The 144,179-nt window shown below is 38.9% G+C and overlaps 2 protein-coding genes, 1 non-coding gene and 2 pseudogenes across 4 annotated transcripts; 3 read left to right on the plus strand and 2 right to left on the minus strand.

The window, feature by feature from the left end:
* Window positions 1-37,685: 37,685 nt before the first annotated feature.
* On the minus strand, window positions 37,686-37,757 carry Trnaa-agc (transfer RNA alanine (anticodon AGC)). The gene has a single exon. It is a non-coding gene; the product is annotated as a tRNA-Ala (tRNA).
* Window positions 37,758-59,763: 22,006 nt separating this feature from the next.
* LOC144251540 (zinc finger protein 385B pseudogene) lies at window positions 59,764-62,151 on the minus strand (annotated as a pseudogene).
* A 19,008-nt stretch (window positions 62,152-81,159) lies between these two features.
* On the plus strand, window positions 81,160-94,771 carry LOC144251545 (sulfotransferase 1C1). The gene is made up of 7 exons (XM_077794399.1): window positions 81,160-81,331; window positions 83,474-83,602; window positions 88,041-88,138; window positions 92,018-92,144; window positions 93,074-93,168; window positions 94,292-94,472; window positions 94,659-94,771. Exons 1-7 carry the CDS (start codon window positions 81,160-81,162, stop codon window positions 94,769-94,771), a joined length of 915 nt encoding a protein of 304 aa, XP_077650525.1.
* A 7,080-nt stretch (window positions 94,772-101,851) lies between these two features.
* LOC144251549 (sorting nexin-5 pseudogene) lies at window positions 101,852-102,734 on the plus strand (annotated as a pseudogene).
* Window positions 102,735-126,897: 24,163 nt separating this feature from the next.
* On the plus strand, window positions 126,898-139,085 carry LOC144251546 (sulfotransferase 1C2). Of its 2 annotated transcripts, XM_077794401.1 has the most exons (8): window positions 126,898-127,048; window positions 127,463-127,588; window positions 130,021-130,035; window positions 131,688-131,773; window positions 135,992-136,118; window positions 136,612-136,706; window positions 136,830-137,010; window positions 138,973-139,085. In XM_077794401.1, exons 1-8 carry the CDS (start codon window positions 126,898-126,900, stop codon window positions 139,083-139,085), a joined length of 894 nt encoding a protein of 297 aa, XP_077650527.1. The 2 variants fall into 2 exon arrangements, with proteins under 2 accessions (XP_077650527.1, XP_077650526.1); XM_077794400.1 differs by lacking the exon at window positions 130,021-130,035 and having other exon boundaries at window positions 131,676-131,773.
* The last annotated feature ends 5,094 nt before the right edge of the window (window positions 139,086-144,179 follow it).

Genomic DNA, 144,179 nt, shown 5'->3' on the forward strand with positions numbered 1-144,179 from the left:
ACAAAGCTAACTAAAGTGTGAGTCAAGGAATTATTTTCTTATTTCCTGCTCCAATAACCAAATTCCAAGTCTGCCAAGTCTCAAGCTGCCCAATATTAAGTTTTAGAGTGTTTACTGTGTCACCCACTTCTCTTATCAGCTGTTCTTCCACTACTTCAGATCTGAGCTATGAAGGAGTTCATGGTCCCAGCCTAGGTCCATTCCACCAGTTTTCCTCATTGTAGCTAATTATTTTACTTACATTTCCTTTATTATTCAGCTTCTCTAATACACTGTTTTTTTTTTTTCTGTTTTTTTCCTCATCTTGAAATAATCCTATATTATTCTGAAGTTTCATCTTCTTCCAATTTCCTTTAAATACTGATGTTTGGGTCAGTTTTCTAATTTTTACTTTTCTATGCTCTATTTACCCATCTCGATAGTTCTTACTATAACCTAAATGCTGATAACACAAATGTGTGAGTGTATGTGCATGTGTATGTTTACACAAGTGTGGATTTATTGTTAGTGCTTCTCATAATTTAATTTTCATTTGAGTCATATAGAATATTGTCTAAGGAAGATTGTATGTCTTTATTTCTGGGATGGGACCTCAGATTCTAAATTTCTAATAAACTCTCATATTATACAGATGTTATTACCCTAAAGATAATATTTTGATTAACAAAAGTTTTGATAAATCTTTTGCATTCTATTCCCACCCGGTCAATTTTTTATAGAATATCCCTACTTGATGGTTCCAATGGGACTCATTCCACCTTTTTAAACAAATTTACAAACATGTCTACTCAAACTTTCTCCTCCTTCTTGTTCTCTAATTGCATAAAACTTTCAGACAAAAAACTGCCTTAAGGAGAAACAAAAAATATTGGTCATAATTTCTCCCCATTCTTCAACACACCACTTCCAATCAACTCTCACATTTCAGTAATCCCTCATTAGACATGTCCCTTATTACTCAACCCCCTCAGCTTTGACTTTATATCAGAATCATCAAATTTTGCACTGATTACTTGAACTCCAAAAATAATTTTCCTACCTGAGATCTTCCATACTTCAATTATGCTCTAAATCATCTCTTACAGTGACTTCTCCAAACCACAAAGTTGATGCTGTCATTTTCACAGATAAAGGCTTCTTCTATATTTTAGTACATAATTGGAACATTTTAGCACACTTTAATATCTTACTTATCTATACACTCTATTAACTCCCCTCCTTGTACAATATATTATACTTATCATATAGGAGATATGGATTTCCTTATCCTTATGCCTTTGTAAGTAGGCTCTTATTTTCCCCAGAATGACCTAATTGCATTTTTCTGCAGTTGAAGAGATTTCCACTTTTCACAAGTTATGTTATGTTATCTAACCACCAACAACTAGCCCTGTTTTGAGAAAAAAATACCTATTTTATCACACACACACACACACACAGACACACACACACACATGCATTGGAGCTTTTTTCAAAACAATAATACCCTGTAATCATCTGCTTGACTCTTTCTCCTGTTACCCTAAAAATTCCTTAAAGAGAGAAGATGGGTCTTAGGGTCTTATAAATTTTTGTATACCCAGAGTCTAGAACACTGTCTAGGATATGATAGTTTTCCCAAATTATCTTTTAATATGTTTCTTAAGTCTCTTAAAAAATAGAGAATCCTATCCTAAATATTTTTTGAACATGCAAAACATAAACTGTCAACTATGAAATTTTAACATTTAATATCTTACTGTACTTTGTTTTTAAATGATTTAATATATTAGATATTATTAATGTCAAGTCAAAGGCTCACATATACTGTGTACATCAGATCAGCCACCCATTATGTGTAATCTGTCTTCCTGTGATAGTCTTATAATTTACTTCCATTTTTCATCTTCTACTTCAATCCACCCTGTACATCTTTATCTTATTATTCTTGAGATTTTCAAAATACTACTTCCTTCTTCAGGAATATTTTTACTTTTTACATCATGTTAAATACAATTATTCTATTTATATCAACTAGTCTGTTCAGACTGCTTTAACAAAATACATGGATTGGGTAGCTTATTAACATGAGAAAGTGTTTCTTACATTTTTAGAGGCTAAATATTTCAAGATTAAGAATCTGTTAGATTTAATGTCTGCTAAAGACCTACTTCCTGGCTCATGTGCTGTCATATTCTCACCATAATCATACAAGGAGAAAGGATGAGTGATCTCTCTGGGGCCTCTTTTTTGTAAGGGCATTAAACCCATTTTTATGCTCCCCACCTTCATGATCTAATCACTTCCCAGAGGCAAACCACCTAATACTATGACTGTATGGGATTGTGAATAAATTAATTTGAAGAAGATATAAATATCCAGTCCATTCCAACAAACAAGATCTTCTATCATGTGGTCTGACAATAACTTTGGAATTTCCCCATAAAATTTTCTTGTATGTAACCTCTACACGTCTGCTTAGTTTTCAGTAAATATTTTTTTTTTATTTCTGTGACTTAACACATATGTTCCCTTCGTGAGAACATATGTTATATCTTCCCAATTTCTATTTAAATTCTAGTTCTCTTTTAAAGCCCCTTTCTCTAAATTTAAGCAAATTCTCCATCTGTCAACTTCTACAGCATTCTATCTGTAAGATTTTAAGTCACTTATTCATTTTTTGTATCGTTAGTAGTATTTAAAGATGGGTCTTATTTTCTCTTCTGAATGGAAAGCTACTGGTGTATAGAATTTGTACCAAAATTATTTTAGCATTTAATCCTTTCTCTAGCCCTAGGGCAATAGGAGAAAGAAAAGAAGAAGAACAAAGGCCTCTGAGGCAGAAAGAGACCAAGCTACTGCACAGTATATTTATGCCTAGATACTTAAGGCAAAAGAGGTGGCTATTGATGTGCAGAATCACAGAAGAAAAGCAAAGTGTCTTTAGTAATAAAATTATAAACTGAAAAACTTTCTGCATAGTGATCAAGTCTTTTTTTTAGTAAAGTAGGAAAACCATGGGATGCACTTCAGTTTAAAAGTTAAGATTATACTTTAAGATGACTACTATTTAAGAATTATATAATATAAACTAGAAAAATAATCTAGTCTTAAACTTATCCAGGTACATTTTTTAAATAATTATTTAGTAATCAATTTAAAGGATGTAGGAGATAATAGGGGCATATTAGGTATAAATGTCATATACAAGTTTATTTGAAAAGAATTTATCCTTTCTACTACAGCAAGATTTTAGTTTACAAAGGAGTATATATAATCAGATGAGCCAAGAATGTTACTATAAAATGCATTTCTGCCTGTGTTTTATTATCTATATACTCAGGCATACATAACAAATCATACACAAAATCATAATTACACATAATTATGAAGTATCTATTATAAATATAAAACATTTATACTTATAATATATAATGTATCATATAAAATAATATATTGTATATAATTATGGCATATAATTATAGGTATTTATAAATAAATATATACAAATTATATGACATAAATGTATACAAGTATGTATTACATATAATATTAAACATAAATATTTAATCCAATGAATAATTTAAAATTTTTTGACTCTTTGATTTTGAAGATACTACAAATAACTAAATAAAGGATACCTGCTACATCATAAATTACCAGTGGTACTCTAAAGGACTCACTACATTTTTATGCTTAAATAGCATAATATAGATAAAATGTATATATTTTGTTCTTGATTTTTCTTTTTTTTTTCTTTCCTTCTTTTTTAATGGCACTGAGGTTCGAACCCAGGGCTTCGCATGTGCTAAACAAGGGTTCTACCGCTGAGCTGATACCCCAGCCCCATTGTGCTTGCTTTTTCTTAAAAGGGAAAGTTATCATTCTACCTCTATGGTTTGGTTTATCTGATTGACAAGGAATTCAGCTACTCTAATGAATAATACAAGATCTAACTTTAAGGCATTTTTAATAAATCAGAGTTGTTCTTTCCAATATGATAATATCAAATAATATCAAATGCTTTTGATAATAACATTCCTCAAGTATAATATCTAAACCTTTTTATGTGTATTTAATAACATTCTAATGTCCTTATAACATTCCAACTTCTGTTAAGTATTAGGCAAAATTCTACTTCTTTCCAAAAGCTTCTGCAGATATTTAATAAATATCTTTGCATTCTCTAAGCTTTCGATAAATTCCAAAATCATCCTTAGTCTTTTCTCAACATATAAATTTCCATTGTTTTCAACTTAATCTGGAAGTATGTTCATTTTAAACAAAGAATTCTTGAACATCATGTTTTCTTCAATATTAATGCCATAAAATATTTCAAAAGATATTCTTTATAATTACCTGGTGTTTACTTTAAGAGTCATACATTATTTATATATGTATAATTTATATATGTATATATATATATATTACATATCTAACATTATATATAATAATATATATTATCATACAAAATTTATATATGTATAAATAATATATATTACATATCTAACATTATATATAATAATGTTATATATTTTGTCTGTTCTAAGCATTTTATGCAAGGAAGACAACACAAATAAAACACTCAGAAATCTTATCCTGAAATTGCTTCATCATAACTTGGGACACATTGAATTCTCTTCTTCAAAAGCATATTCTGGTCATTTCTGCCATCTCCATCTTTCTACTTTAAATACAGCTGAGGATTCCAATTGGGTGGGAATTGTCTTATGTAAATACCATCTGGTTCCTTAGTTAAATGTAGCTTAATAATTCAGAGCTTTCCCATAGCCGTCGTCATTTCTACCAATCTCACTGACTTGTTTCAGAATTTCACTTGGAGATAAAGAACATGCTTTTGAAGTACTACCCTAAATTATGAGATCAAACTATCTTCCATTTTAGATTTTTTTTAAAATAAAAATAAATTGTCAAATGGTGTGAAGTTCCTCAAACAGAAGGATCTTGTGCTCCAGAAATATGTCACCACATGGCATCTTTTATTCTAAGCAGGAGTATCTCAGACAAGTGGTTTCCAACTGTCCTTAGAAATGGGTTTCCTCTGCTCCTAAGATTCTTATTTCATGGATATTAGAACCTGCTGTGTTCTTTCAAACTATGTAACCCAAAGAGAAATAGTAAGCTTGAACATTTGTAGATGAATTTTTCTTCATTTATTTTTACTAAAGTTTAACAAATTATCATTGTTATGCTTTTTAGGTAACTCCTAAGGATGACTCACATTTATCACCTAGCAGAGAGAAAATAAAGTAAAAGAAATCTTAAGATCTTTTGCTCTTGCTTGTACACTCCATGAGGTAAGAAAAAGACAACCAACTGCCTAAAATAAGGTGTTTTTTTGATGCTGCTAACCTGCAGCTAAATGCCAGTGGGAAAGAGGGAAAAATGAATTTAATTCACTGAAGCTAGTTATTGTTCCAAATAATTGCTACAGTAGAATAATACCTTTTGGAGATTCATGTCTGTGGAGGGGAAGATAGCTGTTGGTTTCTCACCAGGAACACAATTTATTTTCTTATCTGTTTCAATGGAAGAAGAAAAGCAGCCTACATCAGAGATCCAGATCGGGAAAAACTGCACTAAAAAATAAGTAATTCCAAAACAAATATCCAAATGCCAGAAAGAGAAATCTAAGCAAAATATCACATCAAAATATTCTGTGGAGAGCCCTTGTTTCTTTTAAACACAAAGATGCTTTTTTATTACATATATCTATATATTCTAAAAATTACAAGAATTCTATTTTGTACATGGTAAAAAAATCCATTAGCCATATCCATATACAAATATATTTATAATGTTCCATGTTACATATTACATTTATCTATAACTCCAAGATACTCTTTTCATTTATTTTAATAACAGTTTTTCCTATTTGAACATGCTTAACCAGACCCAGGTATTATCCTAACATGAATCTCCTTCTTTATATAAAACACACACTGTTCACCCACATTTCTAGGCAGAATGCAAAGCAGGTCCACCACCTTGTGCCTGTCTCCACAAGCTTGAGTTCCAACCACATCTAGTGCTATAGGTCAGCCTGAGAAAGATTATGAGCAAACTGAAACTAATTGCTGTGGAAATACTGGACAGTTAATTTGAGAATGACTTACAATACTAAATGGTAACTATACTGAAGTGATTAATAATACCTCAATCCTAGAATGGTTTGTGGTCATTTACCAACATGTCATCAGCAGTAGAAGCTTTAAATCAGAGGCAATTGGCAAAGAAAAGCAGGAGAAAAGGACCATTTCTAACAAACCTCTGAAGGTCGCTCAGTGACAAGTAGTCAAGACTTAAAGTAACATGTTTAAATTCATTCCTGTGGATCAGTAGAGACTCAGTAATAGATGTCACTGGGTAGTCTTCCAGTAAGTTTCTCTGCTTGCTATCCTTACATGGACTGTTTCTCCAAATAATGGAGATGGATTTAGGTTTTCTGTCCTGAAGATCCAGAAAATATTTGAATGTGAATTCAGATTGTAAAGTCTATTTAATGTCATGCTTTTACAGATTATAGATTTCATTGGATTTGTTAATAATAAAATAATTTGTGAATCAGTTCTAAATCACCTGTAGAAACTCATATTTTTAACTGTTTACATTTTTTGAAATATTCAAAATGTTTTATTTCATGGGGTTGAATCAACACTATCTTCTAAGATCCAATTTGATGTCAAATTTTACTTTTTTCCTTTATGAAGTAATCTACTAATAAACTAAACTATTAATAGTAGTACCTAGTGTATGGGAATGCTTGTCATTTGTTAGGCAGTATTTTAAGTATTTTTTTGCTATGTGGAACTCATTTATATCATTTAACTACTAACAGAAATCAATGAGATCAGTAATATTATTACCTCCATTTTAAAAGAGAAATGGATTCACAGAGAGATATAATAATTGATCCAAGATGATCTAAGTGGTAAGGAATGGAGCCAATATTCAAACCCTGGACAGTCTGGCTCCGATGCCCACAATCTATCCCTCTCCCAGAATGCATCTTTACCTTAATGTTTTTCCAAATTCACTTTCTCAAGCTAAAAGATTAGGAATCACAAGTGTAGAAATCTACCCAATTTAATGTCATCTCTGCACCAGAACAATGGGGCTAGGTGACTTGACATGCATACACCCCAAAATGTTTTCCACTAAAATCTGAAATTTAATTAGATGCATCCAGTCATCTTTGCCCTGCTGATTTCTCTTCATTTATACTAATTGAAGGCTATTTGGACAAATTTGCCCTTTTGAAATGGGAATCTGTCCTAGTGCCTGGAACTGCAGCCAGGAGCACATGAAGGTGAAAGGTGAGTTGATAGTTCTTGGACAGTATCCTGGAAATCTTTCATCACTTATATGTCTGGTGATTGATGCTATTGTTGTGTGAGATCTCAGAGAAGGCTGTTGATTATCAGGGCTTGCTCTATGGGTGAGTGATTTTGTGCAGTTGCACAGGGCCCCACCTTCAAAAGTGCCTCATGTGTGGCTTAATATTCTTCTATCACCGTGTTGAATTAATTAACACTTTTTTAAAAAAATTATGTTTCCTAAGAAAGGTGGGTGAATAGAGTATGCAAGTGAGCAAAGTGGATATATATATATGTATATATATATATATATATATATATATACATATATATATATATATATATATATATATATATATATATATATATTACACATATCTACTATTCCTTTCTCCCCAATTGCATATAGTTTGTGTTGCTCCTTGAGCACAGAATGCCAGTGGACCATGATGTATAGGAATTCAGATGCACTCAAAGCCAATACAGGTTGTGTGTCCCTAGACCAAAATGCTGAGGACCAGATGTATGTATATGGCATTTAAGATTTTTTTTTTTTAATTTTGGAATAGTTGCATATACCTACTGAGATATCTTAGGAATAGGACCCAAGTCAAAACCTAAAATTCATTTATGCTTCATATGCATTCTATACATACAGCCTGAAGGTAATTTTATACACTGTTTTTATTGTAGTTGCCTCTTGACAGCAACCCACTACTTGAAGTCAGTTGTGGAATTTTTCTCCTGTGGCATCATGTTGGTTCTCAAAAGCTTTTATGTTTTGGAAAATTCCAGATTTCATATTTTCAAATTAGAAGTGTTCAACCTGTAGATGATAAGCCTTTCACACCTACAACTAAGTCAATGAATGGGAAAGGATACCTCTCTGTAAGTTCCAAAATACCATCTTCTCTTTTTGAGCTACAATTTACCTCAAAAGCAAAAGGATGGCAATGACATTCTAAGAATTACAAATAATCAAGGAGTCTCTCCATATCCTTTCTTACTTATATGACTTCTGAGCTAGACAATTATTATCACTGAAAATGGCAACATAGAAGGGAAAGAAAAGGTAGAAAAACCCAGATTTTCTTCTTCTTTGAGTTTTTCCTTACTCATCAGTAATATTAAAGGTGGATAATGTTGGAAAACTATGTGTTAACAAGTGAAATAAAAGCTACCAAGACAGTTTTGTGCCAGTACTTTCATTCTTTTGATAAGAATTTTGAAGTATTTATGCATTTATGAGCTATGAAATCTGAACTGTGTCATTTTGTTGATTCCACTTGAGCTAAGTTCTCTTATATTTACTCTTAAAAATGGCATTTCATAATATAACGTTGATCAGTAAAAATCAAAGTAATAAATTTACATTTTAATTTTTCCTCACTTAGAACAAAGAAATTGAAAAGCCAAAGAAATTGAAAAGCTCTAGAATTTAGTATTTGTATTACATTGTTTGTTCTGCTGTTTGGACAAGAGGTCCCACAAGTGGTCCCACATTTTCATTTTTGTATTGTGTTACAAATTATGTAGCCAGCTTTCACACCCATATATGGTCTCTCCGTAATACTGAATTTTACGAATTTTTTTTTTTAGTTCATGTGATTTGTTCTCTTATTTTGATAATATAATAAACTATATTAAAGAATGGTGTTATATAGTGTGGAAAAGTATTGATTGCTTCCTCTTGTTCACTCTTTCCATTTTCTCTAGCCCTAGAATTTTTTCTCTGGTCTGTTCTAAGAAGAGCAGGTAGGAGATGGCAGCAGAATAAATTTGGACTAGCAGAATGAATTTTCTGATGACCTGCTCTCAAACATTTTGTGTATTTCAAACTCTCCCTCCCACTGTCTCTGTGATATTCATATTTCTAGAACCAAACTCATAAATCAATTATGTTGTATATCTTTGCAATTTTGAGACCACCACACCCTCCCCCGAGGCAAGATGACAGACAGATTCCAGTGCTTGGGTGGAAGAAGGAGCAGTGGACAATAGAAAATATGAGTTGAATGTCAATGAATATTTCAAAAATGCCATCTTTCCACCTTGCTCTGTTATAATAAATTAATGTGTCATGTGTTAAGTTAATATATTATTTTAAACTACAAACATCTCCATTCTCTAAGGTAAGCCATTATGTAAGCATACAACTATTTTAAAACCTTCTATCTTTTCGTGACATATCTGTGCTTTGACCTTGCAACAGGCTATGACTACCTGATGAATTTCAGTATGTTTTTGTACCACTTTTTCTGTGTGGGATTTCTTATTCCTCTGCTATTCTTTCTCATCATTAGCATAGAGGGTGTTAACTTATTGTTACCAAATTGTTTCACAGAATATTAAAACTTCTCTAAAATCTTTTAAAATTCTACTTCTTTGTACATGTAATAGATTGCAAAGTCAATTTCCTTGTTACTTTTAGGGAGTTTATAGGGCTCAAACCAGATGGAAGAAAACTAAGACATCTATATTTTATAGAGTCGTCAACAATGAAGGATAAACAGTGTCCTCTGGCCTTAAGGACAGAAGACCAAACAAGTTCTGCAACCACCATCCCTGCAAATGGTGTCTATAGGCCATAGTCATCCCCAAGAATCTGTGTGGGATGAGCTAGAGGAGCCTCCGTGCACACCCAAATGCACAGTTGCTGAAGTCCCTTATATAAGATGGTGAGGTATTTGTATATTATCTATAATATCCTCCTGAAACTTCAAATTATGTCCAGATTCTTATAATACATAATACAGTACAATAACTGCACAAATAGTTATCCTACTGCCTTGTTTAGGGAATAATGACAAGAAAAAAGTCTGTACATATTCAGTACAGATGCAAATTTTTTAAAATATGTTTAATCCATGGTTGATTGAATCTAAGTATACAGAATCCAGATAGGGAAGACCCATTTTATATTATATTGATTTTAAGATACACAGTTATCATATTTTAAATGTCTGAGATAACTGCCTTTATGATCAATACCATCTCACAGATACGTAGGCCCAGCAGTTCAGATGTGTTTCCACTGATATTCATGTTACACAATGTATCCAATGTATTCAAAAAAGCCAGCCTCAAAGCTATCAGAATGAGCACCAGGGGCATGGCAGGAGATTCTGGAGACAACAGTGAAGGAAAGATTTGACACCACTCTTCCCTACCCCAGTCCAATCAGATATTTCTACAAGGGAAATGCCAGCAGAAAGCAATCACAGAAACAGCTCCAAGGCAGAGTTTCTAGTTCTCCAAATTTGTGTAATTGCAAAGCCTACCTAAAAGCTGAGGACACTGTTCATCATGTCATTTATGTGTTCTGTTAATAAATGCCTCATCTCCACAACTCTTTCCTCAATATTCAGGGGAAGGCAAAGGTGTCAATGACTCTAATCCCAAGTGATTTTGAAGAATCGGACTCTGAATACGAGGTAAAAATAGAAATATTTTGAACAATTTATTTGTATTTTTGGTTTTACATATAAAATAATAATATATCATAACACCCATCAGATTCTAAAATTTTTAAGAATAAAATCTGTGAACAAGAGTATATTGTGGTATAGTTTACTTGACATTGTTTACATGGATTAATGCTGCACCGCCTGGTTGACAGTATTTTTGAAACCAGAGATAGGGGAAGGAAATTGTGTTTCTTACAAAGAGTATTATCAATGGAGAAGAAATCTGTGCTCAAGTCCTACAAAGTTAAATAAAGAGCATTTCAAGAAAATAACCACACAGATTAGGAGTGACTGGATGGGAAGTGAACAACTCCTGAGAAGGATGGAGTAGATGCTTGCACAGTTTATTTGTTTATCTATTGTGAAACTATGTGAATAGAAACAAAGAGAATTGGGAAGAGACCACAGAACAACAATAGAAAAGCTGACCTCTTCATCCTTTGATTTCGCAAACATTGGTTTGTTTCAAACAGGTTAAGTTACATCTTAGTAAACATGTTTGTTCCTTTTAGCTCACAATCCACACAAGAGATTGATTCCCCAGGTTAGGGGTTCAAAGCTCAAAAAGTTGAAAAACTATACCATTGATAGAGAGCAGGGATGGATGAATGGAAGAGACTGCATCAGAGTTGGAGCGCCCAAGTCAGGAAAGAGGACCTTGGAGAAGCCCCAAAGCTCTTCATTAAAAAGTCATCTTCCAGATGCCTCACAGAAAGCACCTCTGCTCACCATGTGAGCCAAGGAAACAGCAAGAACATAGGCACATAATCACATACACCCTTATTTAAGAAGACCTGCCCACCCACTCTCGGCCCGCCCATCTCCACAGTGGCTAAAATTCAATGAAGGGGGAAGAAAGGAGAATAAAAAGCAGCTCCTTCTAGCAAAGAGTTAAGCCACTGCTTAAGAACAGAGGAAGAGATAAAATTGGAGTTTTCAACTGGATTGAACTTATAATAACTGGAAGTTAAAGGAAGGCTTTGGGGTCTGCCTGGAATGCTGTTAAGAGACTTTGAATTAGGTATTTGACAGAGCACAGTTGAAGGATGTGATTGGAAGAGATAAAAGTTCAGACTGCTCCATTATCCAGTTACATTTATGTGACAAGCATTTTAAAATATAATAAATCTTCCTCATATTCTTCTGCCTGAGCAAACCATACAAAAACAAACACAAAGGAGAGATTTACAGAATCTATATTCCCATCCAGTTGAACTCTAAAGATTTCACATAATCTCAACCTCCAAACTAATTCATCAAGTGCTTCAAATATAATGCTAGACTTATTTTCTGGGCTGTATTTTCAGACATTGCTTCTAATTGTACTTTTTTTTTTTGGTAACAGCCCACTAATCTACAATTCTACTTGCAACATCAATAGCATAGTTCTTAATAATCTTTTTTCCAATAGTTTCTGGTTCACTGTTAGCCTACTTTGAATGATGCCAAAGTACATTTTCATTGTTGGATTTTAATTTTGTTTGCACAGAATGTTTTATATCATTTTAAGCAACTCAGTTATGCTAAAAGAAGTTGAGAACTATATCTGTGTGTTCAATCTGATTGACTTCAAAATGATGTAGTAACTCCTCAGAGGACATAGAATTATTTTATAAAATTATACTTTGTGAAAACCAGTGAGCAATTGGAACAGAATTTATTGCACTACAAGGTGGACCTAATGATTTTAATATATAATCAGGGTGGTCTTGTTGTCCAAAGCTTACATTAATTATTATAGCCTAGAAATGGGAAACTGTCAACAGGAAGAAGGACTTCCAGTTTCTACTCTTAATATATGGTCCAGTTGACTGGTCAGTGGAAATTCATGGCTGACCTTTCTCAGAAGAAGACACAGGACTACAGAAACCAAAGATTACACCAGGGATTCTAGCCAACCATTGCCAGTTCCCACCAAAGACAGTGCAGCCAGTTTCAACCAGACTCATCATCCAGTCTCAGGATTTCACTGCACACTCATCATTTACTCTATTTTTAGGAACCGCGTGTCCTCTCTATAAATCACAAAGTACCTATACAGGAGAAAAAAATCAGGTTCACTGAACATAAGTGAGGAAGCCTAGAAGTGGATACCCACTCTGGCAGACTTCACACCAGATGGTCAAAACTTGCTTTTCTTTATTGAACATGTGTAGATTGGACAATGCTTATATGAGGGGTCCTGACTGGACACAACTTTTGTCTTCATATGCTCAATCTAAACCTCAGTGAGTTTTTTTGAGAGTCAGGAGATAACCTCAAATCCAAAAATAAATGATGTCTGTTTATTTATTTATTTATTTATTTATTTATTTATTTAATTTTGAGGATTTGGGAATTGAAATCCAGATCCTCAGGCTACAGCGAATTTAAGGCAAGGTATCCTTGGAGAAGTAAAATCCAGCCAACCCAGAAAAACATTTGCATTTAAACTTGCATATGAGGCCTTTTGAATTTGTAGATTATATATGTAAATATATTATTTATGGATGAAAATAATACAGTGACAATCCTGTAAAATTTCAATTAAATTCTCTTGTATTGAAACAGATTGAACATTAAAATTATAAGAGGTGGAAAGATAATTATTTTTTTAGAATTCATATAAAAATAGTAAAATTGAATTATATAGTATAACCCATAATTTCCACTATGTGAAAATTACCATTATGTATTTAAAATATTACTAATAAAGTACATGTATTTTTGGAATAGCACTGCCAAAACTATGTCAAGACTCCAGAAAATCTAAGTTTACAGAACCATACTTTAGAGTTATGCTTGCATACTTTAGAGTTATGCTTGTCCTGAGTTCAGGAAGATGAAGTACATGATCACTTTTTTTTTATGCTACAGGTGAAAGATACATTTACTTTTTTAACAATATTTCTCCTGAGATATAAAAAACTAGAGAGAAACTGCCCTGAGAACAGCAAAATGCATTCCAGCTTTCCCAGGGCTGAAGGGAACCTGTTTCTATCCTCTGTCATCTACACCCAACTGATCGTTCATGCCTAGTTCAAATATCACCTCCTCTGGGAGGCCTTCCCTGATGCCAAGCCCTGACATCTCATCAGCTCCCATGACTTCTTGGACTCCAAGTGTCACCACACAGACATGGTTTCTCTCAGTTTCTCTGACACCTCTACATAACTAAGAGCCTCTGAGCATGGCTCTTGAGGAGCAGGCAACGGATTGGGTGGATGAGAGAAGCCAAGTGGACACATGCTCACACCTGGGTCTCAGAAGGACAGTCAACTTGACAACTGGGTCAAGGAGTAAAGGTTCACGGATATTCTCTCAGCCAGGCCCCAGGCCATGATTGGCACCAGGGTGAGGGCTTGTGGGTCGGGTCAGGGAGGCAGGCTGGGAGGACTGGCTGTGGAGGGGGATTTCTGCCCTCCTCCTGCCTGTTCCCCTTCCCCCTAAGTCTGGTGTTGAGCTCTGGATAAGCTGCAGGAAGCCAAGGCAGAGGATATCCAAGTGACATCTGACCTGTTCCTCTGATGGGCATCGTGCCCATGTTCTGTCTTGCTCCACATGCCAGAGCATTCCCAGCTGCCCCTTCTCTGGTCACCCTGGAGGGCTCTGCCTGACCCTCTAGGGATCCCAGGCCCTGTTCTGTATGTCCACCATGCCATTCCTCCCACCAACTCGGCCTGGACACAGCATGGCCAAGCCGGGAGAAGGGAAGCCAGGGAGCCTGACTTCTGGGATTCTGGCCTCAGCTTTGCCCTTAACCTGTGGGTTCCTGTCGTGATGTGTGTGATCCTGGGTGACCCTCCGATTGTCCTCACTGAGGACTGAAAGGCAAGGTGAGAGGCTCCAGAGAAGAACAGAAGAGGACTGACTTGGGTTCGGAAGCCTGGCCCTCACTGAAGCCTGGCCCTCACCACCCTGGACAAGCCACGTCCGGTGCCCACCTGTCTTCCCACCCGCCTGAGCCTGCACCGGCTCGGCCCCAGGCTGAGAAAGCATCATCCTGCTTTGCTATTGCAGACCCATCATCTCAGCTCAGCTCCGGCTTCCTGCGCAGGCCCCCTTAGCCTGATGCTTTGTTCTCAAGTGCAATGGTCAGATCGCTTGGCCTGGACCTTGGGGAGGAGGGAGAGGAGGGACGAGAGAAGGGAAGGCAGGGGGGAGGGCAGGAGGGAGGGATGGAGGGAGAGGGAGGGTAGGGGCGGGGAGGGGCGGGGAGGGGGAGGGCAGGGCCGGGGAGGGAGCCAGAGGACAAACTCTACGCTAATTAAGTCTCATTAAAAAATGAAGACGACAATAAGGAATAAGGACAAGAAGAAAGAAAACCCCAGTGGAGGGGGAGGGAGAGGCTTGCCGAGGAAGCAGAACAGCAGCAAGAGAGAGGGAGAGGGAGAGGGAGAGAGGGAGAGGGGAGAGAGAGAGAGAGAGAGAGAGAGAGAGAGAGAGAGAGAGAGAGAGAGAGAGTGCGCAGGCACACGCACGCCCCAAAAAGACACGCGCACACCCCGCTCTCGCTCCTGGCAGGCTGGCCCCGCGCTTCCCCGCTCGGCCCTGCCCTGCCCCAGCCTGACACCCTCCTACTTAGGCCCAGAGCCTGGGCTGCCCTCTGGAGCCCAGGGCGGTGGCCCTCAGGACCCAGCACACTCAGACTCCAGTCCTGGCTCAGCTCCTCCCGAGCTCTGGGCTTCGGGCTCATCTCCTCCTGGGACCTCAAATATAGAACCCTCATGGATATAAACTCATAGATATGTATCTGCCCAGCCATTGTCTTAGAACTTCCTTTTGCCCTTCTCCGTTCTTAGAACTCCTGTTTCCTGCATCCCATGTTTTCTTTTTGGGATTATCCCTTAATTTAAAATATATATATATATATATATATATATATATATATATATATATATATATTTTTTTTTTTTTTTTGTTATACATGGACAAAATATCTTTACTTTGTTTATTTTTTCTGTGGTGCTGACAATCGAAGCCACTGACTCCCATGTGCAAGGCAAGTGCTATGCCTCTGAACCAGCCCCATCCCTTCATTTTAGTAATATTGTTAGTCTCTTGAGAAAAGATATTTGGGGACATAAGATTTGGAAATATATATGAAAATGATTAGTTGATGGAATTTCAGGTTGAATATAACCTGAATACATTGCTTGATATTTTTTTGGCAGTTTCAGTATTATTCTGATTCTTGACTTTATATTTGTCTTATTTTTCCTCTTTTAAAAGCTTTTTATCTCTGATCTTACGTTTCACAATAATACATATTTAAAATTTTTCACTTATTGTGTTATATAGTGGTATATTGGTTTCTTTCAGTACTTTTTTTTAAAAAATATTTTCTTTTTAGTTATATATGACAATAAAATGTATTTTGACTTAGTATACATATATGAAATATAACTTTCCATTCTTATGGTTGTATAGAGTATGTCCAATTCATTTTATTCTATTCCCCTCCCTTCCTTTCATTCCCCTTTGCCTAATCCAGTGAGCTTCTGTTGTTTCCCCCACCCCTATTGTGTGTTAGCACCCCCAGAGCAGAGAATATTCAGTCTTTGGTTTTTATGGATTGGCTCATTTCACTTAGCATGATAGTCTTCAGTTCCATCCACGTACCGACAAATGCCATAATTTTATACTTCTTTATGGTTGAGTAATTGCATATTTATACCACAATTTATTTATCCATTCAACTGGCACTTAGGTAAGTTCCAGAGCATGGCTATTGTGAATTGAGCTGCTATAACCATCACTATAGCATGATGGTTTTAAGTTCTTTGGGTATATGACAAGGAGTGGGATTACTGGGTCAAATGGTGGTTCTCTTCCAAGTTTTCTGGAATTAATAATATTGCAGTCCCACCAGCAATATATTAGTATACCTTTCTCCCCACATCCCTGCCAATATTTGTTATTACTTGTATTCTTGATAATTGCCATCCTGGCTGTCCTTCAGTTCTATGAATTCTTTTAAACATTATTTCTTTAATATTCTCCTCTTTGATTTTCCCTGGTCTCCCCTTCTGGAATGATTATAATTGGATATGAGCCTTAAAATTTATTTATTTTAATATTTGTCATCTGTTTTCCATTTTCTTTGGCTTTTGTTCTATTTTTCAGGAGAATCCTTCATTTTATCTTGATTTGTTTTTTCCTCCTGTTTTGCTTGTCATCATTTCAATTTCAGTGTTTTGATCTTTAAACATTTCTTAACATCCTTTTGCTTTGTGTATGTGATATTATCTCTAATTTCAGCAACGAAGATAACAATAGACTTTTTGTAAGAGCTGTATGAAAATTAAGAGCAATAATACCAGTACATCACTTAGAAAAGTCCCTGGTACATAGAAAGCACTCAGTCATGTTAGCTATTTTTCCTTTAAGGATATCAGAGATCTTTTGAAGTTTTGTTCTGTGTCTGTATTTTCTGTTGTGGGTTTTGTCATCTTTGTTTTTGTCTCTTTTATGGGATGGAACTTTTTCTCAAGTGTCTAAGGGGTTCAGTAAGTGAACAGTTTTTTTTTAAAGCATGACACTAAGAATGTTACCCAAAGCTCTCTAGTTGTAGTTTTGGTGTATTGCCATGGACTCTTCCCTAAAGGATGTTGAAGCCTTCACTCTTGGACAGTGTGATTGAGGTGAATCACCTTTTCTTCGGGGAGAGCCCTTGATATCATTTAAGTGCACCCTCTTTGGATTTATTCACTTTTAAAAAATTATTTTCTAATTCCTTTCCTTGGGAGAAGGAGTTTAGATAATAGGTATTATTGGAACCTATGTGGATAGTAGGTGATAGGCCTCGCCCTCAAAAACCTTTTATTTATTTATTTCTTGGTGAGGTGCCTCATTCTTGTCCTATACTATACCTGACTCTGTTAAGTTGGAGCTTGTTCCTTTCAGTTTCTTCAGAGACCAAAGTCTGATGTCTTGTAGAGGAAGAATTCATAGTCCTTTAATTGCAATAAGTAGATAGGTAGGTTCCTTGGAGATCAGACAACTTTGCATACTTTCATATAAAAGTTTTAAGTCTTGTAAATACATGATTCATCTATGCATTTTATATTTCTAACTTCTAAGCTTTTAAGGCACTTTGGAGAAAATATACTAGCTTCTTTTAGGAAGTCCCTTGGATTTCTGAGCTGCTGAGTTAGTGACTTTTAAAATTTTTTTCTGGGGCTGGGGATGGGGCTCAATTGGTAGCACACTTGCCTAGAGTGTGTGAGGCACTGGGTTCGGTTCTCAATACCACATAAATATTTTGAGACATGTCTCACAACGCTTAAACTTGCAACTCTATTTTAGCCTTTCTGATAAACTGAGCCTCTAAGCCCAGTTAAATGACTTTTTCTGAATCTGTTTTCTACCTTCCAAAAATAGGTATTTATCACTTGACATTTGTCTTTTTTAATATTCTCTCTTCATGTTGTGGGGTTTTTTTAAATTAATGTTTGTTTTTGGGAAGTTTTTGGGAAGGGGCTGTTCTGGCATGTTTTAAAATCTAATATGTATTTGCTTTCATCACTGTTAATTTTCCTTTTATTTTTTACTTCCTACTTCCTAGGATTCTTTGGATTTCATATTTTTGTAACAGTTTTGTCATAAATCTATCAAGTTCTGTGAGTTATCCCAAAGGACTTTTAAAAAATACATAAAAATAAACAAATAAATAAATATATTGTGTCTATCTACAACTAAAAAAAAAAAGATTCCATCTTACCCCAGTCAGAATGGCTAGCATCAAGAATATTTAAAAAATAGCTGGACACTGTGGCATTTGCCTGTAATCTCAGTGACTTGAGAGGCTGAGGCAGAAGGATCACAAATTTGAGGCCAGCCTCAGCAACTTACTGAGTCCTTGTCTCAAAATAAATAAAAAGGATAGGGGCTGTAGCTCAATGGTAAAGTGCCCCTGTGTTCAATCCCCAGGACAAACACAAAAACAAACAAAAAATAAATGCTGGTACGGACCTGTTAGAACACTTATACACTGTTGATGGGAGTGTAAACTAGTACAGCCACTGTGGTAATCAGTGGGGAGGTTCCTCAAAACCTAAAAATAGAAATATCATATGATCTAACTCTACTACTCCTGGGTGTATACCTGAAGGATACCTGCATGCCTATGTTTATTGCAGCACATATCACATTAACTGTTATGTGCTATTAGCCAAGGTGCCTGTTAATGGGTGAATGAATAAATAAAATGGAGACTACATATACCATGGAGTATTATTCAACTATAGAGAAAAATGAAATCGTGATCTGTAGGCAAATGGATAGAACTGGAGAAAAACATGGTATAAGAAATAAGCTAGACTCAAACAAATATCACATGTACTGTCATGTGTGATCTAGAGGGAAAAAAAGATTAAGTAGAAGGGAGACTATTAAGAAAAAGGGCATCATGGGGGGGAAGGATTGAAGGGACAGTGGGTGAGAATATATGAATATACATGTGTGAATATACCACAATGAAACTTTTTATTTTGTATAATTAATATGCACTGATAAAAATTTGGTTTTGGATTGGGCCAAAGGAATATGGAAAATCCTGATGAACTATTCTTGTGATAATATATACCTGTGCAGTAACCCAAAACCTCATGTCTTCCAGTTTAATTGTATCTCCTTTGATTGAATTGTATTAAATACATATGGAAAATTTTTGTAATTTGTGTCCATATTTATATTCTCCATGAAGACTCTCACCCTTGTATTCTACATCACTGCTTTGAAAAATAGGTTGTTATACAATTTAGGCCTCAAAACACGTGGCTGTCATACCTGAACTTGAGTTTTCCAAGGTTCGGTTAGTGAGGTACTTAACAGACTGCATTTCGCATAGAGAACTATAATCACTATTGAGCTACCTTATGTTGCTTTCATTGTTATTCTTGGAAGGTGACCATCTAAACTGTAGAAAAAGAGGAATGGTGCTGGTTTTATGAAGTGGTTTTATGTCCTCCTGTTTTGCTAAATTATTGTATTTAAATTTTTCTAATTTCCTGAGTATTCTAAGTGTACATTCTATTTCTAAAAATTAATACACTCCCCTTTTGTTAAATTATTATTTTCCTATTCAATAGTTCAAACATACTGTTGTATAAGCATTTTTATTAGTATGTTAATGGAGTTTGGTTTATCTTTAGGTCTCCTCCCTTAAGTTAAGTGATACCAGTTCTGAACATCTAAAGTCCTCCAAATGGCAATCCCCAAAGGTTACGTTTCTGAATTTCGAAATACTGAAAGTTGAAATTCCCAGAACCACAGTTTCCATTGTGGATACACGGGGGTAGGGGGGTATTATATGATAAGAGTACAAATTTGATGCTAAGTAGAAAAGGGGTTGGTGCTTTTACAGTTATATATGAGATAGCTGCATAATGATATATGGAATGAATGTTGGAAACCCAGTAAAACATTATTTTGGGTGTGTCTGTGAGAGTATTTCCAGTGTAGATTGGTGAGAGATTCTCGAGTGGACTAGAATCAGAAGATCCAGAAGCATAGCACACTGGATGGGACAATTTAATAGGGACTTCCTTTCATGTATAAATGAATTGTAGAAGAATTTTTAAACAGAGCAGTACTAGTTAGAAAATGAGCATGAATGGATTTTTTGAGGAACACCATGTGCCCTAAAAGAAAAAAGAAGCTATATATTATGATGTAAGGCTTCAAAATATAACTAAAGATTGTGAGGTCTTATAGACTCTTCTTGCAGTTGCCAATTTCTATTCTTGTGATATGTTTTTTGATATGTCAGATTTTCCTTTTAGTTTTTTTTTTTAAATTAAATGCATTTTAAAATAATTTACTATGGTGGGTATTTCATTAGTATCATTTCTAATACTGGAGGTATAAATTGTGTAAAGAATTTTCTGAGTTCTGATTTGTTGTATGCATTATTTGCAGATTTAACTGTGCAAGTGCATTTTCACAACATTGACTGTATGGGAGCGTGGAATATGTAAAAATGTAAAAAATTCCTCAGTAAATGAAGAGGTGTTCTTTTTTGTACATCTATGTTTATGAAAGATTAAATCTATCTTTAGTATCTCCATTGTTTAGGTCATGACCCCTTGTGGGTCTTGATTGATTTCATCAAGAAACTTAGATTATTCATCTTTGTATTTCATAGAACCATTGTTCTAACACTGGGTACACAGAATTACCAGTTATAGTGATATGCATTTGTATGTTTAGCTTGTTAACCTATTTGAGTAGTTTGTATGCTCATAACTCATTATCTGTGCAGTTGTTGGTAGTATATTTGAGTGTGCTTGCAAAAAATATATATTATTGGCTATTATAATTTGTAAAATTAAGTAATCTGATATGTTTTGTGTTTCTTGAATCCCATTATGAAAATGTAATTGCCCTTTTAAGAAAATTTTAAACTGTTTTTTTTCCAGAATTATATTTTTGGAGTTTGGGTCTTTCGGGATCTCAGCATTTAGGATTATGTCATTCCAGATTGTGTTTTCAGGATTATGACCCAAACCCATAGGTAGAATATAAACAGATGTTTTGAATAACAAACAAACTGTACTAGATCCTTTTGTATACATTATAGTAATTAGTTTAATCTTTGCATTAACATTGTGAGTTTGGGAGCATTATTTCATTTTTACTAATAAGGAAATGAAATGTGTAACAAGGTTAAAGAATTTACCATTATTAAATGGCAAAATAAGCTTTAAAGTGACTAGATGTTGAGTTGACTTTTTTGGAATTTGATTTCTAATTTGTATCACTATTGTGAAGATTCATAATCATAATATAGTTATATGAAAGTGCTTTGTGAAAGTGCAGAAGATAGATGTTATCATTGCCTCTTGTTAATATATTTTCAGTATGATTTATGTTAGGTATTCGGTCTGAGAAAATGGCAAAAGTGGCTTTGGAAAAAAATTACAGTAGAATGTGTTATTTGTATTTTAAAAAAGTAAACTCACATACTTAAAATAATAAAATTTATAGTTTTGGTTTTATTTTAGGAAATTAAAGCTTTATTCAAATGTTTCTTGCAAAAACAAATACAGTTTACAGCTAATAGATAGGCAAAGATATCTGGAATTATATTTGAGTTGGCAGACGTTTATCTAGTTTAGTGAAATTGATAAGGAAGAGAGAGGCCTGGGTATGTGGCTCAGTAGTAGAGAACTTGCCTAGCATGTTAAGGTTGTGGGTTCATTCCCTGAAATCTTCTCTTCAAACCTATCAGAAGTACTTTATGAAAAGATAAGAGATAAAGGATGATTACATGAAAAATCATAAAAAGTTTCAATCAGAATCCATAAAACAGTGACAGGATGGACAATAATTAAAAAATCAAGTAATTGTATGTTCTAAAATATTAAAAACAGTATCAATGTAGTAGTTTTAATAACTTTTAAGTTTGACAGCACTGGGAAAAATATTATAGGCCACTTTATGAAAATAAATACAAATAGCAAATAACACGTGAGCTCAAGGCTTCTTATCCATTCAGTACATGGCAAGGATTTAAACTAGGTTGAACTGGCTATACCTGCATTGCCTCTCAAAAGGTTTCTTGGGGCTAAGAGAGCAGCTCAGTTGCAAATGATTCCCAGATTCTTTTTTTTATTAAAGAGAGAGAGAGAAAGAGAGAGTGAATTTTTTAATATTTCTTTTTCAGTTTTTCGGTGGACACAACCTCTTTAATTTATTTTTATGTGATACTGAATATCAAACCCAGTGTCCCGTGCATGCCAGGTGAGCATGTTATTGCTTGAGCCACATCCCCAGCCCAATTCCGAGATTCTTACAATCAGCTTTCCTTAATTACTTAAACTTTTGATTATACTAGATATGTTCTTTTGAGAGAAAAATTAATCTTCACAATTCAAAATAACTTCAGGTTTGGTGAAATACTCATGGCCTTGCTCATGGCATTCAGATACATGATCATAGCCTCTTTGCTTTTCGTTGACCTGTTATTTCCATTTTTTTTTCTTCTTACTTTTCTTTGAGAACTATTTATTGGTAATGAGATTGTTTTAAAGAATGCTGATTTTATTCCTCTTGTTACTGTCAAGAATGAATATTTCATAACCATTTCTCTCTCTCTCTTTGGTCAGTCTGTAAATTTCTCTCTCTCTCTCTCTCTCTCTCTCTCTCTCTCTTTCTCTCTCTCTCTCTCTCTTATACACACACACACATACACACACACACACTAATTTGTTTTTTGTTTTTTTTTTTAATTTTTATCTTCTCCAACTTTTTCTGAGTCCTAATGTCTTTTTTTTAATGTGGGGCTGATTTTCAAAATCAGTGTCTCATACATGCTAGGCAAGCACTCTACCACATAGATAAAACCCCAGCCCAGTCCAACTGTCTTGATCTGAGAATTTTAGTATGTTGGCCTGGAAAATTCTGCCATCATAAGTCATATTCTAAGCCTTGTATACAACAACATAGATTATTTCAGAAGGAGAATTTTAAGACATTCTTTTTTCGGGTTGGGGGCAGGTATGGTGAATACCAGGGATTGAACCCAGGGCCACTGGGCCACTGAGCCACATCCCTAGCCTTATTTTGAATTTTGATTTAGAGACAGGGTCTCACTGAGTTGCTTAGTGCCTCACTGTTGCTGAGGCTAGCTTTGAACTCAGGATCTTCCTGAATGTTAAGACATTCTTTTACAAAATTTGCTTAAAAATGTGATAGGTAATGTATTACAAAAAGAAAGAAAAAAGCCTGTGATCAGAATCAGAAGGCTAATTATACATTTAATAACTTTGCATACATCAGAGCAATCATCATGAGGCGCGGGAAAATCAAATAACAATTCTCAAACATGATTAGTACATTCATTGGTGGGAACAAATCGGGCAGGAGTGATAGGTCAGTCCTAAGAAGGGGGGAGTACATTCAAATTTATTGGTTTGGGCCCTGTATGCCTACGTGCCAAACTGCACAGGGTCCAGGTTATTTATCTACTAAGTGGTCAGGGGGAATATCTACTGGGCAGTCCCGGGAATTGTCTTAACAGCTACAGGAATTCCAGGTTTTGTAGTGTAGCATAGGAACTTAACAATACCTGGTCCTTTACATTTTAACTCAGGCTTTGCAGCTTAGAAAGTTTACAATATCTGGTCTTTTACACTTTAACTTCAATTTCAATTTCTTTTACTCTTACAGTATAAATGAAGATTTATGCCCATAGGGAATTTATAATCTGGTTGGAGATGAGATGAACCATAAACACTTGAAAAATTAAATGAAAGCAAGAAAATAATTACATAATAATCCTGGCTTAATGAGATTAATTATATAAAGTGTTTAACAGAGTGCCTAATACATGGTAAATACTTTGAAGTGCTTATTTTCTTCCATTTTGACTAAACACTAAAAGTTCCATAAAATAATATGTACATGTAGAGATTTGTTTTGTTTTTAAATGATAATAAATGTGCTTGAGTTTCAGAGAGATTTCTATGAAATGGGCTCAAATTTGAATATTGGTAGAATATGAAAAGAAAAAGTGTTTGGGGAGGTTAGCAGGAAAAGGGAAAGGCAAACAGCAAGGCATGGACCTGGAAAAGTTCAGTTCTATCTGAAGATTCATTGCTTCAGTTGAAGCTCAGAGTGTGTGAGCAGGGATTATGAAAGGTGAAGCTAGGAAGAGTAGTCTGGGACAGATTGTGGATATCCTTATTCTTCTTGGAAGAGGCTGGTGCTGAAGTCTGGCTGGGCACAAATAACCGAGCCATCACAAAGCTTTGTAGATTCAAACAGCCACTCTTTATTTCCCAACTCTCACCGGCACTGCACACACCACACGGGAACACACTCCCTCCACCGGGCTCTGTCCAATCCCGCCCCCCCCCAAGAACTCACAGGAACTCCAAAGTAGCAGGCACCAGAGGCAACAAGAGCTGCCCCATTGCCCAACAGTAAAGGTCAAATATGCAATTCAATCAATCCAGCCTCACAGCAATTATATACAGCTTAACTCAAATCATCATCTCAATGGTTCGCTAGCATCACCTTTCAACCATTCCCTCTGGCAAATGCCAGGAGTCATTCTGACTGGGCTGTGGCTCTCAACAGGCTGGACTTTATATGCCACCTGAGATTTATAGGTTTACACCTTATACATAGAGAATGAATGCTTTAAATATAGAAAAGTAGGCCCCCTGAAGAATGCTACTTTAAGGATGAATGTACATATCAAAAGAATTTTATTGGTTTAAAATGTGTTTAGAACCCCTTTGGAGCCATAAACATCATACAGTATAGAAGATTTGCCATTTGCATCGCGTGCTTTCTGAGACCATTTCAAATCCTCAGATTTTAACATTGTAAGATTTTTGTACAAATCTTTACTTGCCCTGAATGTGTTTCTATTGAGTCTTATGTTTCTTGTATATACTACTATTCTACATGTTAACATTCTTTTCAACTTTAGTGAATGTTTTATTTTACTTTATGAATTATTTTTGATCAGGTTGGAGTATTTGGCGAATCAGTTCAATGATTTTTTTTTTTAATCTCAAACATTTGGTGGACTTGTTCACATTCATAGCTACAAGTTATTACCAAATTTGATAATCTGTTCCTTTTCAGGTTAAGAGCTATCATTTTCTTAGTCTTAACACTTTCCCTTCTTCCAATATTTTTATTAACAGTTTGGCTTTCTTTGGTGGCGATGAGGAAGACATTCTTTACGAAGAAACTTTGTGAGCTGGGGTTGTGGCCCACTGGTAGAGTGCTTGCCTAGCATGTGCAAGCACTGGGTTTGGTCCTCAGCACCACATAAAGATAAATAAATAAAATAAAGATAATGTGTCTAACTACAACTAAAAAAATATTTAACAAAAGAAACTCAGGGTTTTAAATTAACATTTTTTATTAGTTGCTCAAGACAATACAATGATCTCGACATATCATACATTTGATTCAAATAGGGTATGGATTCTCATTTTTCCACGTGTACAAACTGCAGGAGCACATTGGTTATACATCCATGTGTATACATACAGCAATCCTAGTGTCAGTTGTATTTTGCTGCCCTTCCTATCCACCCCCTCCCTGCTCCTCCCCTCCCATCACCTCTCTCTACCCATTCTACTGTGACACTTATTTCTCTCTTTTTTCTTCCCTTCCCCCTCACACCTTCGTATATGTATTTTGTGTAACCATGAGGGTCTCCTTCCATCTTCCTTGAAATTCCCCTTCTCCCTCCCATTCCCTCCCACCTCTTTACCTCTTTTCCTTGTTTCATGGTAATCTTCTTCTCATGCTCTTCCTCCCTACACTGTTTTGAGTCACCTCCCTTAAATCAGAGAAGACATTCAGCATTTGTTTTTTAGGGATTGTCTAACTTTGCTTAGCATAATCTGCTCTAATGCCATCCATTTTCCTGCAAATGCCATGATTTTGTTATTTTTTAGTGCTGAGTAATATTCCATTGTGTATAAATGCCACATTTTTTTTATCCATTCATCTGTTGAAGGGCATCAAGGTTGGTTCCACAATCTACCTATTGTGAATTGTGCCGCTATGAACATTGATATAGCTGTGTCCCTGTAGTATGCTCTTAGGTACACTTGTACATTGCTGGTGGGACTGCAAATTGGTGCAGTCAATTTGGAGGGCAGTATGGAGATTCCTTGGAAAGCTGAGAATGGAACCACCTTTTGACCCAGCTATCCCCCTTCTCGAACTATACCAAAAAAATAACACTTTTTAGTAATTGCCTTTGAACTTTGAGATGTAAATTTAAAACATTAGGCTAAACTCAAGCATTTTTAGTCTTTGAATTAGGCCTTAGCCTCTCCATTGCCTTCACAAAGTATCTTCTGCATGGGTAACCATGAGTGTCATAGTCTGATATACTGAATATGTTTGTAGAATACTTCCCTTGATCGATATCTTCTTTTCTCATACTTCTTTGTGTGCCTGTATCTGTGTGTGTGTAGATATGCATATCATATGCATCTGGTTTCATGTTTTTTTCAGTGAACCTTCTAGCCCCTTGAGCAAACATCAGGAACATTTGTAAAGATTTAATATTTAAGAGAGTAAAATGTGCTGTGGTAACTGATTGGTTGGGAACCCAAGTGAACCTTTATGAGATTGTAGAAACCTACTGCTGGGTGGTTACTTATATACTGAAATAAGGCAATGATATGGATATAATTAATTTAGTGGTTTGTGTAGTTGAGGGTTTTCTGTATGGAAAAACCAGTATTTGTTATCAGACATTTGGAGATGGCTTTGTGAAAGAATGCACCACTCTTTCCTATAGCATTTCAGAGGTAATATGTCATCTAAAAACTTCCTAATCTTTTTTGAAAAAGAATGATAGACAAATAAATGTAAATAGTACAGGAATTTTTTTTATGCTAGTTACAGAATAAATACCAGGTCAAAAATTTTTGAAAAGAGCAACAATTCTATATTTGTCTCCAAAATTAAATAGATGTCCCATTGTATTTTATTTGTGTTTGTTTTTATATTCACTGCTTTTGCCTGTAACTGTTTCAATTGTAAGTACATCTATCATATGTTATTTGTACTCATGGTGTATATGACATGTTACATCTACTGGACTGTGAATACTGTTTTATTTCTATTGTTAGTCTTTTAATCCAGTAACTGTGCCTAGTACAGAGTAGGTGCTCGATTAATATTGTGAGTTGAATGAATATGAATATTTGACTGTATCATTTGAATTATCATTTATTAGAAGACTGAACTATCTTAGCTTTTCTTGTGGACTGGTCATGTACCCTAACTAGATTGGAATGTGTTATGAGTAGGAACTTGATTTTGTCTTTCTTAAATTCTTCTTTATAACACTTTGGACTGTAGTGGGTAATAGGTATTCTCAAACATGTGATTGAACTGAAATATGTTGGTAGTTTTTATTTACGTATCAGGAGATTCCTAAAAACACAGCCATTAATAAGAAATTTGGAAGAGATTCAAAATTCCAGTATATATACTTGTCTGTCAGCTTGTGGGCTTATGTAAGAATCCATACTTTCATGGAGTAAAGAGTTGTGGTTCTGGGTCCTTGCTTTTGAGTGGCCTACTTGCTGTATTTTGGCCTTCTACCTGTATCACAGATGATGTAAGTCAGTGGCTCTTCAAATGTGGTCTCAGATTAGAACATCACATAGGTACTTGCTAAAAATGCAGATTCTCCTGCCCCCTCCAGATCTACTAAATCAGAAACTCTGAGGGTGGAGCCAAATCTGTGTTTTAATTAGTCCTCTAGGTAATTTTGAAGGTGAATTTTGATGTCACCATGTGATGTAACTATCTTTAAGACAGAGGGCTAAAGTCAATGCTTATGTGCTAGAGAAAACCCAACTAGCAGCCTAGATTAATGTGAATAAAAAGAGTTTCTCAGCAAATTATAGGGGTGAGTTAGCACGTGTGAACCCTTAGAACAGTGCCCAACCTGTGGCAAATACTTACTTCAAAACTACAATTTTATTTCTTATGAGGTCGATTGCAGTTGCCCATCATGCATTTGGTGTATAAGCCCATGACAATGATATGACTTTAATTCTTCATGTGGTTTCCTGCCAGGCTATGAATTCCTCAAAGGCATTGGTTGAATAAATACCTTTTCCCAAAGCAATTGATATCATGCTTTCAGTTGTATTTCCTGTTTACTATATTTATATACTGTAATCTAAGGGGAGCTCTTCTTTTAGTATTTTGACTAGAAAACATTGTTCTTTGGAAATTCTTCCTTGAGGTTAAAACATCCTTGGACACAAGAAGATTTCTTTAAACCTACACAGGCCTTTGAGGCGGCTGCCGGGAAAGTTATCTCATGAAGGTGCTGTTCAAAGGAATTAAAAAGCCCAAGAAAACAAGAAATATATGGACCTTGTCATTTTGGCCATAAATTTTTAGCAGAGCCTTATTGCAAAACTTTGACACTTGTAGGCATGGTGGCAAACACCTACCTGTAATCCCAGTGACTCGGGAGGCTGAGGAAGGAGGATCACCAAGTTCCAGGACAGCTTTGGCAACTAAGTGATTTAAGCTAAGTGATTTAAACTTTGGAAACTAAGTGATTTAAAAATAAAAAGGGCTAGTGATGTGACTTATTGGTAAAAGATCCCTGGGTTCAGTCTCCAATACCCCAAGCAAACATTGAACCTTAGCAAAAAACAAACAAATAAAAAAAAAGTTTTTTTCCCCCAAAGGCCCTAATTCCTGAGAAAAATCAAGTCTAGTGGAGTTTTAGACATCACATATACCCAGACACTGAGTGAGCCCTTTTTAGGATTCTTTTGAATGTCTCCCCATTATACATGTATCTCACATCTTGACAGATATGTTCTTGGCAGAACATGGAAGTAAAAAGGAAAGTTGAACCAGATTTCTCCCAGCTTATTGTAATGCAAAAACATCAATAATAACATCTAGCTCTCAGCCTTCTTTGGTGGCACATGCCTATAATAACCAGCAGCTCCAGAGGCTGAGGCAGGAGGATCTTGAGTTCAAAGCCAGCCTCAGCAAAATTGAGGCACTAAGCAATTCAGTGACTCTGTCTGTAAATAAAATACAAAATAGGGCTGGGGATATTGCTCAATGGTTGAGTGCCCCTGGGTTTAATCCCTGGTACAAATAAATAATTAATTAAATAAATAAGAAACCTAGCTATCATTGAAAAATCCAGGACAAATGCTAAACTAGATGGATCCCTTAGGACAAGAGGCATGGAAACTTGTAGGAAATGATTGTAACACTGATCCCTCTGAGGTAGTGCAGTGGTTCTCAATCCTAGCAACCTCTAAGCATCACTGGGGAGCTCTTAAAACATGCCAATACTTGTTTTGGATTCCAGTTCTTCCTAGAGACTCAGATTTCACTGGTATTAAGATGGAACCTGAGAATCAGGATTTGGGTAGCACCACTTTCAAGCAAGATCTACCTGTTCCTTAAGGACCAGTGTTCCAAAAGCAGCGTGATGCAGGCATTCAGTGATTCAGACAATATGAACAACAGGGACTGATGTTGGCCATAAACTGCAGGACTGTGCAGAAGTTGCCTGTCCCCACACTGCTGGAGCCGTCAATGACAAAGCCAATGTCAGCTGAATTTAAGCAGGTCTTTCTGCAGGCCAGGCGGTCAGTGTCACAGACCCGCTTTACCAGGGGCTGCATGGTCTTGGAGCAGCCCAACCAACTCTGCACGTTGAACCATTGGTTCTGCACACAGCCTGGAGGACAGAGGGGAGGGACACTCACCAGGTCAGCAGTCAAGTCCCCCAACCTGGCACCCTTACCTTGGGCCTCCAGGTGGGTGAAGAAGCAAACAGACTCCTGTTTACTGTGCTAGTCCTTGTTGATGGCTCTTTCCCTTTCTGTTCCCCTATGTAGGCACTTGCTGAGACAAAGACCTCTCCAGTAATCTCTGAAATCACTCCTGTCTCCACAGATAACAATGCCTCAGTGGGAAGCCCTTGTGCTAGGCAAACTCACAGGGAGATGTAAATCACTGATTTCTCCTTCAGATTTATGCCTCTTCAGCTCAATTCATTTGTACTGGCAGCCAGCCATGACTGGCATTGGTGGGCACCAATGCATGAGAAAATTAAAGAAAGCTTTTTTTTTTTTTTTTTTTATCCTGGGAAAAACAGAGCACACCCAAGAAGTGACTGAGAATGTTTCCAGAGCAGGCTGCACCCACTGGGAAGGGGCCCCAGAGTTGCTGAGTAGTCACATGGGTCAGGGTCGTACTAGGTGCTCTTGGAGAGATTCTCTCATTCAATCCTCACCTCACCCTACAAGGGGAACAATGCCCCCCCCATTGTTAGAGAACAAACTGAAGGCCACTACAAGGGGACATGCCTGAGTTCCCCAAACTAGATTGCCTAGCTGTCTGCCTTCAAAACCCAAGCTCTGCCTTCCAGACAACCTTGCCAATAGGCAAACAAATATTTATTTACTTGTGCCTAAGCTTGTTCCAGAAAAAATTCAAGTCAGCTACAAATAAACATTGAGCAAACTTGCTGGTGTGTTCCTGGAAGTGACAGGGCTAGTGTTCCTAAGGTGGAACATTTGAACATTTTTTTTTAGAGTGAGAGAGTGAGAGAGAGTGAGAGAGAGTGAGAGAGAGAGAATTTTTAATATTTATTTTCTAGTTCTCGGCGGACACAACATCTTTGTTGGTATGTGGTGCTGAGGATCGAACCCGGGCCGCACGCATGCCAGGCGAGCGCGCTACCGCTTGAGCTACATCCCCAGCCCTAGGTGGAACATTTCTTCCCGTCCCTTCCTTTGCGGGTCACAGAGCATGTCTGACCTCATGACTACGGATGAATCTGTATAATTAAAAAATTATTTTGAAACTAGTAATGGCTTAAACATTCCAGGAAAAATACATGTTTTCTTTGATTTGTAAAAACCTAAAGCAGGTTACAAAACTTTCTATGGACGAGGCGGCACAAGAGGTTGAGTGCTGGTAGGAAGCTGATCTTCTGGATGGAGAGGCAGTATCCCTATCAGACAGCCTGTGTGAGATTCCAGCAGCAGAGAGTGGTGGCCAGGGACAGGTGGCCATTGGCCTGAGCACAGGGCCTTTGTGGTGTCACAGCAGCAGGGCCAGAAGCAGGGTTGGGACCATGCTTTTGAAGGCCTCAAGAACAAACAGAAACAGTGAAGGGTTTGGAGCAAGAGCCCCAAAGTTGGAAGAACTCTTTATAAGCATGAGTAGGGCTTCCCTGTTAAATCTCTACACAGGAGACCCAGGAGAAAGGCAGGTAAGATGTTAAATACTGACTTGAAGTGGGGAGATGTCACTGGGCAAGAGAAAGAACAAAGAGAAAAGGGATGCAGTTTGGGAGCTGATGTGGAATTCTGGGATGGATGGGGCTGTTCATGCAAAGCCCGAGAAGGAGACATTTTAGGTGGGAAAGATGATGATGAACTTGGCTTGCTGCATGTAGGACTTCAGGTTCTGACAGGGCTTCCAAAAAGGGAAAGGTCACCAGGTGTGATGGCACATGCCTACAATCACAATGACTTTGGAGTCTGAGGCAGGAGCAACAGCAAGAGACTGTCTAAAAATAAAAAGGGCTGGGATATATAGCTCAGTGGTAGAGCACCCTAGGGCCCAATCTATAGTATGGAGGTACTGGGAGAGAGTCTTTCATCTGGACAGAGAAGACTGTACAGCTCAGGAGATGAGAACTGAAGCTGTGGCCTTGGGAAGACTGGAGGAAGAGAAGATTGTGAGAGAAGATGGATGAACAGGATCTAAGTCCTGAAAAGGTCCATGTTCAGGGTATATAATGGAAGAAAAGAAAAGAACAAGTGAAATAACAGATGCATAGGGCCAGGAAGCCAATGAAGAGGATTTCATGGAGCAAGAATAAGTCAGCAGCCTGCTATGCTGCAGGAGGTCTGGCCTTATTAGCTCCAAAAACATATAATAATAAAGTTGGAGGAGCATCACGGACAAGATTTTGCCAGGCGTGATGGCACAGGCCTGAGATCCCAGCAACTCAGGAGACAGAGGCAGGGATCCCAAGTTCAAGGCCAGCTTCTGCAACTTAGCAAGATTCTGTCTCAAATATAAATAAATAAATAAATAGACCTGAGGATGTAGCTCACTGGTAGAGCACTCCTAGAATCAAACCCCAGTATGAAAAAAATAAATAAATGAAAGACAAGCTGTCCAAGCTTGCTGGCTCTGTTCCTCCCTCCCTCCATTCTTTCTTCTCTCTTTCTCTGTCCTTCAGTTGAAGCTTTGCATTTGAAGGAAGGTTTACGTGGACAGCCACTGGAAAACACCAAAGGTGGTTTAGTAGACTGGAACTGGAGGCCACCTATCCCATCTGTCCTGCCTCAGGTCTAGCCAGACATCTCAGCAGAACCCAGAAGTAGCATTGGAAACATGACCTGCCTGAAATGTTGCAACACCTCCCTTCTCTTGTTTATCAGATTGATTAATTTGTAGCATGTTTGTGTGAAAGTACATGTGTGTGTGTGTGTGTGTGTGTACATACATGTGCATGCTCATGTGTATATATGAAGCTTTCCTGGACTGCCTGGTCAAGGTCCCTCATGCTGTGGGAGGAGCAAGGAAGAGCCTCCACATGAGACCTTTGGAACACTGCTCCTGCCTTCTGTTCCCAAGCTGCTGGCCTTGGGTGGGTGTGAGACTTTTCTTTGAGAGAGTAATTTGAGATTCCTTCATTGGAGACACCACTACCTAGATGTGAGATTCATACACTTTTGAAAGCCCAAGAAAACAATCTTCCTGGAATTTCAGCTTTTCAGAGTACAGGGGAGCTTCACTGTGGGTGAGTCTCTGGCAATTACAAACCTTGTTGGCAAAGTTAGGCTCTATCACATAGTGCTTCTCATTTTACACAGCAGCTTCTACAGTGATGAAGAAAATGTTGATTCCTGGTTCTCTTGCAAGCCTTGAAGCCTCCTCCACTTTGTCTGTGGGCCAACCATCCACCATCACTACAGCCACATTAGGAGCACCACCTCTGTTTCCATTGGCTTTGGAAAAGACGGTCTTGGTCACAAAGAAGATGGCCCAGCCTAGAAGAAAAAGACTCATGCTTTAAGGGATTATGCCAGTGGTAAATTCAGAAACAGATCACAGCAGCACAAAAAGGTCCAGAAAAACACACTCATTCCCTCCCAGTTTGACTGTTCTATTTTTTGTACCACTTTAGTTTTAAGTGTACAATTCAGTGGCATTTGTGAGTGTACAGTTTAGTGGCACTGGGGCACATTCACAATGCAGCTGTCACATCACTCCTTTAGTTTCATTTTAAGCCTTTAATTTCTAATTGCCTTGAAAAAAGTTATAGAGACCAGCAAGTAGCAGGGAAAGACTCTCATAGAAATAAAGGGACTCTTATTTGCTTGGGTCAGACTCACTCTAAATCTCTAAGCTGCCTCAAGTTGTGTCCTAGAGCACAGGATCAGGGGAGTTGAACTGGGGTGACAGTAGCCTTCTCTGGGCTTCCTAAATCCTGGGAGCTGCTGGCCCTGCAGGGCTGTATTCTGTGGTCAGTGGTCTTTCCGCCAGTTCCAAGCCAGGGGCCCAAGTTTGGCTGTCCAGGGAAGAGCTATACCAGGAACTGAGAGACTGTGTTCTAGCCCTGTCTGTGCCAACCACTGGCTGTGTGGCCCTGGGTGGTCCCTAATGGTCTCTGGGTCTAGACTTCCAGCCAATGATCTGCTTCATCTGAGTGCAACAATCATGAGGCTTTGTGAAACCTTGAGATGCCTTTCTCCCATGTGCAGGGTCTCAGGACATTTTCAGAGTCAACTAGATGACAAACTATCCTACTTTCCCAGCAATTTCCCAGTATCAGTGCTAAAATCCCAAGTTCCCTTGGGCAAATTGGGATGACAAGGCTCCCTTGCTGGGTTGTGTGGAACCAGTGTGTGTGTGTATGTGTGTGTGAGAGAGATGTGTATGTATACCCATGCATCCTCTGAAATTATACACAGGATCTTGTGTATGAGTACTATCTGGGTAGCAAGGCCATACATATTCTTTTTGGAGATTCTCAAATGAATCCCTAATAACAGCTAACAACCACCTTCTTTAAGTAAATATTATTACACTCAATGCTTCTCTGGTTTGGGCAGTATAATATTTACCTGTCAAATGAAAGTATCAAATGGTTACATCTAAAGTCCTGGAGAAGTGTCTTAGTGAACCCCTGTGAACTGTCTGCACTGAACCTGGTTGCTAAGGGAAAACATTGGCTGCTGAAAACTGCTTCCATGGCAAAGGGATAATTTCCATCAAGTCCCAAAACTTCCAGTAGTCCTTTCTGGCTCAATATTAGGCACCATAAGGGAGCCAAAAGATCACTTTGACCCCACCTAATCTTGAGTCTAGTTGAGCCCACAGTGAACCAGTGCTTGATGCACATTCCACCCACCTTGCAGTGGATTTTTATTGTTGTTGTTGATTCCTTCCTTCCTTCCTTCCTTCCTTCCTTCCTTCCTTCCTTCCTTCCTTCCTTCCTTCCTTCCCTCCCTCCCTCCCTCCCTCCCTCCCTCCCTCCCTCTCCTCCTCCTCCTCCTCCTCCTCCTCCTCCTCCTCCTCCTCCTCCTCCTCCTCTTCTTCTTCTTCTTCTTCTTCTTCTTCTTCTTCTTCTTCTTCTGGTACTAGGGATTGAACTCAGGGGCACTTAACCAATGAGTCATATCGTGAGCCATTTTTTAAAAAATATTTTATTCAGAGACAGGTTCTCACTGAATTGCTTAGGGCTTTGCTAAATTGCTGAGGCTGGCTTTGAACTTGCAATCCTCCTGCCTCAGCCTCCAGAGCTGATGGATTACAGGCATACACCATTGTGCAGGGCTTGTAGTGGGTCTTGAAACCAGATGCTGGATGTCTGAAAACTACAATGTCCATACTCTCTTGCATCTAGATTTTCAGCTTTCTTTTACTTTCACAAATTGATGTATTTACATGAGATTTAGAAGATGACAGCAGGCAGGGGCTGTACTTTTCTTTCAGCAGTTTATGCTGATGAAAATCTGTAGAGTATTTGACTTATCTTGGAGCACCATTGACAGACATGTTTGTGTTGGTTGCTAGCTTTGATGGTGTTAGGAGAGAGGGTGCAGATTAGCCCTTTTGTGGGTAAGAATGGGTCAGGGAGGACTTGGTTCTGGAGTGGCAGCTGTAGAAAAAGCTTCCTAATTGTAGTCTTCCTGCTGAAGCAGTTTCCTGAAGAGGTTATGGTGGCAGAATTCAGAAAGTTGTTTCTAGATCTTGGAAGAGGTAGCAGCTCCTTTGGAAGCCCCGTTTCCAAAAGAAGCTCCCAAATTCTGCTTCTTCAGTCCTTTCTATAATTCTCATAATGTTTAATGCTCTGAAATAAATCACTTTATACCTGAACCAGCTGGTTGTGTTCTGTCCTCTGAACCCAAACCCTGAACCAGAGGCAGAATTCAAACCTGTGCTACACTGAAAATGGTATACTGATTAGGTTGAAACACCTTTCTGATCTCCTCAGGGAAGTTAGTTGTCTTCTGAAGTTTTTCTCCAGTAAAATTTTGCTCATGGAAGGATTAAGTGGAGAACAAGTCAGAAATCAACTTTATCATGTTTGTAATGAAGATGCTTTGGAATTTGGGGCATGGAGAACAGCAGCTTAGTCAGTGTTTATTTAACATTGTTCAAAAGTGACAGGCTCTGCATTTACTTGATTCTTATGTTTGATGGCTACAAAATGTTCTCTCAGGGTTGGGGGAGGAAAATAATTAATCGGATTTATTGTAACTCCCTCAAGGATAAGATAGTTCTACACACTGCACATAGATTCTCCATGCCAAGCAAATGTGGCCCACATCTCCAGTCCTTTGGACTTTGATGGTATGAACAGGTTCCCTGAGAAGCATATAATCATCCCCCCTTGTGTCCCCCCAAATAAGGCTAACATTTATACATTAATTACACATTGGTATGGGTTCTTTGACAGCCTGAGCATGGTTAGTGTGAAAATGTGAAACTGATGTTTCCTAATGCCCCGTCACCTCTGGGTGAAATGATAAAATGGAGTTTCTGAACCTGCTCCAGTGAGGATTACATCTTGAACATCTGTTACCCCCTCCAAAGGCTCAAACATCACAAAAGATTCATTTTGAAATAGAGGACAAGACTCTGTTTGCAAAGTCATTGCTGCAACAGTAGCTGATTGGAACAAGACTCCCAAGGAGCACTGAACTGCTTTCTGATGGAATTGGTGGTGGGATTTAATGTTCAATCTTGGCAACTTGGAGTCCAACCAGGAAATAGTCACAACAGCAGTCCTGCTTGTCCTGAAGAATGTTGGCATCCCGAGGAACCAAGCAAGCTGGAACTAGATGACACACATGTTTTGACAATTCTTGCCACCTGAACTCATTATAATACTTTAGAAAAGACACAGATGTTACATGAGTCATTTCTTGATGGATTCATTTTTTTCCTACTTTAATATAGAATGTTAGAAGACAACCACATAGAAAGAGAACCATGGCAACAAGATAGAATTATCTGAAGTGGGGTCACACACCTACATTAGAAAGCCCTCCTCTCTGGGTAATTTTCTCAATAGCTGTCTTCAGGTCTCGAGAATTCATGTGAGTTTTGAGGTTAAACTGGTTAGCAGGGTTGTCATTGAAGAGGTAGAACAAAAAAAAATTAAAAAATTAGCTCAAAAGTTATTACTGTCAAGAAAGGTAAAAATAATACTTAATTCTTTTATATACAAAGAGAAGCTGCTTCAACGCCTTAAACTGTGTTCATAAAATGTTCCACTGTGGGCAGAGTGATAGGAAGACAGAGACCGGGATCCTTCACAGGGGAAAGGTTAATAAAATAGGTACTTGTCACTCCGTTTCTCTATATGCTTAACAAAACACTTTTGAAATCTTAAGAACTGTTTGCTAATCTTGTTCCCAGAATGTGCTGTCTCTAACTGTGGACTGTCTGCTAATCTTGTTCCCAGAATGAGCTGTCCCCAACTGCCAAACTACAAAATGTAACTTCTCTCGCTGCCCTCTCCAGGGAAAGTATATAAGCTCTACTCAAGCTGTTCTCAGGGCTCTATCTCTCTTTGCTATAGAGAGCTCGGGCCCCAGCATGCTGGTCTCCAAATAAACCCACCCTTCTGCTGTTGCATAAGACAGTCTCTTGTGGTCTCTTACTCCAACGTTTCGCCGGACCCTTACAACAGGGGATGGAGAGAGGTTTTTTCAGAACTGTGACCCACTGTATGAGTGTGCAATCCATGTAGTCAGATGGGGGTTGGTTTACTGCTTTGCTACCACCATTTGGGATTCTTAACAATTTTTGAAAGAGGACCTGCATATTATGACGCTATTTTGGGCTATATGTTACTAAGTCCTCAAGTGTGGGCATGGAGACCTTTTATTTAAAAATTTGATGGTACTGGGGATTGAACTCAGGGCCTCCTGCATGCTAGGCAAGAGCTTTACCACTGAGCTACACTCCCAACCAGGGAGGAGACTTTCAAAGCATCTTTTCCAAGATCCCCAGAAGTAGATCAATGAGAAGTTGCTTTGGGCAGCAAAGGTGCCTGACAGTAGATCCCTACTGAGTTCTTGGGGGTAGACAACGCAGTCACCAGGGAACCAGTCACCAGGATCTAAGAGACAGGAGACATTCTCTGCTTCTTTTCCCACCCTTTCTTCTTCCCTCTTTTCTAATCTTCTTAGGTATCTCAAGGTGATCTGAGTTATTTCCATAAGCTGTGCTAATCAAAATGGCAGGTGATGTAAAGCTGGGGTGGGGAGATAGAAAGCCACTTTCAGGGAAGACAGGAAATTTAAAATAAGTTCAACCAAGGTAAGGCCTTGGGGCAACTCCCCACCAGATGAAAACTAAGTCCCATGGTGAGGATTAAATGAAAACAAGTAAAAACAGTGAAGCAATCAGGAAATGGGGAATTTTGGACCTCTTAGCTGAGCATCAAATGTCCTTATCTGAGGAGGTAGTCACACACTTACACTCTTACAAAGCAATCCAGTGATGGATGGGGGCTCAAACCTTTCTTTTTTTAATATTTATTTTTTTAGTTATAGTTGGACACAGTACCTTTATTCTACTTAATTATTTTTATGTGGTGATGAAGATCGAACCCAAGGTCTTACACATGCTAGGCAAACGCTCTACGGCTGAGCCTCAACCCCAGTCCTCAAACAATTTCTTTATAGTAACAAAACCCAGACTCATGTACTCCCATTGTTTGGCTTCATATTTTGGCTTTCAAAGCCTCCATGACTTGGTTCTAACTTATGGTGATACTCCTCTCTCTTTTTCTCTCTCTCCCCTCTTCTTCTTTTCCAAGATATCCTATATTCTAGTCAAAATGCCAAAATGAACTGCTCACTCTTTCCTGTGTTCTATACCATCTTGTTACTTTGTTTTTGTTTTGTTTCGTGGTACTGGGGATGGCATCCATGGGCGCTTTTTGCCATTGAGGCTGGCTTTGAACTTGCGATCCTCCTGCTTCAGCCTTCTGAGTGGCTGAGATTACAGGCATGCATCATTACACCCCGCAAGTCTTGTTATTCCTTGTGGTCATGTTTTTCAGCCACCACAAGCACTGGCTTGTAGGGGACACTGACGTGTTACCTAAAAGAAACACAGGGATCCGTTCCTGTGTACCTCTGGTCATAGTAGTATCATCAACAGATCAACACATTACCTATTTTACATGTGTTTGTCTTTGAAGATACTGAAAGTTAATATTTCTTAAAAATTAATGATATTTATTTTTTTAATAATACAACATTAGGTGAGAAGGGTTTAATACTTTTCTTGACCTTGGATAATGTGTAAATGTCTTTGGCTTTCAGTCTCATAACAGTGCTGTCCATTAGGATTTGTTTGGTGATTTGCTTTTTAGTCAGTTGTCACCTCATGAATTCCTGAGTTTGGTCTCTTTTCCATCTTTTCCACAGCTTTGCCACACATGGTAGATGTTACTTAAGCACTTTCTGAAGCACACTCACATACCAATCAGCAAATCTCTTCTCCTATTGCTGAATGTACCAAATTATCAATTAACATTGAGCTCACAACCAATGGCGCTATATCTCATGCCTGAGAGAAGCCCATCTAACTTTTGTGACTTTCTCTGGAAGCCATAGCACAGCCTTCTTGTTACATCACTATTATCTATCAGAAGCAAAGAGGTTATTACAGGAAAAACATAGCTTTCCAAAAATTGAAGGAGCCAAATGGGGACCATAGACAACTTATAAATAGGTGGAGGATAGGTATCCCAAAAAAGCTCTCAAAACTACAAGGAAGATGTTGTTAAGAATACATCAGAGGCACCAGGCACAGTGGTGCATGCCTGTAATCCCACTGACTGAGGCGGCTCAGGCAAAAAGATGGCAAGTTTGGGGCCAGCCTCAGCAACTTAGTGAGACCGTGTCTCAGAATGAAAAATAAAAAGGGCTGGGGATGAACCCCAGTGATAAAGCATCCTGGGTTTAATCTCTAGCATGCCAGAAAAAGGAAAAAGAGGTACAATTTTGATTAAATAATAAATAGGAGCCACTCATATTAGGAGCTAAAGGTAAACTCAGCAGAGGAAAGGAAATGGTGGATTTCTTCCTTATGTTATTTTTTAAAAGTTGAAAAGATCACTACTCCCAAGTGCTTCCTGCAACCAATGAGCCAGAAAACACTGTATCAAGTATTGGACAGCACCCACAACATTCTAGGCCAATCTGACAAAAAATAAATGCAGAGAAGTCACTGTGATTTAAATAGCATAAAAGGGATTAAGACCTAAAGGAGGATATGGAGAACTGGAGGCCATCCTGCAGATTGTAGCATTCCCGAGGGCTGCTGAGCTGGCAGGGTATGAAAATACAAAAGCACCTTGTACAAAACCAGGGTTCAAAATGGTAGGCAGGAGATTATAGGCCTTATATCTCCCTATTATGCCAAGTAAGCACATGGAGACTAAAATAAAAGATTGATTCACAGAACACTGATCAGCTGGGCTCTGCTGATCTAAGCTGGGCTGGGCCAGACAACTCTGCTTCTTGCTCTGGTCCTGTGGGTTGGCAGGGGAATCTCTCTTCTACAAGGGTGTATTCTGGTGTTGGTGCTACTGGGACAGCAACTTTATAAGAGAAGTGCTCATGGCAAAGGCAAAGCAGCAAGAGGACAATGGAAAACACGTGGGGATGCTCAGAACTGGCACACTGTCTTTTCTAGCCAAAGGAAGTCCCATGATTAAGTCCAAAGCCAAGAAGCAAGAATCTACACTAGTCTGGAAGAGGCTATGGCAAGAGTATGAATCAGAGGGGAATGAAAAATTGGGACCAATAGTAATCCAGTCTAACACACAGGGCCTTAACAGTCAGCCTTTTCTTTGTCCTTATGTTTATTGTGAATCTTGAAATAACATTCAACTGAATTTTTTAAAAAAATTCTAACTCACAAATCTCTCCATTTTATTAATTTATTTATATTTATTAGGATTACGAACATTGCTGGTTTTATTTAAGTTCATTACTTGTTTTTATGTACTATTCTTAACTTTATTTATTGATTTTTTTAAAAAAAAATTATTAGTTGCTCAAAACATTACAATGATCTTGACCTATCATACATTTTATTCAAATGGGGTATGAATTCTTATTTTTCCACATGTACAGATTGCAGTATCACATTGGTTATTTAGTTTTCTATCTTCTGATAGAATAACCACCTGTTCTATGTTCCCTCCTCCCTCTCTGTTATTTTCAGAATTTACATATTATGCTTCTGAACTTTTAGTGTTGTCCTTTCGTGCGCAGCTATAAGAAATTTAAGTTATTTTTTACTTGTACGCTCCTCTTAACCTGATGAGAATCCTAGGCCTCTTTAACTCTGACCTCATGTCCCATAGTTTTTGTTAATAATTTTAATATTACCCTTTTGCAATACAAACTAAAGTGTTATAATTCTTATTCAAAAAGATTCTTAGATTTAATACACAAGCATATTTTATTAGGTCCAGGTTTGTCATTGTGTCCTTTTTTCCCTGTACCTTCTTTCTGAATTTACATTTCTTCTTGTTGATAAAAAACATTAAAAAAAATAAGAATTGATAGATACTTAACATAATAACCTCTATATCTTTAGATCTGAAACCTATTATCCTTGCTAGCTACTCTTCTGACAAAGGATTAATAGCCAGAATATTAATGAACACAAAAAATTAACACCAAAAAAACCCCAATCAATAAATGGACAAATGACCTAAGTAAATATTTCTCAAAAGAAGAAAGGCAAATGGCCAACATATATAAAAAAAAGTTCAATCTCTTTAGCAATCAGGGAAATGTACATCAAAACTACACTGAGAGTTCATCTCACTCCAAATAGAATGCCAGTAATCAAGAATACAAATAATGGGATGGGGACATAGCTCAGTGGGTAGAGTGCTTGCCTGGAATGTACAAGGCCCTGAATTCAATCCCCAGCACATTTGTGGGATATATTAATGTATAAAATGTTTAATTAACATAAGATATTAATTACAAAGCACTTGAACTAAATGAATCCTAATTCTGATGAAAGCTGAACATAAACACTTCATTAGCAAAATGAAATGGCACTTGGAGTAAAATGAAGTTGCCAGCCATGGGGCAGGTGAGCCGGAGTCCTCTGCATTGCTTGAAAGCCCCCAAACCAGGGCTCGGTGTCCAGCTAGAGGGTCCTGTCATTGTGCACAGTCCAGGATTGGCCCACTTGAACACCAAATTCCCTGATTTAGCAAAATTGTATTCTCAGTGACTTCAAATCAGTCCCGTGACCTGGATAGACTGGGTGGGTTTATGCTCTCTATTGATCTCTGCTTCCTGCCAGCAGCTTCCTTCACCCTCCTCAGGTGGCTCTTCTGTCTGCTGCTGAGGCTCTGGCCTTCCTAGTGGTCTAGCCCCAACTGTTGCTTCTCCTCCCTCTTCCTCCTCAGTTTGTTTTATTCACATTCATAGTTTTAATACTAAGTATATGATGAACTCTTTCAAATTCTTATCTCTAGACCCTCTTATAAGTTCCCTTAGCTATTATTTATCATCATCGTGATACTGCTGTTAAGGACTGAATATTTTTGTTACTCCACAATCAATATGTTGAAATCCTAGTCCCCAGTGGAGACTAGGCATGCAAAGATGGGCCTTTGGGAGGCAAATAGGTTAAGATGAGGTTACAAGGGTGGGGTCTTCAAGATGGGATTAGTGTCCTTATATAGAGGAAGAAAGACCAGAAATCTCTGTGTTTACCATGTGAGAACAGAGAGAAGGCAACCATCTATAAGCCATGAAGAAGACCCTCCCCAGGAACCAAATCTGCAGGTACCTTGACATTAAACTTTAGAGTCTCCAGAATCATAAGAAAAAAATATTGTAGTTTAAGTCACCTAATTGATGACCTTTTGTTATGGCAGTCTGAGGCGACTAATACAGCTTTGTAGACGTCTCAAACCAAACATGCAGAAAGAAGCTTGTAATCCTTCTGACTCCCTGTCCTGATTTGTGGTAGACCCATCCACACAAATGGCCAGGTTGTAATCAGAGCATTGGTGCATCTCTTGATCTGGCTTCATCATTCTCCTTTTTCTTAAAAAAATACTCCTTATTGAGGTATAATTCACATATTATAAAATCTACCTCTTTTAAGTGTGCAACTCAATGGCTTTTACTATGTTCACAGAGTTGTGTATCTACCCTCCCCCCCCCGAATCAACATGTTTATCACTCCAGAAAGAAACCCCACAACTTTTGCCATTCCACTTTTTCTGTTCCTTCTGGTTACAATCAACTCTATAGATTTACTAATTCTGTAAGTTTCATACAAATGGAATCATACAATATGTGACCCTTGTGACTTTCATTTAGCATAACGTTTTTGAGGTTTATCCCTGTTGTAGCATGGACCAGTTCTTTATTTCTTTTCAATGGATAGATAATCCTACCATCATTTCTTCTGTGGTAAACTGTACAAATTCCTGATTTGTTCCTTGCTTTAGTATTATTTCCTTTAGTGCTTTCTCCCCACTCTTCCCAGAGGAATCTGTAAGCATTACGCTGCTTAAATCCCACTTAAGATCTTCTAGTGCTTCCCACTGTTTGCAGGACATCCAAACTTCTGGGTGTGTCATAGCAGTCCTAAGGTGCTTCCCTTCACTACCCAGACTTTTCCCACCCCATCCTGCTGTGCCCTTGGCGCAGTCATGGGGAGCATCTGTTCTGCCTGTGTCCTACAGGTGCATCCCCTCTCACAGAATGTCCTTCTTCCAAAATTCAGCCCGGAACACTCCGGCTCATCCTTCTTTATCTACTTGTCATCTCCTCTTTGAGTTTCCACAAGACCTTGAAGACAATTCTATTAGGCATGTGCCACTTGCTCTAAGGATTTCTGAGTACCTGTGAATTCCTTGAGTCCCTGTCTATCCTCAGGGCCTGGATTGTAATACAGGCAGAACTTGGTAAATGTTGAATAAATAAATGATTAGAGATAGAAAGAAATATACTATGTTGAATTATCCTGTTAGTGGCTCACAAAATAATAGCAATTGGAAGATTTTTATTTGAGCACATGTGTTGAAAACCTTCAGTTACTAAACATCATCCTATTCTTGGATAAACCTCAAGAATGGCAAATCAAATCTACCTTTAAAAGGGACACAAATTTTACTGCCTGGAAATAGCTTAATTTACTTATCAAAAATTCACTAGATATACTGGTGACCACTCTATTTCACCTTGACACTAATAGCTCAAGGATCTCAGTAAATAACTGTTTCATAGGAAGTACTTGCTTTTGAATTTCACTGAGCAAAACGCCCTTTGCACACATACAATAAATTTCGATCATGTGATTCTTGTGACTGAAGGTATTATTAATAGATGTAGGTATCAAAGGGCTCTGTTGCCACATACTAAATCTAAGCAGCTCAAACAGAATTCATTTTTAGGAAGTGGGTGGCTGATCCTCACTGAATGGTCAGTGTCCTTACCTTATTATGAAACTGAAATTAATTCCATGAATTTTGTTTAATACCATTTTTAAAAAATATTTAAGTTTGGTAGGGTTTCTACTCTTTCATTCATAGTGGCAGTATTAGGATACCTTCTGAAAAGTTAATGGTTTTGGGCAACAGGTGATATTCAGAGACAGAGTGTGGCCTCTATATTTAGAAGCACATAATAAGTAAGAACTGAGGTTTGGGCTGAGTGGTAGAGCATTTGCCTATCATGGGTGAGGCACTGGGTTCGATCCTCAGCACCACATAAAATAAAGGCATTGTGTTCATCTACAACTAAAAGAAAAAGAAAAGGAAGAAGAAGCCTAAGTAAAATGATAGCCCCAAACATCAAGAGTTAGGGTAAATCAACATATCTACCCAAATACCTCTCCTTTCCATGTACATTCCTCTTCTACCTGGAAAATTACTTCAAGTTGCTAGAATTCAAGTCCTGGACAGTAAAGCACTAGGAGTTTCCCTCCATCCCATACCCTAGGGCACTTCTCAGTTGTTTTCTTGGGTGAACCTGTGGCTGTTGAAGGCTCATAGGCAATAAGAAAAGCAATGAACCTCTATAAAGAACCTCACTTTCCATGTCCAAACTAGGGAACAAAACTTCATGTATGTTATCAAGATGATTATTACCTGACAATATTATTAGGCCATCTCAAAATCCTTCTCTTCTGGCACATGAAAAAGAGCAATGGCACTCAACTTCTGGAAAGGCTAGTCTTCCATATGCTCTATCCAAGGCAAAGAATTTTCAAAGAAAGAGTTTGGGTGATAGCATAGAACCTATGTTTGATTAAGAGAGTCATAGTAGGGGAAACCCCAAATCTATAGACTCCCTTCAAATTTTTGGCACATGTTCAAACTTGATTGTATGGAATGAGATTCTGAGAATCCTCAGGGGGAAAAAAAACATCAACAGGAAGACTTAAAAAGTCAAGGAGAGATTTCTGCAGATATCCACTGTTGGTGAGACAGAATTTGAATCCCATGTCCTGCTGAATTAGATAGGCTTGGCAAATATCTCAGATTTTTCACTGAGTCTACAGAAAGGGTATGACTTAGAATAAAAAACACTTTCCAGGATTAAGAAAACCACCATAGGGCTGTGGTTGTGGCTCAGTGGTAGAGTGCTTGCCTAGCACATATGAGGCATTGGGTTTGATCCTTAGCACCACATATAAATAAATAAAGGTATTGTGTCCATCTACAACTAAAAATATTTTTTTTAAAAAAAGAAAGAAGAAAACCACCATAAGATTGTTAGCAAAACCTATATAGATGACCCTGACAAAACTTAAAAATAAAACATAACAAAACCTTTTCAAGTGATATTTGATCCATCAATAACTTAATTGTTTGAAAAAATACAAGCGATATTTTCACAGGAAGATAACAGAATCGAGAGTTTCTAAAATGTATTATCCATAATGTTCAAAATACAATTTTTAACAATGCTATACAAATGAATAACATAGGGAAATGTCATTCAGAGACAGGAGTAGGGTAACAGGTGGGGGTTGGGGAGGCAGTCAATAACAACAATATGAAAGGGGTGAGAGACAATCAGATCTTGGAGTTAGCAGACAAGGACTGTAAAAAAATATTCTGATAAATATGTTAAATAAGCATGTAAATATAATGGTAGACAAGGTGAAAATGTGAAATTGAAAGAATTACATGGGAATTCTAGATCTGAAAAGTACATTTGAAATTACAAATTTATTGAGTAGGATCAACACAGATTGGACACAAGTGAATATATTTCAAGGTATGTCAGTAAAATTATTGAAAGAGTTTCAGAAGCACAGAAAATGGGGGAGGGGGAATGAACAAATTTCAGTGGCCTGTAGGATAGCATCAAATGGTGTAGCATATATATAACTGGAGTCTAAAAGAAAAAAGAGAGAGAAAAAGAGGTATAAAAAATCACTTAAAGAAGTATTGGTCAAAATATTCCAACTTTTAGTGAATAAATGACAAAACAAAAATTATCAGAATACATATAAAAGAAAAACACATTTACGGACATAATGATATACTGCTCAAAATTCATCCAGAGGGAGGGAAAAAGACACATTATATACAGGAAAACAATGAAAAAATTATTATTGAATTGTCATGAGAATTATTGGAATCTAGGAAACAATGGGATGATGACACATTTTTAAGTGGCAAAAGCAAAGTCTACAAGTCTACTTGGAATTTAAATCCATTGGGAAAAAAAGAACTGTTTGCCATCAGTGGTATTGTTCCTAAGATAATTACTAGAGTCATTCTTATTTGTTAGATTTGGAAAGTAACATAAAAAATTCAGTTTCCAGTAATGGTGCCCTACAGCAACTCTCCTATTGAAAACAGCTATAAATTCTGTACAAAATATTTTTACAATCTTCTTAAAAGTAACACAAAGCTGACAAGATAACAAAGAATGACATGGTCAAAATTTGACAAGACTTGGGAATCCAGTTAAGTACATGGAATAAAAGCCATTTTTTCCCCTTTTGGGTATTGAACAATCAGAAAAAACTTGAACTTTAGTTTGGACAGCCATGTAAGACCCAAGGGAAAAAAATCAAAGACCCAGACAATCCAAAATAGAAGAGTCTGAGAGGTAACATACTTCACACTAAGCTAAGACACTAAAGAACAAACTCAAAGCAAAAATGGCATAAGTGTAGTGACACTCAGATGTATTTATAATCATAATTTATATCAGCTGGATGTTCAAAAAAATCTTAGCAATTAATTCACTTTAAAGTAGCTTTGAATTTTGATAATGCCTCCAGACATCCACAAGAAGCAAAAACAAAACCCTCCTGAAGAAGACACCTCTATCTCAGAGCTCATATTAGTCTTATACTTTCTAAAGGACAGTGAGTAGAACACAAAAATAAACCAGGAATATAAAAGAATAAGTCAAGTCATCATGAGCAAGAACTAGAAAACAAGAGTCCATTCAAAGGCTCCTCTAATATCTCAAGTGTAAGAACTACAGAGACAGTAATTATGAAATAACTACTAAGTTTAAAGAATAAAAGATCATTCTGAAAATATCTACTACAAACAGAATGTTATTTGGAGGGGGAGAAAAAATACCCAGGAGATTTGATTGAAAAAAGAACCAAGGTGAACGTCAACAAAACCCAAACTTCACTGGATAAAAGGATTAGAATTAAGACATGAGAAAATGAACTAGAAGATAAATGAGAATAAATTACCCAGAATAAAACAGAGATGACATGCATGGTGGCACACACAAGTAATCCCAGCTACTTGGGAAATGAGGAGAAGATTGCAAGTTTGAGGCCATCGTTAGCAACTCAGTGAAATCCAGGCTCAAAAAAAAATAGGAAAGAAGGAAATTCAGAGATAAAAAGATGGAAAATATAGACTAGAGAAAGGAGAGGACCTACGTTATACATATAATTAAAGCTTTTTTAAAAAAGAGAAGAAAGTGCAATGGGTGACATATTTAAAGAAATTATGAGAATTAGGCAAAATTAAAGAAATGCCAACCTAAAGATTTAAGACACCTAATAAAGTCCCAAACAAAATAAAAAGGAATCCATACTCTGACAAATCAATAAAACTACAAAACACTAAAGACAAAGAAAATATGAAATGTAAAATAAGAAAGTGGCAAAACACAATAAAATATTTGTGTCTGATATATTAAATAAAATAAGTAAAATGCATTCTGTCACATACAACTAAGGAGAACAAATAAAAATCATAATAATAAAAAGTAGCGCTAGTGTGGCTCTGATTACTTCTGAAAGTTTTAGGAATGAAGGAGATATTAGGGCTAGGGTGTGCCTTAGTGGTAAGTGTGTGTTTAGCATGTCTAATGGCCTGAGTTTGAACCCCAGAACCAAAATATAAATAAAATAAAATCAACAATAAAAAGAAAGATAGTGGGACTGGGGTTGTCTCACTGGTAGAGCGCTCACCTAGCATGCATGAGGCACTGGGTTCAATACTCAGCACCACATTAAAAAATAAACAAAATAAAGATTGTGTCCATCTACAACTAAAGAAGAAATTCTTAAAAAAAAAAGAAGTAGTATCTGAAAAGACATTTTAAAAGAGTAGCTGGATCTGGGCATTATGGTACACACCTGTAATTTCAACAGCTCTGGAGGCTGAAGCAGGAGGATCTGGAGTCAAAACCAGCCTCAGCAACTTAGCAAGGTCATAAGCAACTCAATGAGGCCCTGTCTCTAAATAAAACATTAAAAAGGGGGTGGTGGGGCTAGGGATGTGGCTCAGTGGTTAAGCGCCCGTAGGTTCAATCCCCAATACCAAAAAGAAAAAAAGACATCTGGAAACTTAAGTGACAGAGCTTATAGAAAACTATTTCATTCTTGATCATTTAATCTCTCTCTCTGGCCTCACTTTACCTATACCTAAAGTAAGGGTTATTTTCAAAGTTAGTTCCAGCTCAAAGATTACATTGTCATTATATACTTCAGTCAGTGGGAGGTGATTCAAATTATAATATTCTACTGCCTAAAAATAAAATGCTAGCTATCATCAGAAAGAACAATGGAAATAAAAAAGAAATCATATCCCAAATTCTATAAAGCTATCCATATATGGAAAACTAACACAAGTGTTGAAACTGACAAACTTTTTAAAATATATACTGTGTGTTTTGTATATGTAAAAACAAAAAACAATAACTAAAGCACTTGTTCTTTTTTTTTTTTAATATTTATTTCTTAGTTCTCGGCGGACACAACATCTTTGTTGGTATGTGGTGCTGAGGATCGAACCCGGGTCGCACGCATGCCAGGTGAGCGCGCTACCGCCTGAGCCACATTCCCAGCCCAAAGCACTTGTTCTTAAACCTTGCATATTATAACTATAAGGGAGCTTTAAAACATGAACAAACAAACAACAACAACAAAACCCAGTAATGCCAGGGACCATATTTCCAAAGATTCTGATAAATATTATTGATTGGTCTGGGGTGAAGCCCAGGGAATAGGTAACTTTTAAAGTTCCACACATTATTCTAAGACTTCAGCAAGGTTTGAGAAATGTTAAAACTTAAATAACAAATAACAAGATATGTTTTAAAAGAGTAAAACCTCATAATTAAAGCTTGTGAAATTATCAAGTCTATGAATAGAATGAAAAATGAACCTGCTCACAAAATTATACCATACCATCATGGGGTTTACCTGTTCCAAAAATAAAGGAGTAAGTTAAAGGACCAATTGAAATTGAGGATTAGTTGCATAGAGTAGTAAGTGTGTACAATGTTACCCAAGGTATAATGAAAACTTTAGATAATTATATTCAGAAGAGCTCATATGAATTCCAAGATAGCAGATGCCTGGGGGTTATCAAAGAGAGCAATTACTTTCAAAGTATATAACTATTTTGAAGCAGATACTCAAGATCATCATTCCTATTAAAATGTCCTTAGTGCAAGGGTCAGAACCAGAACACTAGACTGCATGGACCCAGGACGGCACATACATACTCTAGCTTTGAAAGAATTCATGACTGAAGATCATACTTTTCTCTGGGGATAAAAGAAATAGAGTAAAACTTAACACAGTGAATTTGCTGCTATTTATTTATTCAGCACTTATTTGTGTTATGTACCACACCTGTACCAGATACTTTAAAATAACTCATTTAAGTCTCACAAGGCAACTAATTATCCTCACTTTACACACAAGAAATCAAGGCTCTGGAAGGTCATTTGGGCAAATATGTATTAAAGGCATGATATACAACAGTAAATTGTAGAGCATGGAATTAAACAAAGATCTATACCACTGTGCCTTTCACAATATTTTATATATTATCATAATAACAAAAATAAACATCATTTTAAGTGCTTACTTTTTTCCACTTAAATGCTTAGAAAGTCTTCTCCACAGTTTTATGAAGCCACTTCATCAAAAGATGTTTCAATCATTTTTGACTCCCCTTTTTCTCAAATTTTACATCCAACGCCTAGTTCATCTTGCTGGTTCTATCTTCAAAGCTGTTCAGAATCCATTATACTTTGATGACATAACAAAAAATACATTCATATATCCCTGCCACCCTCACTCATTTCTAGCCTGAATTAACTCAGCCTCCTAACTAGTCTTCCTGCTTCTTCTACCCTTCCACATCTATTCTCATTTTGGCAAAGGGATCTTTTTAAAGACAGCCATTACCTCTGCTCTCTGATTAAAACATTACAATGGCTGCCCATCTTGCTGAGGTATAATAGGCAAGACTCAGTACTTCTATGACATTATTTTTTCCATCAGCTTTCTCTACTCTTGCCACATCTGCCTCTTTGTTATTCCCCAAACATTCCAAGCATTCCCCCTTCTCCTGGCTGCTTCCCCTGCTTACACAGCTTCAATTCAGGTTATTACATTTTCAGGTTTTAACTCAAATGGCATCTTATCAGTAAAAGCTTTCTTCCCCTCTCAGTATTACACATCCCCCTTATCCCAACAGGGCATTTATCACCTTCCAATGTGTTATGTATGTATTTATCACTGTCTGCTCCCAATTTAAACTTGATTAGAGCAAGATCTCTTCATTCTCTTCATTGTTGTATGTTTTCTGGTACCTCAAATGGGATACAGCATGAGGTAGGTACTTACGAAATACATGCTGAATGAAAATATAAATTATTACTGACAAAACCCAGATTCATGAATACTCCAGCATACAACCTCCACACCACATGCCCTGCACAATCTTATAACCAACTACATACAATTCTAGCACTTTCTGGTAAATATCCAAGCCTCTTCCAATTCTACCACATATAATCATCAAAATCTAGGGCCAAGCCAGGAACAGTGAGTGGTGCACACTTATAATTCCAGTGACTTGGGAGGCTGAGGCAGGAGAATCATAAGTTCGAGGTCAGCCTCAGCAATTTAAAGAAACCCTGTTTCAATTTAAAAATTAACAACAAAAAAAGGAGGGATGCTGAGGATGCAGCTCAGTGGTAAATCACCTCTGGGTTCAAACCCTAGTAATCCCCAAAAATCTAGGGCATGGGTTATGGGGAAGGACCAGGAATTAAACCCAGGGGCACTTAATCACTGGGCCACATCCCCAGACTCCTTTTTACATTTTATTTTGAGACTGGATCCAAGTTGCTGAGGCTGTTTTTGAACCTGTGATCCTTGTGCCTCAACCTCCCAATCTGCTGGGGTGGTGAGCACTGTGCCACTGCTCCCAGCTAGGGCCACTAATTTTTGTGTTTCATATATTTGCTTTCCTAATAGTTAGAAAATTTCAAATACTGACCTTTGGGTTCTCTTTAACTCAAAGCATTTTCCTCCAGCTCTCGTTTCCTTCACTTTCAATTCTTCCCTCTTATGCTATTCTAAGAAAATTAACTTTCCTAGCAAATTAGAAACTCTGATTCTTCTACATATTGTTTATTTTATATTATACTAACTAGACTACATGTTTCTTTGGGGTCTTTAGCACAATGTATCACATACAGAAAATATTCTCAAATCTTATTAGTATTCCTTCTCCAATTCCTTTCACACATGTAAAGCTCAGTAATACCTTGATTATTCTTTTTTTCTCCCATGAATAGCCTATTCTCTTAGTGTGGGAGAACATTGCCAAAAGTTAATAGACAGTCTATTAAAATGTGCCTGGGTAAATAAATGACAAAAGTTTTCGGTACAATATAGCTGTTTTCTTACTCTCAAATTCAGAATGTGGCAGAGGCAGGCCAGGTAGTTGGGACCTTGGATTGCCTTTGAAAACTCTGCCTTGTCAACTTGAAAGAGCAGAACTGACAGGTTCCTGAAGGGACAAATTAGACAGAATCTTAAATCTTTGTTGGTGTTAATAACATGAGAAGAAATTTTAAAATGATCCATATTTCATCAAAATTCATTTAACTATTTTATTTCCTATTGTTTTACTAGGAATATTTCTAATGGTGAAGAAGAAAAAGGAAGTGAAATGTTTGAATTTAATGATGATCTGATGCAAAAAAAATGTTTTTTTTAAATTTCCAATTTCACTAATAAGGGAGACAAAGATCACAGAGTATTGCAAACCCTCTTCCCCTTTAATACTTAGGTTCAGAAAATATGACAGTTTTTAAGTTTCTCTATGGGAACTTAATTTAGCACGAATCAAGACACTGTAAAAATGTATTGTTCTTAATATGATGAGCATGAATGAGAAACCTACCTTAAGTTTAAAGTGTTCATGTGTGTGTCTGTGTCAAAAAGTAAAGATTGACAACACAGGAAAATCAAAAAGTTTAAACCTGAGGGAGAGGGTGAACAGGACAGGATGGATTAGAAATTCCCAAACTCCTACTTATAGTATTGAGTTCTTGTTTGTTTTTGACCAAATTAGCATGACTTATTTTACAATTCCTAAATCAGAAATTAAAATATAAGCAGCTATATAAAAAATCATATCCTGCAAATGCACACATTAATGTTAAGCCCTGCCTTTAACTCTTTCTTGAAGCCTGAAATCCACAAGCTCATTTACACAATGCATTACTAATAAAAGTAAAAATGTATAAGCATTCAAACTTGTTGGGTACTATATAGACATGATCAGACTCATTCTAAGAAAACTTACAAATTTCAAATAGACTATATTAGAGCACCATAACAGTAGAAATGAAAGTCACCAAAGAATATAAACATACAACTGTAGAAATACAGACTTAGAAGAAATCATAGACACCATGGACCACTTTCACATTCATTCAACCTGTTCATCCATCATCTCCATGAGAGATCTTCCCTAATGACCCCATCTAAAACAGCTGCCCCATCACACTTTATTCCTCTACCCTGACTTGTTTTTCCCCACAGCTGTTACCACTGTAAACCATTATTCAACACAGCTGCACTTGCTGATTATTTTCCTTCAGACTAAAACATAAACTCCACAAGGGCAGAAGCTCTGTCATTTTTGTTAATCCCATAACCTAGACACACATGGTGGGTATTCAGTAAACATGTCATGAATATAAATGATGAAAGTGAAGCCCAGAGAGGTTAAAGGATTTCCTCAAGGTCACAGAGCTAGCAGCAAGCACGGTCCTTATTGATAACCCTGTCTACTATAATCTTGCCTTGTTGGTCTTTCCAGAACCACTTCTCCACAAAAGCAGTCTGTTTTAGCACATGATTCTACTTAACAGATTTTGTCTTCTCTCTCTGCCAAAGAAAATACATATTACAAAAAGAGGTGGGGGGGGGGTAAACTGGATAGCATTTTAACTTCAAGTACTTTACAAACAAAAACTGTACTCAAATCTCCTAAGCATATAGGATTAGCCCCTAAAACAGGCACAACCAATAACAGTTCTTTAAGTTCCTTCTGAAATTAAGTGTGTGCTTTATAACTTTTAAGAACCAGCACTGAAAACCAACTTACCAACTCAGAATGGCCTGTAAAATATCAACTCACTTTCATTCTTCTCAGGGCCCACAATAGCTCACCTCTGGATATATTTTATCTGGCAGATTATGTAAGGCAAGTAATTAATACTGAAGCCTCTTTAGCTCCTTTAAAAATACATGCCAATCTCACAAAACATGGAACATAAAATTAACTCTTGGCAAGTTTTAGATTCTGAGAACCAGAACCATCTGCAAACCATGACTGGACCACAATTACCTAGGTCCTTCATTCAAAATCCATGAAACTAAACGAAACACAGGAGCGGTGAAAAAGAAGAAAAGGCCAGAAAAAAAGACATTCACATACAAAAAAAGGGAGTTGATATTTCTAACACTATTGCCCAACATCAGTCTCTCACTGAAAGCCAAGGCCCCACGGACACAACTTGGGCTGTCTTCTTAGATCACTTTCCTTGCAGAAAGAGAAATCAACTACCAATACGTTTGGCAGATAACGTGTCCAGACCTAGGATGGGACACGGTAGGACAGCATGTTTTGCTCAGTGTCTCTCAAAACTACTGTCAGCCCAATTAGTAAAGTAAAAGGGACGCCCTAAGATGTAGCATGGCAGGAGAGTGGAAATGAGACTGGGAGTTAAGAGTGGGAAGCAGCAGAGGAAAAGGCGCGGGGAGGGTCAACAACGCATCCAGAGCTGGAGTGAGAACCCGGGTGGAAGAAGTGGGGTTAGCGAAAGCCAAAGGTGAAGGGAAGAAGGGGATGAGGTTCTGGGTGGGATGGGCGCGAGCCAAGGGGGAAGGGACGCGAGAGGACTGTGGGAGGGACTCGTCGCCGGCTGCAGCAGCCTCCGCCAGAGGCCGGAACCCCTTAGCACCGCCGGCGCCCGCCTGGGTGGTTGTTACTGAAGAAGACGCAAGGACCTGCCTTGCTTGGCCATGGCGGCCACAGAAACCCAGGGAGCTGCCCAGGCGCCCAGGAGCTGAGGCAACGGAGGCAGCCAGCAGCACCTCCCACTCCCTCCGCAGCTCCCGACCCACACCCCAGTCAGCAGGGAGCAGTCGCTTGAGCGCAGGGCCAGCCGAGCCCGTGACTGGCCGAAAGTGGGTCAACTGCGGCTGCGCCGCAGCCCAGCGCCTGCTGGGAAATGTAGTCGCGGGGCGGGGCGCCGGAGGTCAGCAGGCTGCTCCTGGGCTGGGCGTGGCCGCGGTCCTGCTCCGCCCCATCTCCACCGAGGGGCCTTGGAAGCGCCCAGCGCGGGTTTCTTCTAGGTCTGGGCTAGGCGGCGCTGTGCCCCGCGCCCGCGGATGTCCATCGAGGGGCCTTGGAAGCGCCCAGCGCGGATTTCCTCCACGTATGGGCTAGGCGGAGCTGTGCCCCGCGCCCTCCCGGGGGACAGAAGCTGCGGAAGTTCATGGTCGGCGCTCCCAGTTGTACGCACACTCACACAGGGAAGTATCACGCTAACATATCAGCCCGAGTTGCACATCTTTTAGAGCTTCCTGATCATTTTGTTTTTAAAAATAAAAAAGCTGAAAGCAAGCTGTACTGTCCACCTGCAGGACGTTGGTCCTCCCACCGGTCGCACTCCGTCCTCTCGTTAGCCCTGATGTCGGGAGTTTCTCGGTACTCCAAGACCTTCCACTCGCCCACTCAGGGTCGCCGTGGCGCTTGCCTTTTTACCCGAGGGGCTCAAACCTGTTGCCTGATGAGTTTTCATTTACAGGAAACTCTGATCATCTCTTCCCTGAGACAACACAGCGGCTTCCTGGGGCTTGTTCCCATTTCTAGTTTGTTGAGGTCTCCAGAAAAACTCTTTCATCTGAAGTACATTTCCCTTTGTAGTAATCCTGCAGTGAATCCTGTAAATGTTTCAGATATCAAGTAACAGATGCTATGTCTCATTTTTCCTATCATCCCCCACTCCCCGAGATTTTTGCTCAATTCAGTAGAGCAGATATTTTGATTTGTCAGTTATATCCCGCGCCCTGGAGCTGTAAGATAGATGACACAGTTCAGAGTTCCGATCATCAGAGATTGAGATTTTATACACACACACACACACACACACACACACACACACACACACACAATGCCTTGAAACTACACTGACATTATTATTACCCTATATAAACGTATGATTACACTACTGGTGTGACTCAGCACCATATACAGCCAAAGGAATGAGAAGTTATCCTCCATATGTGTTCAATATGTCAAAATGCACCCTACTGTCATACATAGCTAATTAAAACAATTAATAAAAAAAAAAAAACTACACTATGTGAAAGAACAAAGTCCCTTTCTGCTCCAGACCAGATCTCCCTTGGGTATCTAGGGACCTCTCCTTTCTCACTTGTCAGGTTCCCAGTTTCTTCCACATTTCACTTGCATACTAGCAACACTATCAATCTACCAAAGGCAAACCCAAGTCCATTCCTTTTAAATGAACGTTTTGTAAATGTTTTTCTTTTCTGAATACCTTGATATTATTATATTACTAAAAAAAACTCACTACAACGAAGGGACAAAGGAAGGAAAAACACTTAAGAATTGAAAATGAAATTATTGGGCACTGATTTCTTCAACCTAAAAAGTTACTTGTAATCCTCTGTTACATAGGATGATCTTTTGGGATATCAGAACTGATGTCCACGGGGGGGGGGGGACGTAAAAATATAGGGTGATGAGTGATATGTAAGGGAAGGACATCCTCTCCTTCTCCTCTCTGGCCTCCCCCTCTTCCCATGGATACTTGTGCAAAGAACAGGAAACACATTGTATCTGGTCTAGTTGCAAATAAAGATGGCAAGCTCTAGCTTCTCTGTTATTGAATGTTTCCGTTTTGTGAATTCATCCTTTAGTACAATAAGAAGTTGATCAGGGCCTGGTGTATTCCCTGTGTCATAAATTATTTTGGATGCTAAGTGTCCTTTGAGATACAACCCAGTTTTCTCATTTACAACTCAAATAACAAAAGTCCAAAGAAATTGATTCTTGTCCACAATGAGATTCTGAGTGCCGAAGCCAAAAGTAGCACATAGATTTCCTGCCTGCTAATTCAGGGATTTTTTGTTAATTAACAGGTTGACTCTTCTCATTTGATCTACCAGAGTACCAAGGAGACAATTATTCAATAACCACTTTTTTTTTTATCTGAGAGGTTTAAGTAATCTTACAGGTTTGAATATTAGCTGTTTTTCTCTAATGTAGACGTGTGCTGATTCATCCTTCAACTCAATTCATAACAGACTATGAAACGTAATTAAATTGAGATAACCTGGACTACCATATATATACAAAAAGCACTGTTTTGATTCGTGGTTTAACTTTATTACCTTTTTTTTTTCCTTTTCAAGAATTTATTTATACTCAAGATAATGTTGATGATTTATGTCATGAGAATATCATTCAATTTACCAAAATATTAAAAGTGGTTATAGTAGAAATGGGATTATGGAGCAATTTTCACTTGTTCAAAAATTTTTCATATATGGTTATATTTCTTTTTAGTAACAAAAAAAATATTTGTAAATAGGAGAACTTCCCTTGTAGTCCTTTTGCCTCAAATTGCTTTAAGATAATAAGATACATGCATTCCCAAATTTCCTCCTAAATGAATCAACTTCTAAAATTATTCATTTTTTAGTAGTGAACTTACTGGTGTTTCCTCTGCCCCACTTTGTGCTTTTCTGTTTTTCACATTTTCTATATTAATTATGAATTACTAAAAGTATTTTATTGAATATAACATATATACAGAAAAAGCCAATGAACATTGACAAATTCAACATATCCATATAACCACTATTCAAATCATGACATACAACATTATAGGCATCCCAGAAGCTTCCTCTCAATGTACATTCTCAGTTATAACAGCAAAAATGTCTCTTGAATTCCAGGGAAATATTCTTTAAAAGTTAATGCCAAAAATGACATAGCATTTGTAATTAGCCAAAGTTAAACTTTATTTTACTATCTACTTAATTTTCCAGATTTGGAAACCTTGAGCAAATGAGATTTTTTTCATCCTTGATTATTTTGTTTTAATATGGTAATATCAGTTACACTACAAAGTAACAGTGAGATTATATGAGAGGTGAAATGTAAATCCCTTTGCATAGTGCCTAGCATATGGTAAATACTAATAATGGCTATATTTTAATACAATTCAGAATATTGACTAAAATGATACATATAAAAAGCAGGCTTTGAGCTGGGCAAGGTGGCACATTCCTGTAATCCCAGCTACTTCTGAGGCTGAGGCAGGAGGATTACAAAGTTTGAGGTCAGCCTGGAGAGTTTAGCAAATTTGTCTCAAAATTGCCTAAGCAATTTGTCTAAAAATTAAAAACAAAAAACAGGCCCTGATAAATATGAGGGGTTCGGTTATTGTTCTTTTTACTTTCTCATCCCTCTTCCCCTATTCAGAATTTTAATTTAGTAGAGTTAAAATAATCTTACAAACAAAACAAAATTAATGCCTAAGTCTAACATTTAAGACCTCATAGTGTGGTAGATTTCCTAGTCTTTTCCTTTATAATGAAGTCTAAATAATATAAAAATAGTGTTCCCTAAGAACACAGAGTTAAAACCAGATTAAAGTGAAAAATGTAAAATACTAAAAGTTTATTTTGATAATAGGAATATTTTCTACTTTTTTTATATATGTGTATGTGTTGTGGGATGAGCATTATAGTTCTATAAAATGACAATACGTCTGCTTTTATGTGTGTGTGTGTGTGTATGTGTGTGTGTTTCATTAAAATGAGTGGTTATCTTTTTTTCAAGTGATTTTATTTTATTCATTTTTTAAATTTTTGATGCTTTTATTGAAAAGGTACATTTAAAAAATACACAGACATTTTACCATTTACAGATTGCAGATATAGATACTCTAAAAGTGTTCACTATTTTATTGTTTTATGATACTTCTTGCCCCTGATATCACAAATATTCTAGTCTTGTTGATACCAACTTTGAAAGGGGGGCATGGGAGCATGACCTGCAACATATTCAGTGAACAGAAAGACAAATTGTTCAATTATAAATTTTATATCTTCTGTACATTATTGCATTAGGGAGCCACAAAATTATGTAGCATCATTACAAATGAAAACAAGTTAAAAATGAAGATAATTACGTAGAAATACATGGATTCATTGTCTTCTTGCAGAATGCACAGGATGTGCCAAAATGTGCAATTTAGGAAGCTCTTTTTGTGTTTGTGTATATTTGCTTAGCAACTCAAACCAGTGAGGAAGCTACAAAATAAGTTAGACAAAAATAGCAAACAGGTAGTAATTATAGCTATGTTATATGGCTTTCTATTTTGTTTAAATATCTCCAAATAAAATATGAAATAAAGAAAATACATTATCTTTTGTTCTCTTAACAAGAAATTCAAAGCTATTTTGCTTCCTAACATTTACACAGCAACTAAAGATGTTGAATTCAGACAAGAGATACAATCTAGTACTACACAGGATACAACAGTACTTGGGTCTAAAACAGTACACAATCCCTGTCGATGAGAGTACACCAAAAAGAAAACGTGATCCGTTGGTAAGATGGTATTCACAAGTAAGCACTTGTGTTCTATTTTTCTTCCACACTAGAATTTGCCCGGTTGGATTCCAGAGCTATTTACAGACATCTGAGGAAGATCCTAGTTTTCAAGTCTGTCAGGAAAATATTCCATATTGTTCTAAGCCAGATTATACCCATGGGAAAACAGAGACTGGTTTTCTTTTTCTTTACTTTCTGACTGTACATTTTCAAGCACCCAGATTTCTCAGATACACCAATTAAATGGCGTCGAGTTAGGGAGGGAAGAGGGAACCTGTGCTGCTCACATTCCAAAATGATTTGATCGGTCCATAAAAGCACTCTTGAATCTAGTGATTTGTTTTTCACTGAAGCTGGGGTTTCAGGTGGTAGGCTGCATTTTGTGGGTAGGTGGGATACTTACTGTAACACAAAATGCTCAAGTTGCTGAAATCCTTTTGGCTTGGCTTCTCGACTTTCCTACTGGCCTGGCTGGTCTTGGGACTTGCAGATGTCAGTATGGGGCAAACAGGATGGAGGCCGGAGTGGCACAGATGGGCCCGTGCCCTAGCCTCAGGAGAGCTGGAGGGATGGCTGGAGCCTGGAAGAGCTAGGCAGATGGCCGGGGTGGCAGTGACAGTGCAGAGGACACAGCCGCTGCTGCTGCCAGGGGTGAGGACAGGAAGGCTGGGGCCAAAGGTTTCATCATATCTTTCTGGAATGCAAGTTTTGCTGTTAAAATGCTTGGGCTCCCCTGGAGTTTGTTGTAAGGGCTGTATTTCGGCTTCAGTGGCTTCCCTGCAACTGGTCTTTATGCCTCCGGCTAGAAATGTGCTGTTTGAGTTGAATTTCTGAGTTAACATGAACATCACAGATTTCACAATGAAATGTCTTGTTCTGTAGTCCTGACCCCTTATTGCCATTCTGCATCTTTAATCTTGATCTAGGTCTAGGATAGGACTTAATTGGACCAGCTCCATTACGAGCCTCAACCATGGTCTTGTGTTTAGATCCTGAGTTGTGTGCCTCTAGCTGTGACAGGGAGTTCACAGCCACTTTGCATAGTGAACAATAAAGCAATTTTTTGGCTTTCTCTTCTTCGGATTCAGCAACAGACCCTGGTGCTCCATTTGTGCTTTTGGAGGGCGAAGTGGCTGTCCCAGGTGGCAGGGCAGTTGTGCCAGATTTTAGGAGAAATGAGCCACTTTCAGAGCATGATGGCTGACTGGAACTAGTGGCTTTCAGCTTTCCTTTATCTTCTGATTTGTCAGAGCTGTTGCCTGTGATTGGAGTGATGGAGCAGCTGGGATTAGCCTTTGTGCTGTCCTTGGAAGAAACCATTTTGGGTTTATTGCCTCTAGTGCTTTGACCTTCTTGGCATGTTTACTTCCTTTGTAGTGGGCCTCGGCCTGGCTATCTGAGTTAAAGCTGACAGACATTACAAGAAATAACTTGTTTCTTCTTTGGGGGAATGGATACTCCAAATGTGTAGTTAATGAAGACTATAAAAAGAAGATGGCAGGGACCACACTGACCTTCTGTGCAGAGATCTGAGAAGAAAATAGACTATGTCGAGCACCCTGCCTGCAATTCTGTTGAGCAGGGTGGAGGGACTGAATGTGAAGCTCATTAGAATTCAGTCTCTCTCTCCTAGGAGCTTGGTTAGTCTGATAAGATACTAAAACATGATTTAACATGTCAATCAACCTGCTACCAGAGCAAATAAAATAAGAGGAATGGAGAGCAGTGCCTGAGTATTACGGGGATTTTTCCTAATAAGTAGGTTTTCTTGTGGGTGATAGATGAAGCAAGATAGACAACTGTATGATACCTACACATGTGTAATCTAACATGAATTCCACAAAAAAGAAGCAGCTATCACAAGCTCCATTATTAAAAGAGATGACAACGCCTAGGCATAGAGCATTTATGTGTAAGTGTGTGCTATAACATTAGCGATATGGTGGCATATGAGATAAAAACAGATGCAAGGAATAAACAACAATACCTAGATTACTTCTTTCTAAGAGAAGGTCAGCATCCACTTGAAAGACTTCCACCCACTAAAAAAATCAGAAAATATTTCCAATCAAATGGATAAACAAAGCAAAACAGATATACTTTCATCCTAACCCCACCATGATTGTCATGCCTTACACTCAGAAAGAAAACTCCAACTCCTAGCTTCCTTCTGATGGGTAAGATACAGTGCCTATATCAGTTTGTTCTGCATTACAATTGCAGCATACCTGAGTCTGGGTGAATTTTATTTTAAAAAAGAGGTCAAACAAAAATAGTCTATTAGAGGTACCTAGAATATCTGGTCAGGCTGATTGGGAAGATCAGTGTACTAAGAATTGGAGAAAAGATCTCTTTATCTGATGCTCAGAAGCTAGCACAGATAGTCAAAATGAAAAAAAAAAAACAGGAAATATATTCCAAATAAAGGAACAAGATAAATTTCCAGAAATCAAGTAATCATCTACTCAGCTTTTCATTATTATGACAAACTGCTTGAGGCAGGTACTTATAAAGAAAAAAGATGTTTAATTTGCTTATAGTTTGGGATACTGAAAATTCAGACAGCATTGTACAGGCTCTGGTAAGGGTCTTTCCCAGTTCCAGCTGCATCACCTTATGGTAGAACTCTATTATAAGAGTGCAGGTCCAGTGATTTCATGGTGATGTAAAAAACAGAAAGAAATCCAAACGTCAGAATCCAAATTTTGCAACAACTTTCTCTCAAAAGAACTTACTCCAGGCATTGAAGGAAATGCCTGACGTCACTAAGGATCTTCACTGGGTCTCACATCTCAATGATTCCATGAACTCCTACATCACCACACTGGGGGCTAAAACCTGCACACTTCGTCCCTCGGGAGTCACCGCAGATCCATACCATAGCCCCAACCATAGTGAAGTGTAGATATGTAATTTAGCTAAAGAACATTCAGAACATTGCCCATCCAGAGAAGGAGAGAAATGCCATCTGAGAACTTCAGAAAAGGGATAGAAAATATTAAAATGTACCAGACATAAATCATCACACTGAAGATTATAATATCTGAGCTCAAAAATTTAACAGAAGGGCACAACAACAGACAAACTCAAGCAGAAGAAAGAATTAGTGAACTTGAAGATAAATCTCTGGAAATCATCCAATCTGAGAAACAAAAAGAAAAAAAGATAATAAAGACAGCCAACGGAGCTTATGGGATGCCATCAGCAGTATACTGTATGCATTATCCATGGACTTATAAAAAGAGAGAAAGAAATTGGAAGCATATTCAAATAAATAATGGAAGAAAAAATAAAAGTACAGATCTAATTAAAGGCAAAGAGAGAATTTTGAAAGCTGCAAGGGAAAAGTGACTTATTACATATAAGAAAACATGCACAATAATATTAACAAAATCGTCAACAGGATCCAGAGACCAGAAGGAAATAGGATAGCATTTTTAAAAATTTAAAGGAGGGGATGTGGCTCTGTGGTAGGGCATTAGAGTACCATGCACAAGGTCCTGAGTTTGATATTTGAGAGGAGGGGGTGTGGGGAAGGAGGAGAAAGAAAGAAGGAGGAGAAGGAGGAGAAGAAGGAGGAGAGGAGGGGGAGGAGGAGGAGGAGGAGGAAGGGGGAGAGAAAGAAAGGAAGGAAGGAATAAAGAACAAACTTGCTAACCAAGAACATGCATCCTGTTTTAAAATAAAATTAAGAGGACATCAAAACTTTCTCAGATAAACAAAAAGTAAAGGATTTTTTTTTTTACCATCAAATCTACCTTATAAGAAATACTAAAAGAAATCCTTCATGCTGAAGGGAATGACCAATAAGCAGCAATATGAAAATATATGACAATATAAAACTCACTGGTAATAGTAACTATATAGTCAAACCCACAACACTCTACTGAAATGTTGGTATGGAAATTACATCTCAAATATAAAAATTTAAAAACATTTTTTAAAAGTTCCAAATTATTTTCAAGAGATATAAGCTACAAAAGCAAATTGGAGAAGTAAAAGTGCAAAGTTTGTGCAAGTGATCAAAACAAAGATGTTATCAGTGTAACATGTCCTATTATTAATATCATTAGTGTAAAGTGTTTTATATAAACTTCATGGTACCTACAGAGTATGAATCTTTAGTAGAAACACAAAAAATTAAAAAGATTGAAAGCACACTATGATAGAAATCATCAAATCACAAAAGAATACAGAAAGAGAAGAATAAAAGAACAAAGAATCAACAAACTTCCCCAATTCACGAGTTCAGAATAAAATTAGTTAGATCTATAAATAAATTTATTATAATTTTTTTAAAAAAGAATCAACAAACTAACCAGAAAACACAATAGTAAGCATTATCTATCAATAGTATTTTAGAATATAAATGAATTAAAATCTCTAATAAAGAGAAACTGAGTGATTGAACATATTTGAAAACAAATGAGCAACTCTGGAGTCTTCATAATACCTGATTTCAAATTAAGCTATGGAGCTATAGTAACAATAACTACATGGTACTGGCATAAAAATGGAATCATAAACCAATTGTACAGAATAATAGAGACAAACCCACATATCTATCGTCATGTGATCCTTGATAAATGTGCCAGAAACATAAATTGGAGACAAGATAGCCTTTTAAACAAATACTGTGGGGAAAACTGGTTACCCATATGTAGAAGAATGAAACTAGACCCTAATCTCTCACCCTGCACAGAAATCAACTCAAAATGGATCAAAGACTTAGGAATTAAGACCAGAAACTATCCAACTCCTAGAAGAAAATGTGTGTTCAACACTGCAGAATATAGGTCCAGGTGATGTTGTTCTCAACTGAACATCTAAAGTTTAAGAAATAATTTCAAGTGTTAATAAATTAGGGGCTAGGGTGGTAGTTCAGTAGTAGAGTGTTCACCTAGCATGCATGAAGCACTGGGTTCGATCCTCAGCACCACATTAAAATAAAAATATTGTGTCAATCTAAAAATAAAGAATAAATACTAAAAAAAGAGTTAATAAATGAGATGGTATCAAATTAAAAAGCTACTGCATACAAAGAAAACAATTGAGAATGTGAAGAGAGAACCCACAGAATGTGATGAAATCTGTGTTAGCTACAGAGGATTAATACCAAGAATATATAAAGAACTCAAAAATTTAATGGCAAAAACCTCCAATAACCCAATTAATAAATAGACAAAGGAATTAAACAGACACTCTCAAAAAAAGAAGTACAAATGGCCAATGTATATATGAACAAATGTTCAACATTATTAGCAATTAAGGAAATGCAAATCAAAATTACACTGAGATTTCATCTCACACCAGTCAAAATGGCAGTCATCAAGAATACAAACAATAAATGCTGGAAAGAATGTGGAGAAAAAGGAACTTTTACATTGTTGGTGGGATTGTAAAATACTAAAAACCACTATGGAAATCAATATGGATCTTCCTCAAAAGACTAGGCATGGAACTATCATAGGAATCAGCCATACCATTCCTTTAATTCTAAAGAATTAAACTCATCATAACACAGTTATACAGGCAGTTCCCTGTTTATAGAAGCACAATTCACAATAGCAAAACTATGGAACTAGCCTAGTTGTCCATCTACAAGTAGATGGATAAAGAGAATGTAGTATACATACACAGTGGAGTTTTATTTTGCCCTAAAGAAAATTATGTCATTTGTAGGAAAAATGGATGAAACTTGAGATCATTATTTTAAGTAAAATAAGCCAAACTCCAAAGATCAAGGGTCATATGTTTTCTCTCTCATGTGTAAGCTAGAGAGGAAAAAGGTAAAGAAATATGGTGATGGTGGTGGGGATCTCATGAAAAGCAAAGGCAGACCACAGAGTAGACAGAGTAGAGAGAGGAGACCAGGAGGAGGGAGGAGGAGAGGGAAAGAGGAAATACTGCAGAATGATATTGGCCAAATTATATTGTTATATTGTATGCATGTACGAATATATAACAACAAATCCCACCGTTATGCAACCATAATGAACCAGTAAAAAAGATGGAAAAAAATAAAAACAAACAAAAAAAAATCAACCATAGGCTACAAGAGACCAATTCCTTCATTAGTTCCATTTTGCTTATGATTGAACAGATGGAAAAAGGCATTCCACACAAATAGGAACCAAAGACAGCAGTGTTATCTATACTTAAGTCAAACAAAAATATACTTTAACTAAAAATCTGTATCATCATAATGACAAAGGGTAAAAAAGTTATAAATATATATGCACCCAACATCAGAGAACCTAAATATATAAAGAAAATGGCAGATCAACAGATGGAAGAAAGGTGAAGCCTATTTTACCACTCCATGTCGGTGTAGGCAGATCTGGGCTGGGCCTGGGCTGGGCCTGGGCTTCCACAGTGGTCTGCTGGACTCTCAGAATTCTCTATTAAGTGAAAGCCAACTAAATGGAATAAATTAGAACATTTCCTCTACCACCCTTGGAACTCATCTGTTCATGACCAACTAATATGAAAATTGTCTCTGGTACACATTATATCTGCATATCCTTGCAGGAATTAAATAAAGGGCATAATACTGAGATTCCAGTTTATAACAAAGACTGATATTTTGTTTTGCTTTATTTTGTTTTTAAAATTTTTTAATTGACAGAATTTTCATTCATTCAGAGGTTAGAATAATGATAACTTGACACATGAATACAATGCGTATTGGTCAAATCAGGGTAATTAGCATTTGTCTTCTCAAACATTTACTATTTTTCTGTGTTGGAATCTTCAAAGTCTTCACTTCTAATTATTTTAAAATAGATAATAAGTTGTTGTGGACTTTGGTTACTCTACTGTTTTGTTTTGTTCTGTTTGTGCTATTGTGTAGCAGTTTTGATTTAGCTTCTGTGTGAGTTTTTCCTGTTGCCTCTATTCTTTTGTTCAACTATTTTCTAATTGATTTATGAAGTATGGTTCTATTCATATATTATATATTTGTGTGTGCATTTAATTTTTTCCATGTTTATAATTTATCATGCAGATAATTTTCTCTTTTCTGAAATTTTCAGGCTTTATAATTATCTTCTTGAATGGATATTGATATTTATTTCAAGACTAAGAAGATATTCATTCATCTCTTGGGGCATTATGAAGCATTTATGGTTCAAGTCTCCAGTTCATCCATAATAGTATATAGTGTCAGGTGGGGAACTGTCTTTTTCCCAGTTTTTCAAACAATGATCAAACAACATGCTATTTCCCAGAAACTGGGATTCTACTTTCACTCTTTCTAAAGCTATGAATAAATATATTCTCTTCCATTAAGAATATATATTTTCTATGACAATGCCAAACTTTGGAGAGAATAATATCTCCTCTCCCTTATTTTTTATTTTTCAATTTCATTTTAATTTAATGTAATCATTCTTTCATGGGCTGGGATTATAGCTGTGTTAGAACACTTGCCTAGCATGTATAAGGCCCTGAGTCCAACCGCAACACCATACACACAAAATATTTCTCATATGAAAGTTTTAATATTTTCAGGGTCAAAAGAGAAATAGCAATTTGATTGAAAGTATTATATCTCTAATTTTAAAAATAGTTTTATATTTTTACATACTTATATTAAATCTTTACTTCCAGAAATATGTAATTTTATTATACATATAAATTTTTCTTTGTCTAACAATCTTTTCATATTGATATAAACATTTTGTTAATTTTATTTTTAATTTTTTTTTGCAATCAGGAAAGGAAACTTCTGTATATTTTCTGTATATTTTCCAAGTTTTTCTTCAGTGGTAGCATTAAGGAAAGTTAATTGATCATGTGTCTACTATGTATATGCTGTATACACACATGCATGTGGATATACAAATTCCTTCATTAGTTCCAATAGTTTCCCTTTATTCTCTCCTGCCCAGGAGTCCAGCTAGGTCCATTCCACAGATAACCTTTCTCTCTACACAGAAATGATGACCAGCCAGACCACCCAGAGTTCAGCCCAGTGAGAGGAATTATCCTCTTCACTATCTTCAGTGCCAATCCAAGAACCTGGAAACAGTCTGTAATTAGATCTCAGGAACCTATGGAACACAAAGGCTGTAAATCCATTATGACTCCAAGGTTTCCCTTATCAATCTATCGACTATACCTAGGAGAGATGTTGGTGCAGATGAAGGAAGTGTTGAAGGGACAAGTGTGGGGAAGTCATTCATGAAGCACAGACCTTCTGGATCTGCAGAGACTCTCATCTCAAATGCCCTTTCCAATATCTGATGGGTTGCTGCTTATGCAAACTTTTTTTTTAAAGATCATAGCAACAAACTCTGACTGAATAATCACTGGACATTTCATGGTCTGGTGTTCCATCTCTACTGTGACTAAATACTGTGCCAGGGATTGGCTTTCATATTGGTCCACAGCATTACATTATAAATGGTGTGGTCTCTTAGAGTAGTTTTAGTTTGCATTTCTCTGATTGCTAGAGATGGTGAGCATTTTTTCATGTATTTGTTGATTGATTGTATATCCTCTTCTGAGAAGTTTCTGTTCAAGTCCTTCGCCCATTTGTTGATTGGGTTATTTGCTTTTATGTTGTTTAACTTTTTGAGTTCTTTGTGTACTCTAGAGATTAGAGCTCTATCTGATGTTTGAAGGATAAAAATTTGTTCCCAGGATGTAGGCTCCCTATTCACCTCGCATAATATTTCTCTTGCTGAGAAAAACTTTTTAGTTTGAATTCGTCGCATTTGTTGATTCTTGGTTTTAACTCTTGTGCTATAGGTGTCTTATTAAGAAATTTGGGGCCTGTCCCCATGTGATGAAGATTAGGACCAAGTTTATCTTCTATTAGACGCAGAGTCTCTGGTCTGATTCCTAGCTCCTTGATCCATTTTGAGTTGACTTTTGTGCATGGTGAGAGAAAGGGATTCAATTTCATTTTGTTGCATATGGATTTCCAGTTCTCCCAGCACCATTTGTTGAAGATGCTAGCCAATCCCTGAAGAAGCTAGCCAATCCCTAAAAAAACAAATGCCAAATGTCTTCTCTGATATAAGGGGGTGACTCAAAATGGGATAGGGAGGAAGAGCATGAGAAGAAGACTACCACTAAATAGGGAAGAGAGGTGGGAGGGAAAAAGCGGGAGAAGGGGAGTTGCACGGAAGATGGAAGGAGAACCTCATTGTTATACAGAATACATATATGATGTTGTAATGAGAAAAAGAAAAAAAAGTGTGTCACATTAGATTGGATAGCAAGAAAGGATGGGAGAGGAGGGGAGGAATGGGGGAAATAGGAAGGGCAGCAGAATAAAATAGACAATATGATTGATGTATGCACATTCCATGTATGTATTATATGTCAAAATACATTCTGCTGTCATGTATGACTAAAAAAATAAAAATAAATAAATAAATAAATAAATAAAATAAATGGTGTGGTCTGGTCTTGCTCTTTATAGCACCTTGGAGTCCATATTGTGATCTCCTATTGAGACTTGACAGAAGCTCAACACAGCATCTTCCTTTTCCACTGAATGAAAGCATTTTTCTCTTCTTCTAGAACAGTGATTCTCAATTGGGAGTGATTTTGCTACCCCATGCTTCCTGTGTCAAGGGACATATTTGGAAACATTTTTGATTGCCACACTAGGCTAATGCTATAGGCATCCAGTAGGTAGGAGTTCTGCATACTGATAAAGTTCTTCAATGCACAGGACAAAAAACAACAAGGATTAATTCAGCTCAAAATTTCATTATGATAAAGTTGAAAACTCTGCTGTATGACCCTGTTCCTATAAAACAGAAAGGGGAGGTATTTCCCTGTTGAACCATCATGAGGCCAACTTACAGGTCCAAAGTTTCAAGGGAAAATAGAAGTCTTAGAGACTCAGTCCTTCCACACTTGGGCTCTGACTTTAGCAAAGATGTTCGTCGAGGCTGCATTGTCCATCTCCTTTGCAGTTCTTCCACTCTTACCATTGAAACTTGAACTTCAGTGTTTCCTCCAATAGAGGGAGACTACAGTCTTTTTAACATTTCCAGGGAAGACTTCTAACTCCACAGTATTCACTGAATTGATGACTGACAAATGTAAGACTTTTATTCTATTCCTTTAGCACATCGACAGAGTTTAACAACAGCTAATTCACCCCACAATTACTACTGGCATTTGTAGATCATGATTTCATCTATACAGAAAAGACATTGATATTTTGCATTTATCCCCATGTACAACCAGTAACTACAAATGAAGATGTAAAAAGGCATTACATTCACAGTAGTACTGAAACGAACCAATAAAATACTTAGAAATAAATGTAAGAAAAAGATAACCTATTAATTATTAATAAAATAGATCAAAAGAAGAAGACATGAAACATAGTATGATACAGTATATTCTTAAGAATGAAATAATATAAAAAGTTAAATCTTTCAAAATTCACACATAAATTTAATGTAAAGCCAATCTCATAATTGAATATATTAAAATTATTTCAATTTTATATGGAAGGTTAAAAGACTGACAGTATCAAATAAAAGAATTTGAAAGGAAACAGTAAGCCATTGTCTTATCAAATATTAAATTACAAAGGAAGAGTATTTGTAATATTAGAGTAGAAATAAAGAGATAAATAGGGAAATTTTTCCCAAGATAGATAAATTTGATATAATTTAAAATTGATATAATCATTGAAATTAGAATTATTTAATCATTTGTGCTAGCAAAATTGACCATCTAGCTGGAAGAAAATTAAATGGGAATACTAATTCCCTCTATATGCAAAAATAAATTCCATCTGATTAAAGAGTTAAATGTACAAAAAAAAATGAACAATATAGGTATTTGGAAATGCATCAGGGCATTGAATATACAACTTAAATTCTGGATTTCTTTTAATCAAGGAGGAAAGAAAAATTTATAAAGGAAAAGATAAGGTCTGGGGATGTGGCTCAAGCGGTAGCGCTTGCCTGGCATGCGTGCGGCCGGGGTTCGATCCTCAGCACCACATACAAACAAAGATGTTGTGTCCGCCGAAAACTAACAAATAAATATTAAAATTCTCAAAAAAAAAAAGAGCTGGGAATATAGCTCAAAGACAGAGTACTCTTGTATTTAATCCCCAGTATTGAAAAATAAAAGTTTAAAAAAAAAGAAAAGATAAATCTATTTAAATATATTTTAAATACTTTTAATGATTTCAGGAGGCAAAATTAACACAAAAATCAAAAGACAAATGGTACTTAGGGAACAATATTTGCAGGTAGACAAATCATGTTGAACTATCATGGTCTATAGCATGCAAATAACTTATCAATTAAGAGAAAAAAATGTACATATCACAATAGAAAAATAGGCAAGAAATAGAATAGGCAATTCACAAAATTAAAGTCCAAGCACAAAAAAACTTTTAAAAAGATTTGTAGCTATCAGGGAAGTACAATTTAAGAACAGCCATAATGAACAATATGAAAAAAAAAATGGCTAAAGTTTTAAAACTGAAAAGAATAATAACATCTTCTGTGAACCTGGAGTGGGCAAAGTCAGGAAGATGACTGTTAGTATGCTTGGAAAAATCTAATTTTTAGGGACCTTTAGAAGAACACATAATATCTGCTTTGAAAAAGAATGTAAATACTCTGAGCCCATAAACCTCCTACCTTCTATTGGAAAGTGTACCTAGAACAAACATATAGAGACATGGGACATGTGTTGTGATGTGGTTTGTAGGATAGTGAATATAATTTGTAAACACTGTGAAAGCCTCTGAAAAAAGAAAGAGTTAATTAATAAGACATCTGTAGGGATTTGTATGATTGTTTGTGTTTTTTTTATTGCCCATACAAAGTATTCTGAGTCAGAAAACTGGCTTTTATTTGCTTGCTCCCTCTCTTTTCTTTTTCTTTCTGTTGGGGCTCAACCCTGGGCCTTGTACATGCAAGGCAAAGCACTCTACTGCTGAGCTATACCCTCAGTCTCTATATTTCTCTAATTACCTCACCACAAATAAATTTGCCTCCTTTTCCCTAAGTGCTAGATTCCCTCACCCCAGATCTCAGACCAACCCCTGGAGTGGCTCAATGAAAACCAGGTGGAAATTTTTTCTACAAGAGCATCAAGGCCCTACATAGGCCAGAAATGAGGGAAGAGTTTTCCCTGCTTATAAAGGGGAAGGAGGCAGCACGCTCGAAAGGGTCTCTTCTTTAATCCAACTTTTTGGCAATAAAATCTCTAAAGGTGAAGAGCGCACCTTTGATTTAGAGATGTTTCCAAGTTCCAAGGCTCGTTCATCCTTAAAATGCAAACACCTGGGAAGACTGCAAACACCTAAAGAGATTGCAACTCCACTCTCCCAGGTACCCTAGGTCTTAACGTAATCTAGGTCATAACCTTTTAGTCCTCTGGGGGAAAGCTAAAGAGAAATTTTATTAACATTTAAATCAGAGCAATTAACTAGACAAATGGCTACCGAACTAATTCTTATGGATGTAAAGTCTCAGGAGGCCAGGGCTTTTTATAGAATTGATAAAAATAAATCCAAAAGTTATTTCCCCACATATCCACCTCGTTGAACGTTACTCAGTCATAAAAACAAATGAGCCTGAGCTATTTATCAGATGGATTTGCAGGATTCACAGAGGTGCAAAATGCATGGTAGTGCAAAGTGTGACCTTAGTTTCACAACATAAACAATAAACGTACTAATGCACATTATATAAAAGTGTTTAAGCATGACAAAAGATATGCACATCAGATTTTTAGCTAATTAAAGAGGTGTGGAATATACAATAGTGAGAGGGGAAGAAAACAAACATTCACATATAAAATTTCATTTGGAAAGAATGCCAGTATAAAAATTCTCTGTGAGGTAATACCATTTTCATCAACAATGATATATCCATGTGTAAGCATAAATATGTATAGATATGTCATATTTGAGTTTATGAATGCAGTTGTAGAATATCTATATTCAAAAACTTACCATTTCTTCCTTATATCTTTATATATTCCTAATTTTTTAACATGCAATTAGTATTTACTTTAGTGTTAAGTATGCTATTTATACTGTGGATACGTGCTTTTTGTTTTTCTTTTCTTTTCTTTTTTTTTTTTTTTTTTTTTGCAGTTCCTTGGCCAAACCCAGGGTCTATGTTTGTCAGGGAATCACCCTACCATTGAGCTACATTCCCAGTCCATACAGCTACTTTTAATTCTTGAAAATATACCTTTAACTTGAATAATTTGAGAGTATGTGCAGATGCTGCCATTTGCAGTTGACCTTCCATATCCACCCCCTCCCACAGTTACTCGAGCAATCTACCTTGAAATATTTGAATTTATTTCCTGCTATTTTTATCTATGTGGTATCCATATTACCATCATGAATTTCCAACTGGCAAGGCCAGTGTGGTTCCAGTTCAACTCTGGAGTTCCAGATCCAGGCTCTCCTTCCCATCCAGCCTCCTTGCCTTAAGAATCACACGTTCCCCCACACCTCCAGCATGAAGCATGAAGTTATTCTGACCCAGGTTCTCTTCCCAGTGCTTCTAGCCCACTCAGTTATTTTCCCATACACGGCCTGCTCCAATCTAGTGCTAGTACCAGGCACTGGAGATGCACAGATAAGACTCAGCTCTACATCTCAGGAACTTAAGTCCTCACAGGAAAATCTGTTAAGGAAATCAACAACTGGACATCAAATTTCATGGAGGTGGGACTTCCTCTCTCAAAGTTTACAAAGTTTGCTTTCTCCCCTGGGTAATTTAAAATATATACATAAATGTATTTTTATGTATAAATATATATGTATATATTTATAAATATATTCATATTTCCCACTACAGACCCATCTAACACTGTAGTCCTGTCTGAATTTCACTCAACTGCACTTTTTCCTCTTCTCTCAGTAAAGAAGGAGGAAGTCAGAATCGGCCTCATCAAGGCCACTCCTTAGGGACCACATGTCAGTTCATAGCATGAGCTATGTTCTACCTCTTCATGAGCAGGTAAACAATCCCTTAATCCTCTTGTGATCCCACAGGGTTGGACTTATTTCCAATGAAATCCCATAAGTCCCCAAGGTAGCTGACCTGTAAGTCGAGATTTCTCTGACAGCACTTTCTTTGTGGAGAGAAACCAGTAATCCCTGCAGGTGTCCCAGTGGTAATCTGATACACACCACAGGTGCCCCACTGAAAAGAGGCCAGCAGACAAGGCAGCTGAGCTTTGTGACTTACTCTTTCCCCATGGACCACATAAGCCTGTAATAGCATTAAGTAATGTTTGCAGAGTACACATTCCCATCACCATTGCCAGAACGCTACATCCAGAGCCACGTTCAAGAGACCCAAGGGAAACTACTTCACTGCACAAGAGTTTCTGAGCTGGTCTCCCCATGGTCATTTCTATCCCTTACAAAGGACTCTCCAACAGCAGGCCGTGTTCTCTGTCCGGTGGAAATCAGAACCCTGATTTTAGGCAAGGACCTAAAGCTTTCTAAGTGCTCCTTTTGATTTAGAATGAAGGCCAAACTCTCACCCAGTCCCAAAGCCTCCTTGGGCTGCTCCCTTCCTGCCATTCTGACCTCACCCCCGACCACCAACCCCTCAAGACCACAGAGGCTTGAGCCTCTTGTGGTTCCTAGAGCAGGTCAAGTCCCAGGTTTTAGAACTTGCTGCTCCCTCTGCCTGGACATCCCCTGCCAAGGCCTAAGTTTCACCTTCCATCTGCCTCGGAGAAAGTTTCCATGACTTACCGATGACCAACCACTGGTTCCCATCACTAGCTCTCCTTATTTTTCTTGTGACATAACACTTGCTGAACTCTTGTTAATTGTCACCTATCTCTCACATCAGATGGGAAACTTCTGTCCACAACATTGACGCTTAGGTAGTGCCTAGCACATATGCTCAGTCATTGTTGGATAATGGGTGGGGATGGGTAGATGAACAAAGGAAGACACCCATCTACCTTTGGCATTCAGCGAGAAGACTCAAGAGTCACCTATTTTTGAACGACATGAATAAATGCCTATACTCTATTTCACTCCACAATACACACATAGTCACTGGCTGTTTTCAAATGCTGAGGCCTATAGGTGAGTGGCAGTCTGGTCTCCTTTCATCATTCCCCTCCTGTTCCCCGTCCCTCCCATTGGCTAGTCCAGTTAGAAGTCCTGGGGCATTTGTATATGGACAGCAGAATCAATAGAGTGATGGAATGTTTTTTGGTGATTCATAATAACACATCTGATTGTTTAAGTTCTAGATGTAGGACTCAATAATTGATGAATATTAGTAATTTCACTTTCCAGTAAAACAATATATTATTTCTTCCATTTTGCCCTTTTCCCCCAGAGCAAACAGAAACTTGGAGCAAACTGAGGTCAGAACATAGTATTTACAATTTAAAATCTTATTACTTAGAGCAAGAATCTTTTGGAGACTCTTGACTCTAAATAGTTTAAAATACACACACACGCACACAATGCATGCATGTGTAATATATAAACTTGGTAGACTTTCACTATAATTTAACATAAAAAATTGAAGTACAGTTTACTTAGACAATTGTATGTTTGCTAATATAATTTTCTTTAAAATAAATGCTTCAAAATCTGGAGAATCCAGTAGATCAACTAGATCTAATTTTGTATATTTGAAGTAGGCATCAAGTTTCCCAAATCAGCTTTGCAGTTGAGATCTCTCTTTCTACTGTAGATTGAACCATAAAGTAGCTAAAAGTTTTGAGCTTCAACTGTTTGGATTCAAATCCTGCACTAGCCTCTGACTCCAGATGAGTTATTGATGCTCTCTGGACCTTAGATCTCTTACCTATAAAATAGGAAAATGATAGTACCTGTTGGACAGGACTTTGGTAAAGATTTTTAGATTATAATAAAATAAGTAAAGCAGTTAGGAATTGGGCTCAATATCTATAAGCTTTTAGTGAGTTTTAGGGAATAATCAATTGGCTTATTTCATTTGGGATCTGCAAGTTTCTTGCTTGGTAATTAACCTAAACAAAATGAACTTGTAGAGCCTTACAAATCAAATTTAAAATTTTTAAATGCAGTTTAAACTGCATGTATAACAACAACAACAACAAAAAAAAACAATAAAACAACACTAGGAAAGATGTAACCATACCTTAATAAAATAGCAATAACAGTTTTAGCAAATGTGTGAGATTACCATGCAGTGTGTCTCTAAGGATATTTTATAGTAAGAGATTTATATAAGACACCCAGGTAATTAAGTTAAATAAGAAAAATTAAATAAAATGCCTAGTTTGAAATTATCAATAAGTGGGAAAATGAAATAATAAAGAATAAGTGTTTTACTGCATCTTTAGCCATCGGCTCTCATTCTTCCAAGAATATCATGCACATCACAAACCAGGGATAGCAAACAGGTTTTATCTTCTACCCAATTCTTATCAATTGGAATGACTCTCTGATGGATGGATTCTGTGGACACATCAGTTTTCATTGGGAAAAAAGTCCCTAATCATTTACTGATGTACCCTACAAGTGCAGAAGGAAAAATGATGCAGCACATGCCACGTAATTAGTACTGCTAATAATCTCAAACTTGTAAATCAAAGTGGTTTGCCAGTACCAGGAAAAAGCAGCCGTGGGTCAGAGGAGTCTGGAACCGAGGTCAGGCTGTGCTCTCAGAAGTCTGGTGGAGTGCACAACCAGGGTTTCCATCTGTTCCTTGGTTCACCCCCTCCTTCCATTGTTCAGCACTGCGGTTGTGTAGCCTGATCCCGGGCACACCTTAAGCAGGTCCTATATCTAAGGAAGGAAGGGACAGGATTAATGCAAGAGCTGCTCAGCAGGCCCTCCTGTGCTGGTGGCTCGTTGGGGCTTGGGAACTCAGAACTACCCTGGAGGAAGAGCTTCAAGAGAACAGAGAGGAGAGTCGACAAGCAGAAAGCAAAGGTCTAGGTCTTGAGAATCCCCACCTGGAGTCTGGTGAGTACTGGCTGAGACTCCCCATAGTGAATGACCAGAATAGATTCCCTCAGGGAGGAAATACAAAAGAGAAAAATATTTTATTTCGTCTACAAAAGAGGAAAAAAATTTTTCTGCCTCTTGTACAACATTTCCCAAGGCCTCTTTCCATTGTTCTGTGGTAAAATTATTAGATTCATAACTAAGTCTTTCTTCAAGAGTTAAGTTAAGTGCTCTCTGAGCAAATCACTGCCAGGCCCTTGCCCTCCCTGCAGAAGAGAGACACGCTGGCCTACCCTCCTGGAGGAAGCTCCCCGTTAAATGTGTCTGCTTTAAGATTAGGCCAGGGTCTCCTAAGTGGAGTTCACACAACAAGGGTATCAGGGTTCTCTAGCCAACTTGCACCGCCTGTTCATACAAATCCTACTGAAAAGAACAGGAGCACAGACAGACAGCAGATTAAGGAGCCCAGGTAAGCAGCGTGCAGAGTCTGCTCACCCCAGGATGTCCTGGGGATCATTCTACAGGGACTGGTAACCAAGGGCTGATCCTCCTTCCTTTCCTCTAGCTAGAGAGAGGATTCCTTCCTCTTCACCTGCATCCTCAGAAGGAGCTTGGACCACACAACCACAGACACTTGGATCTGACAGTCTGGCTTCACAGGTCTCACAGAGCTCTCACCCAGTGGTCAGCAGGCAGTGCTAGAGCTAGGAATCCAGCAGCTGAACTCTAGACCCTAGTCATCATGCTACTCAAAGGCCACAGGAGGCAGACGGAGGCTCTTTGGGAACTCTCAGGATCTCAGATGCACAAGGCTCACAGGGTGCCTGAAACACCTTTCACCCCAGTAACAGATTAACATGGAACTAAGAGCCCCTAGAGGCACTTAGGCATGAACTTGGTTGATGGAGACAGTATCTTTGTCACCTCGCAGTATCAACTCAGTGGACTATCCTGTGACCTGCTAGCACTCTCTAGGCTCCCCTGGAATGGGAACCTCAAAGCTGAGACCCATCCCTCAGGTGAATTTGTGATGTGTAGGAAGGGACCAGGCCCCAGGGACCTCCTGGAGATTGTTCCACCGAGGCCACTCACAGTGTTGACTTCTGTGCCCATCACCCTGCCTTGGAGCACAGCAAAAGTCCACAAGGACACAGCGAGCATATGGAATGTGGAGCAAGAACATCCCTGACCCAGTGGGGCACATCCACACCCCCAGGCAGTGACCTAGACCAGGCTGCTGCAGAAAGCACTCTTGTTCCCTAAGAGAGTATCTCACTCAGACCTCCACGTCTCAGGTGTGACAGAGGCTGGGTCCAGGGGGCCTGCAACTCCCAGGCAGCCCAGGGTGAAACCCTCTCCTTCCCAGTGCAAAAGAGCTTTCCATGTGCCAATTTCATCTTCCCACAGGGAAGTCTGCAGACCAGAGCTGTATCTGCAGTCATGATTATGTGTAGCCCTCCAGGGCTGGGCAGGAAGCAAGCCGTAACTCAAGAAGTCAAAGATGCCTTCCCATCTGATGGGTGGAAAGCTCAGAGTCACTTAACAATGACAGAAACCAGGTGCCCACTCTGCACTGCCATCAGAGCAGCCACAGAAGGACCACGTTACACAGATAGGGTTCCTGGAATTGAAAAGCAGAAACTAGTTTGTTTATAAATTTCTGTGGCCAAGTTTACTAAGTATCACTGTTTTCCTATGTTATTGAAATTATGTTTACTAAACTTAATGTGTTTAGATGCACATTTAAGAATTTATATTTTAGGTACACACAATTTATGGTTTTACTCAGTCTAAGAACTTTGAACCATTTATGGCAAGGAGATAGATCCTTTCTGCCAGTTTATAGATTAAAGGTTTGTTTTTATGTTTTTTTTTCCCTTAAGCCAAAAATAACAGATTAGGGAACTTCCAGTTCTTCCTGATTTTAAAAGCAGGCATATATACACAATGGACTATTATTCCACACTAAAAGAGAATAAAATCATGGCATTTGCAGGTAAATGTATGGAGTTGGAGAATATCATGCTAAGTGAAGTAAGCCAATCCCCCCAAAAACAAATGCTAAATGTTTTCTCTGATATAAGGAGGCTGATTCATCATAGGGTGGTGGTGGGGGAAGCATGGGATGATTAGAGGAACTCTAGACAGGGCAAAGGGGTGGGAGAGGAAGGGAGGGGACATGGGGGTAGGAAAGATGGTGGAATGAGATGGACATCATTACTCTAATACATTCATGAAGACATGAATGGTGTGACTCTACTTTGTGTATAACCAGAGATATGAAAAACTGTGCTCTATATGTGCAATATGAATTGTAATGCATTCTGCTCTCATACAAAACAAATTAGAATAAATAAAAAATAGTGATTATATATATATATATATATCTTACAAGACATTCTTTCATAATAAAATTTCATATATATATATATATATATATATATATATATATATATATATGGCAAGACGAGACTATTTGAAAAACCCTCCAAAGACAAACACTAAGAAATCCTAAATACATACAAAAAACATTCTTTGAAATGTGGAGTTGAGTGTACAGGGATAAAAGGAAATTCCCATGTGCCCAGAAAAAAAAGACTCCAACATCCAGGCACGCACAGCGGGGTGGCTGCCCCACTGGATGGGGCTGGTGTTTAATGCTCAGAAGATGAGGAGCTTGTGATGAGCAGAGTGTGATGAACAGTCTAATACGAATGTGAATTCCAGAAAGGGCTCTAGAGAAAACTGCCCCCCCCACCATAGGAGAAAAGTAAAAGCGCTCAACTGTGTCATCCTGTGCTCAGAATAAGTGAGCGTGAGTCTGTGCAACAGATTTAAATCACTAAGCTCATTAGCTAGGCCCAGCAACCCCCAAGACAATCAATTAACACAGAAACAAATCAGAAATTAGTAAGATCCCTGAGCCACCTGGTCCAGTGGAGACAAGGCCCTGAGCCAGGCCATACAGCATTCTGACATGTGGCCCCACAGAAAATGAACTCGCCATCCAAAATCAAAAGCCCACTCAAAAGTAGAAAGGAAAACAGCATATTGAGGCTTTCTAAACCTTCAGGCAATTGGAGCACAGATAGATAGCCATCAATGTTTTAAAATGTACATTAGACATAACCCAAAAGAAAAACAAGTGCATGTAAGAATAGATACAGCTATGGAATTTTTTTTTAGTAGAAACTGAACTTGGGGGCACTCACCTACTGAACCACAGAACCACAACCCCGCTCTATTTTGTATTTTATTCATAGACAGGCTCTCACTCAGTTACTTAGTGCCCTGTTGCTGAGGCTGGCTTTGAACTTGTGATCCTCCTGCCTCAGCCTCCTGAGCCACTGGGATGACAGGCACACACCTGTACAGGCACACACATGCCTGGCTCAGAAATCTTTTTAAAAAGCTAGGTAAAATACTTTTCTAAAAATACATATTCTTTAAAGCATTGCTGAGCTGGCAAAACTGTAAAGGAAACCCAGAGAAATGACAAGGAAGTAAAAGTTCCTAGGGAATAGGAGGGTTCTCATTCAGACACCAGAGGGCCTGGGGGCCAGGAACCAAACCCCAAGAGCCCAGAACATGCAGAGCTTGCTGAGGGACCAAATCCAGTGAAAAACCTACCTTGGGAAAAGTGGTGACACACAATCCCCCGCTGCGTTGGTGTTGACTTTGTAAAGAGGGAGAAACATTCTACTGAAAAATTTGAAACCATAAGCGGCCTCTCCATGCATAGGTAGCTCACACCACACAGTAGCTGACGGTAAATGGGACTTTGCTTTTCTCATATCTTTTCCTTTAGATGGGCAGGGAGAGTACGAATAATACTTGGGAACCTTCTCCCAGATTCGCTTCTAGATATTTTCTTCAGGTTTTCCACTTCTGTTCTCCCTTCCCTTCTCATATTTATGTGCACATGTGTGTATTTGTACAAGTAAGCAAACATGAATGCACACTATTTTACTGGACCATCTAAAGGGATGTTGGGGGCACTGTGACACTGCAGCCCTGTGTACTTCAGCTGATACCTCTGAGGGTAAGGCTATTCTTCTCTCTCATCCTAACACTGAACACACAGTTTATGTCCTATTCCCCAATGCCTTCTAAAACTTTTTTTTTCCCATTTTAGATTCCAGTTAAGTTTCTTGAATTGCATTTGTGTAGCGCTCTTTAGTTTTTTCTAACTTATAACTGTCTCCTCTGCCCAAGCCCTTTTGTCTTCTTTTATTGTATGTTGCTACGTGACATTGATTCTTTTGAAGAAGCAAGCCAGGGTTATTTCCACTAGCAAATAGAGGTTATATGCTTAGCTGGCTTATTACTCTTCAGTCAGAATTTGAAGACTTACTGCATAATCTGTGACTGTAGAAATCCAAGGGGATTTCTGTCATTCATTCTGTCATGGTGTAGTCTGTGGATAGTCATTGCCTAAGGAGGAACCCCAAGAGGAGTGTAAATAACTTCCCCAAGCTCTACAGCTACTCAGATCAAACGCACTTTATTCACCCTCTTCCAGCATGCTTCAAAGCCAGTCAACCGATATTCTGATTCCATTCTGGCTTCTTTGTGTTAAAACCTGACCAGAGCCGTTTGCCATGGGCTCTTCGTATCTCTGCTTGTCACTGGGGCCTCAGACAGGTAGGCTCTGACGTGCCAGCCCAAGGGAGACAATTTCCCAGATCTGGTTTCCTTCCCCATGTTTATCTCCATTTGAGATGCAGTCACATCTTTATCATTATTACACCCTGAAATAAAGCTTTTCAAAATGCTCCAGGCTTCCACGGTTTTGACTTTTCTTACATACATAGATATTAAAAGCAATAATAGGCTCCAATCACGCACCTCTCCTGACTCTCTCCAAAGAAAAAAATTGAGGAGTGACTGTTCTAAGTATTGGAAATGACAAAAGTATACCTTTCTTTTAAGCACCTGTTGAGTCCACATACTAAAATGTCCTTGGAGGAAATGAAAGATCTCCACCTGGAGGAAAAATACCTACAACCAGAAACCACAGAAATCGATGGGATCCTCATGACCAAGCTGATAAGTGATAACTGGGACAAAATCTGGAATTTCCAAGCCAAATCTGATGATCTCCTCATTGCAACCTATGCGAAGGCAGGTGGGTGTGCAGAAATAGCAGTAGGTGGCATCAGCCTTAGCAAAGCAATAATATTGAAAGTGGGACTCCTGATTTTAAAGAATGCAGTGTTTCTCCAGGACTGTTTCCTGGAAAAAGTGAAACCAAGACTTATTCATGAATGCAAATGCAAGATCCTCCCTCTTATTTAGGTCTTTGGTAAAGAAAGAGGTGGCCAGAATTGCAAAGGAATGAAAAAAAAATTACAAAATAACATAAGGGCACAGAATCTAAGAAATAGTGTGGAAGTTCTTCCAGTAAATCTTGGCTTCCCAGGAGCTACTTCTTCTCTGTTAAGCTCTCCTGAAATGAACAGTAGCCCCTATTTCTGAGATGTTCCTCCTAGGGAGAAATTGAGAAGAAAATGAATGCTTTCAGCCCAATAGATACTGGGCTAAAATAACTGTGTCTAAAATCTATGTGAGTATGGTGGAATGCATCTGGCAAAGTGGAGATGATGTCTACCAGCCTCTTATAAAATGAAGTGGATTATGTGGGGGGGGAAAGGCAAAGGATATCTCAGGGTTGTGCAGAGTAGACAAATAGGAAACACGGCCACCAGGAAAGACCGTGATGAAGTGACGGATGATCTCCTGCATTTTCTATATTTCTAATTCCACACAGTGTGACCAAGTGAAGCAAAGAACTATAAGCTGTAACCAGTTTGAAAAAAAATCTCTCAGGGACCACTTGACTCAATAAGAAAAATATTAGATATACATAACCAGAAAGATTGCAAGAAAGTGTGCATTCACTGAAGATATTTGGAAGATGCTTCTTTCCTCATTGGTTCTGAAGCAGCCCACCTCACCAGATCTTAGTTAGTAAACTAGGTTAGGGGCTTGCAGTTTCTCAAGACTCTTCTTTCCTGACTAATTTGCTTTGGACACTTCTCTTGCCTAGTTCTGAACTTCATCCTGTATTGTTCCTCAGGAAGAAATTTCGTTTCAACTCACCTTGGAAATTATGCAGTCCACCATATTGTCCTCTATATCATGGTCCTGACACTCTTTCTCTCTATTCCCCACTTCCCAATACCTCTCAACCTCCTGTGAGCCTTTCTTACACTTCCCAGCATGGAGAATACGCCCGCCTCTCCCTTAGCTCTTGAAGTTTCCTCTCCTGGTTTGCCCTGCCTCCTTAATGGAGATGCACACTCCATTCCTGCTTGGAGTCTTCATCCCAGGCCTTGTACCTTTCTCCTCAATTAGACCTACTGACCCCCACCCACTGCAGTAAGCCAGCCTCCCTCCCCTAGTTTAACTTTTGCCTACCCATATGTCCATTAATATCCCTCTTCTCTATCATTTAGAATTCAGGTTGACTACAAGTATCAGAAAACTCAAAATAACACAAAAGAAAAGTTGTCCTTATATTGGTAGTCCAATACTGAAACAGTGGCTGCACCCTTCATCAGCAAACCTGACTCCTTCTAACTTCCTACTCCACAACCTTAAGATGTGGCTTTTGCTTCTGTGGTCCTGTATAAATTGCTGGAGGTCCAATCATCATTCCAAAATACCATCAAAGAGGTCGGAAATAAGGAGTTAGTTTCTGTACCTTCCTTTAAAAACTGCTTCCCAGAATTTAGTGCCCTGGCCACATGTAATTGCAAGAAAGATTAAAAATGCAGCTTTTTACATAAATAGTTATAAGTCCAGCTAATATTTGAGGATCTCTTAATTTGAAAGAAAAAAAATGAATAGTAGCTAGATAATAAGCAGTCTCTGCCATATCTCCTCCAAAAAAAATAAATAAAAAAACATAATAAGCTTGTTAAAGGAGGGACATTGGCTAATTCATCTTTACGTCTCATTACATTTGATTCAATATGTATACAACCAATCTAGGTCTATTACCTGCAAATTTCTATGCTAAATACTAAGGATACAGAGAACAGGTGTTGCAAAGAAGCACATCTTATGAGCAGGTGGTGACCATGAGAATGGAGGGGCACCAGTGCTCAGAGGAGGACCCCACCCACTTTGGTTGGCACAGAGAGAAGGTGACACATGAGATGATCCTGTTCCATGTTCAGAAAAAGCAAATTTAACTGAATAATCAAGGAAAACCGGATCGAACTGTGCCATAGTGAATGGAATTGAGAATAATCGATGCTTTTAGGTACAACCTGGACACAGGAGATTGTGGACATGATCCAAAATGATGGAGATGTGCAAAAGTGCCAGAGAGCCAACACCTTTGACCGGCACCCTTTCCTAGAGTGGTCTTTACCTCCACCTCTCAACTCAGGTAAGTGTGCCCAGCTGGGCCCTGAGAGGTGATCACCACCAGACAGGGTCAGTCTTCACCTGAGGAAAGCATTTTCCCATAGGCCTCTTGGAAAGTATTTCCACATGAAACTGAGAAGGAATCTGAAGATAATCTAAGTCAAACAACTAGGAAAAAAAGACTTCCAAATTCCTTTTCTAAGATGTATGATTTGGCAGCACCAGGTCCACATTCCTTCCTTAGGCCGGAGCGTTTTGGTGTAGAGGAGGCAGATGGATCCTAGATAGTCTGGATCCTAACTGTCTCCCCCTCGTTCACACAGTGAAGGCTCGACCCCCATGTGGAGCTGACAGAGGTACAGTCCCTTGGGTAGGCAGGACGTAAGTGGGAGGGGCTTAGAGCCCTGGGTGTGCCCTGGAAAGAGAGGGTCCTGGGCCCTTGCTCTCTGCCTTGCCCTTCCTGTCCATGAGGTGAGTTGCTTTGTTCCACCCAACACTCTCACCATGAGATGCTGCTCCATCATAGGCCCAAAGCAAAAGGGCCAAATGGTCCTGGACTGGAACCTCTAGAACTGAGAGTTGAAATAGATCTTTCCTCTTTATAAGTTGATTATTTTAAGTCTCTGTTTTCACGATGGAAAGCTAACATAGCAGGATTGAGGAGCCATAGCATCCATTGAGCCATATTTTTTTTTGGTATATAGATACTGAAATATTATTTAGCCATAAAGGAGTGAAATTCTGTCATTTGCCCCAATGTGAATGTGACTAAAGAACATTATGTTTAGAGAGATAAGCCAGACACAGAAAGAAAAATACTGCATGTTCTTGCTCATATGTGGGACTTAACAGTTGATTTTATAGAAATTGTAGACTACAAGTCACTAGAGGTTAGGAAGGGGGACCAGACAGAAATTGAATAATGAGCATCAAAATACAGTTAAATGGGAGGAAAGAGTTCCAGCCTTCTATACAGCACAGTAGGTCATCTGTAGTTTACAGTAGTTTCATTATGTATCTTATAATGAACTAGAAGAGTCCAAAGTTTCCTAGCACAAAGAAATGATAAATGTTCAAAAAGATGAAGATGCTAATTACTTTGACTTGATGATTACACGTTGTATACATGTTACATTACCCCAGTGCCCCGTAAGGATATATGATTTTGTGTTGATCATGTGTCAGTTGTCTTTAACATGTTTTGAAAACCCACGTTCCTGTGTCATTCTGCTGCCAGCTCATGAAGGGAACGTCTTCAAATGTATTGTATCTAAAACCTGTCTACCAAAGAATTAAGTCAAATTTATATAGTAACAATATCAAAAAGATCATGCATCACACCAAATATAGTAAGAAATGTAAGACACAACACTCTTGAAGAGTCTGTAATCAAGGTGAGAATAAAGAACATGTTTTTATAAAGTATATAGTAATAAATGGGAGCTTTGGCAACAGAAGATAACCCAATAGTGAGAAGGCATAGACTTGGGAATCCAACAATTCTGCTAGAAATAGTGGTTGGGATTCTTGAACATGAACAAGTTATTTGGCATCTCAAAATCTAATGTTTTTTATTTGTAAAATAATAATACCTATAATAAATACATATTATTATTTATGTAAATATAAATAATAATACCTAATAATACCAGATATTTGTTATAACATTTTCTTAATTTAATAGAGTCTTTAGCAGTATAAAGCTCCTCCTTCTTCATTTCATATGAGAATTGAATCCTGCTTTATCTAATAGCATCACAATCCCTTTTTATTTTTAATTTGCATGTTTTATCTCTCTTCATTCCTTTATTTTGGCCTTTATTAGTCAGTGTGTTCTAGAAAGGTCTATTCTGCATATAGTTAGATTTCCTTTTATGAGTCAATTTGAAAAACCTCAATACTTCTAAATTTAAGAGCACTGACTTATTGATAAGACTAATAGGTTTGGTTCTAATTATGTCAGATTCAAAAATTTCAAAATTTTGGTTCTAATTCAAAAATTCAAAATTCAAAAATTTTGGTTCTAATTATGTCAGATTTAAAAATTTCATTTGAAATTATTGTGTATAATAATGTTTACTGTGTTTATATGATTTTTTCTTTTCTTTTATTAAAGTGTGTGCAGGACTTTTTGTTTGGGTTTTTATTGTTTTGTTTGTTGTAGTATTTTTTATGAGTAGGAAAATTTCTACCTTTTTGCCAGTGTTTATCTATCTATAAATTACTACCTCTAAAAATGTTAATTTTTTTCTCTTACCTAATCTTTTACGATCTGATATGCTGGTTTCAAAAGAATCCTCTGACTCCCTCATTACTTATACAAGAGCTGGTGATATCACTCAAATTTTGAGTTGCATTATTTCTACTTCATTGTAATCCATAAGATCTACACATTATTTTACCCAGGACTTCACTTGCATTATTTTAGATCTAGTACTACATAATGTGAAATATTGCTCTTAAGTACTTTTAACAAAGTGTTCCGGGTGGTTTCTTGGTTCAGTGAAACTTATTCTCGTAGATAGTGAAGGAAGGGCTCCTGTGTGCTGCATTTAGTGACTTCTTGCACACTTAATCCTTCATTCTACAACTCTTTGGCATTTAAAGCACAGCTGCACTGTAGCCAGTGAATAAAAGATACTGTTACAGTTCTTTCCTAAAGCCTCTTTAAAATGCTACTCCACTTTTTCCTTGTTTGTTTGTTTTTTTATGCTATTTCTAAGAAGTCCAGCGCTAGTTGTATTCCCTCAACTTCATGAATCATTTCATCGGTTTTCTAGAGGTGCTTCTCTTCAGATGTATAACTTCAGTGTGTTTCAGAATTGATCATTGTAAATCTACTTCCCATGGCTCAGATGTGAATTAATGGCCTTGTTCCAGAAAGTTGGTTCAACTTATGGACTTAAAAATTAGTTCTATCCCACTATTTTTTTTTTTTTTTTTTTTTTTTTTACTTCTCAGGAACTTCAATGCCAGGTTTGGAACTTCCTCACCTGTCTTCTGCTTTGGACACTTTCTTTTCACTTCTTTCATTTTGTCACTGTCATTTTCTTGCTTTCCTTCACTGTTTCCTATTAAGTTTGCATTTAAAGCTTTTCTCCATTGTCTACATCATAATTTAATTTGATTCTTGTATTCTTTTGGGGATTTTTCTATATCTTTCTTGTCTTTCTTGGTTTCTACCAGATCTTTTTGTACTTGTCTATCTTTTTAAAATTTCTACTCTTATTTTTTGTAGTTCTGATTATTTTTATATATATATATATATATATATATATATATATATATATCCCAAATTTCTGTTTCAGAATATTGAATTTAGTCTGACAGGTTGTGGCACCATGTTTTCAGGTTTGTAGTTGGTTTGGGAAAGTGTTTGGTTTTCTTTTTCTGACTTTTACAGTAATTTGGTATTAATATACTCAGTCCTTTTCCACTTATGTTCATTTTATAGACAGGCCTTAGTTTGAAAGCGCCCTCTTGCATCTGTAGTGCCTCTTCTGTGTGCTTTTGTTTGTGGATAGTGGCGGTGATGGGAAGAGGAGGAAGAACAGTCAAGAGTTGCTTTTCTTTTCATTTCCACAAGGTCTTTACTTTTTCTTCCTTCCCTCCCTTCTTTCCTTTGTCCACCATATTTCCATCTAATACCTCCCTTTCTCCATAGATCTGCTTCTTTGTCAGAAGGTTTGTTCTCCAGGGCTGACGCTTCTGCTTTACTTGCAAGCCTTCTCCTGAAGTTTATGTAGTATTTAACCCATCCCAGCTGCACTCAGTGTTTTAGCACTTAGCACTGGACTTTCTCTTTCTGGGAATGATTTCGCCTAGGCCTTATGCAGTCTTGCTGGCCTTGCTTATCTCCTGTTTCTCACAGAGCTCCACCTCTGTGGCCCTCCACACCCACAGACTGATAACTTCCCATCATGGCTCCCACATTTAACTATGTGGAAAAATGACTTGATCACTATAAAGCTCCACTTTTCAGTTAAAAATATCTTGCTGCACAGTGCTCAGTGCTGGCCCATGACAGGAACTTGCTTATAGAAGTAAAAGCTGAAAGAAAGGCTGAAAGTCTAGACAGAGCTTCCAGGGCCATCGAGGTGCCCAGTAACCTCCCTCCCTCAGAGGAATCGGCAGCTCTTTTCCATGCAATAAAAGAGATGCACAAAGAACCAAATACCCCGAGTCTTATTCCCACTAAACTTAAACCTCCCAAAGCCTCTTTGTCTGCCCACCCAGGCGCACATCAGTGCTCAACAGGAGAGGGGAGCACTGTTGCCTCTGTATTAGTGTTGTGCTCTATCAGAATGGACAGGTAGACTGTATGGGCAAGGGGGGCAACACGGACTACGACATCATTCTCTAAGGCACAGAGCCAGTCATGGGGTCAATATGGTTCCCACGTTTGACAAAACACTACTGGATCCATGTAGCTGATGAGAAATGTCCAACTTATTTCCCAGGTCTGGACCTGGCCAATAAAATGCCTTCTCCCAGAACTCTGAAGACTCATCTACCTGTTCAGATGCTACCACCATCCTTCTGGAAAGAGAACTCAAAAGTAAGATTTGCTACTCTAAGTAGAAACAAGCAAAGACAGCCAAAGGAAACTAATCAGAGAACTACCTAGAGCATGGTGGCTGTAGGCCATGATACCATACCCTCCACTCTGGATCCACCTTCCTTTCCTAATACTATTTCTAGAAATGTACTGGGAAATTGTTCTGATTGACAACTAAGCCACCTTCAAAGGCAGTGATCCATGAAACAAAGCAGGCGTTTCCTGAGGAAGGTTGGTATCTTAGTTTGGGTCCTCCAACAAGCACAGGGTATGGGGGAGTTAGATATGCAAATATCTATTTGGAGAAAAACCTGTGGGGAGAAAGTGGAGACAAAGGAGCATGGAGAGCCATCAGATCGTGATGCAGGCCTGATCCCGTGGGGCAAGTAAGGAGATCTGGGGACAGTCGCAATGAAGCCCTGAACAAGATGCAGCCATAGCAATGCAGATTCCCCAGCCAAAGCCAACCGTCAGAGAGTCCTGATTGCCTAGAGAGCCCTATCAGGCTCACTCTTTAGCTAAGAGCAGCCTTTCAGAAATGTGGCCTTTCAAGGAATATGGTGGCAAATTCAGAGTGATGTCGCTGAGTCTGTCAATTATATTCTCCACTGTCAGAATCTGAAGTCCATGCTCATGTTCCTTATCTGGCGGTTCCAATTAGATAATGTCCACTTTGGTGTTCAAAAACTATTTCTCTTCCTTTCAGGATGAGAAATCTGATTTTTGTTAGCATCTAGAAACTTGGCCCACACTTAAAAAGAACATATCTCATGAAGCAAGCTTCCAGATACTATTATGCCTCTATGTCCTCCTTTAAAAATATTTTTGACACTTCCTAATTCAAATCCCACAAATGCAGTGTACATTGACTATATTAGTGTTTCCTTTTGATATGTGCTCCACCAGCGAAACTTGAAATCAATGTAATATGAATATAAACCAAATACTAAATTAAAATTTCCAATAGAAAGTACAATCGTGGCAGAATCAGATGCTCATATTAACTGGACTAGAATATCTCCTTATGGGCAAGATCCTAGGGAAACCCAGTGACCTGAAAGTTGCAAACAAAGTGAGTTGATGTTAGGTTTCTCACTGCCAAGATAACCACAGGCTCTTTCACTTTCTGTACTGAACTCAATTAGAAACCATAAGAGTTATGTCTGTTTAGCTACAGCACTGTCCTTGGTGCCGTGTCCATATACAAATTGCAATTCTGTTTTCTGGATTTCTATGACTCACCAATTCTTTATCTTGACCATCTCCTCTCTCCAAATAAAGTACAATACTACTGAACAGCTGTTCATATTCAGAAATGCTCTCCCCTTCCTGTGAGGGGGAAAGGGAGGGGCAAGACAAAATCATCTAGACAGCCATAAGACTATGCTTAGGAATTCTATCCCATTCCTGAGATTACACCCAAGATACCTTGACTTGTGAAAATTTTTTGTTTTGTTGCCACAGATACTTCCATTCATGACATGCTAATTGTGCTGCTCAAAAACCAGTATCATTACCAGATCTTGTAGGCTTAGTGTCAGAAGATACACTAGCCCTTGGTTAATCACCATACTAACACCTTCTTTTTGTAAACTCAGGTCTTCTAAATAATGTAGAAATATCAATGGCATTATCTCTCTTTATGCACTAAGATTTGTGAGTTAGTTGAGTAGGAAATGACTTTGGAGAACTTAGTACAAGGTTTTCATTTTAGGATGGTATAATAGGATGAAGAGTGATTGCCCAAAGATATCTGCATCTATTATTAAACAGTACCTGGGAATGTTATTATTGCAAAATGGACCTTGTAGGTATGATAAAATTAAGGTTCTTAAGATGGTATGATTATCCTGGATTATCTAGGCCCTAGATATCACCATGAAGGACTTTATAATACAGGAGAAAGCTGATCAAAGGAGGAAATAGGAAATGTGACAAATAAAGAAGTTAGAGTGATCCAGGAGGGTGTCAGGAGGCAAAAAAAAATGCAGTCACACTCCAGAAGTCAAACACAAGGAACTGAATTTTTCCCTAGAACTACCAAAAGGAACCAGCTTTGCTTACACCTTGACTTTAGCCCAGTGAAATCTGACCTCCATATCTATAAAAGAATAAATCTACATTGTTTTAAAACACTGAATTTGTGGTGACTTGTTTCATCAGCAATTCAAAACTAATACAGGTCAACAAACTCTTGGAAATTGATTTAACATTGGACTACACATCCCTATCTAGCCCAAGACTCATACTGTTAGTTACTCAGGCCTTGAAAGCAAGAGCCGACATAAAAATTAAGAAATAGCTAAGAAAATATATCGATACATGGCTTTGTAGCTACCTCAAATTTTTTGGTTTCTTAATTATGTTCATGAATATTGGATAGAAATCCAACAGCAAAAAATGGGCCAGAAAAGTAGTCATGACAGGACTAAGAAAATAATAGGTGAAATGCAGTTGGGAATGTAAGAGAGAGAGAGAGAGTAATTCACCAAGAGGAAACTATGACTGAGTATTGGTTGTGTTGGACACAAATTCTGTTGATAAAGTGATATGCTGGGCAAAAATGCTTAAGAAAATACTGAGCTTGTATCAGTTAGCTTTGAAGTACTGTAATGAAATACCTGACACAGTTACTTATGAAGTAAAAGGAGGACTATTTTGGCTTGAAGGTCAAATACAAGACCAGGCAGCCCACTTAGTTAGGCCTCCCGTGAGGGCAATTTATGGCAAAAGTGCATATCAGAGTGAGTTTTCACATTGAGAGAGAGAGAGAGAGAGAGAGAGAGAGAGAGAGAGAGAGAGAAAGGACACAGGGTCCTACAGTCCCCTCTGAGAATACACCTCCGATGACCTCAGGCCTCCCTCTCACGAGGCTCAGTCTCTTGACAGTCCATAGCACCTTCCAGTAATCCCACCCTCAGTACCGACTCTTTACATCTGGACCTTTGGGGGACACTGCCCATCCTCACAGTGCTCCTCCTCCCCAGCCCCACTGACAGCAGCCGAGGCTGGAACGGGAGCCGAGGTGGCTAGGGCAGGAGGGGGACAGCCAGACAAGAAGCCAAGAGGTCATTTTTCCTTTCCAGGACAAACCATTGCCTTTCCTTTAGGAATCAGCATCACAGACATCACTCAAGGAAGAGCTGGCACTGTCCTTAGAGGGCCTCAATCTTATCCAGGAATAAAACGTAGCAATGAGAATTTATCTATAAGCCTGGGATTCATCTTGTAGGAATGGGACCATAGGCTCATTGCTTTAGCTCCTTCCACTTTATAATTTAGATTTCTTGTTTATCAAGATCCAAGGAGAACCTCTCCTTCACATGTTATGACCCTCAAGTTCAAATACGGAAATTCTAACCCTCAAAGTAATGGTTTTAAGAATGGGGGTGCTTTCGTAGAGGATGAGGTCCTTAGGTCCTGATATCAGGACTCTTATAACATGGTCATCTATGAGAAAGCAAGATCTGCCCAGACAATCTAACCTCTAGAGTTGTGAGAAAAAACTTCCTAGTTTTTATATGACACTCAGTCTGTGGTATTTCGTTGGAGCACCCTGAATAGATGAACATACCTTATTCTCCAAGTTAAGTTAGGATGAGTACAGTATTTATGTGCAAACCAGGATAATTCTAGGATTTAAAAAAAGAGGTACTCAATAGTAATACAAAGACTACCAGCCACAAATCAGAACAATTTCTAGGCAGACTGGAAGAGATGATCACTTTGTAGAAAACATATGTATGTTCTATTACTCCAATAGGCTCATCCAAGATTCTCAAAACAGCTCTCTAAAAACAACAATCTCAGCACTAAAGGGTGATAATTTTCTATCTTGCTTACTCCCTGCCTCTCTCTCCCTTTCCTGGATGATTCCAGATTATCTATGTAGCCAGAAATGCCAAGGACTGTCTGGTGTCCTACTATCATTTCTCAAGAATGAATTCCATGGTGCCTGACCCTGGAACATGGGAGGAATACATTGAAACGTTCAAAGATGGGAAAGGTAAGTGAAAGGAAACTGTGGGTCCTGTTTTCTCACTCACTTAGCTATTGACATCAAAAAAGAAGAGTTTTCGCTGAATTGATTCTGTCAAGGTCCTGCAAGGAAGTAGATGTCAAGAATGAGGTCTCCCAGGAGACGTCAACAAATAGACTATTCACAATGCTGTGGGCAGGGTCTTGGGAAATCAGCAAGAACTAGTGAGGTATTCTTGAAGGAGCCACAGTTCCCTGGAGATAGGAGAGGTCCCTTCACAGGAGCTGAGGCCTTCAGTGGAGGCAGCAATCAACCAAGTGAGCCAACTGGGAGGCATCAGTGAAATAAATATATTGTTCTTCCTCTCCTCCTGCTTGCAAAAGCCTTCCAACGCTTCTTGAGGTAAAGTCCATCTATAATTCTGAGGGGAAAAGGAGCCCCTGGTGACAGATTGTGCAGGTCAACTTGCAAAGTGCTTGGCAATGTAGACAAAGATGCAAGGTAAAGGAGGGTTCACAGGGACAACAAAAGACACCCAGCCATCTTCTCTCCCTCCCATTTACCATCACTGACAACAAAGATGCCCAAGGAGCAGGTCATTAGAGATGCTTTAAAATAAAAGTGTTTTTTTTTTTTCAAAATCAGCATGCTGGAAACAATATTTATTGATCTAGACAACTGGTGGTGATGCAAGGAAAAGATTTTTATTCCCTGGCCATAGACAATGTTTTGTGGAAAACTAAGTTCAACTAAGTTTCCTGGGAAATATAAGCCAGGAAATTCAGAACATTTTTCACAATCTTCCAAAATACTTTCAAAGGACAAGTTTTCTGTCTTGTGCAATAAGAATCCTTCTGCGCAGTATCTTTGTATTTTGGTTGTATTTAGTAACTGTCCTCTTTTATAAGTCAGGCTCATTTGGTAAGTTTCATATTGACCTTCTCTCTCCTCCTCAGTGCTGTGGGGCTCCTGGTATGACCATGTCAAGGGATGGTGGGAAGTGAAGGACCAGCACCGCATCCTCTACCTCTTCTATGAGGACATGAAGGAGGTGAGGGGCAATATGATCCCATCATGTCCTCCCAGTTCCTGGGATGTGGGGGCACTGCAATGTGGACTTACCAACAGAAGAACCTCTCCATGGCACTCTTCCCAGCTCCTTGGCTCTAAACACGATTTTTGTCTTCAGAATTATCTTGACTTTTGTTCACACTTTCCATAAGATCCTTCTTCCTCTGGAAATAGCCTGTGCCTTCTAGCCAGATCACCTTGTTGAATCCTGATACCTAGGAGCCATGCTTCTCTACCTACAGAATTATATCATCTCTATCTCATGAGATAGTTGTAAAGATTTTTGCAATCTTAATTATCAAGTGTGCATAGTTCTGTTCAAGAAATCGACTTCCTTCTCTCTCTTCTACGCCCTCATCATTACTTGAGGTCTAGTCTGTAGGAAATTGGCAGGATTAGTATCACACATTAGGACAGTGAACTGATCATTGTGGATGAGTGGATAGCAGATTCAACCCTTGTGAGTCTGGATTAATGTCCTTGAATTACAAAACTACCGCCTATGACCATGCTAAGAAGTTCTCTAAAGTTTAATCTAAAGCTATAACTCCTTTTTTTGCAACTTTTTTAATCAGAAAAAAAGCAAGGTATAAACATGTTCATTTCTGGGTAAACTGGATATCCCTTTTACTCATCCTTTTATTAGCCTTCTATTAAACTCATAGACCATTTGCTGCCAATTCTTATAGCCCAGAGACTAGAGTGAATTACCATACTGACCAACACTATCCGTTGCTCACTATACACCTTCCCCAATCTCCTCCAGAAGACGACATTTCTCCTTCTCTTGAGGTCTCCTAGTGCCCTCTCTGGGTGCAGGAAGCACATACCTTCTCCACCAGAACCTCAATTGGTCATTTTATACCCAATTTCCTTCTTGCAGGGCAATTTCCTTGATGAAGGAAATAGTCCCAATCTTCTTGTTGCTGCACATCTGGGGTAGTACAGTGCCTTTCACTAGGAACACTTGAGAAATATTTGTTGAATATGTTTGAATGAATCCCTTAACACATCTCTTTAGAAATGCAGTTAATCTAAACAGAATATCATCCCTAATGGAAGACCCCAAAATATTTGTTTTTGTGTAATTGTTCTACATACAGGACCCAAAGAGGGAAATTGAGAAGATACTGAAGTTCCTGGAGAAAGACATAACAGAGGAGGTTCTGAATAAAATCATCTATCACACCTCATTTGATGTCATGAAGCAAAACCCAATGGCCAACTACACTACTCTACCGAGCAGCATCATGGACCACTCCATCTCCCCTTTTATGAGGAAAGGTAGTTGAGACATATGTCCTAAGATGCCAAGTGAAACCCTGTAATTCTCATGTCTACTTGGATTTTTCCATTAATGTTTTATGCTGCATTGCTTATTCTTGCCAGCAGCACCACTGTACAGCTTGGGTGTACACTCAATTCTCCCTGGACCCCTGCAGCAATCACTGAGATTTTGCCTTGTTTCAGGGATGCCTGGTGACTGGAAGAACTATTTCACTGTGGCCCAAAATGAAGAATTTGACAAGGACTACCAGAAGAAGATGGCAGGGAGCACTCTGACCTTTCGCACAGAGATCTGAGAGCTGCTGGTTGGGGAGGTGGGGTGCTGCCCCAGACGTTATTACTAGATTGTACCCATTTAAACCCCATGATACTTACAAGCATTCTTCCTCCCATCCTAAGTCATTCCATGCTATCTGTAGATCCTGTACTACTATAATAATACTTCATTAAAACATAATCAAATCCTGGGTAGAAAGTTTTAAATTAGTTACATGGTCATTGGTGTGGACTCCTGCCTCATGAAAATATACTCTGTACTAAGGCAAAATAAATACAACTTCACTCCATCACTTGTCTACAGCTATCTGGTTTCTTAAAGACAAAACAAAAGAGATAAATAAGAACAGAATTTCAGTGCAAGAGAAATTTAAAAATAAAGCAAAGAGAATGAGAAGTACCAGGGAGAATGTGAAGAACTGTTTTTTAATTCTAAACATTTGTCTTGGTCCACTTTGTGCTGCCATAACTGACATGGATGATTTATAAAGAACAGAGATTTCTGAAAATTCTGAAGTGTAGGAATTTCAAAGTTGAAAGGTTCACATCTGGCAAGGACTTTCTTGATGCATCGTTCCATGGTGGAAAGTGTGATGGCAAGGAAGGATGAGAGGTGGGGGCTTACCCTTTCATTAGGAACTCACTCCCCCCAAAATTCACTCCTATGGTGATGCCCTTAATGACCTCATCACCTCTTATGTTGTGATGGAGATTGAGTATCTAACACAAGGTTGGGGGACATATTAAACCACAGTGATGGTCAAGAATGAGGAAAATGATGACACAACTCTAATATCAGACCATGAGATACAGAGGATAACATGAAAATGGAATCCAGTGAGCTGGGTCTGATCCAGGATGACCTGAAATGGTCTAAAGGCCAAAGAGAAAGGCCACTGCTGGGCATTGGAGCAAATGCTGAAAAACAGAGGATAATCAAGAACCTGAGCCAACTTCTGTGACCAAAGTAAGACTGGAAAGCAGAAAGAGATTTTGTATTTCAGATGAACTTCTTAGAAAAAAGAAAGAACTATAAATTCACCTAGGAAAAATAAAATGAAATATCCAGTCCCTTGTACATTTTCAGAAAGATTTGAATCTTATATCTCTGGGGGAAAATATCACTTTTCATACTTCTTGAATAGAAGGCTTCTAGCAAAATTGTCCTTACGGTCAAGTTAATCATAAAATCATGTTTGGTTTTCTCCTTTTCATTAAAACCTGTCTCACAAAAATGTCTGCCATCATTTGCACAAGGTATTCAAACATCTGCATTATTTTTATAGAATGTTAGCAAAATACATTTTGTGTGAGGGGTGATTTCCTATTCCACTCAACAAATGATAAAGAAAATTATCTCCACCCAAGAACAAATTAAGCCCTATCTGTGTTCTTTCCTCTTTCCACTTTCTAAGGGAAGCAAATCATTAACCACATGACAAACAATCCAGTGCTGTGGTCATTATGCAGTGCTGACCAGCGTGAACACCTTCAGTTCACATACCAGGAACTTTACACAGAAAGCACATAGCACTTCCCTTTCTTAATGTCATGTGGGCTGGTCATATAAGAGGTATTAAAATATGAGCAATATGTCTGGAGTTTTCAAAACTAGGCAAAACCTACCTTACTTTTTTGAAAATTGTAAAAAAAAATTATTTTTATTTTTGTAAAAATGAATTCCACTCTCCTAGTTCTCAAAAATTTCAATTAAAGTATTTCTGAACTTATTTCTTTAAAGCTCTGTTATGCCCTTTTAATAATATTCTAGGTACTACAAAGAATAATTATCTGGCTTCCATGTTGCACTCCTGTAATCCCAGTGATTTGGGAGCCTGAGGCATGAGGATTGAGAGTTCAAGGTCAGCTTCAGTATCTTAATGAGATTCTCAGCAATTTAGTAAAACCCTGTATAAAAATACAAAAAAAAAGGGACTGGGTATGTAACTAAGTGGTCAAGCATATCTTGGTTAATCTCTAGTACCAACAAAAAAGAATAATTAGTAGTTTAATTTAATTTTTAAATATCTGTGGTCCCAACCCTATAGAATAACGATGATAGAGTCAATGAACATCCACATAGCCTTCCTAATCTAACATGCTCAACGTTCATGGGTACTTTCAAAAAAACCTTTATTCTAATGAGACACTACATACACACACACACACACACCCCTAAATGAATCAGTCACGGAAGATCAAATTGTAAATAGTTATGGATAAATTACTTGGTAACCATTCACTTACAAGAAGTTTGATCAAAAAATTAGAAATAGAATTAGGAGAGCCAGAAATATTTCACTATTCAACAATCTCACTTTTTGGATGAGAAAAGAGAGAGAGAGAGAGAGAGAGAGAGAGAGAGAGAGAGAGAGAGAGAGAGAGACAGACACTATGTTGGATGCAGTGGAATAAGGATTCCCCCAGTTTCTAGCTAGTGTTCCATCCCCTCCTTACTATAAAACCATAGATTTGGGCTGGGGATGTGGCTTAATCAGTAATGTGCTCGCCTGGCATGTGCCGGGTGCTGGGTTTGATCCTCAGCACCACATAAAAATAAAATAAAGATGTTGTGTTCACTGAAAACTAAAAAATAAATATTAAAAAAATTTATCTCTCTCTCTCTAAAAAAAAAACACACACCATAGATTAAAAATGCCTTAAGCTTAGAAAGCTGAAGCAGAAAGATTGCAAGTTCAAAGACAGCGTCATCAACTTAGCAAGGCCCGGAACAGCTTATTAAGACCCTGTCTCAAAATAAAAATAAAATAAAATAAAAATGGCTGGAGATTTTTCTCAGTGGTTAAGTACCCCTGGATTTAATCCCTAGTACCAAAAGAAAAGTGCCTTCTCTTCAGACAACATTTTTTAGTTCTTTGATTCTACTTAGCACTTAGAAGAGCACTACCACAATTTAACTGCTCTTTGGATCCTTCCTTATCATGTAACAAACCCCGAAACCTAGCAAGCTGGCTTTATTCCATGACTAATCCTTAAATTTCCCTGACTCCCAAACCCACCTTGGCTTCCATTTAATTAACTATAAAATCTCTTCATTAAAATCATCAACCATTTCATATTTCATCTTCATCATAACCAAAGCAAAAAGAAGGGTCCTTATTTTTTCTGAGTATCTTGGTATCCCTCTTGGAAACCTCTTCTTCCTGGGAAATCTACCTGTGCACTGGCCTGCATCTGGCCTTGTACCGGCATTGCCTCATGTTAGCCAACATTCTTGGTTTTTTTTCTTTATTTAAACAGCCATTTTATAAATTAATATGTATATAATGTAATTTCGTATGTATACATTACAATGCATGTTTTTAACAGGTATATATTGTTTTTGTTGTTGTTAGATATACATGATAGTAGAGCATATTTTGACATATTCTACCTACATGGAGTACGACTCATTCCAACTAGGATCTCCTTCTTGTGGTTGTCCATAATGTGGCATGACACTGGTGGTGTATTTGTTGGACTCATGGAAGTGTGCCTATACCAACCACCCACAAACCCTGAAAAGCAGGAGTCTTGGATTGCATAAATGTCCATCTGCCTTGAGTGCACATCACTGATTTGCCTCATCTGAGCCTTACATAAAGAGACAAAACGATAAAAAATATATTCAGAACATGGTTCAAGTGAAGAATATATATCCTATATTCCTTCTCCTGTGCCCCAGAGAGGCAGTCTGGCTCAAGCTGAATTTCTGGTGCCGTCTAACTGGAACTTCTCTGAGAGGGTGAACAGACATTCTCCAGATCGTTTTTATGAAGATAGAAGTCCTGGTTTAGGATCACCTGGAAGTCCCCAAAGCTAGATGCTATAAGAACTTTCCAATCTCTTTCCCAAAGAGCACTGAGGAGACCTCCTTCAAAATAGGAGACTATCACCAGAGAGGGGATTGCATCTGTGTGAGGCTGATGAGGGGAAACACCCAAGTGTCCATGAAAACTGAGGGTCCAGCTTACCAGACCTCCTGAGCTCCTGAGGCGGGAACTCCTCCTCCACCCACCTCCCCAGGGGACAACCCCTTGGGAAATGGTCTACATGCCATGAGTTCTAGGAGTAGGGAGGTGGACGTAGAAGGGACCCATGGTCAATGTGGGTCATGCTGGCAAGAACTCTAGAGTAAAGACAAGGTGTTATTTTCAAGTCATTAACAGGAACATGGCCTCCATCCAGAAGAGGAAGGGAATCAAGAAGAGTTCGGAGTCCTTAGCTCTCCATGCATCAGGTCATCCCCGGTGAACCACTGAATTGTGAAATGTTGTGGGGAACAAGTTTCCAAGGAGAAGTCACAGATGGCACCCCCCAGAGTGATCAGGCCTATATCCAGAGTTTCAGAGAAAAAACTGAACTGACTAACTAGTGCTTGGCCTGCCAAGGCTGAAAATTCCAGAGTCCATCATGTCTTTAACCAGGGGCCACTGTCTGTCTCACTCAACTCTGAGGTGATGAAGAGCATCCCCAACCACCAGGTGTGAGCAAGAGGGAATGATGAACAGTGCAGGTGAGGGGACAACAGGCCGATTCGCCTTCCTCCAGAGGGTCTGTGAACAGTGGGCTGTCCCTGCGGGAAGCCACCATGAGATGCATGAGGACCTTCATAGCATAGAAGCCAGCGAGGGGGACCAACCGGGAACTTACAGCAGCAATCCCTGCTATCAAGATCGCCCTTTGCAAGTGGACTCCCCCTCCATCTGCCAAAAGGTCCCCAAGCATCACCAGAGATGGCATGACCCTTTAGGAACTGAGCAACCTGCCTGCCCCTACCTTTATCCTGTTTTGGTGAAGAATTTTCTATCAAAAATCTCTGATGTTTTCTGATAAAAATAAATCAAGCGTGGGCTCCCTTCTTTGTTAGAAGCTAAACCCGTCTGGCCAGCTTGGCCCATGGCTGCCCTCACTCTGAAACTACTTTTCTGTGTCCGGTGGTCATCTCGTCGGAGAACTACTTAGCTTTGATTCCTCAGCCAGCCCATGCTTCTGGAGGGAACCTATTCCCTCGCCCTGGCAGGATGTGGGCGAAAAGTTCAGGTGCCCTTCCCAGCAACCCACATGTTTGTGAGCCCAGGACTCCTCTCCGGGCCTCAGGGAGGAGGAAGGTGGAATTGTTGGAACATTAGGTCACAGCCTGCTTGTAATCCTGGAGGAAACTGCAATCGAATGAGGCCACCTTCTCACAGCTTCAGGAAGCCATGGCAAACTCTGTGTGGAGCTGGGCTCCCAGAAGCAGACCCTGGCAGTGAGATTTGGGTGCAAGTTCTTCAAGAGAGAACCATCAGGGAGTAGGGGGACCATATGGAAGCCAAGCAGGATGTGGGCTCCATATGTGAGATGGCCCTGCCAGCCCAGAGTCGTGAATTCCTCCCTGGCCTTTTGCCATCCAAGCTGGGAGAACCAGAGGTGATTTCCACTTGTTATTCAGGAGAGCAATGTTTCCTTGAGTGCTCTTGTTGTGGAGGCCCAATATTTTAAATACTATGGTATAAAGTTTAAAATGCTTAAATACTATGGTACAAAGGCAAAATGTCTCATGTTAATAAATGGGAAGGAAGAATATGAACACAATATATACAGAGAGGGGAGAATACACCAACATACACAATTCCAGTCCTCAATTGTGTTAACGGATCATGTATCTCAGGGGAATTGGTTCTAGGATTCCTCCATGAATACCTAAGTCCATGGATGTTCAATTCTCTTACATCAAATGCTGCAGTATTTGCCTATAAACTACATACTCCTGTATACTTTAAGTCAACTCTAGATTATGTGTCATATCTAACACTGTGACAGTGCACTGTAAATGACTGGTATACTGTATGGTCTATGGAATAATGACACAAAATCGAACATATTCAGTATAGACACAATTTTCAATCTAGGTGTGTTTAATCTGAAGATGCAGAGACTGTGGACATGGAGGGCCAACTGTACCTACTTTCACTACCCATTTCATATTCTTTTTTGTCTCCATCAAAAGCTCAGCAGATCTTTACCTGCTGTGTGGAAAGGGACCGAAACATTCATCCCAAAGTGTCTTAAGTCTGAATGGAAGTGTTATAATTCCCAATGATGCCCACAGGTCATGACAATACTAAGAGAATTCCATTCTGATTCATGTTTGCAGAGTATAATCACACTAAGAGAAAATCTAGGAGATCTCCTGTACCCTGGACTTGCTCTTCCTTGCCTCCATTATAGTCTGTGGGGCCATGGGCATTTAGGGCACCATCAGGGCCTGCCCAATCCAATCTCATATGTACCTCTTCCACTCAATGACAGTGCTGCACTGCACATGCAACCTAGTAACTTGGGGGGACAGATTATAGAAGTTTGTGAGGGCAGCTGAGGTCACATGGTCACATGGTGGCCCATGGTTAAATGTTCAATCTCTATGAAAGTCTGGTAGCAGGCTAAGACCTCTCTAAAATGGAGATAGTTCTCTGAGGGTGATTACAGTGATTTGCTCAAAACTCCTGAAGGCCTGAGTGATGATTCACCTAGAGCCTTGCCTAAGGCTCTTCACAGCATCAATATTACAAGCACCATTCAAGCACCATTGTATCTGGTGGATCGTGTGGCAAGGCAGACTACACATACTGTTCTGGGCCTCACTCTAACACAGAAGCTTTTGTGGTCAACAATATAGGGACTGTGCTCTGTCAAAGTGCACCTCACTGGAAGAGCATCAGTGCTGCCCTCCATGTCGCAGGCCTCTGGGCAGTGGTCTCTGTGTGGTGCTGAGTAAGGCCAGGCAGCCCCTGTTCTAGAGCTGCATTGCCAAGACCATGGTTCCCGAGTAGCTGCCACAGCAGGAGGACCGTGCAACCTGAGGTCTGTGTCTGTGCACCTGAATGTCGATCCCTCTCTTCAGATTGACACACCTGACGCCCTCAGTGACAGAGATAAGGTTGACTAGACAGTCACACCAAGACTCCACAGCCCACATTTCAGAACCCAGAGTTTTCTGTCACCAGGTGACATCAAAACTTTGAGTGGCTACATGATACTCTATTGGAGCCACAGACTCGGCTTATGATTCCTCCTGCTCCTACAAAACCAGATTTCAATGGTCCTCAAAGAAAAAGATGCAGAAACTGGCAGAGGGTGAAGGGGCTATGAACAAAGAAGAATTTGCAAAGATGAAGCAATAACTGGAAGCTGAGTATCTCGCTGTCTTTAAGAAGATTACGTCCTCTCATGAAGTATTTCTTCAGCAGCTTTCTTCTCATTCTGTTCTCAGTAAATCACAACTTTCATGTTTTCCTAGAATATGATCAGGATCTAAGTGTTAGGTGGAAAAAAAGAGATGTTTGGTGGCTTCTTTAAAAGTGTGGTGAAAAGTGCTGATGAAGTTCTTTTTCCTGCAGTTAAGGAGGTGGATGACTTCTTTGAGCAAGAGAACTTTCTTATTTACTATTCCCACAGGATCAAGGATTCCTGTACTAAAGCAGACAGAATGACCAGATCTCATAGAAATATTGCTGATGAGTATATTCACACTGCAGCCAGCTTGCACAGCTGGCTTTAGGTAAACCCACGATCATCAAAAAATACCTATTGAAGTTGCTGAACAATTTGAAAACCTTAGGAAAGTAGAGGATAGAGTCTTATCAGATGAAGATTTAAAGTTGACAAAGCTTCTCCAATATGACATGCTCATAGAGGCTGAGAAGGGTCTCTTATACAGAGGCACCAAAGGCTTCATCAACTAGAGAACTCAAACAAAGCTCTGGATAAGGCCCAGTTAAAAAGCAAAGATGTCAAGTTGACTGAGGAACACCAGCAGAAATGCTATGAGAAATTAGAACAGCTTTCTGAATCTGCAAAAGAAGAGCTTGTAAATTTCAAACAGAAGACAGTGGCAGCATTTAGAAAAAAACAAAGTGAGGTGTCTGAACTGAAAATAAAGCATGCTGGAAACCATGTCTCCTCTTGCAGAGCTGCGTTGACTAGTTCAAGAACAACTAATCTGCCTTTTCTCTGAAGGAAACAAATGTGAAAACTGCATCACTTAAATCATTACCATAAAGTATGATTAGCTATGACTTTAAAATTATGTGAATAAATATTCTGATTTCTAAAAATCTTAACACTTAACCATGTTGGTTTAAAAATATATATTTTTTATTTTTTAAAAATATTTATTCTTAAGTTTTAGGTGGACACAATATCTTTATTTTACATTTATGTGGTGCTGAGAATCGAACCCTGTGCCCTGTTCATGCTAGGCAAGCACTCTACCACTGAGCCACAACCCCAGCCCTTATTTTTTTAATATTTATTTTTTATTTGTAGTTGGACACGATATCTTTATTTTATTTATTTATTCTTATGTGGTGCTGAGGAGAGATCCCAGGGCCTCACACATGCTGGGCGAGCACTCTACCACTGAGCCACAATCCCAGCCCCTAAAAATATTTTTTGCTGGGGATGCCGCACTCGCCTGGCATGCGTGCGGCCGGGTTCCATCCTCAGCACCACATACCAACAAAGATGTTGTGTCCGATGATAACTAAAAATAAATAAATAAATAAATATTTAAAAATTCTCTCTCTAAAAAAAATATTTTTTGCGTGTTACTTGGACATGAATAATCTTTTCCTTATGCATTTAATACCTCAAAATGGGCAGAATATAAATACTGGATTCTTATGTAGTTTGTCTTCGGTCACTTAAGAAAAGGTGTAGAAGACATGTGCTTTCTGGAAGTGAGTAGACACAAGCACCAGGCCCATGTCTGTTTCCCTAGTTCCTGTGCCCATGTCCCCACAGACTGATGATGTCAGAGGTTCCAGTTCAACAAATAAGAACAGGCACTGTTACAGCTAGCAGATATTCCATTCCTTCATTAGATGCTTCTCTTTTTTTTCTTCTTGTTACTCTCATGGTTCTTGAGTCACCTCAAGTTTTGTATAATAACAAGGGAAAGAAGTATACAATAAAATAATACAGCATACTACAAAAATATATGGATTGGCATAACTCACCAAAATAAAAAATATGATGCCTTCAAAATATCAAGAGCTCTACTCAGCAATTTTTTTCTATTGTTTTGGCTGTAAGAGAGCAGCAAATTACCCTTTACCTTAGAAGGGATACCTCAACAGGCCTCATATCACCGGACACTTAGCAGTGCTCTGAATTTTTTAGCAGGAAGATCTGAATTTTCATCATAATTATTTCCTACCTTCTCACATGGAACTGTCTTAAAATGTATGAAGTAGCACCTTTTCACGAGGTCCGACCAACAGAATGGACCAGCATAACATCAAATGGAAGGGAAAGGGGATTAAGGTTTCTGCAGACTGCTGAAAACTAAGGACTAGAGAGTTGATATGCCCTTGAGGAAGGACAAAGAATGTGTATTTATGGCCTTGCCAGAAAACAGCAAACTCTTTCTGGTGGACCTAAGTGACAGGAAATGGAGAAAAATAAATTTTTCAAATCAATAACTGCATACCATGTGCCAGGGATATGTCAAGCAATGAAACCAAATCTGGTATAGTAGCTGCAATTGGAGATAATACCTAGTTAAACGGAGAATAATTCATTGTAATTTTCTAAGATCCATCTGTTTTTTCCTATTTATTTATTTATTTATAAATGTCAGCAAAATGCATGACAATTCTTATTACACTTATAGAGCACGATTTTTCATATCTCTGGTTGTATATAAAGGATCCGTCTGTTTTGTGCACAGGGTAAACAGGAAAGTTGAATGAGGATGTGGAAATCGCCATCCTTACATCTCCCAAGTCCTTGACGGTGGCACTACTCTCCAGTCCCTTCAGGAATGTGGTACTGTTTGTGGCTTGTGACTTTTTCTAGGAAGGGACGGTTCTACTGTATGACACGTGCCATTTTGCATCATAATAGCCCTAAATCCATAGGTCAGGAAATCACTGTTGATGATTAGGACTGTGCCAATTATCCATGCCTGATCCAGGAAAATAGCCACAGAATGAGTTTGTGAACATAGTGAAACCACTAGGAGAGAGAGCTGAGGTAAAACTCCACTGACCACTTGACCTCCGCATGCCCCACAGGTAGACCTCCCTGATGTTTAGTCTCCTAGGATTAATTTTAGTCAGAGCCCATGTGTTCAGTAGTCTCCAAAATGTCTGATTATTTCCTTTTTCTCCTTGCATTTAACCTGATAAAAGACCAAAGGTTCCTTCGAGGAATACTGGGAGAAACACTGACAATATCCATGTTGGCAGTGTACAGGGCCCTTTCCCTTCCATTCAAAATATTGTGAATCTGTGAACAAACTCAAGCCCAGGAAGTGATTGAGGGACAACAAACTTATAATCCTATGATCAGGTTAGACCTTTGTTCACTTGACCTAGAACTTTCCTCCTTACACAGAACATGAATTTAGTAGTCCTATCTATTTAATTTCTGGGAACACCTTGATCAAGTAACCAACGCCATAGTCCTACATGAGGCAGACTCTTCTGATTGTTGCTTTGACTCATTACCTTACAGTCAGTGTCTGCCGCTTGGCTCCTGCAATCCTGGTACCCAGTCACTCTCACTGAATTCAGAATTCCCAACTCAGTGGCCACAGTTCCCACTATACTGACTTGTGTACAGAGAAGGGCAACCACCAAGTCCTCAAGAATGCCAGGGCTCCCCGCACTTATTTGTTTCTCACAGTTGTCAGGAAAAGTATGCCTCCAAATATGGGTGACAAGACCTTAAGTGACAGATCCACTCTGACATTGAAATCTCCTAAGTCTTACAATCCATATGTCTACATTAAATCAAGACTGGTCTGACACTTCTAGCTCATTCACTGTGAGCCATTTTTCAAGTCATGTTTCAGCCAACCATATATACTTTGAAAGCCTTTTCTAAGTCCCCAGGCTCTAAAATTAACTGCACTTAGTAAACTCATATCAATGAACTCATCCAGATACAACTGTGTGTTCCCCTCCTCGTTATCCCATCTCTTTAATATTTGCTTCACATGTAAACTCCAATTATCTTGTATAAACTGGAAAACTCAAATTGTTCTTAGGGAGTATGGTTCACCTCTGCATGGGTCACATGTTGCACTTAACCTGGGGACCCTCTGGTTCCAGACTCTAATTATAGGATTAGAACCAGGAGGAATGATGGGGTAGGTCCTGAGTAGAGGATCATTCCTTTGCCATACAACTGGCTGGTGTGGGGATGGAGCTATTATTTTTCCTTAGGTAATGCAAGGTTAACTCCTCAGATGATTTTGAAGAAGTTGCTTCTACTGGCAAAGACTATCATGGGAATTTAGGGATTCATTTTCTCTAAGTTCTTCAGTCTTTACTTATTGTCCCAATTCAACTGATTTCTTCCAAATGAATGTCCTTACATTAAGAGCAGACATCCTGTGAAGATGGTAATTCAATGTGAGTTGTGATTAAATCACCTAAAGGATAAGATTCTGGGTTTGATTTTTAATGAAAATAAACTCCGCAGCTATGGGAGATAAAAATCTCTCTCAGGACAGAAAAGCTTTCAGATAGATTTGTGTGGCCCTCAGCCCTGGGCCCAACTTTTTCTCTCCCCACTTTGTTCTGCAACATTAGGAGCAATGTTTTTATATGCATTAATTTAGAACAGAATATTTGCAAGTACCATATATGTAATCACCCAGATTCTTGCTTTTTGTGTTTGATTAGGAATTTAGAAAGGGGATTTTTTTATACCTCTTTAGTCAGATCATGTCATGGACTATCATGCTCTCTTTACTACTGAAAAGAGAATCGTTAACATTTTTAAGTCAATATATTAGAGAGTTGATTTTCAAAAACATAGAAGCAATTCAGAAAATTCACTCAAGATTTGTTCTTCAAGAACTACTCTCTAGAGAAACAGAAACCATGGTACAAACATACGTATGTGAATGTAATATATATTTATTATAACCAAGTGACTCATACAATCATGAAAGCCACAAGTCCAAAATATACAGAGCTAACATCTCAGTATGTCCAAAGAGCACAAGACTGCCTGCAAGAGTCCCATTTCCAAGGCCATCAGGGAGTGCTGTAGTGCAGTTCGGTGGCAGAGAACTTGCTTAGCATGCACAAGACCTACTGTTGACGCCCAGCTTTGTAAATAGAAAAAAAAATGGTGTGGGGGGGAGTGAAATAGAAGAATACTCTTCTAATCAGATAAGGTTTAGCCTTTTGTTGTATTTAGGCCATTAACTAATTAGATAAGGTCCAATACAAACCATTTTACTCAGTCTAAATGTTAATCACATCCAAAAATGTCCTAATAGAAATATATAAAATCATGTTTGACCAAATATTTGCGGATCCCATGACCCAGTAAATTTGATATAAAAAATAGACCATCATAAGGAGCTAGAATCAAAGTTGTGCATTCTTAACATCTCACTCTCTAGCAAGCTCCATGTTCATCACATCCAGTAATGGCCACCTCCCTGTAATGTTTTGCCTGCTGTTTTTCTCTTTCCCATTATCATTCCTGCTTCAGTAGCATGTATCCCTCCCTGGGCTCCTCTAGCAGCCTTGTAATTTCCCTCCCATTCTCCACAGTGGTTTCTCCAGCCCATTCGGAGGTCTTCCAGCATACTATCCTTTAAAGGAAGCTCCAAGTATGCCATTTTGCTACACAAAACACTTTGACAGTTACCTATTGGCTATCAGACTACTCATATGCTCCTTGAAACAGGATTAGAAAAGTTACCACAGTATTATGGCCATTATATTATTTAGGAGTCCAAATAGATTTTGTTCATCAATATATTTTATGTTAGAAATTCCATGAGACCTTTTTTTAAAACACAGGAACACATACTACTTATTCCATCATTCCATTGATCATCAAAATAATGGCATCATCACATATAATATAGCTCTGAAGAACCCAAGGCACATTCCTGAGAGAATGAGTGTGAAAAGAAAAATGCCAACTTATTATTATGAACATTATTTTGACCTTGTGGGACTCCTGATAGGGTTTCAATTATCACCAATATTTCAAAAGCATACTTGGGAAAGTGCTGCTCTACATTGAAATCAAACAAGAATGGTCTCCATTAACCAAATAGATCTCCACCTTCCCATCCCCTTAACTTTATTCCTTTGTCTTGATCCTTTCTGACAATCTATATGCTATCTTAGAAGATATATTCTCTGAATGAAATCATGTAAGTTACAGATAAATGGATGAAACTTGAGATCATATATTAAGTAAATTTAGCCTAATTCAGAATGTCAAGTTTTATGTTTTCTCTTATATATGAAAGTTAGAAAAAATGCAAAAGAGGGGAAAAAGTAGTGAGGGAATTGTTAGTCAATGTTTTCTAATTGTGACCAAAATAACTGAAAAGAACAACGTAGAGGAGAGAAAGTTATTTTGTCTCAAATTTTATAGGTTTATTCCATGTCTAAATTGCTTTGGGCCCCAAATGAGGTAGGTATCATGGAGAAAAGGTGTGGTGGAAGACCACAGCTACCTTCATTGCATTCAGAAGGCAAAGAGAGGAAAAGCTGAAAGGGTCACAGGGAAAATGAACCCTTTCAGGGCACGCCTAGTGACACACCAACCATGATACACCTGCCTACAGTTACCACCAAGTCAGTCCATTCAGACTAGGATGAACCAAGTAGGTTACAGCTCTCATGATACAACCATTTTATCTGGAATATTCTTGCATTAGCACAGGAGCTTTTGAGGGACAATTCATGTCCAAATCATAACATTGTATCCCTGGTCCCCCAAAGCTCACATCTCTCTCAAACACACACACACACAAATGAGTTTACTCACTCTCCAAGAGTCTCATAGTCTTAACAGTTTACCATTGTTCCAAAAGTCCATGTCCAAAGTCTTCTCTGAGACTCAAGGAAAACTCTTGACTGTGAGTCATTGTAAAGATCAAAAAAAAATTTATTGTTAACTCACGATAAGTGGGGACTAGGAAGAAAATACAGGTACTTTCGATTAGGCAGAGGGGAGTGAAGAGGGGTGAGGGTATGGGGGTAGGAAGGATAGTAGAATTAATCAGATATTATTGCCATATGTGCATATATGATTATACAATCAGTGTGATTCTACAACATGTACCATGAGGAAGTTACACTCCATTTATATATGATGTGTCCAAAATGCATTCTACTGTCATGTATAACTAATGAGAACAAATTTAAAATTACATAACCTTAAAAAGATAAATAAATAAATAGTAAAAAGGTTAAATATATCCAATGTACAGAAGCAAAGAGTAAATCTTCCATTCCAAAATGGACAAATACAGACAGAGACAAAAGAGATGGGACGAAAACATGACCAAAACTCAGCCAAACAAATAAGCCTTATATCTCCACCTCTGACATCTGGGAAACTTGGTGGTAAGATGTGATTTCCAAAAGATTTGGACAGCCCCGCCTCTTTAATCTTCCTAGTTGCAGTGCACACATGTTCTCAATAGTCTGAGTCTCTGCATAGGCAGAAGATCTTTTCAGGGGTAAGTTCATATTACAGGCATCTCTTAATTCCTGGGATCTTCATTTCAGCTTTGTTGTTATGATCACAACTTCATGCATCACCCCTTCATGGTCAACCAGCAGGGACTTTGATCCTGCTACACTTTGCCTGGTCTCCCAGTCATTCCATTGAAATCTTGGTGGAAGCTTCCATGGTCCTTACCTTGAGCATTCTGTATTTCATCATCACCTTGTAGATGATGTTAATGTCTGCTACCAGTTGGGGCAGTACCAAGGGCCCCTGTAATCATAACCAGCAGTATCTTAGGTCCTGCGTGGCTCAGCAGTGTGAAACAATTTCCTAGGCCCCCTGGTGAAAGCAGGCTGCCACCAAGATCTTTTCTCAAAGGATTTTTTTCCTCCACATTATCCAGTAGGCAATGTGTGCTGTCTTGCAAATTCCTGAGATGCTCTCAGCCATCTTTCCTATTGTGCCTGTACAAGGTGCTTAACATCTCTGTAGTGGTCATAATCTCCTTAACAATCACATTTTTCTTGAGCACAGATTTATATGCACTTGTCTAGTCAAGCTGAAGTTTCTAAAATTCTTCAGATATGATTTCTGGCCCCAAATTTTCACAGCAAACCTGGATAAAAGCTGGGGACAATATCCACACCACTGATTGAATTCTTTGCTGCCTTCAAATTTCCTCAAGATTAATTAGTCTATCATCTTTATATAGAGTCTCACATGAAGTCTCAGAACGTGGGCAGGATGTAACAACTTCTTTGACACAACGTAACATGAATGGACTCTAGTCAAATGTCCAAGGGAATCCTTATTTCCCTCTGAAATCTCACCAGCAGTTTTTATCTCTACATTCTAGTATTCAGAGTTCCCACCAGAATTTCCCATTAAACTCTATTTACAACATTCTAAAGCTTTTCTAGCTTGCAGCTCCAGATTTTTAAAAAATTCTCCCCTAAACAACCTCCAAAGGATTCTGAATCATATAGTCAGGTTAGCCACTGCTTCTTAGTACCAATTTTCATGTTAACAAATTTTGCATTTTTCTGTCAAAAAGACCTTAGAAGTGGGAAAGTTTACTTTTGTTCACATTTCCATAGGTTTAATCCATGTTCAGCTGAGTGCATTGCTCTGGGCCCAAAGTGAGGCAGAACATTATGGAAGGAGAATTTCATGGAGACCACTGCTACATTCATGGCAGCTAGGAATGAGAGATAGGAAAGGGGAAGAAGTCACAGGGAAGATCAAACTATATTTCCAGGGCACATCCCTACTGACCCACCTTCTCCAGTCATGTCCCACCTGCCTACAGTTACCACCCTGTCCCTTCAAACTTGGGTGAACTGGTCAAGTTACTACTCCTGCAATCCAATTCTTTTACTTCTGAATATTCCTGCATGAATATAGCAGCTTTGGGGGCACACCTCATATGTAACTCATAACAGGGAAAATGTCATGAAAATAGAAGGGAGACCAGTAGAGTACAGGAATGGTCCACAGGGAGTTTTGAAAGGAGTGAAAGGGGAAGTACTGAAAAATGACACTGACCAAATCAAATTGTTACATTGAATGCATGTATAACCATGTCATACAAATCCCATTATTAGGTAGAATTTTAATATAGCCATAAAAATATGGAAAAAGAGAAAAATAAATTAAAAAATGAGTCCTAACCCCAAGATTATCTTAACTAATAAAATGCTGAAGTGCTTACCAACTTGAAAAAATAAATAAAATATGCCTTCTTAGAAGGAAAACAATGTCATTTCCTTTGTGCAAGTTTTCAAGATGAATCACTGTGTGTGTGTGTATATATATGTGTGTGTGTGTGTACACACACATGTGCACATGCACGTCTTTCCTCAGAATTTTAAAAAGCTTCCTTCATAGTGCTTATATATTCTTCCTTCTGTTGTCGTTCTTTATGCATTTATCTTGTTCCTTTCTGGTTCATATATACTGTGTTTACCTTTCCAAAAACAATTCCCCCTTTGGTTATCACCACCCTGATTTTGCTTTGAGGAAACACCCCTCTGTAAATGTACACAATTTCATGGTATTATCAATTTACAAACCCACCTTTCCTGGCCAAAGTGTGAACACATGACCCAAAGCAGTCCAGCCATATTCTCTGCTCTAGAATTTCAATTTTGAGCAGAGACAAAATGTATTTGGTGCTCACTCAATTTGACAGAAGTGACTTGAAGAGAGATTGTCCCATTAGATACAGTTTCCTAAATTTCTGTAGCTGCCTCATTTTCTGTCCTGGTTCTTTTCTCTGTTTTGAGAACTATACAGTATCCTTCCTATTAAGTATTTTTGTTCCTTATTTAACCATGATCATTTCCTGTTTCTTACAGTCAAGGAATTCTAATAACTATTTGCCTCAATACACATATGCAATACAAATATAAACCCACACAAATGCAAGTTCCATGACAGCAGGGCACATGTGATCTTAGCAATTTTCTAAAATTCTGCCAACACCAACCCACCACACACACACATACCACATAACCACACAAAGAAGTCAATGATAACTTGAAAAAGTTAAATTCCCTGAAATATTTATTATCACAAGTTTCCTAATTTAATGACATCATCTCTTTGCTAGGGATGGCAAATGAAAATTACTGAGAACACCAAACTCTACAGAACCTGAGGCTTTTAGGCATCATGCTACCTGTGGGCAATTCCAACTCCAGTTCCACCTTCTTCCACCTAATTCCACCACTACCACCTCAAGTCCCCAGTTCCCATTAATACCTCCATCACTTCCAAAATAAGTCATGCCTGCTGATAAGCCAAAATGTCGTCGACCAAAATGTCATCGACCAACCCTATCTATAACCAGTGATGCCAAGAGTGCACTTCCAGAGCAATTTAAAAAGGCATCAGCTACAAAAATAGAAGAGCAGCATGAACAAGAAGCTCACTGGGATGACACTGCCCCACCCTGTCTGGCCATATTGTAGTGAACTGGAGTGATTCAGGAGGTGTTTCAGAAGCTGATGAAATACAGTGGAGATAATAAAAATCATTGATAATTATAATAAAAATGAATGCAAGTGTCTTTTGCCATATTTGTTGTTTTAAAATGTTTGCTCATTCTAATGTTTTGCTTTATTTTTCACATGATAAATAATCCTTTATCACCTTAAATTATTATTTCTAATAAAATAGATATTATTTTATTAGAAATAATAGTATATATTTATTATTATATATATTTAATAAATATATTATTTAGTATATATTTCAAAGTAAATGCTTTGTTTTGGCTTCTTTTTCCCTAAAATGATCTAATTTAGTCAAATAAACCCAGACTAAGCATGAACATCAGCTAGAGAGGCAGATGTATTTTTTGACATATTTTAATTGTGCACATGATGAATTTTAATGTAAAAAAAAACCACTTTGATCAAAATCTTGAGGGCAGTTATATCTTCTGAGGCTTAGTTGATTTCTTAATGTTTTGAAAGAAGAAACAGTATCTTGACTATATGAATCACTCAGAATTGTGTATTTAGCTTGTAGTGCTAACCTCTCTTAACAGAATCTTGAATTTTAAAAAATATTTTATTTATTTTAATATTTTAAATACTTACTTATCTTATTCAGACATGTGTCCTATATTCATATATGAATACACAACCAGTAAAATTATACATCATGTACAACCTTAAGAATGGGAAGTTGTATTCAGTTGTGTATTAAGTTATATTCCATATATGTATAATATATTAAATTACACTCTACTCTCAAGTATATCTAAAAAGAACAAATAAAAAAATTTTAAAATACTCATTTGAGTGTTTAGTATTACTCTTTTTATTTATATACTATATGGTACAGGTTTGCTTGCCTCTGAGAGAAATATATTTCCATGTAAAATAATCTGGATTATACATAGATGCAATTATATAACTGTTAAGAATAACAGTCTTTAAAAAATGAGCAAAAGACTTGAATAGACATTTCTCCAAATTTATAAAAATGACCATCAGTATTTGAAAACAATTCTCATTGTCTTGAGTATCAAATTAAAAAAAAAACGTGATTCAAACTACAATAAGACATCACTTCATTGGGCTGGGGATATAGCTCAGTTGGTAGAGTGCACGCCTTGCATGTACAGGGCCCTGGGTTGGGTCCCCAGCACCACAAAATAAAAGATATTACTTCATACTCACTAGTAAAAAAGAGGTAATAAGAAGTGTTAGTCAGGATGTAGTGTTAGATGATGCAGCTAAACTGGGCAAATAGCATAAAGAAACTCCTTCAAAAAGTTAAACAACAAATATTTGCTATGGTTTGTACCCAAAAGGTTCATGTGCAAGAATCTTGGTTTCTAGAATTTGTTGGAACATTTAAGTGGTAAACCCTAGTGGGAAGTAATCAGGTCACTGGAATAAACTAATGCTGGTCTCTCAGAATGAGTTAGCTTTCAAAAGATATATGTTATGAAGTGAGGCTACCCCACATGCTTGGCTCCTCTGCACTCATAGAGTTCCCTTTCCATTTCTCTGCTATGTTGTCATGCAGCCAGAGGACTGATTCCATGCTCTTTGGGCCCTATGGTCAAAGACAGGAACATTATTTCTTTATAAAGTATCCAGCCTTGGTATTTTGTTGTATGAATAGAAAACAGACTAATGCTCCATATGATCCAGAAATTCCACTCCTGGGTATAGAGTAAAAAAATAATTTTTAAAGCAACCAAAAGGATATGTTCACACAAAACTTCATACACAAATATGCATATAGCAGCATTACTCACATAACCATAAAGAGGAAACAATTTCCATCAAGTGGTGAATGTGTTAACAAAATATGAAATATTTATGCAATTGGTTATTATTCAGTCATAAAAAGAAATAAATTCTGATATAGGCTGCAGTCTGGATGAATTTGAAAAGATAGTGAAATTGAAATTCCAAAATTATTATGAAAGAATCCAGTCACAAAAGGCCACTTATTATGTGATTATATTTATATGAAATATCCAGAATAGGTGAATCTACACTGTCATAAAATAGATTAGTGGTGGCAAGAGCTATGTGGCTGATGGAAGGGCTAGGGGAGGTATCTAATGAGCATGGGATTTCTTCTATGAACACATTAACTGTTCATTTTAAATGGATAAATTCCATAGTATGTAAATTAGATCTAAATGAAACATTTACAAAAGAAAACAAAAAAGCAGCATTAAAGCCTTAAATATGAAGGAGGGGGCAGGACAACATGAAGGAGGGGGCAATCAGAGATGCAAGTAGAGACAGGTTTACTAAAAGTGGTTTAAAGTTCAAGAATTTACTCTTTATTCTGTGTACCAGAGTGCAGCTTGCCACTTGTTTTTGTAAATAAACTTTTACTGGAGCACAGGCCACTCATCCATGTAGTATTGTCTTACAGCTGCTTTTACACTGCAATGACTGAGTTATATAGGTGCAACCCGACACCCTCTGATCAGAAAATCAAAGTATTTACTACTTGGTCAGTAGATGAATGTATCCTGACCTCTCCTGTTAAGGTTTGAATTTATCTCCATTAAGTTCTTGTGCTGGAAATTTAACCCCAACATTCATTTGTTAATGGATTTGGAGGTGAGGCCTTTGGGAGGTGAATGAGAACAGATAAGATTATGAGGGAGGTGCCCCCTTATGGCATTAATGGCTTTATAAAAGGGAGGAGAGACCTGATCCTGCAGGCCTGCTGGGTCTCAGCATGTGATGCCCCCTGCCATGTTACAATGCAGCAAGAAGACCCTCACCAGATGCTGGCACCTTGCTCCTGAGCTTTCCAGACTTCAGAACTGTGAGCTGAATAAAATTTTATTATTTATCCATTGTCCAGTATTGGATATTTGTTATAGAAACATAAAATGAACTAAAATCCCTTCTATGTACAGGGCAAAGACTTTGAAGATTTTTAGAAAGAAAACTATGATTGCCACTTAGAGATTGAAAAAGTAGAAAAGTAGATGTGAAAAATTAGAAACAGAAAGCACACACTTGCCCTGTACCTTATTCCTTCTTCTCACAGGACCCTCAGAACTCTGTCTACCTCTTTCTCTTCTACAGAGCAGTCACCTCCGCTTAGACCTCCTGATTCTCTCTCTGGTCAGGACTGCACATGGCCTTTCACTTTAGAATTTCTACCTGTCCCTGAGACTGAACAGATCATAGGCCACTTTGTGATAAGATTTTTAGAGAGCAGTAACAATTTCATAGGTTCCAAGATTCCAGAAGTCAACAAAGATCTTACAAAATCCTTATTTCTTTGTGTTTTCAGTGCCTACCATGGTCCTGATGATCAACTAATGCTGAATGAATGAACAATAGTAGTCAATATGCTGTGTTTTTTTCTCTTTTATTTTGAGAGTCTTTTGGGATCATCTTGGTCTTTTTTATGGAATCCCTGGCCTTTCCTTACCTGCGTTCACTTACCTTCTGGCTTTCCATAACTGAAACATGGTTCCAGGAACAAATGTCTAAACTAATAGCCCTACCCAGTGGGCCCCATGAACTCTCTGGCAGGAAGTGCAGAGAGTACACTGTCCTCTCACTCTGGCCTGATTTCCACTGCACCCATGCAATCCGTTCCTCCCACTTTGGAAAATGAATCCAGCATGTGTATACTTGTTCCCAGAGGACAGAAATCTAACCCTGACTCTGCACCTAGGTGTAGGCAAAAGTAAACTCATTAATCAGAGTCCTGATAGGGCAATACGAAACACATCAGCTCTTGGGAAGAAAGCTACAGCCATGTAGGAGCCCTGCTTTGCCAAGGTGTGGCCACACTCGTGGTGACTGTTTCCCCTGCTGCCAGTTAACCGTGGGTCAGGGCACACTCATTACCCTGAAGGAGGCCCTCCTTAAAGGCCCTCTCGGAAACACCAGGATCTGGACCCCAACTTCCTCACCTAGTGATTCACTGCTTGCTGTTAAACACCAACTGTAAGTGGTCAGAGAGACAGTCAGACGAAGAATGCATTTGTAGCTTTTCTTTGAGTTAGTCCTATAGATAAAATGTATTTAAATATTGAATATAAAATATGCTATTAATTTTGAAATGTGGGTGGGTGGGATTGTGAGTCACATAAAAGATAAATCTGAATAGATTCCAGATGACCTTTTTTAACAAAAAAATTGTTTTCCTTTAAAGTGATAATGAGCTGGGATTGTAGCTCGGTGGTAGACGTAGGCTACATGCATGAGACCCTGGGTTCGATGCTCGGAACCATAGACACACACACAATGATACCACTCCATACCCCAAACAATTAAGTTATCCTTAACACTTAAGATATGAGACCCCAAGGATAACAGAATAATTTCCCTAGAGGAAAAGGTGAATTATAAATGTTTTAAGGATGTGGCCCGGAGTTCCTTCAGGCTTTTGCAGAGCTTCAAAGATATATGTGATATATGAAAGTACCGGGTGCCTTTGCCTGCAGAAATACAGACTGAAGGTCTAGCCTCAAGGTACAGGACCCAGTGTGCTAGTCTTTTTTTTCCCATTATTATTACAAAATAATTGAGATAAATTAACTTTAAAAGAGAAAAGGCTATATTGCCTCAGTTTCAGAGCTTTCAATCCATAATCTATTGGGTTGGAGTGAACCAATACATTTTATCAGGAGTGTATGGTGGAAGAAACTGCTCATTTCATGATAGCCAGGTAAGAGAGAGAGAGAGAGAGAGAGAGAGAGAGAGAGAGAGAGAGAGAGACCTAAATCTAGTCCCACCTAAGTTTTAATAGCATAGCTAAGAAAACTGAGGGCATTGGGCAGTTAGTTGATTTTCTCTTTAAAATAAAAGAGGGAATTGCTATTAAAGAAAGGCAAATTGCACATGCTATCTTATTCTATTTTGTTCTAGTATTACAGGATACCTGAGACTAGCAATTTATAAAGAATAGAGATATGTTTTTATGGCTCTGGAGGTATGGGAATCCAAGTTTGAGGGCTCACGACTGGAGAGGACTTTCCTGTTGTGGGAGAACATGGCAGAAGGCATCACATGATGTGAGACAGCGAGAGGGGATGAACTTTACTTTCACAATTCACAATAGTGTTGTGACAACAACTTACTGAGACTTAATCACTTCTTAAAGATCACACCTCTCAAAACTGTTGCACTGGGGATTACATTTCAAACACATAAACTTTGGGGGACACATTCGAGTAATAGCATTTGTAGGCTACATACTGTATGATTTCACTTATATTTGTATGCATAAAATATTCACAGTAAACGAGTCAATTGACATACAAAATAAATTAGTGGCTACCTAACGCTGATGAATGGGGGCAATGAAGGGTGACCATTAAATGGTGCAGGGTTTCTGCCACTTCCTCCTGCTCCTCCTCCTCCCACTCCCCTTTCTTATTCTCCTCCTTATCTTCCTCCTCCTCCTCCTTACTTTGTGTGTTGGTGCTGGGGATGGAACCCAGGCCTTCAAGCATGCTAGGCAAGTGCTATACCACTGAGCCGCACCACCAGCACCAGAGTTTCTTTGTGGGATTACAAAAATGCTCTAAAATTGATTGTAGTGATGGTTACACTAGTTTTAGTTTTACAACTAAAACTACTTTAAATGGGTGAAGTGAATTAGACCTCAATAAAACTGTGATTTCTTAAAAAAATAAGAGCTAGTTCATAGCACAGTTTACTTTCAGATAGAATCTGAGAACGGCTTCAAGTAAAATTTGATTTTAAAGCTGATACATTTGACTATAGAATTTGATTAAGAATATTTTGGATAGGGAGAATAACAGGACTGAAGCAAAGAGGTAGGAAATTACAAGATGCCTCCAGGGAACACTAAGTTCAGCCATGGATGGTGTCCTATTAAAGAAGACCTTGAATTAAGGTGGAAGCACCAGACTTTGGGCCATACAAGATGAGAGGTGACTGCTCTGGACTGAACTAATTTATATGATGAACACAGTAAAGACCAGAGGAAAGAGACTGGGGAAAAGGAGAGCTGATAGAAGGTTTTGCAACATCCCAGTTCACTGATATGAATGCAGAGGGAGCAATCAGAGCTGTACTTAAAACTATAAATTCTGGGATTTTAAAAACTATGGGTTTATTTTATTTTTGAATTTTGTTTTAATTAGTAATACATTGCAGTAGAATGCATTTTGACACATGATACATAAATGGAGTTTAACTTCTCATTTTTCTGGTTGCACATGATATACATTTGCACTGGTCATGCAATCATATATGCACATAGGCTAATAATGTCCAATTCATTCTACTTTCGTTTCTACGCCCATACCCCATCTCTCCTTTCACTTCTATCTGTCTAATCCAAAGTAGCTCTATTTTCCCCTAGAGCCTCCTCCCTTATTGTGAATTAACATCCACATATCAGAGAAAATATTTGGCTTTTAGTTCTTTGGGATTGGCTTATTTTGCTTAGAATAATATTCTCCAGCTCCATCCATTTATCTGCAAATGCCATAATTTTGTTGTTCTTTAAGATGGAGGAATATTCTATTCTGTATATACACCACAGTTTTTTTTATTCATTCATCTGTTGAAGGCCATCTAGGTTGGTTCAATAGTTTAGCTGTTGGAAATTGAGCTGCTATAAACATGGATGTGGCTGTGTCACTGTAGTACGCTGATCTTAAGTCTTTTGGGTATAAACCAAGGAGTGGGATAGCTGGGTCAAATGATGGTTCCATTCCACGTTTTCTGAGGAATCTCCATACTGCTTTCCCAAATTACACCAATTTGCAGCCCCACCAGCAATGTATGAGTTTACCTTTTCTCCCACATCCTCATCAACTTTATTGATGCTTATATTCTTGATATTGCCATTCTCACTGGAGAGAGATGAAATCTCAATGTAGTTTTGGTGTGCATTTCTGTAATTGCTAGAGATGTTGAATATTTTTTCATATATTTGTTGATCGATTATATTTCTTCTTCTGTGTAGTGTGTGTTCAGTTCTTTGGTCTATTTAGTGATTGGGTTATTTGTGGGGTTTTATTGGTGTTAAGCATTTTGAGTTCTTTATATGGTTTATTTCTTATTTGCAGTTGTCCTCAATAAACATGTGATGATAAAAGATATTGTTAGATAGGTCAAGGAATCCAAGGTAATGCTTCAGGTGTGAAAGATGGCAGCCCCATGACCTGAAAGGAAATGGGGCAAGGGAATGAGGTAAGAGAGGGGTGGCATACATGCAGGTGGCTCTGGTATTGCAGACATCTACACAACTGGATATGAGGTATCTAAACTGCAGAGAAAGAGCATGAGTTAGCCCTAAGAACTTTTGAGTCAATCAAATGAGGTTGAATGTTGACAGCACTGGAATAAGGGAATTGGGAAGAGAGTAGAAGAAAAAATAGATTGCAATTAAACAAAGAAAATACCCTTTGGAAAAGGAGCGGAAAAGAGATGTCTGATGTGAGTACAGGGTCAAAGATGTCAAACTTTGGCAGGACAGGCAGCAGCTAGGTGCACAGTTACAGAGAAGAACAGATTCTCTGGAAGAGTCCAAGGATTTCTAGAGGGGAGGGGGAACCTGACTTAGCACCAATGGCATACATAATGGAAAAGAATTTCAGCACATGCCAAATAAATTTATAGACAGAGGTCTATTTAGGAAAATAGATACACATTCAAGGGAGAATGGGGGCAATCTCAAGAGAGATGTCTTTGGGGTAAAGCAAAGAATACACATCCAAGAGAGACTGCAGGCTATCTCCAGAGGGAAATAAGCAATCTATTGGAGTGGGGTATAAATATTTATAGGAGGCCTATGCTAGGGGCTGGACTAGAGGTGGAGCCAGGGAACAAGTACATAATTTTGCATAAGTTTTTCCTGTGCTCAACAATTTCCCTCATTTTACAAGGATGAGGGCCAAGGGCATGTTGTTAAAGAATCACAACTATTCCTGAGTGCATTCAGCATTTCAATGGCTCACAGATGTGAGAATCCGTGTACCTTTGAGACTTGGTGTATCTTTCTTTTAATCCTAAATCCTTCTCTCAGTTACACTTAAATTCCAGAAAGAAATCACTAGGTCAGAACAAGGTTGGGGGTTGACAGAAGAGTAGCAGTCAGTGAGTATTTAATGCATGGCCAGTCTGATTTTCCAGGTAGCCTAGGTCACTAAAAATATAATCTGTCTTCATAACTGCATGCCTTTTAAAAGATAAGGCAAGGTTAAATAAATGCATATCTAAACTCTAGACTTTTTGCTGTGTCTTTTCTGCATATAGGTGTTGATGAATACTGTTCAAGGAAAAAGAAAAGGAAAACCAATATTTGTAAGCAGTATGGGCTAGGAAAGATGTTTTCATTATTGTTTTTAAGTTTAAAACAACAATTGGAGACAATCACCATTTCCTACATTTTTTTAGGTGTAGATGGACACAACACAATGCCTTTATTTTTTATGTGGTGCTGAGGATTGTACCCGGGTCCCGCCCTTGCTAGGCGAGCGCTCCACTGCCGAGCCACAATCCTAGCCCCATTTCCTACATTTTATAGATTCAGAAAGTGAACCTTGGGCTAAAGAAATCACCAAAGGAGCAGGAACTTATTTGTAGCTCTTTCAGTTCCCCCCATTAATGAACCCAAGTCTATTTACTCACCACTTATAAAAGAGCCCAATGACTTGAGGACAAATTATTGGGGCAAGAAAAAAGATTTACTTGGTAAGCTAGCAAAACTGAAGATAATAGACTAGCATCCTGTAAACCCGCTCTTCCCACAGGTTTTAAGCCCCCTTTATCTTTAGCTAAAGGGAAAAGAAGGGGATTCAGGTTAGGAAATGATGGTAAAACCGGGTGGCTGGTAATCTGTTGATTTGGCACATCATGGCATCATCAGTAATGAAGTGGGAGGAGAGAGTCAGATACATCAACGTTGGGCTGCTACTTTAAATGGTTAACAAGGGCTGGGTGCTCAGGCAAACACAGACCCTGACTAGAAAGGAGAGGACCTGGAGGCCATGTGGCTGTTTTCTCTGAAGCATAGCCTGGGTACACTCCATGCCCTGCCCATTGAAGATCCTCTGCCAGTCTGAGAGCCCTGGAGGGAGGAGCCAGAGCCATGTAGTGCTGGCTTCTGCTGCAGAACTGTGGACACCTACAGGTGCAGTCACTGGAGGTCATAGAAAAAAGGAGGGGTGTGCTTGCTGCCATACATTCCTCCAGACAGCCTCGAGTTTTCAGCTCAAGGAAGCTGAAATTTGCAGAGCAGTCAAGGCCACAGTTCAGTGAACACTGTACAATGAAAGGGATTCTTTGTCAGGCAGGTGGCAGCGGGGTTATTTCCTCTACAGCCAGACTCTTTCAGTAATGACGGCAATGATCCACACAACAGGAGAGCCTCCCCAATGCCTCTACCTGCTGAAGGTCATTCCGCTGCAGCACAGAGGAAATTTGGGCCTCTGTGATTGCCATAGCCAGGGAACACCACCCTTTTCCTTGGAATGTGATTCCTGTGCCTACTGACCCTTGCTCAGGTCCTAAGGCTGCTGCCTCTCCTGGAGCTTGAAGGTAAGAATATGGCTCAAAAGAAAGGCTGTACTTACCTCATTGTATTTTTTCATCTTTTGCCATGTAGGTGTTACCAAATAGGTGAACTCAGCCAGGTCCTAAGGAAACTGAAAACAATGGCATGAAAGGTGGGTGTGATAGATACCAGTCAAACTGTTAGATCTAGAAATTCAGGTAATTACTTTCTAAACTTTCTCCCTGAAATCTTCTCTCCTCCGACAGTGCTTCTGCAGCCTAGCAAGGATCTGAGGGAAGGTGAAAAGGGCCTGGAATTCCTTCCATGGCATGGCCCTCTGCTTCCCAGCACTACCCAGCTCTCTCCACACTCCTGCTGAGCCTCCTTTTCCTGAGCTACCCGCCCTGTGACTGGATGAGAGCACATTAGACAGCCCCATCTTTACTTCCCTAGTCCTTGACAGCCATTTTTCTCAGCACCCTGCATACTGTGGCCTGTTGAGCTCCAGGTGCCCTTCCAGACACAGATGCTGACTTATGATGGGGTTGTATCTTGATAAGTCTATCATAAATTGAAAATGTGATAGATGAAAATGCATTGATAAAACCTACCTCCCAACCATCCTAGCTCAGCAACACAGCACACTGTGGAGTGTCAGCTGATTCCTCTTGTGATCATGGGGTGGGCTGGGACTTGTGGCTCTTTGCCATTGTCAGCATCAGGAGAGGATTTTACCACATACTGTAATTCTGGGAAATGATTCACATTCGAAATTCAAAGTAAGATTTCTACTGAATGCATACGGCCATTTCATCATATAAAGTCATAATTCATAAGTCGAATGCAGCTAAGAACTAAGTGCCTCTCCACTCTCACGCTCTCCTCGCACACCTCAGCCCTCAGCACCTGCCTCACTCACGGTTTTCCCAGCAGGGTTGGACAGTGTGTTGACCAGGCCAGAGCTCTGGACCCACCTTCACACCTGCCTAAGGGTTTCAGATAGAGAGGACCCACAGGCAGCTCAGATTCCCCCTCAAACTGAACCTCGCCATGCAAAAACTACTCCCCTCCAGTGCTCCCACTCGCAACAAATTCTCGGACTCCCCAGCTACCCCCATCAGAAATCTGTTCACAAGCTTGACTTTCCCCCACCGCTCCTTCACCTCACATTAATCATTAAGGGACATTTATTCTACCTCCCAAAGATCTCTTAAGTCTGCTGACTTCTTCTTGTCCCCTCTGCCACACCACTAAGCAAAGATATGATCACCAACTCCATCTGAATTGCTGCAGAACTCGCCCACTGGGCTCCAGTCCAGTCCTTCCAGTCCCCCACCCAGTGTGACCTTTCTAAAGTGCAACATGTCACCTTGGGCAGTCTCCAGCTTCACTCTATTTGGTGACCTCCTATTGCCCTTAGAATAAAAGCATACCCTGAAAGGCCCTGGTAACATCATCCATGCTCACTTCTATACACTCCCCACCCTAAAGCTCTAAGCTCTAGGAACTATTTAACATGAAGATACCTTGCTCCCTTGTTCCTCTGAGCCTTTGGTAAAGTTTGAATGTGGTGTGTCCCCTAACCCTCACCTCCACCCCCAACTCATGCAGGAGTTTGGTCTCCACACTATGATGTATACTAGTAAAAAGGTGGAAACTTTATCTTACTATAGTGTTTAGAGGCAGGGCCTTTGGGAAGTGATCAGATTAGTTTAGGGGCATTAGGGTGGAGTCCCCACAATCAAATTTCAGAGAGGTAGGGAGACCACACAAGGAAATACACACATACTTCCCCTGTGATATGTTACACCCGAGTGGACCTTTGCAGGAGCCTGTCCAGTGCTGTTTGGACTTCAGCCTCCAGAGCTGTGAGCTGAACAAACCTCTTTATAAGTAACCGAACTTGGGTAGTTAATAATAAAAACAGAAGCTGACTAGTACAGCCCTCACCTGCTTCTCTGTCTGGATGTGCCAGTCCCTTCCCATGATACTATCTAGATTTCTATTCTAATACAGTAATGCACAGCTTAATACACGACTATAAAGCAAACATCCTTGTATCTGGCACCCAGGGCAGTATATCCTAAAAACTTGCCAACTTAAAAAGAAGCCCCCATTTTCTCTGTCCTCTAACTTTTTAGAAATAGCCCTGTCTTGACACTTAAGATAATCACTTCCTTTTTTAAAGTTCTATTTTGTTTCCTTTTTTATTATTGTTTTCCTCTTGTGCAGTGTTGGAGGTTAAACCTGGGGTCTCCTGCAAACTAGACAAGTGCTATACCACTGAACTACATCCTCTGCTCGCTTCTTTAGTTTCTTCAAAGTCTAATCACTTATGTGAATATTCCTGTGCATGTCTTTTTAGGTGGTTTTTAAAAATATACTGACTCCTCTTTATTTTTTTCAAATGTCTTGTCATTTATTTGAAGTAAGTTAATTATTGTCCTGTAGACTTTCATGTGGTTTACATTTTTAATTAATTTATTTTAATTGGTGCATTATAATTATACATAAAAGTGAAATTCATTTTGATATATTCATATGTGCACATGACATGGTTGGATTAATTTTATTCTGTTGTTACTCCCCTTTCCTATCCCTCCTCCCCTTTCCTAATTTTCCTTCTTCTATTCCACTGTACTCCCTTCTATTTTCATGAGATTCTCCCTTCTTTAATTGCTTATTTCTCTCTATATTTTGCATGTAAAAGAAAATTTTTGATCCTTAACTTTCTGAGTCTGGCTTTTTTTCCCTCAGCTACATGTTCTCTAGTTCTACCCATTTACCAGCAAATGATATAATTTCATTTTCATTTATGGTTAAGTAAAACTCAATTGTATTTATGTATGTGTGTGTGTGTGGATAGACGGATGGATGGATGGATAGATAGATAGATAGATGATAAATAGATAGATCACTTTTTCTTTATCCATTCATCTATTGACAGGTACCTTGACTGGTTCCATAACTTGGCTTGTAAATTGTGGTACTATAAACATTGGTATGGATGTATTGCTATAACATGCTGATCTTACTTATTTTAAGTAGAGTAGCTTGGTCATAGAGTGAGTCCATTCCCAGCCTTTTGAGGATTCTCCATACTGATTTCCAAAGTGGTTGTACTCATTCACAGTCCCGTCTACAATATATAACTATACTTTTTTCCTCACAACCTCAACAGCATGTATTATTATTTATATTTTTTATGATTATCATTCTAATTGGACTGCAGTTTTGATTTGCATTTCCTTAAATGCTAAGGATATTGAACATTATTTTCATATAGTTTTTGTCCATTTGCATTTCTTCTTTTGAAAAATATCTTTTAATTAATTTTTAATTTGTCTATTGATTGGGTTGTTTGATTTTGGTTTTGGTGTTTTTTGAGTTCTATCTATATTCTGCATAATAAACTCCTGTTGGAAGAGTAGCTAGCAAAGATTTTCTCCTCTCTTTGTGTTCTTAATTGTTTCCTCGCTGTGCAGAAGTTTTTTAAATTTGAAGCAATTCCATTTATTGATTATTGGTCTTATATATTGATTTACATTCTCATTTCATTGTTGTGATATATTTTAATATGAATTTCCTTTAAACCGATATTTGCTTACTGATTTGGGTTCAATGTATGTGGTAAGACCACTTCATAGGTAATGTGTTTTCTACTGAGAGGCATACACTATCCAATTGTCCTTCATTTCGTGATGTAAACTATGCTATGGGGTTTCTCTCTCTGGGAGGGAAAGGCCATTTGAAAGATAGGTTTGGCCAAGCTGGGCTGCCAGTTCCCTCACCCACTCTATGGAATCATGGAACCAGCTTCTGTTATTGAATTTCCAACAATTGCTTACTATTACATTTTCTGTAAGGACCCTTTAATCTCCAAAGTTCTGTCACTCATATTATGCAAGAACTAAGAACTAATTTATACAGGCATTTAGCCTAACACATGACAAATCAAAGTGTTTGATAAGTGCTGGGTTTTGACTATTATCATTTCATTAATAGTAGTATTAATAAATATCTCCTGAAATCCCAAGAGTAACAGTGGCCCACTACTTCTGTCTTCCTCCTTTTGTGCTTTTAAAAGCCTTCTTTTCAATAAACTTCTTTCAAAACAACAACAACAAATGCAAAGATGGGCAAAGACTTTGAAAGACATTTCTACAAAGAAATGAACACTTAGCTCATGAGAATATGTTCAACATCATTAGTCATCAGGGATATGCAAATCAAAACCACAATGAAATAAAACCTCATCCTCATCAGGATAGCTATTTTTAAAAACCCAGAAAACATCATGTGTTGGTGATAATATAGAGAAATTGGAGCCTGTGTACAGCATGTGAGAACGTGAAATGATATAGCCACTGTGGAACATGGTACAAGAGGTTTTTCCCAAAATTAAACATATAATGTTTAATTTGGGGAATTACATTTCTATGTATTTACCCCAAAGTATGAACAATGGGAACTCAAAGAGATATTTATATACCCATCTTCATAGCAGCATCAATCACAATAATCAAAAGGTAGAAACAACCCAAGCTTCCTTAGATGAATTAATGGATAATCAAATACAGCACGTGAGCAAAGAATATCATTCAGCTTCAAAAAGGAAGGAAGTCCTGCAACATTACACAACATGGGCTAATCATAAAACTACTAAGCTAAGTTAAACAGGCCACTCACAAAAAGGCAAATGCTATATGATTTTATTTAAGTAAAACAACTAGTGTTTGTGGAAACAGAACGAAGAATGGTGGTTTTCAGTGGCTGAAGAATGGAGAATGAGGAGTTAGTGATGAATGAGTACAGTGTTTCCATTTAAGAAAAAGAAAATGTTCAAGAGGTGGGTAGTAGTGATGAGTGCACAACAATGTGAAAGTAATTAATGCTACTGAATTATACAATTAAAAATGGTTAAAATGCTCAATTTCATGTTATGTGTATTTTACCACCAGTTTTTTTTTAAAGAGAGAGAGAATTTTAATCTTTTATTTTTTAGTTTTCAGCAGGCACAACATCTTTGTATGTGGTGCTGAGGATCGAACCCGGGCTGCACGCCTTCCAGGCAACCGCGCTACCGCTTGAGCCACATCTCCAGCCCCACCACCAGTTTTTTTTAAAGAAAGCTCTTTTCTTTTCCCATAAGGACTTTCCACCGCAAGACAGTATGGCCCCGACCTCGGATTTGAAGAAACAATCACAACTGAAAGAGGTGGCAGGGATCCCCCTGCAGAGTACCACTGTGGACAACTGGAGCCAGATCCAGAACTTTGAGGCGAAGCCGGACGATCTTCTCATCTGTACTTACCCTAAAGCAGGTGATTGTGGGGCAGGGCAAGAGCAGAGACCTCACCCTGCTAAGTCAGAAGTCAGTATGCCCCAGGATGGAAGACGTGCCCCTTGCTGTTCTAGGAGGGGGCTTAGGCTTGGATGCCTGCATCCCTGGATTCCCAGAAGGGGCTGCAGCATAGCAGTGCTGGAGGCCCCACCTGCTGTGCTTGGCCATGCCCTGCTCTTGGGTGGTTGTGAGCTTTTCCTTTGCTGCTCCACTCCAAGTAAGACCCAAAGTCTGTCCTGCATGGACGTCCATCTCTCATGGCAAACAGGATCCTGGACCCAGAGGAGGTTGAAGCCAACAACAGACTCCATGTCCCTTCATCCTTTCCCTCAGGAAGCTTCAAGAAGATTATCTAAAAGTTTTCTGCTTCTTGTCTTTCTCTTCTGACCCTCAGGGACAACGTGGATTCAGGAAATTGTGGACATGATTGAACAGGATGCGGATGTGGAGAAGTGCCAGCGAGCCATCATCCAGCACCGCCACCCCTTCATTGAGTGGGCTCGGCCCCCCCAGCCCTCAGGTGAGTCCCTCTGGTGAGCTCCAGAGAGTTCACAGACACACACACACACACACACACAGAGAGAGAGAGAGAGAGAGAGAGAGAGAGAGAGAGAGAGAGAGACTTCCCAAAGCTGAGCATTACAGAGATCCATGTAATAGAAACTTGGGGACACAAATAATAGAGCTATGAAAACGAAGCAGGGCAACTCTAGCATGGAGATCTGGAGTTCTTAGAAAACTGTGGATGGTGGTCTGATAAACCTTTCCACTGCCTTAAGAAATGAAGTTCCTGGTCTGATTGATATGCATAAGAACTTGTAACCTTGTCCAGGTGTATCTCCAAGCCAAGATACCCTTGAGGTCCTTCTGGATCTAAGTTCCTATGTAGGTGACACTGGCTTTGCAATTCAATGCCTGATGTTCTCCATCTCTTAATTATCTGTGAAGTGCCAACTCCATACCAGGCTAACCTCTGTTTGCCTAACTGGGATTCATTCCATGTGCAATCAAGATCTTCCATTTTTCTTTGTCTCTGATTATGACTCCACAGTAGGGTAAATCTAGACAACTGGGGTTCAAATCCTGGCTATGTCACTTATCCCATGACTTTTAGCAAGTTATTTAACCTCTCTCTATAATTTACTCAGCTACAAAATAGCCACAGAATAGCACCTACCTCAATTAGTTGTGAGGACTAAGTGAGTTAATATATGTAAAAAGCTTGAAACAGTGCCTGTCAGGGTCTCTCATGGTAAAGTATTGTTGCCAGCTACCTCTCCAGGATAAATCACTTGCCCCAGGGGGCCATTTGGTCCTTGGACCAACCAAGCCCAAATTTTTATCTTGTTTCTACATCCTGCCCCCATCAACATTGTTTAATCTCTGACAATTGGGAGATTAAAGAGAGAGAAAATCCTGAGCAAGGTTTCTCATGAGGTTTCTTGCCAGTGGGGAGCACAATGTCCCATCACTAAGTCAGAAAAAAACAAGACAGAGCCTCCCTCAGGTCACCCCAGCAGCTGTAGGATTTTTAAGAAGCAGGGTAACCCATCACCCAGTTAGGCATGTCATATGGAAGCCAAGATGGTTCTTTATGAATCAAGGTGCCCTGAGTCCAAGGAGGAACAAACAGTCTCAGGTTTTCTTTTCTTCCCAGCCACTGACAGAGGGGTACTCAGTGGAGACTCATCCATGCCGTGGTTTTATTTCAGGATAGACAGTCTCTGCCCATAGAGGTGAGGTGTGCCCCTGAGAGGAGGAGGGTAGCTGATGACATTGACTCATGCACGTGAGTCAAGGGTCAAAACCTCTGGAGTGGATGGGCACCACTGGGCAATGAACAAGCTAGTCCATCTCCTTCCTAAGGTCCCTTGCACCCTCTGACCAAATCCCAGGTACAAAGACATTTCACACCAAAAGCATAGAGTCCAACAGGAATACATTTGGAAAGACTGAGAAAATGTGCACGCATGTGGGTGTGTGAACTACATATAGGTGAAATCTAGGAGTAGCCCACTCAGCTCAACACTCACTACAGGCCCTGGACTGCTCATCAGACATCTTGCATCCACTGGCCCTCAATAAGTTATGGTTCCATGGAAGAGAAAAATGCAGACAATATGTACGTCACAACCAGTGGGTGAGTCAGAGGTGAGCACGGAGTGCTTTGGGCAGAATGAGGGGAGCATGGCCAAACTGCACTCCTGGGGGGACCAGAATGATCAGCTGTCACTGTCCTTGTTGACTCTTGCCTCTCTCTTCTGCCAGACCCCAAGCTCCTTGGAGGCAAGAACTATTTAACTATTAGCTACTTAACTTTGTACTCCCTGGGGCTATTCGCACAACGCAAGCTGAACTACTTCTCTCATAAAGACACATGATATATGACTCAAATCCCAGGGCTAGGACCTCAGTGCAGATGATGAAGGCCAAAAATGACTGACTCCATGGGTCCCCTGCTCCCTGCCAGTGAGATGAAAATGGGTTCCATGGCCTCAATAGGGATGAAAGCAGGAGGGAAGACACAGGTCCTCTACCCAGGGGCCTGGAGCAGTGGGACCCACGTGGACAGAAGGGCAGAGTTAGGGCAGGAGTCCAGACAGGAGCTGAGGAAAGAGACGAAAGGCTGTTCCATCTGCCCTTGGACACTGTGCTTCCCAGCCCGGGATCTGCGCAACCGAGGGAGTCTCCTGGGGTGGTATGGAATAACTGACTCCCTGGAGCACCCATAGGAGAAAGAGAGAGGATAAAATGTAAATGAAGAACTGAAAGACTGATTTATGCCGAGTCCCAACCCCACAGAAGCTCTTTCTCCTACAGGCCATCTTTGGAAGAAGAGTCTATGTTGGAGTTGGGCCAAATCCACCAGGCGAGCTGGTTCAGGAGGAGGAGGGCTGCTCTCTGGCTGTGGGAAGTGGTGGTATAACTGAAGATAGGCTTCCCAATTAGAAGATGGCATTGAATTAGGTGTGGAAGGAGAAAAATGACAGCCACAAATACCAGGAAAGAAATGGACCAGCCTGCAGGGCTGACTTCCTGGCAGATTACCTGGGTCTTGCTCTCCAGGTTGGAACTGAGAGTCCAACAACCTGCCTCCTTCCCTCCGGCCTTCATGTCTGTGCACCTAGTCAGCCATAGCCTCTTCCAAAACCTCTCCAGACATTTCCACTTCTGGGGGTACAGTGGTTTGAACATGACGAGGACGTCCTAGGATCTCGTCTTTTAGAAGATACCTATAGATTCAAATCGAAGCACCACATATGTGGTTTCATCTATTTAATCAGGGTTACAATAAAACAGCTGATGCCCAGGGAACAAGTGAAGAGGGAGCTACAAGACAGGTGGCAGCAAACAAAACTGAGATGATAGCTAAAAGGTAGGTGCAATATCAAGACCAATAGAAGGAAGAGTTCTCATTACAAAAATCACAAAACAAGTGAGGAAAAACAATTTCATGAGTTAGAAAAAATATATGAGGCAGATTTAAACTGCTACAAACCTCAATAGGGATGAAAGCAGGAGGGAAAACTCATGTCCTCTATACAGGGGACCTGGAGCAGTGGGACCCATGTGAACAGAAGGGCAGTTTGAGCAGGAGACCAGACAGGAGCTAAGACAAGGCAGGGCAAGTTTGAGAATCCTTACTGAGAAGTATGAATTTAATGGCCTCTAAAAGTGGCTTTCCAACTTTCTTTTTAGTACTAGAATGCTCTCTTATTTAAAGAAAAAAATGTTGGTGCCGCATGATCCAGCAATGTCACTTTTAGGCAAATATCCAAAAGAATTGAAAACAGGGACTCAAACAGAGTTTATAGCAGCACTAGTCACAATAACAAGAGAAGCAAGCACAAAGAAAATGTAGTATATACATACAACGGAACACAATTCTGACGTATGCTGTAACATGAAGAACACTGAAGACGTGTTAAGTGAAATAAGCCAAATGAAAAAGGGCAAATACTGTGATCCCACTTATATGAATACTTAAAGTAGTCAAATACAAAGAGACTGAAAGCAGAATTGTGGTTGCCAGAGACTTGGAGAAGAATTGTGGAGTTAGTGTTAAAGGGCACAGAGATTCAGTTTGGGAAAATAAAAAAAGTTCAGGAAATACATAGTTATACAACAATGCAAACATACTTAAAGTCACTGAAATGTATACTTAGAAATGGTGTAGATGGGGTTCGGAGTATAGCTTAGTGGTAGAACATGTGCTTTGCATGCCCAAGTCCTGGTTCAGTCCAAGGCATACACACAAAAAGGTTAAGAGGGTTGTTATGTGAAACTGTGATACCAATTTCTTAAAACGTAATTGGAGATTCCCATGAATAAAGTTGAGACGATCAGAATGTCAGTGTAAATGCTAATGCTAAAGTGAAAGTTTGGGAAGAAAATGTGAAGAGCCGTGGAGATCCCTGATAGCCATCATGTTGTCATTCTTCAAAATGAAAGTAATATCCGTAATATGACTGTGAAATCCCAAAAGAAAGCCAAGAAACAAACAGAGAGATAAGTGCATAATGAAACATTCTGGACAGAGCCTGAGACACAAGGTCCCCACACAGTGCTGACACCATACAGATGTATCCTCTTGAATTATTTTAAAGGTGTGGAAAAAGCCAATGCGATGCCTGCTCCACGGATACTAAGGACTCACCTTCCAACTCAGTTATTGCCACCTTCATTCTGGGAAAACAACTGCAAGGTAGGATCAGTTCAGCCACCTGGTGGCAGGAGGAGAGGAAGCCCACCCAGAGTGAGGCCTCCAGACCCCAGGTCAGAACTTCCTCCTCCATATCTTTACCTCTCCTCTACTTCTGAAGGGTTGGCAGCTTCTCAACAGTAAGGGAAAATGCAAGGTTCTGTGTTCAGTGAACAGTTTCAACAAGGGCACTCCCGTGAACAGTTTCCACAAGACTTGAAGGCAGAAGCTGTACTGAATTTCTAGAGAGAACGAGACATGGGGAGGCATGAGGATCCACTGCTCTGAAGAGCAAGGCTTGCTGTGAAGGGAAGAGTGAGAACAGGGCCACAGGCTGGGCCATGGGGAGAGGGAAAGGGGATTAAAAAAAGCCTTGCAGATTGTTCAAAAGGGAAAGTTGATGAACAGAAGGAGCCATGAATGCTCTTGAGGAAGCCCTGGGCCACAGCCCTGAGCTCCTTGTTTTATTCATTCTGGTACTTTATTCATCATGGACATCAGTGCCTGTTAGATTTCTGTCACCACATAGGGCAGTAAAACATGTCTGCTGATCTACAAAAGATGAGAACTGTGTACAAGGGGAGGCAAGAGCACAAATTGAATATGGGGCACTGTTTTCTCAGCAGTGGAAATAGATGGGAATGACTAAGAAGGCAATCTCAGGATGACAGGAGTGCAGGTAGGGGGACTCACATCAAATGACATGGCTTCCTTTTGGAAAATCTGGGTAAGGAGTGAGAACTTCTGTTTCCAGGATGATGTTTCGTATACAAAAACATTTGTATACAACCCATGAATGCTGCAGGACATAGCAGAATTTCCTTTTTAAATGTACAACTGAGATGGGTTTAAAAGTAAGGAAAGTCCCTAAGTTCTAAAAATGAAGAGGGAGATAAAACTCGGAGAAGTAAATTAGGCCTGGATCTGTCTGGGGAAATTTGGTGACCTGGATAATCCAGCAACTTAAATTTTGATGGCTGCAAAGGCACAAGGCCAAAGCCAAGGATATCAGGAACCAGAAGAATAAGGAGAATAACTGGGATACTGAAAGGTTGAATCCTCAATGGTGGGTGGAGAAGGTGAAGGAGAACCCAGGGAGTCTGTCTTGAGCCTGCTCTTAGCTCCCCTGAGAATGTGTGCCCACTATCCTCCTCTCTCAAAACTTTGGGATTCAAATTGGCCTTCCTTATGCTGTTCAAGAAAATACAAGAAGTCAAATCGGCATATAATAACTGTCAGTGTTCCCTAGGATCCCTGGCAGGCACATGGTCTGGAAGAATACAGTTTCTGTCCAGGCCCCACAAGATACCCACCTGAGCTCACCATCTCACATTACAAAATACAGAATTAGCCAAGATAGTGAGACTGAGATAGAGATGATAGATAGATAAATAGATAGATAGATAGATAGACAGACAGACAGACAGACAGATAACAAGCAGCAGAGTTAGGCCTCAAGAACTTTACTTAACAATTTATCACCTATAGAAATAAAAGAAGAGGTCTGGGAAGTCCTAGGGTGTTTTCCTAGCATACAAAGTTCTGGTTTCATTTACAGCACTGGAAAGAAAAAAAGAGAGAGAGACAAAGAAAGAAGAAAAAAGGGAAGGAGGAAGGAAGGAAGAATAGGTTGTATAAAGAAATGAAAGATTGAATCAAATTAAAATACAGGAATAAGATATAATTAGAAACAGAACTATTAAAGAAACATATGTCAGTTATTGAAATTTAAAACCCCATAATAGGCTAATATGCAGTATAAATACTGATGAATACCAAATTCATGAACTTGGAGAGGGGATGAAGTCTTGTGACTGGAGGTCAGAAATATGAGAAGAGATTCACAAGCTGGCAAGGGACAGTGAAGTGAAAGACAACTGAGGTTTAAAAGCTTAAGAATTCAGGTGTTTTTTTTAATATTTTAAGAAACGTGTTCATTGGTGGAGAAGACGGATATAGGACTTAGACAGCAGTGGCAGAGTAACCAACTTGGAAAGCAGGGCTTCTCAATCTCAGCCCTTATTTTATAATTTTGTTTTGTTTTGTTTTTGCTTAAAAGACAAATGGGATTTGTTCAAAGTGACGTGGTAAGTAATGCAGACATAGAAATGACCGTCATGAAGAGTGTTTTGTGCTCACAGTTCCCTAGAGACAGAAGGTACCGCATGCCACATAGAGCCATATAGAGAAGCACCAGGTCAGTCAGGATGCAGAGAGATGAGATAAAAATATGTACAAGAGCCATTATTGTAGTTTCTGCAGGATGAGGACAGGAGATGCAAGGTAGGCAGGCTTCGAGCTGGGTGGTTTGAACAATTTCAGCAGACTCTGGGGCATAGGGCTGTGTCTGATGGTCTGGTACCTGCCCTGTGTTGAGTGGGCAGGTGGATAGTGGTTCAGAGTATGAGAGCTTCATAAAAGAGGAGGTGGAACTGTGAGCTCTGGATTAATTGGCTGTATATTTACTAGACCTAGGAATGAGCTACTCCTAGAAAGGACACTCCCTCTAAAAACAGAAAGGTTCCAAAATGTCCAAGTATCAGAATAGAGAACATAAAAGATAGTTTAATATGAATAAATATAGCACTACTGATATTTTGAGACAGATAATTCTTTCATGTGGGTGGGAGCAGAAGGACTCTCCTATGTATTTTTTATTAATTTTTAAAATTTATATATAAAAGCAGAATGCATTACAATTCATATTACACATATAGAGCACAATTTTGGATATCTTTGGTTGTATACAAAGTATATTCAAACCAATTTTTGTCTTCATACCTGCACTTTGGATAATGATGACCATCACATTCCACCATCATTTCTAACTCTGTGCACCCTCCCTTCCCCTCCCACCCCTCTGCCCGATCTTGAGTTCATCTAATCCTCCTATGCTCCCCCTCCCTACCCCACTATGAGTCAGCCTCCTTATATCAGAGAAAACATTCAGCATTTGTTTTTGGGGGATTTAACATTATCTCCTCCAACTCTATCCATTGACCTGCAAATGCGATGATTTTATTCTCTTTTATTGCTGAGAAAATTCCATGGTGTATAAGTGCCACATTTTTTTCATCCATTCATCTACTGAAGGGCATCTAGGTTGGCTCCACAGTTTAGCTATTGTGAGTTGTGCTGCTATAAACATTGATGTGGCTGTGTCCCTGTAGGATGATGTTTTTAAGTCCTTTGGGTATAAACTGAGGAGAGGAATAGTTAGGTCAAATGGTGGTTCCATTCCCAATTTTCCAAGGAATCTCCATACTGCTTTCCCTATTGGCTGCACCAGTTTGCAGTCCCACCAGCAGTGTATGAGTGTGCCTTTTTCCCCACATCCTCGCCAACACTTATTGCTGTTTGTCTTCATAATAGCTGCCATTCTGACTGGCGTGACACGAAATCTTAGTTTTGTCTCCTGTGTATGGTAGAGTGATGTACAGCATTCCTGAGCTTTACTCACTAGATGCCAGCATCACTGTCCCAGTGTCACAACTAAAAATGTCTCTGGTGATTGATGAATGTCTCTGGTGGAAAGTATCATCCCTGATTATGAACCACTGTTTCACGGTGAAAATCAGCACAGCTCTGAAATAACTGTTCATGGGTCCTGGGTGGATAGTTGAGAGGCACTTGGGGCTGATACAATCAATGTGAATTTTCCTACCTCTCTCATTTTATAATAATGAGACAAAAGTTGGTTAAATGAAAAGTTGTGAAGAGGAAGGTTTGAATTTGAGGTCAAAGTGACACATAAAGGGACGCTTTGTAGGGGCAGAGCTGCAGTGACTAGAGATAGAAATAATAAAGTTGGAGAGGCCAGAAGGAAGACAGTAACTCTTTTCTTGTTCCACAGTCCAGACCCTAACCACGAAGCTATCCTGTTTCACCAGGAAACCAAGATGAGTTTGTCAGAAGGCTCATCCACATGCATGTGGCATTTTTTAGTCACACGACAGGTCATCCTTTCTAAAGGAGGATTTAGCCCCCTGCCACCAGTGGGGATCAGGTTAGCTAATTAAAGACTTAATAGGACCAGGTTGGAAACAGAGTATAATTGGCAAAGATACACGGAGAGTGGTGAGAGGTTACAAAGCCACACTGCCAGCTCCGAAGTGCTAAGCAGGTGTGTGTAGATAGCCTCAGGAAGACTCAACCCAGGTGGACTTTTGTGAAAATCCATTTCTATACCATTTTTCACCCATCTGTCTCCTTACCCTAAAGTTCCTTTATGTAGCTCGAAATGCCAAAGACTGTATGGTTTCCTACTACCATTTCCAAAGGATGAATCAAGTGCTACCTGACCCTGGAACCTGGGAAGAGTATTTTGAAACCTTCATTGATGGAAAAGGTAAAAGAAAATGCTTCATGTACCTGTATTCCCATTCTAGTGAGACTGATTCAAGAGAATCAGACATGACATTTGATTCTCTAGAACTTTGCCTCTTTAGGTAAGTCCTGCCACGGATGGGGACCAGGTAGAGCTGCTTGGCTGCTTTTCTACTGTAGACCCACAGCCCTCAGTAAATATCTCCCACCTGATTAGAAAGTCTGTGTTCTGGGTCACAGGTTCTGTTGAGCACCCTCATTCCAGAGGGATTGCAATCTCAGTGAGGGTACACATGTTTGTGCATCCTCAACAGGAAGACACTTTGGGTAGCATGTTTGGACAAATAACCCCAAGCCCGTCCCAGTCCACATGACCATCAAAATCAAACAGATCGGGACTCTTAGGAGGTATCTGATGCAGAGTCTGTCCCCTTTACACTTGAGATCAACAAAACTCTGACCCTCAGAAGGCTCTGTGCCATGTCTCTGTAGACTGCTCTTTGTGTCTGTTACAGTGGGTTGGGGCTCCTGGTTTGACCATGTGAAAGGATGGTGGCAGAAGAAAGACAGACATCAGGTTCTCTTCCTCTTCTATGAGGACATAAAGAAGGTGAGTACAGAGCCACTTAGACCCAGGGCCAGAGAAACTTGAAGCTGTTCAGGGCGTACTTCTGAGAAAGAATCATGGCTTTCTGAAACTCATCCATCCCATTCAATGTCACCCTCACCACAGGACCCAAAACATGAAATTCAGAAAGTGGCACAGTTCATGGGAAAGAACTTGGATGAAACCGTGCTGGATAAAATTGTCCAAGAGACATCATTTGAGAAAATGAAGGAGAATCCCATGACAAACCGTTCTACAGTTCCCAAATCTATCCTGGACCAGTCCATTTCCCCCTTCATGAGAAAAGGTTTGTGGGGCCTTGTCACAAATGCCTGGTAACATTGCCAAGATGATACTGGGTTTCACTAATTCCAAGGCCATGGATTGACTATTCATGATACCTGGTTCTAATAAGGCTAGGCACTTGAACTTGTTGTAGTAGACAAAGCTCTGCGAATAGCAAAGGAAATGCAACCTTGTAAATGAATGAAGGCAGGAGCAACTATTGATCCAGAATTCACAGAGACTCCTGGACCTACATAATGATCTGGGACCCAAGCAGCAGGAGGTCACGACTCTTTGCTTTATGAATCCACCACTTAAAAGGCTCAGCTACTCTCCGCATTAGGCATACCTTCCGTCATGACCCATTTCCTCTCTCTCTGCCCATTGTAACTTTAACTTACATTATAGTTTCTGCTGTCTCAATATCTGCTCAGACCTCGGTCATGACCATGTCAAACCTGCCCTACGTCATGATTTTCAACTGTAACTACTGCTGAGAACTGCCTCCTCTTGGTAGTTTTTGCTTCTAATTCTTAAAAGAGGGATTCTAATTGGCCCAGCATATATTTTTCAAGGAAAAAAAAAGTCATCACTTTTATGTAAGAAATAATCCATTAAAATTATAGAAAGTTAAATCAATTCAATATTATCTCTTTAAAGAAAATCTCCTCCAAATGCTACCACCCCAAAGTCCTTCTGCTCTCTGTTTTATAAGCATATACTTTTATTTTTCACAACAGTGGAATTATGGTTTGCATACTATTTTGTAATGTCTTTTCTTCTTTTATTTTTTGGTAGGCAACTGAAATTATTTCATTGTCCTTTCCATCTAAAAGAGTACTCAATGCTTCTGAAACAAATCAAATGATTCCATTTCTTTTCAAATAGCTGATGGTGATTTTGCAAATAGCCCTTCTTTAGGCCCTTACATACCTACCTTTCTATACACACTCTTCCTTTTGTCTCATACAAACACAGAGATATGTATACCATATGTAGTTATCCTGTACAGATTTGCCCACCAGAATAGGAAACATCTCTCCAGTGCAAGGCATATAGATCCAAGCCCCTCACTGCTTTTAGAAGTCCTCTGTTATATCAAAGTGGCATAATAAACTTTCCTAATTCACCCATCTGTTTTCTAGTGATAGGGAAGTTATCATTGCCTTCAGTTTTCATCTTTATGAATAATGTTACAATGAAAATTTTTGTGCATAGTTCTTATTTCCTGATACTTTTCTGTTACATAATTTTTCAGAAGAGATATTGGTGGAACAAAGAACATTTTCTAATATAAAATTATTTTAATCACTGCTTAGTGAAAAATAGTATCTCCTTCTAACTATTTTCAAATTCTTTAATGTTGATATATAATCTAAATACAAAAATGCTCAGATCTTAAGCATACAGTTTAATGTACTTTGATAAATATATATAGCCATACAACCAGCACCCAATCAAGATATCATTCTCATAACTCCAGAAGGGACCCTCTCATATCCTGTTTTTATCAATATGTACCTGCAGAGACAAGTGCTATTCTAATCTCTATCCTGTAGATTGATTTTACTTATTTTGGATGTCATTCATATGGAATCACACAGTACACTTTTTTATGTCTGGGGCCTTTGGTCAACATAACACCTTGAGATTTCTCCATGTGGTGTATTTCCATAGTGCATTTGTTTGTATGTCTGTGTAGTGCCACTGTGTGACTCTACCATAGGTGGGCTGGGTCATTCTGGGTCACCAGCTCCTGGTACCAGTCATGATTAGATTTAGAAGCCCATCCTCCTGCACTGAGCCTCAGAGGGCTGCTTCCCATAACAGACAGCAGCAGATGGAATGGAGTTCATTGAGGGATAACTGGGTGAGTCAGGCTACTGACAGGCCAAGCCTAATGTGGGTGCTCCACTGATTAACTTGGGTCCACTCAGTCTGTCCATAAGAGAATGACAACTCCTATCTGGTTTCCATCTTCTAGGAACTGTGGGGGATTGGAAAAACCATTTCACTCTGGCCCAGAATGAAAAGTTTGATGAAATATATAGGGAGAAGATGAAAGGAGTCACTATAAACTTCTGCATGGAACTCTGAGGAGGTAGTAAATAAAAAGTTGGAAGACAAGAACACAAACGCTGTCTTCAATCCTCAGCCACAGCCAGATTGGAAATGTTTATGATTGTGGTACAAACCATCTCTGTAATTATGAACCATATGTCACAGCTTTGCAAAAAGGGTCATGTCTAATGCCTATTTTCTCCTCTATTTTTTCCAAACTAAGAATAAGACATCTTAATAAACTAGGTAAAAATATAAGACTTAAATACTACAAGGATTTTTATAATCCCCATTCTTTTGGGAAGTGTATCCATTTTCTAGGGTGTAATATAACAATATCTTGAGAACAAATACACAAATATTAGATAAAATATATACTAACAACATGAAATTCTGATGTCTGATCTGACCACTTGGGGAACACTGGTCTGGGCTCAATCCGGAGGTTCTTCCTGGTCACAGTGGGAAGAGAAATAATGGGAAGGGATACAACCCTGGTGCTGCCAGACCTGAAAAAATATATTCTGAGCACCCAGAGAATGAAAGGAAAGGCCAGAGAGTGAATGTCAGAAGTCTAAAACATGATGAAGAGGGACAAGGTGCTAGGCCATATAGGAAACAGCAGGAAGGTGGTGTTCGGGAGCCCAAGTTAGATCCTGGTAAAGGCAGAAAGTAGGGGAAGTGACCGATGTCAGCAGTGTCAGCCCGGGTGTGGAGCTCAACATGGAGACAACTGAGCCTCAGCTTCACTGCCATGCACTCTGGGGAATACTTCCTAACCAAGTTAGGTGTCCTTTGCACTCAGTTCCCATAGTTTCCCCTATTGCTTATCTGTACGTCCCACTACATTGTAAATCCCTTGGGGTTTGGTTCCATATTGTAGTCACCATTTTACTCCCAGTGCCTAATGCATACAGCACTTGCCAATACAAACGTGTTGCATGAGCGAATGAAAGCACAGAATACAGGAAGGAAGGCACATTTCAAATTACTAATTCCAAACGTTGACCCTTTTCTTTTAGACCCAAATCAGAGGGTGCACTAAGCCAAATAAAATACTGATTTCTTTTATCACCGCTCAAGTGTGGACCTGAGCTTTCCTACAAAGTCCCGTGTGTTAAAGACTTGGATTCCAGTGTGTCCCTACTGTGTGGTGATGAACCCCCAGAGGAAAAGCTTAGTGGGACTTCTCCAGGTCATTGGAAATATGCCCTCAAGGAGGACAGTGGAAACTCAGGCCCTTCTTCCTGTCTTACTTCTTAGCCATGAGATGAGCAATTTATCTCTGTCATGCATTCGCACCATGCTGCCTCCATACCAGAAGCCTAAAAGTAATATGTTTAACCAATCACGGACTAAAACTTCAAAAGTTTGAATCAAAGTAAGTGATTGTATCAGGTAATTGTTTCAGTAATGGAAAGCTGAAATCTTCCATTGGCCCAACTTTTAAACAATTGTTTATGTTGATTTCATACAGTTAAAAACACTTAGCTTTAAACATATGTAAGTTTCAAAATAACATGTTTGTTACGTTAAAAAATCATCTGTATCTTCACTGGATTATATATTTTTTTGTTATTTGGTTCTATGTCTTATTCACCTCTGTATGCAAACTGATTCCGAGATTCACCTGGTAAAACCTTCCATAATAAACAGAAGCTATAAGAATTCATAACAAGAAAGAAAGCCTGCACTACAAAGCATACACAATGAAATATTTCATGAAGCAAAAATTAGAAATAAAAACCAGCATAGAGCTGCATTACACTAGAAGAAAAATCAAATGACAACCAAGTCTGAATTACACATCAGAAATAAATCAGAATGGCAGGGAATAGAAACCATCTCCCTGTAAGGATAAAAGCAAATGAAGGAAATAGAGAAGAGAGGCAGTTCAACACCGACACACATTTATCCAGTAAGAACCTGCAGATGGGGGCCAGTGGAGACTGAGACCGACCGTCCACTGCAGCCTGGGGCAGACATAAGGGCAGGAGGGAGTGTGGGAGTTTTTGTGGTTGGGCCATGGCTAGGAGGGTTGTCAGGGAAGGGCCTTTGGGGTCACCTGTATTCTTTGAGGTGATCACTGTTTCATGTTGAACCAGGTGTTTTCAGAATTCCAATCTCAGAAATTTCCTTTTTCTGTATGATGATAACTTATTGTTTGAGATTTCTTTGTACGATGATAGGATATTTCTGGGGTTTAATGTCAGGCTAAGTCAGAATAACAGTGAGGTGACTCTTATTCTATGATGGGGGATGTATTTCAAATGGTGTTGCCTGTGTCAAGTTCTACCTAACATTCCTGCCTTTTAAAAAAATTTATGAAAAAGAAGTGAAGGGAGGGTGAAGGGAGAAGGGGCAGTGACGTCTCTTCCTGCTGAGGGAGGGCATTGATGGAGGACTCCTGTAGGCACTGATAGTGAGCAATTCTCTTGTTACTCAGCAGAAGGATGTTCAGGATCACGTGATTAGTAGTGGCATTGATGGTTCTGTGTGAAAAGGAGATGAAGAGCTGAAACAGGGAGGGCCCCATAGCCAGGTCAATCATGATACAGAGAATTGGGAAGACAAAAGGGGCATCCAAGAGAACATAGCCAGGGGAGAAAGCACCTCACATTTCATGAGGAGGAGTACTGATCAACTTGGTGCCTGTTCTCTTGATTTTAATGCCATTCCTCACCAGACTTGTTAGTGTCGAAGCAGCAGGTTTCTTGTAGGAAGGAACAGATACCTCCTTTGTCTGTGGTTAATAAATCTAGATCTCCTCTGTTGTGGAGGACAGTTGGAGCCAACAAATCTCTTTGGTCCTGAAGCATTAATAGTTGGGTTGAGATTTCTCTGAGGCGAGCTGCCGTTTCTTTAGATAGTACTGCAAAATTGATGGGTGGAAACTCCTACTCCTGCCACTCCAGTGCCCACTGCTGTAGTTATGCCCACGCATATCAGGAGAGGAGCAAAAGGGAGAGCTCATTTCCGTCTGGGTAGGGTGTGTACTGGGACTGGGATGGGTCCCTTCTCAGTGAAATGTAGGAGGACTGGTGTGAGAGAGGCTGGGGTGCGGGTTTCTGAAGTCAGTGGGTAAACAGAAGTGTTTTTCACAGAGGAAGAAGGTTCCCTGATGAGAGTCAAGGCCACAGAAACTTGTGTTAGTTGGAGGCTGTTGAGGTTCCATGTCCACCCCTGGTAAGAGCAAAGGTGGTGGCCATGTGTGCAGCCCCAAGAGGCTGGAGATCAATCTTGGTGTTCAAAAGATGGGACTTTTCAATTAAAATCTGGTGTTTGGAGGTTTGAGAATACTTGTCCAGGTAGAGGAAGGAGCATTCAGTGTTCTCCATGGTAGGGCTTAGGTTCTATGTTTATTAGAGGCACACTGGTTAGTGGGCCTCTACCTGGGCTTTTGGTTATAGGTAAACTCCAAAGAGCACAGGGAATGAAAGCTCTTATAAGGTTGCTTGTGGGCCCCTTTTAGGTACTGTGTTCACAGTGGGATTGGGGAAAGGAAAGGTATGATTACACAAAGAAAGAGAAAGGAAGGCTGCTGGGATTTCCTCTTCTGTGCATGGGATACAGAGGAGTCTGAGAAAAAGGGGGTTCAGTAAGGGTGCCCATCTGACCTGTCATGGGGATAGTAATGTGTGAGGCAAAGTATCTGGCAGTCCTATATCAGAAAGGAATATGTTGTATGGCTGATTCTCTGAATTCTGTTCTGTCTTCTCAGTGCATGTGGTCAGAGGAGCTGGCTGGGCTACCGAGTTGGGGCTTGTGGGGGTAAACAAATCCAGCAGGGGAAACTGGATGTGTTCGTGGAATTTACCAGCAGGTCAACAGAGGTTTTAATAAGTGCAGGCATGTAATGAGGTATTAAGGCTAGACAAAAAGGAGGCAGAAAGAGAAGAAGGAAAGCTGAATTGTGAGAAGTCCCAATAAGCTCCTTCAAGCCATGGTTGATGCATGGATTTGAAAATTTAAGCTGGAGTATTCAGGGGTTGTGGGAATAGATACCAAGCAATGTCCTGGGTAGTGAGGATAATAAATTGGCAAAAGCTGGGACAGAAAAAGATGAGTAATAAAGAGACATAAGTTTATAAGGCATAATCTTGGTCCTATAGTCTCTGAGTATCTGGGGGAAGTGTATAGGAGTGGGGCTTGTGAAAAAAGCAAGAGTATTTTATACCACCAGGAGGGCTGTGGGGGATGTGCGTTGTTCACGGGGGATGAGTGAGCTGCTCCCTTTTTAAGCTTGGAATTGGGTATCCAGTGTGGGGATGATTTCAGTTTGGCTGCTGCAGGTGGTGTCGGGACTACCTGATATGAACCTGCCCATTTTGGGTTAAGGGGAGCAAGAGAGTCTGCTCTCCACATCAGGTCTCCTGGCTCTAGTTTTAATGGAGTCTCAGAATAGTCAATAGGTTTAGGAAGGAAATGTTCTGCATGCTGTCTGCTTAGGGGTTGCCTCAGGTGTAAGGCTGGCCAAGTATCAGGAACAGGAGGGGCCGAAGGAAGAGGAAAACCCTGGAGCACAAAGGGACAGCCATGGAGGAGCTTGAAAGGGCTTAGACTGAGGGGTTTCAGGAAGGACTCATAAATGAAGAGGAGCCAAGGGAGAAGCGTGGTCCAGGTAAGCTCAGTTTTAAGCATTAGTTTGCTCAGGTGCAGTTTTAGGAGGGCATTTGTGCGTTCCACCTTTCCTGGGGATTGGGAGCAGTATGGGATAGAGAGACAGTTATGTACAACCCAAAAGGTAAGTACTCAGGGCGGATTAGGTTTCCCATAGAGAGGCTGACAGGAGAGGAGAGGAGCTGACCCCTTCCCCAGAACTGGTTTCCTACCATAACATTTCATAACTTCATTTTATAACCAGATCTAGTTTTGCCGCCATAAGTAGGTAAAAGGGGGGCAAATATCCTGAATGTACTTAGGAAATGAAAGCCAAAAAAACAGATTCTGTTGGGGACGGAAGGAGAACAGTTTTTTGGTGATCTATTAAAAACCAGCCATTTTTTAAGGGGAGTCCCAGGTTAGAAACACTTTATATTCTGAGGCAGAATAAGATGAAGTAGGGAAGAGAAAACAGGGAGTGTGGAGGGGTGTGATGGGGACTTCTTTAGGCTTCGTGTAAGAACAGAG

This window comes from Urocitellus parryii, unplaced genomic scaffold, assembly GCF_045843805.1.
Source record: "Urocitellus parryii isolate mUroPar1 unplaced genomic scaffold, mUroPar1.hap1 Scaffold_105, whole genome shotgun sequence".
NCBI classification, from domain to species: Eukaryota; Metazoa; Chordata; class Mammalia; order Rodentia; family Sciuridae; genus Urocitellus; species Urocitellus parryii.

Bases quoted from the DNA above. Each gene is read 5' to 3' on its own strand.
- LOC144251545 (XM_077794399.1), top strand. From the start codon at position 81,160: ATGTCCTTGGAGGAAATGAAAGATCTCCACCTGGAGGAAAAATACCTA. The intron at 93,169-94,291 runs GTGAGGGGCAAT...TTCTACATACAG, and splicing joins TCTATGAGGACATGAAGGAG to GACCCAAAGAGGGAAATTGA. The intron at 94,473-94,658 runs GTAGTTGAGACA...GCCTTGTTTCAG, and splicing joins CTCCCCTTTTATGAGGAAAG to GGATGCCTGGTGACTGGAAG.
- LOC144251546 (XM_077794401.1), top strand. From the start codon at position 126,898: ATGGCCCCGACCTCGGATTTGAAGAAACAATCACAACTGAAAGAGGTG. The intron at 127,049-127,462 runs GTGATTGTGGGG...TCTGACCCTCAG, and splicing joins CTGTACTTACCCTAAAGCAG to GGACAACGTGGATTCAGGAA. The intron at 137,011-138,972 runs GTTTGTGGGGCC...TCCATCTTCTAG, and splicing joins TTCCCCCTTCATGAGAAAAG to GAACTGTGGGGGATTGGAAA.